The sequence below is a fragment of the Archocentrus centrarchus genome, chromosome 1 (assembly GCF_007364275.1).
Source record: "Archocentrus centrarchus isolate MPI-CPG fArcCen1 chromosome 1, fArcCen1, whole genome shotgun sequence".
Taxonomy (NCBI): domain Eukaryota; kingdom Metazoa; phylum Chordata; class Actinopteri; order Cichliformes; family Cichlidae; genus Archocentrus; species Archocentrus centrarchus.
In genome coordinates this window covers 35481724-35596729 of record NC_044346.1, presented here as the reverse complement: position 1 = coordinate 35596729, position 115006 = coordinate 35481724, and the positions used below count along the sequence as shown (strand labels likewise).

Here is a 115006-nt window from a genome sequence, read left to right as displayed (position 1 = left end):
TAAGCAAAAAATAATCAAAATATTCAGATAGCTTGTAAGTGTGTCAGTGACAGTGGTTAACACAGATATTGCCTTTTTTGAGCCTGACACTATTTTCTGTCCATGTATATGACATCTCCAGTAATCCCGTATTTATTTCCTCGCTCTCTCTGATCTCGTCCCTTCCGATGCTGATGTAGGCTTGTCCTCAATCCTCTGCACTTTATGGTGCTTCCCATTGTTTACTACAGTCCCAATGTGGGAATGAGCCTTGCACAACAGTGTACAGAATGATTTACCATCATTCTGTACACTGTTGTGCACTGTAGTGTCTGAAACTCTTGGTTCTGAACATGTAGATATACACTATATTGCTAAAAATATTCACTCACTCATGCAAATCATTGAATTCAGGTGTTCCGATCACTTCCATGGCCACAGCAATCCAAGCACCCAGGCATGCAGACTGCCACTACCAGCATTTGTGAAAGAATGGGTCGCTCTCAGGAGCTCAGTGTGGTATCATGACAGGATGCTGCCTGTTCAACAAGTCCAGTTGTGAAATTTTTTTGCTACTAAATATTCCACAGTCAACTGTTTATAACAGTTTATAACAAAGTGGAAGTGACTGTGAATGACAGCAACTCAGCCACAAAGTGGTAGACCACGTGAAATCACTGAGAGGGGTCAGCGGAAGCTGAGGGTCATAGTGCACAGAGGTCACCAACTTTCTGCACAGCCAATCGCTACTGACCTTCAAACTTCATGTGGTCTTAAGATCAGCTCAAGAACAGTGCGTAGAGAGACAATAACGTTTGGCAATATAGTGTAGCTCTAGCTTTAGAGGAGGTATTCCCTTAGAACTGTACTGTCTTTAAAACAGGTGGAGCAGGAATGGTTACAGGGGAAAAAAAAAACACGTGATTAACTGAACAACGATAATTAAAATGATCCCATGAGAGAGGCCAAAAGATTTTAATTAAAGAAAAGAGATGGAATCAACAGAACAAGATCCAACATGTAGGCACAAAAACATGCTGATTAAAAATAATAATAAAAAGGTTTGTTTTCACTGATTTTGTCTACAGCCCCAAAAAAAGTATAAAAAATGAGCAGAATCCATGCTCTAATATTATGTTGTGTAATATTTCATTTAGCTGTTTCATGTTGCTTTTATTAATTGATTAATTAATTAATTTATTTTACCATAATCTACTTGATATGACCAGGTCAGGATATTTGCACAGCATGGTTTGACATAAACTGGGATTATTTATACTATATTATAAATCATTCTGAGGTTATGCATTCAGTAAGTCACAACAAGCAGCTGGGTATAGATGTGGGTGTATAAAAAGGCAAATTACTAGCTTTGTTGGAGCAGGAATGGTAATAGTAACAGATTACAGTAAGTTACCACAATTAAGTCAGTTTTCCCATAAGAGAAGCCAAAAAGAAGAGAAAGAGAGGCAGGAAAATATAACAGGAAAAAAATCCAATAGGTGTGGTTTAATAACAATTAAGATGTGGCTTTTTTTTCTGTCAGTTTTGACTGGAGAATATCCCCAGTCAAAATGTTTCTTTCTGCATATTTAAGGTGGGCTTTGCAATCATTACAGGGATTAGGTTACAAAGCCCTATCAGAGAAGACATGTTTTTACACGCCACAGCTGGAAAGCATTTATTAAGGCTGAATTCAGTTAATCTGTTTTAGTTTCTGGTGTTGTACTAGGATGTTGAAATAGAACAAAGCCAAGACAAAATATTTGCACGACACAGTTTAACAGTGACAGACACAACGGGACACAAACAACTGAAATCATTTTAATAAAATGATGTTAGTTTTGTGCCATATACTAGTTTGCCTGAAAGGTTTTAATAGTATCAAAATAACAACAATGCAGATATAATGACAGTAATCTTTACAGATGACCACAGTGTCACCACATAGTAAAACAAAGAGATTTTCATCTGAACATTGCTTCATGCAGAAGGCTATGTTGTGGAATAAACTTATGAAAGAGGAAAAAACATATTCTTCCTCTTCAAAGGAAAGAGACAAATTTGTGTCAAAAGTAATTTTTTCAAATGAAATTTCTATGAGTTTGCTGCTGTTACACACATACTTCCTTTTTCTCACTTTGCTGAATTCCAGATCAGATATCACATACACAAAAACAGTGAAAAATATTCTCTGCGTCTAATTTTACATCCTAACTGCTCTTGTCTGATTAGAAACTCATATTTTCATGTCTGTTGGGTCACATGCCTGAATGCACACATTTGAGAAGCTCATCTAGAGCATCTCAGCTCATCTGCCGAGTGACAGCTGCAGCTAATTCAGTATTACGTTATAAAATCATAACTTTGGTTCCTATACACAGCGCTTTGTGTATACAGTGAGCTGCTGTGGGCACATAGGTCATTCTCAGCTACCATCGTCTTACTCAAAATGTCTCAGTCTAAGTTTACTTAAGCAGCTTATACAAGGATATTGTTCATATGTCTCCAAAATACACATTTCTGAGCACTGAAGAACAAATCACAAATGCATTTCTTTTATGAGTATTTTCTGAATATCTCTGAATGCATTGCTAATTATGTTATTGTGTAATTGCTTAAATTCCTTGCTTTAAGTCATTCACTGTTTCACTGCTGAACGCTCGTGCTAAACATGGCCAAAGTTTGTCATCCTGAGGTTGGCGTGTGAGCACGCCCTGTAAGCCAAAAGCTCAGGCGTCGGGCTGCTCCTAATGCTTACTTTCTCTGACTTCCTCTGCTCTGATCCATCAACGGCCAAACCGGTCCACATACTTTCGGACAAATTGCTGAGTTTTTCCAAATGTGGAATGAAGGAGGGGGAGTATTGGAGATGTTTGAGGTCCCGTTTTCTTAATATGATTAGTTGTGTGTGTGTGTGTGTGTGTGTGTGTGTGTGTGTGTGTGTGTGTGGTGTGTGTGTGTGGAGGGGGGGGGTTCCTGTAATTGATTGTGAATAATGGATTCTACACTGCTGTAAGTTAAGACTTGCTTGTTATTTCTGGGAATGGAAGGATCTGCTCTTGAGAATCAGTTTATTTCAGGAAAAGGTGGAAAACAAGCCAGAGTGGCTGTACAGCCAGAGGCCCAACTGAAGCAGGGCGTGGTGGTGCTCTGTTGTCTCAGGTGTTATAATAATTAAGGGATTTTCATCTTTAAGCTGGAGATTCTCAATTGCATTTTCCATTTTTTTTTATCTAGTTTTATTTATTTTTTCTTCAGTTTTGGCCAAACCGACTTGCACTATAAATCTGCTGCACTAATCCAGTGTTGGGAGTGGAAAGAGGGAAATAAAAACAAGCTTGAACTTCTGAACTGTTTAAAGGCCCTTCCTTTCTCCCATCACTGCTCAGCCATCCATCACAAAGGCTTAAAGGGAGAGCAGCTAACACTGTAGCAGTATGAGATAAATATGGATTGTTTTAAACTGAATCATGCAAAGTCACTCTAGCAGAATACAAAACAAACAAACAAACAAACAAACAAACAAAAAAAACCATGTGGAGCCCAAATGGGTCAGTTTAAATTGAAAGAACCCTTTCTGGGGGGTTAAAAAAAAGAACAGTTCTTTAAACTTCTGCTGCTTCTGTCTTTTTTGCATTATCATTATGTTGCAGTTAACACTGAAATAAATGACTTAATAATTTTAATTCCTAAAACAATGTATCATTCAAATAAGTGCTTGCCAGATGATTGAAATGCAGTTTAAACTGGTAATAGGAGTTGGTTAGTTAGTCTAGCCAGGGAAATTTCACAGGCCGGGGGTGGGGGCATGGGATTTTCTGGTTTTTCAGTGGGCCGCAGCACTCCACTTTGGGAACCACTGATGACATACACGGATTAATAGAGCACCCTTTAGGGTACAGGGCACATACAATATTTTGAAATACTTACGTCAGTCTTCAGGGACATGATTGTGTTAACATAACAGTGAATCAGTTTTCTACTACTACTACTAACTTTTGACTGTTTCATCTTTGTTTCATCTTTAGTTGGTCTTATCAGAAACAATGCATTTAAAAGGGCTTTTACAAAATATACTTCCTCTAAAATGATTCTTAGATTCATAGAAATAAATTAAATTTGTGATATGTGCTGCAAAAAGGGGAAATATTTTCTTTCCAGTATTGACAAATACACACATGCTTGATCTTGCCTTCAGATATATTATGCAAAAAGCAAAAAAAAGAGAAGGAGGAGCGCATACTTTTAGAAGTGTTCTCGACCGCAACTGCAGTCTGACACAAACCAACAGCCTTTGTGTTTGGAGTTTCTTCATAAACATAAAAAAAGAAAACAGATGAATCCTTGTTCTGTGTGGGGGTGAGTGATCTTTAATTTATAATAATGCATGTATATATGTATATGTTGATATATATGTACCAACAAACATGTATAAATCATAATCTCACTTGTTCTTTGGCATTGTGTAAACTGGTTTGTAAATATTTGCATTCTGGGATTCAGGAGTATTTGATTGTTTTATATCGTATATCTAATCTACATTTTTTTTGTGCAATCACATTTTCTAAGTAGCAATACTGATGTTTCAAAAAAACAGCTAATGATTACTGCAAAGCTATAGGTTATGATAAAATTATTAAATTAAAATGATCAAACGGCCCACATGACTGATAGATTTTATGAATTTTGGCATTGTTAGATTTGATTCATTAGTGTGTAAGGAGCATTTTATTGATCCAGCTGGTTGATGTGGAGCTGGACAACAACATGTTTAACACATCTATAAAATTTTATTTGATACTTCATCCTTTTGCCTTCAAAAAGTTATTGGAAAGAAACTTTATGTAAAATTAAGAGGAAACTGCTGCTAACAATTTGATCTGAGGTTCTTGGTAGCATCTAAAATGTGACAGCTAGACACTGTTAGCATTATACAGGGTCAAATAAGGCAAATAAGTTGAAAACTGCTAGTGTAATATTTAGCAATACTTTATCAAACTTAGGCTTTTATAAATCCAACCATCTGTTTTCTACCACTTATTTGGGTCCTTCAGGGACAATACTTCATCTCTCCAACCTGTCTGGGCTGCAGATGAGCGCTGACTGCGCTCTTCACCTTATCCCCAAGGCTGAGTACAGCCAGCTCTCAATGAATGCTCCTTCCCATCCCTTATATCAATGCTTTTGTTTTTTCACTTACTACCCACAGCTCATAGCCAGAGGTGGCAAAAGTACAGACATTCTGTACTTAAGTGGATGTCACGGCTCGCCGCTGTGCAGGCAGGAAGGAGGACCCCAAAATGCAGAACTCCGGGACGGGTGTAATTCACTCACACGCTTTATTTACACCAATAATACAGAAATAAACACGAGCTCTCCCTGGCGTACACCTAACGGGGGAGAGACGTGAAACTGACTGGACTTTACTCGAACAGACGTACAGTGGCTTGCAAAAGTATTCATACCCCTTGAACTTTTCCATATTTTGTCACATTACAACCACAAATATAAATATATTTCACTGGAATTTAATATGAAAGACCAACACAAAGTGGTATACAATTGTGAAGTGGAAAGAAAATTATACATAAAAGTGCGGTGTACAAAAGTATTCAGCTCCCCTGAGTCAATACTTTGTGGAACCACCTTTTGTTGCAATTACAGCTGCAAGTCTTTCACTGGAATTTAATATGAAAGACCAACACAAAGTGGTATACAATTGTGAAGTGGAAAGAAAATTATACATAAAAGTGCGGTGTACAAAAGTATTCAGCTCCCCTGAGTCAATACTTTGTGGAACCACCTTTTGTTGCAATTACAGCTGCAAGTCTTTCAGGATATGTCTCCACCAGCTTTGCACATCACATTGTAATGTTGTAATTACATGTGTAATGTGACAAAATATGGAAAGGTTCAAGGGGTGTGAATACTTTTACAAGCCACTGTATCCTAGGAACCACAAGTAAGCCAGCAGTCTGAGAGCAGAGAGAAGAGAAGCCAACATGTTCTCTCTTTGTAGTACTCTAGTTTCTAGTACCAATACTCCTTTTAGTACTCTAGCTGCAGCATTTTGGATGTAGATGTGTGACAGACAGTTTGAACCTTTCTCACTAGTGTGCACATAGGCATATACTTAAGTACATGATGGTCAAAGGAAAATCACTGTCATAAACCTCAGCTTTGCTTAATTCTCTAGTCAGCATCTGTCAGCTTTAGCAGTGCATTAAATGCTTTAAAGCAATACTTTCCCTCACTATACTTTTTCATCCTCCTTTTTCCCCCAGAATTTTACATAAACTCACCGAGCATATCATTTTCAACATATTATGCTGACAGGGTTCTTGCTGCTGTTTCATTATATTTTCTCTATCACTGTCTATTCAACATATGAACTCATTAACAAGTTGTTCCCTTCTGTGGAAGGAAGATTTAACAAGAATTTAACAATAACTATGATAATAGAAAAAAAGAAAAAGAAAAAAAGAAAAAGAACTACTTCCTCTCATGCCGGTAATTCCTTTGAATATTTATCACATCATGCTGTCATGTTCTGCAATCTTGAGGGCAACATTGTTCCTTCCCTGTTTGATTCTTCCTTTTTTTTTTCTATCTTTTCTTATCTCTCTGATTCACTGTGACCTTTCATTGACTCACCATTACTAAAGAAAGTAAATCATTACTGGAAATCCAAACACACATACAGAGGGAAACAAATGATTACTGAAGGGGGGGGGGGGGGGGGGTGAGTCATAAGCAGAGGTGGAGAAAGAATGATAATCTTTTGGAAGTGAATGGCTGAGAGGAAAGTGGAACTTTTTATGCTTGTGTGACCCATTTAATCCTGCTCTGTCTTTATATTCTGGATCTCCACAGTCTAATATTCTCTCCAAATACAACTACCCTCCATGGTAATCCCACCCTGCTGTGGCCTACATTATACCTCAGTCAGTGTATCTGTATGTGCTCAGCTGAGTGTGATGAAAGCAGACAATTCCTATTGCAGTGATGAGACAGTCAATCAAAAATGGATATCAGATATGATCAAATCCAATCACTCAGAAATGTGGTTGTGCGATCAGCAATTCAGGTTTGAAGCGTTTCTGGATGACAGGACCTGAAAAGCCTAATCCAATATGGGTTCATATCTCCTTATGTAATCAGTCCTATTCTGCCCTCTGGTGTCTGTCTGTCTGTCTGTCTGTCTGTCTATCTATCTATCTATCATAATCATACTTATAAAAAGGTTAATAAAATGACTGAAAAGACAAACTAAATTCAACCAGTAATTTTAAAATGTTTATCAAATTCATATCAAAGTGATACAAACAACAACCTTTTATTTACATTAGTTGCTATAAATCACTGCAAAGAGCCAAACATTTAAATTCTTGAGATGCAAACATAGAAAAAAAAAAATTGATGCTGCGCTTTGATCCAGGAGTGCTTTGAGCTAAATATGAAATTCAAACACTAACGTGTTCACAATGCAAATAATTGTGCATGAATGCAAAGATTTTGTAATATTCACATAACACAGAACAGGCAGTGACGTTTTCTGTTGTACAAAATGAATTTAGACCTCATGAAAAGCTTATAATAGATTCTTTTCAGGGTCAGCATACAGTACCAGTACTGCATAATGTCAGCCATTGGTGATATACTGATATGAAATTTATTCAGTGTTTATCAGATATAAAGTTTCATATATTCAAATGTTAGAGAACACTAACACAATATGCTAATTATCTAATTATACTACGATACTTACAGTACCATCCTGATTTAAAATGGTGACACATCACTGTTACCATGAATATGCATCATTTCAGGTCTCAAAACTTCAGCAACAGTGAGAGCAGTGAGGAACAAAGCACTGTGTACTGTTATCACTACGTGTTGGATACACTCCAATCTCATTGTACATCCTGTATAATGACAATAAAGGCATTCTATTCTATTCTACTGTGTATGTTAACGCAGATCAACAGCAAGCCAAACTCGATATTCATGAGCCAGGAACCGAGCGTCTTGCTCCTTTATTACAGTCTTCTTGACAGCTTACAATTCTTTACAATTGTGGCTTGAAAGCTCAATGAACAAGGTCGAGTGAAACTAGAAAATAAACAGAAAATATGCATCAGCTCTTGCTATGTGAAATAAATGCACCAAATAAAATTGCTAGTGCCAGAAAGCATGCATAAGAATGAACTTTGGCTGTTACTAAAGATCAACAGCATTTTAGCAATCTTTTCATATGCTAATTAGATCGTTAGCATCGTTGCTATGCTAATATACAGAGCACAAAGCAAAATGAGCCCCTGGGATAAGGCTAATTCCTGGTATCAACACATTCACAAAACGATCTCTAAATCGGCTCTTATAACCATATAATATTAACCAGAACATAGATCAGACTTACAGCCATTGCTTTCGAAGGTGCAAATAAAGATTTAGGATACACGAGGTGAAGTTTAAGCATGGATTGGCAGGTTTTTCGCTACAAACGTTTTTCCTCCACTAAGCTCTGCTTCCGCTACCCACAATGCATTGCTACCTCAGAATTCACCTTCAAGATAAAATACAGATAACCAACACTGACTATATAAGTTTTTTTTTAACTAAATGACCATTTTTTTAACATGAATACTGCAGATGAATTATGACATTTTTTATCACGAATTATTATGAACTATTTTTAACCTTTGCGTTGGGCAGAACACTCCCCGCCTGGCATTACTGATGCCACTATTTTTATCAGTCTCTTCATTCTTTAAGAGCACAACAACATCTGAGATGGGGCGCAAATAAGTCTTTGAGACACCCTGGGATGATGTCCTCACTTCCACCTTTCTGACTTTCCCGTCGCTGCTTGGAAAAGTAGTTGTGACGATGGCCATTGTCCATTCGTTTCTGGGTGCTTGATTTCGTTTCAACAGCACAATGTCACCTGGCTGAAGATTGCGGTGTGTTCTATGCCACTTGCGCCTTGATTGGAGGGTGTTGAGATATTCGTTCTTTCAGCGACTCCAGAACTCGTTGGAGAGTGCCTGCACCTGTTTCCACTGGTTTTTGAACATGTCTTTTCCACAAAAATCTCCCGGTGGAGAAGGAACGTGCTGCTTCTGGGTCAACTCATTGCAGGGCACAGTACGAATGGTGAGGAAGGATCTGTTGAGATCGGAACCAAGGGCCTTGCATTGATAATTGATGATACCTCAGCCATCAGGGTACAAAGCACTTCGTGTGTTAGACGGGTGTGTTTGTTGAGCAAGAGCATAGAATCCAATATTCTGCGAGTTACCCCAATCATCCTTTCCCAGATACCCCCCATGTGGGAGGCATGTGGAGGATTAAACTCCCATGTACAACCATTGGCGTGGAGATAGTTGACAATGTTGGGAGGGTTCTTGATTGGTTGTGTCATACCAAGCTCCACGCTTGCTGCGATGAAGTTGGTGCCCCTATCTGATCGCATTTGTTTTGCCAGACCTCGTATCGCAAAGAATCTGCGTATTGCATTTATGGTGCTGCAAGCGTCCATAGATTCAATGACTTCAATGTGTACACCTCTTGTGGTCATACACGTAAAAAGTATTGCCCACCTTTTGCTTTGTGCTGTGCCACCTCTCGTGCGTCGAGTGACCACTGACCATGGGCTGAACACGTCCAACCCGACATACGAAAATGGAGGACATGTGTTGAGTCTCTCAGGCGGGAGATCTGACACCTTTTGAGTCTCTAGTTTTCCTCTGAGTTTCTTGCATGTTACACAGTGGTGGATAATAGATGAGACCAGCCTTTTGCATCCTACAATCCATAATCCGGCTTGCCTAACTGCACTTTCTGTGAACTGCCTTCCTTGATGCACAACCTTAGCGTGATAGTGAAGGACAAGCAACTTTGACACGTGATTGGATTCTTAGATGCTGTGTCCAGTGAAGCATGTTTGAGGCGACCCCCAACTTTGATGAGGCCTCCATCTATATAGGGATCGAGAGTCACAATGGAGCTTGAGCTGTGGACGGTTTCATTGGCTTGGAGAGCAGCATATTCATCAAGAAAGGCATCCTTCTGAACGGACTGGAGAATGAGTTGCTGGCAGCATCCAGCTCCTCTGGAGTGTGTGGAATTCTGCATCCATGCCAGCCTCTGCATGGATGGTTGGAAAGTTGCTTGATGAGTGAGAACGAGCTTGGTGAATTAAGAAGGCAATGGCGCGTACCAGTGAGTTCCAGTTTGAGAAGCGTTGGAAGCGTTCTGTCGTGAGTCGCCCCGCTTAACCTGTGTACGAAAGTAGCAACTTGTCGGATTTCAGCGTCCATTTCAGGTTCGATCAACTTGAATGATTCATGCGTGTCCGGTTAGGTGGTTTGTAAAGGAAGTCTGGTCCCTTAAACCACAGTGTCCATGAGCTGGGATGCAGGTACTGACCGGTAGCTAGATCGGCTGGGTTTTGCTCTGATGTGACATAATGCCACTGTTCAGGGGATGTAGACATAAAAGCGTTTCGAATCATTGCAAACATACCCAAGAACCACTCTGCTGTCGCAGTAGAACTTGACAGCGTTTGGTTTGTGATCAAGTTCTTCCAGAATGAGCTCCGCCATCTCCACTCCTAGAACTGCCCCACAGAGTTCAAGGCGAGGTATTGTAGGTTCTGGCTGTGGTGAAAGTTTTGCCTTTCCGAGCACAAAGCCAACTTCGCATCGACCCTCTGCATTGACTGTTTTCAAGTATGCCACTGCTGCTATAGCCCAACTTGATGCATCACAAAAAACACACAATTCAGTGTAGGTGGACTTGGAAAGGGCGGCTGGTACGTAGCAGCAGGCACTCTGAGGCTGCTCAGATCTTGGAGGGACATTTTCCATATCTCCCATGTGTCCATTTTGTCTTGAGGGAGAGGAGCATCCCAGTCTTGAACTCCAATTGACATTTGCGTAACAAAAGTCTGCCTTTGATCGTCACTGGAGATGCTAGTCCCAAGGGGTCAAAGATACTGTTAATCACCGAGAGGACCCCGCGGCGGGTGTAGGGTTTGTCATTAACAGCTACCTTGAATGTAAATGAGTCAGTGTTTATGTCCCAGCACATCCCTAACTTCTCTGATCCGGTAAAGCATCATCACCGAGACTCAATTCTTTGATGCCAGAGGCCAGATCTTCTGGATTGAAGGCTTGCATGACTGAGACACTGTTTGAGGCGATTTTGTGGAGCTTAAGATTGGACTCAGCTAAGGATGCACATGTGCGTTTGAGCAGATCGATGGCTGCAGACTCAGTGGGAAGTGAAATCAACCCGTCGTCCACATAAAAATGTCTCTCGACAAAGTGCGTTGTGTCTGCTCCAAACTTTGTCTCGCCTTTCCGGATGGCTCTTCGTAGGCAATAGATGGCACCGCTGGTGAGGGCTGTTGCCAAAAACATGCACCCGCATGCGGTACTCCTGCACCTCTTTGACAAGTCGTTGTCCTTATGCCACAGGAACCTCAGATAATCTCTGTGGTCTGGTCTGACTAGGAATCCGTAAAACATTTGCTGGATGTCAGCAGTAGCTGCAATTAGCCTTCCTAAACCGGATCAGCACACCGAGGAGGGTATTATTGAGATCTGGGCCGTTAACAGTACTGAGTTGAGTGACACACCACATTGCCCTGCACTGGAATCAAAAACTACCCGTATCTGACCGGGCTTCTGGGGATGATATACTCCGAAAATGGGCAGGTACCAGCACTCAGTATTGTCGACAATGGGTGGAGCGATCTCTGCGTGATTGTTCTCAAACAGCTTGTCCATAAACTCTGAGAACTGTTCTTTCACTTGAGGTTTATTGATCAAGTTGCGTCTCAATGAATTGAGTCTAGACAGTGCTTGGTCTCGGTTATTTGGGAGTGGCAAGCGCGGGGACTTGAACGGTAAAGGAGCGATCCAGTTATTACTTTCATCCTGGTGAACTTCCTTTTCCATTATCCTTAGAAAGGTCTCATCCTCGAAAGACAGGGCACGCTGGTTATCATCATCTGTGCGCTCAAAAACTTTCTCTCGAGCTTTTCTTCTGCTACATCAGGTTTCGAGCTATGCTTCAAGAGCTATTCTTGTGCTCCCCGCCGTAGCATGGTTTTTCTTTGACGTTGATGCTGTTAGGACAAGGAGTGAAGAGAGATGGACGTCCGTTGGAGAGTATGTGCGTTTTGTAGATTGACAGTTGGCTTATGAGCGTTGAGGCATACTTCCCCTACAATTACCCAACCCAGGTCCAGACGCTGTGCGAAGGGAGCGCTGGGGGGTCCGTTTATTTGCTTTCTTGCCTTGTGGACTTGTATGATGTCTCTGCCCAGTAAAACCGCTATCTGGGCGTCAGGATCATACTCAGGTATGAGAGGAGCCAGATGTTTCAAGTGAGGGTGGGCAAGAGCTACTTCAGGCGTTGGTATTTCATCTCTATTAAACACTATCTCATCACATTCAATGAGAGGAGGGAGGTCTAGATGGGCCTTCACCTCTGGTTCAATTTGGAACCCCACTGCTTTCCTACCGAGCATTTGAGTTAGACCGGCGCACGTTCTCATATGGTACGTCAGATGGCTTCCCTTGATTCCAAATAGCTCAAAGAATTCAGGACGGGCCAGTGAGCAATTGCTCTGATCGTCAAGGATTGCATACATTTTGACGACGCGTTCTGGTTGGCCTTTAGGGAAGACTCGAACTAGACATACCTTAGAGCAAGAACGTAGGGGAAGCCTTCACCACAGATCTTAGTGCACCGTGACGTTACCTCGGGTAGCGTGTTGTCTTGGGCTGAGGCTCTGGTTCTGATTTGTTTTCTGCCTGGGGTTGCTGAACTGTATCAGGATGCATGGCAGAGCAATGTTTTTCACTTTGGCACTCCTCACAATTGACTTTCATGTCACAGTCTTTTATTGTGTGCATGGGGGAACAACAACGAAACACCGTTTGTGTTCTTTAAGTATGCTTCGTCTTTCTTGCAGTGGTTTGATCCGGAAGCTCTACATTTGGCTAGAGGATGCGTTTTCCTGTGGACTGGGCAATAACGTGTTAGATCATCCTCTTTGGTACTAGCAGGAGCAGTTGTGGCAACCTCTGTTCTGTTTACAGTTAGAGGAGTTTGTAGCTAGTTTGTCTAAGTAGTGGTCTCTCATTTTTGTTGAAGGGTTGGCTGCTGCATGTTGCAAAACTTGGGTCGTTTCTCGCTTTTGCCTCCTCTCGGACAAACTTAACAAAATATGAGAAGGGAGGGAATGCCACTTCATATTTTTGTTTGTATTTTGAGCCTGTGTGAAGCCATTATCTTGTAGGTTTGGAGGCAGCTTTTCCACTATGGGCTTAACACCACGTGGCGTGTCAAGGTAGGCGAGGCCTGGGAGATAAGCTTCATCTTTAGCAACCTCCAGCTCTAGGAGCAGATCTCCTAGTTCCCTGAGTTTTGCGTTATCTCTATTCGTTAGGCGAGGGAAGCTGTCTAGTCTTTTAAACAAGGCATTTTCTACTACTTCTGGTGAAGCATAACATTCTTCTAACCTGTCCCATGACAACTGGAGGGCTGCTTGGGGTTAGTGGTATAGACAGCTCTGATTCTTTTAACATGCCGAGGACTCTTTACCGAGCCACTTCACTAGGAGATCCAACTCCTGGCTACATGTGAGATCAATGTCTCCAGTTGCATTTAAGAATGATGACTGCCATGCTCTAAATTTTCAGGGGTGTCATCAAATGAAAAGCCCTGTTGTGATTAACTCTCTACGTGCAAGAAATTTAGCAAAGTCGGCCATAGGTGGGTAATTGCTGTGACGAGCATTGCAACTGTTTGGTTTGTCATAGTCTCTTGGTGCTTAAAAGCTTCCTCTTTTACATACATTTTCTTGAACACTGGTGGAGAGGGAGTTCGTCCAGATCTCCTTGGTATGAACGATGGTGCTTTGATGCCAGTTCAACCTGAGGTGTTTCTCCTTTAGCCGAATGTGACTTCAGCTCGGTTTGGTGTTGCACATACTCCATAGTTCTCTGTCTGACGACTTGCGGTGGGACTGCACTCTTTGCGCTTTCTCCTTTGTCTTGTTCAGCAGCTGCGTCAGCTTCTAGAACCTCTGCTTTTGCTGTAGCAGCTGCAGCTTTTTTCTCTATCTCCAGCATCTTTAAATCCAGTTCTAGACTTGCTTGTTGTTTTTTAATTTCTAATTGTTTCTTACTATAGGAGGCTTTAGTGTTTGTGACTTCAGCCAAGGCCCGTGCAAAGATGGCTGCTTCCAATACGCTGGACCTCGAGGATAACTTGGAGGATGAGTGCCTGGAGCTGGAGTGTTTGGATCTGGAGCTAGCTATAGATGAGGCTTTAGCTTCAGATTTAGCCATTTCTTCTGCCTTCTCCTCATGCGCGTTGTCCATCGCTGTGGTGTAGGTTTTATTTTCCACCAACTGCTGATCTGGCTTTTCACTGTACTGTTATCACTACGTGTTGGATACACTGTGTATGTTTTTTTTTTTTTTTTTAGCCTGTCATGTCTGGCATCTTTCACAATCGGAATGATGATCCGAATGCACTGATGTACCAAACATATTTGCTTTGACAAGAACAGCTCTATATGTTTCCTATAGGCTCTTCTTGTTAATGTTTGCAATTTTATTTTTATTTATTTATCTTTTTATTTAGTTATTCATGCCAAGTCTGACAGGCAACAAGGAAGGGGCAAGAACAAGAGGTGGGGGGGAGAAAAGGGGGGGGGGGGGGGGAGAAAAGGAAGAAAGGAGATAGAAAAAAATAAAAAAAAAAATAAAAAAAAATAAAAGGGGTTGATACACTCACACACACACACACACACACATCCATACACACACCCATATGCACCTACATATACACACACACACAAACACACACACAAGTTTATTGTTTGTAGTAATGTGTGTGTATGCGCCTTTGTCATGCAATGTATTCGATAATGAGGGCGAGAAACTGCAACCATGCCCCCCGCGATCGAGAGGTAGATAGGGAAGGACCCAGGGGACCCAGGCCATCCACAGCACAGGAGCTCAGAAGACTTGGGGCCACACATCCCGATGGCAACCGCGTACACTCCCCAGAAGAGGAAGGAGGGAGGCTACAGACGGAACCCCCACAATCCAGGGGCTAGAGTCCAGAGAGCCAGAGACGACGGGCAGCCCACCCCCCCCGGCAGGCCGGCACCCCCAGCACGAGCCAGGCATGCGGCCCCCGAGGCCCCAAGCGCCCGAGAGCAGCCCGACACCCGGCAGAGCCCCCCCACGCGCCACAGAGGCCCAAGCCACCCCCAGGGCACGGCCGCCAAGGGAGCAGGCCAAAAACCATGCCGAGACATCCGGCCACACATCCCGGGACCCACGGGCACCCACACCCCAGGGGCGGCAGTGACGACCAGTGGGGAGCAGCGTGGAGCGGTAGGGAGGGGTAACTCCCACCCTCCGTGTCCCACCGGTGCCAAGGCTTGGCAAGCCACCAACCTAGGCCCAGCTGTCCACACACACACACTCTCACAAGCACGCACGTACACACACAATGACACGTACCAGTCATTCCCTCATGTACACACACGCACATACACACGCACGCACATTCGCATGCACCAGTCACACACTCATGCATACGCACATGTAACATACATGGACACCTAATGTGGGAGAGCGGGTACCAGCACCAAGCCAGCGGCAACCCAGGGAAGCAGCCAACCCAGCCCCGAACAATGAGCCAGTCCCCATCCCAGGCGGGGTGCATGGAACCGGGGTGTGAGAAGGCCCGCCCGCCCCCTCCTCCCACTCAGCGTGTTGGGGGGGTGATGTGAATGTATGTACTGAGAAGAATGTGTATGGCTGTGTGAAAACTACAGTGCTTTTAAAATTGGAGGGACAGATGTAATATGAGCACTGAATAACAGCGCCCATCCACACCGTCCCCCCAAGGCCCTCAATGTCTAAAATGTAAATAAAATTGAGGTGCAGGCAGCAGTGAACAGACAAGTGGGGCCACCTCAGCAGTGCCACCCACTAACCACTGTGTGACACACCTGCCCCCCCAAGGCCCTATATGTTACACACATATACACATACACTGTGTATGTTAACGCAGATCAACAGCAAGCCAAACTCGATATTCATGAGCCAGGAACCGAGCGTCTTGCTCCTTTATTACAGTCTTCTTGACAGCTTACAATTCTTTACAATTGTGGCTTGAAAGCTCAATGAACAAGGTCGAGTGAAACTAGAAAATAAACAGAAAATAAAATATGCATCAGCTCTTGCTATGTGAAATAAATGCACCAAATAAAATTGCTAGTGCCAGAAAACATGCATAAGAATGAACTTTGGCTGTTACTAAAGATCAACAGCATTTTAGCAATCTTTTCATATGCTAATTAGATCGTTAGCATTGTTGCTATGCTAATATACAGAGCACAAAGCAAAATGAGCCCCTGGGATAAGGCTAATTCCTGGTATCAACACATTCACAAAACGATCTCTAAATCGGCTCTTATAACCATATAATATTAACCAGAACATAGATCAGACTTACAGCCATTGCTTTCGAAGGTGCAAATAAAGATTTAGGACACACGAGGTGAAGTTTAAGCATGGATTGGCAGGTTTTTCGCTACAAACGTTTTTCCTCCACTAAGCTCTGCTTCCGCTGCCCACAACGCATTGCTACCTCAGAATTCACCTTCAAGATAAAATACAGATAACCAACACTGACTATATAAGTTTTTTTTTTAACTAAATGACCATCTTTTTTTAACATGAATCACTGCAGATGAATTATGACATTTTTTATCATTGAATTATTATGAACTATTTTTTAACCTTTGCGTTGGGCAGAACACACTGTACCATATAACCAAACTATAGTTTCCTGCACACATGCAACACAAACTGCATATTCAAAACCATTATTATACATAATTATATGACTTTACAATAATGAAAAGGATTGAATTCAATGGTGGACCCTCTAGACTGTGGAATCTACGACTTACAGTGGTTAGAGATGAGTATTTCCTTCACTGTTAAAAGTAAATGTGCACACAGTCTTGAACATTTGCCTTTTTTTAAAATTTGATATTTTTTAAAAATCACATCTAATCATTTTATTTTCATGATTCACCTCATTGCTGGTTGGTTTAGTTCAAGTCTTAAAACTCATAATAATAATAATAATAATAATAATAATAATAATAACAACAACTTAGATTTATATAGCTCCTTTCAAGAAACCCAAGTATGCTGGATAACAACAAACAAACAAACAAACAAACAAACAAACAACAAACAAACAAACAAACAAACAAACAAATGTCCTTTTTCAAGGCCTTTTTGAACAGGTGATTTTTCAACAGTTTCTTGTGTCCAGTGATGGCGTATTGTGATGCTGAGTAGCGAGAGAGTTCCAGAGAGTAGGGGCTGCCACACTGAACGCTGTGTCCCCAAAGGCATGGAGGTTAGTGCGAGGGATAAAGAGCAGACCCATGGCTGAGGTCTCTATATAGAAGAATTTTCTAAAATTTCAGAACTGGAGCTCTTAAAAAAGTGGGTGGTCACTGTATAGCTCTATTACTTCCACTGAATTGGTCCTAAGTGCACATGAAGACATACCTCATGTTATTAAATCTAAATTATATATGTCTCTAAGTACATGTATGCTTAATTAAATGCAAATCATTGTCTTCCTGAATCATGAAGTCAAAAATCAACTGACGTCTCAGCTATGCTCTGCCTTATTGTCCTGCATAAGTGATATGAAAGGGGGCTGCATGCCGTCTGACTGACAGGGTGACACTGGCGTTCCTAGGTTAACATCTCGACTGCTCCTCCTCCTAATGTGATTTATTAAACTCTTTCTTGGGGTCATCAGTAATCCCCCTCTTTCTTCGACCAGTCCATCAAACACTGCTCCCAGACTCTGCCGTATTCTCACGCAGAAGTGTGGGCAACTGAAGACATAGAGGATGGGGTTTAATATTGGATTTAAGAATGCCAATGTTGTAGCTAGGGGTAGCCCCCTCCACTAGTTTGAGACATTCTTCCTTATATTGAGCTGCCACTTCAATCATACAGAAGATGTGATACGGAGCCCAGCACAGTGCAAATGCCGCAATCACAGACGTCACCATTTTGGAGAAACTCTGGGATAGCTGGCTCTGATTCGTCAGATTAGGGGTGGTGGGGGTTAAGGGGCCTTCTTTTGTGGTTAAAGCTGGACTAGGGGTTAGAAGCTTGAGAGAGATCATTTTTGTGGTTATAGTTCTTCCCTTTTTAGTTCCCGATTCTTGATTTCTGTCTGACATAATCAGATCATCAGTTAGTCTGCAGGTACTTTGCTTCCTTCTCCTGTTTCTGCTCCTCAGACTAAGACAAATTTTGATGTAGCTTCCCGCAATCACTGCCAGTGGGAATAGGAATGCTAGCAGCAGCTTGGACATAGCTGTGGTCCACTGCCTCACATTGCACTCTGTCTCAAGAGTGGCATTGGAGGATAAATACATGGCGAAATTATGGTAGCACAACTTTCTCGTGTGCTTTGTTTCAGTTACTGAGCGAAAAATATAATAGGGCAATGAATTAACTGCAGCCCATAGCCAACCCAATATGCACACTTTCCACGCTCCTGCCACTGATCGATGATTTTGGCTCCACACTGGCTTCGTCACTAGAAGTAAGCGGTCCAGTGAAATGGCTGCCAGCAGGAAGGCCGATACAAACATGTTGATGAAAAAGATGGAAGTCTGTACTTTGCAAAGTGGGTTACCAAGCTCCCAGCTGTGACGAGAGTTGAGGTATAAAGTAAATAGGGGAAGTGTCAGGGTAGCCAGGAAGTCAGAGAGGGCCAGATTGAGCACCCAGATGGAGGCCACGGTGCGCTGCCTCAGGCGGAAGCCCACCACCCAGATGATCAAGGCGTTCTCCAAAATCCCCAGGCCAGAGACCAGTCCGTGGATGCAAACAACAGCCATATTGACCTGTGTGTTGTTAATGAGTACATGTTCCCTCATCTTTTCAAGCTGGGGACAGAAGACCTGCTCCTCTGGGATATTTGACTCAAGGGACATGTTTGACATCAGTGTTCTGAAACGAGACACAGACAAGAAGTTTATGAATAGCCAGTTAAAATCAGAGTTAGGAATACTGATTTTAAAATGCAGGTACTGGCACAGAATGTGGCACACAAGTGCTCCTTGATTAATACAATCTTGCTTCATATTAAGTCAGATTTAGTCAATATACAGTTAAGAACATATAGGTTCAAAAAACACCAGAACTCACTGTGGTATTCAGTGGCTAAATTACAGTTTCATGAGAGTCTTTCAGCCACAGTTCTTTGTGTTTGGTTTGTCTGATTTTGCTTTTTGTTTACAGTGAATCTACAGTGTAAACAATTATGAGGATGACTAATTACATGTATGCCACAGCCAGGCATACATGGAGTAAGCCTGGCTGTGGCATACATGAAGCCAAATGTGGCTGTCACTCTGCATTTCATTGGTCTTAAACATGTAACTCTTTCAGCCAGACGAAGCAATCTATCAAAGTTTCTGTCTCAGAGAGACATATTTGATCTCAACACTCAACACAACGACACCTGCTGGCCCGAATGGGGATTTCAACTTAAAATGTTTCCTTTGAACAAATTTAGATAAAATAAAAAATATGATAAAAATTTGTGACCTCAGTTAGACTCATACTTTTCTTTCTTCTTTTTTTAATATTTATAATCTTTTTTACATCATCAAGAAGATAGATATGAGATCAGGAAATTAATTATATTGTGATTTTTTTTTAAACCAATTATTTGCCAAATTAGTATAAATGATGTGACTCCCACTTTGTTTTGTGCTGTGATGAAGGCCACAAGGACGACGCATTAGCATGTTTGTTGGTAAATTGTTGAAATTGAGATTTGTCAGCTATTTCCCTGAAGTTCTGAGCTAGTGATACTCGTGTATCTTGGAATTACATGATGATTGAACGAAATTGTAAATTCTTGAGAGACTGAATGAGCAATGACTATTTCCAGTGAAAATGTGGATAATAGTGACATTGTGCTTACCACTACCCCTTCTCACACACCCTCTGTTGAAATGATTCCATATCTTTCTTGCCTGTTTATCTTTATTGAGTAATTACACACTTTGCTTTCATCATCATGACTAATACAGTTATAGGCAGATAATAAATCCTCTGATGTTAATATTCTTAGAAGTAGAAGCATGATGTTCTGACTATAGTTACCTTTTGCTGCTAATTTTAAAGGAAGTCCGTTTTGAAGAAAAAATAAGAAAAATGCACACACACACAGTCTCTTTGATAAAGAAACATGTCAAAGCTTGTTCCTGTGGTCTAGCCACATACCATCTATTGGGCAACTACACATGTTTAGTTAAAGAGAATGCTCAGAGACATCAGGAACCTGTGAACTGTGCTTCTCTCTGTCTTTATCAGCCCAAAATATCTCTGTTGAAATTACACTTTGCACTAAAGACACAATCTTTCTATTCAAACGGCAGAGCTCGGTCCATGCTGTGTACCCAATGCAAAAACACCAGAATAAGCCCAAACTGAATTAACATTAATTATTGTTTTATTTTCATTGCCTTTTCAAATCATTTAAAAAAAAGAAGATAATTTGGAGGAGATGAAGGAAGACATTAAATAATCACATTTTTACTTTTTTCCAAATATTACTACTATCAACATGCTAAGGGGCCATTGCTATCAGAGTGCATAATTCACAGTGGGGGAGTGCGATGTGATGTTTATGTTGGATGTGCGCCCTAGAGGACACATACACCCATTTTGACAACAGTCCCTGCAGAGATTTGCTCTTTTGGTTTATCTGCTGGTCTGATCAGAGATTTGACTTAAAGGCTGTAGGCGTGTCCTGTAAGTGTGAATGGCTGGGAACTTTTCGGGACTGCAGTGCAGGAATGTGAGATTAACAAGACAGACAATGAGAGTCATGACTGAACAAAAGAGCTAAACTAGAGAAATAAACTGTGAATATGAACTTGATGTTCCACTTTTAAAACGGCTTAAACTGCCTTCTCTAAGTGTTCTCCATGGTTACTGTTTCTCACTTGTTTTCCAGTTGTTAACTCTTTAACAGACTGAATATTATAGTTAAATGTTTATATTGAGTAAAGATTAGTTACAGGCAGTTACAGGAAATATGGATTGGCACATTGTGATATGCCTAATAATCATGTTTTTTTAATTAACAAAACAAGTGACTATTTAAATTGTAAAATTCAAAGTGTCATTCTTTTCCTTCAGCTATGTTTTATTAAGTTTTTCCTCTCACACAAGGTACCCAGGTGAGGTAAGCGCAGAACCAAGTCTGCACATGACTACAGACGTATGAGTAGATATAAATGAGACACGGTGCTGACGTGAATGCATGAGCATTCGTTCCATATTATTACCAAGTTAGAGGCCATTTTAGCTTTCAGGAGAACTTTTAGCCAGCTGCAGCATCGCACTTTTATGTTGAAGCTAATAATGATATTGCAGTCAGCTCTGCATGTCACCTTAAAGCTGACACTATCCCCCCTAAGGTTTAAATGTGATGTGGTAGAGAGCATGCAGGATGAAGATGAGTTTTTATCTTGTATCTGAATCCATTATTTCTACATGAAGACAGCTTTTTATAGTTTGAATTACAAGAGTAACCTCAAAGCACCTTATGTACCACATATTATTGAATGTAGGCATGAATTATGCGATTCATAAGTAAATTATGAATTCAAAACACCCACTCTTGGATTATCAGAACAGGATGTAAAGAAGTAGGTATGTAACAACAAAAACAACAAAATTTAAAAGAAAACATATTTAAGAAATTAAAACTGTATTACTGTACAGTACAGTAAAAATAATAACTACAAACCAAACATTAAAAACTGCTCAAAAACAGCAAGAAGTAGAGGAAAACCACGAGGACTTTGCTGTCAACATAATTCAGTTCAGCAGTTTGGGAAACACTCACCTGTATAGTTGGTCACAGAAGGGACAAAAAGTCAAAATGTTTCACAAATTTTTGTTACGTATTTCTTGCAAGCCTTTTTTCCCTACTCATCACTCCAGTCCTCCCAGTTTTCAGGGCTCTTCAGTCCTGGAGACTCCCACTGAATCGCAGTGATGAACGCAGACGTACCTCCCTTTGCTCCACCCTGCACAATGAAAACATTTGTAACAACACAGTGGGTGCAAGTCGGCATAAGCTCAGCTTTCACTGAAATTCCAAACAGGTACACAGAAACATTATTCAAATGAGAAACATGGAAAAATGGAGAATCTCTGAGAAACAGAAATGTGATACCTGATGATAATGTATCGTCTGTCCTACATGATTAAATATCACGATAAGGTTGGACATGTGCAAACTAGTTCTTGCAACACTTCAAACTGTGAGACAGTCTCCATGATGAAACACTGCAGCACCAGAGCTTACGCTATCACCAACATATTCTCATGCACACGAGTTAAGTTCAGCTGAAAGATTCTGATATTATTACTAGCTCAACAGTAAAATCAATCAGTAAGTGTAAGTTAAAACTGCACTAGATAAATGAATAAAAAAAAATGAATAAATAACTTTTTATATAAAGTTTATTGCAAGTAATGCTATAAATGAAGTAAAGCTTTACATTCACTTTAAGTAAAGCTTTATGTTCTTACTCACTGTTCTATCATTTGAAGTTGCAACAAGAACTTTTCTTCAAGCACTTTACTACTGTGGTACGGTAGCTATACACTGCTTTATCAGTGCCAAATGGCAGACTGCCATCTATTATGTCATGTCCTGGGCCGGTGGCCCAGTGTTTTATGTTTTCTTGGTATTGTTTCTGTTTTCTCAGGTTGTGTTTTGTTATCTTTTGTATTTGCCCTCAGTCATTTCTAGGTCCTTGTGTCTCCCAGTATTCTGTCAGGTTTGCATTTCTGTTCCCTTGTCATACTTCCTGTTTTATTTTGATAGTCGTCCAGCCCCTGTCTGTTGTATTCAGTTTTGCTTCCCCCTGGTCTCGTTTTAGTTATCAGTGTCACCTGTGTTCCCACCTGTTTCCTCTTCCCTCATCAGCCCCTCTGTGTATTTAAGTCCTGTGTTTTCTCTGCTTGTTGTCACGTCGTTGATGTTATTGTGCCAGCGTGTTCCAGTGTTCCCTGTGGCCTCCCGTTGTCTCCCTCAGAAGGATTTTGTATTAGTTTCCCCCAACCTTAATAAACACCTTTTAAGTTATGCCGTTCTCTGGAGTCTTACTTTTGGTCCTTCCTAGCCCGTCTCAGCACCGGCCTGACATATTACTAGTGAACACAGGACAGCCCCACATTGGAGCCCAGAAATTCTGGAGTGCCACTCATTTTTTGTTGAAAATGTGTGGAATTAGTGTTAGATTAAGCATCACTCTCAGTTCAACATTGTGTTTGTTGAAAAGACTTACTTGAGCTGGCTGTCCAGGCAACCTGAGTAACTGATCCAGAATGGCTTTGGTGACCACGAGTACCATTTTCACTCCAACAGAGCTCTATCGGTCTTCAGGATAGAATTCAGGAATTCACTTTTCTGCAGGAATGCAGGAAGTGACACAGGAATTCCAACAGTGACACAAAAACTTCAGACAAGATAGCCTAAGGGACAAGGGAGCAACATACGATCAGGAAATGAACCAGATTGGAAGATGGCAGTCTAGAAACATTTCCCATCCACTCAGAAGGATTTTGAAAGGATCTGCCAGGAAACAGTTGTTGTAATTCAGATGGAAGACTTATTCTAGCTGCTCCCATTTCCATTCTTTGAGCTCATTGTGCCTCTGCATTGAGCACACAGAGATGAATTTATTAAACATCGTTTTTCCATTTTAATTCACAGTAAGAAAAGGAAAATGGGCCTTTTTTTGGCCACCTTGTGAAAATGCTCTGCATGACTAAGACTGCCATTTACACTCCCTTTTTCTGACTCATGTTGCTTAGAATATACAAATGATACACTCTAGAGGGCCCTTTCATGTTTTACTTGTTTTGCTATGTTTTTGGCCTCTATGGGTTCTCCTACTGGGTTAGAATAGGAGGATCAAATAAAAAGGATTTAGTTGGATGCTATGTGCAACCCCACCTCTTGATTCCACTAATCCAATGCAATTTAAGCACCTTTTTCTTTACAGAGAGTCTAAAACCTTCAAAAATTATAGAACTTAAGAATTAAACAATCCTCTATCAGCAAAAATGTGGAAAACAGTGGAGCAAAATATTACTTCATCACACAAAATATTTTTCCATTCATTTTCTAACCCAGAGACCTCCCTCTCCCCAAACACTGCCTCTAGCTCTTCTTGTGAGAAATCAAGGCTTTCCCAAGTCATTACAAAGTATTGCAGTATATAATGTGTTCCTCAAGGTGTGACCAATTTGATTTAATATGACGGTGTTCCTTGCTAAAATGGAATGCCTTCCAGTTAACATGGATTACAGCTCATAATGTCATGTATCAGTACCCTCCCCTCAGCGTTCTGTTTATATTCAGTGTGGCAGCACACTAGGTGATTTATGGTATGATTGTATTTTAGGTTTTAAGTTTATTTAATTTAATTTAATTCAATAACATTTTATTTATAGAGAGCCAAATCACAACAAACAGGGTCACCTGATCCAGCCCTAACTCCAAGCTTTATCAAAAAGGAAAGTTTTGAGCCTAATCTTAAAAATAGAGAGGGTGTCTGTCTCCTGAATCCAAGCTGGGAGCTGGTTCCATAGAAGAGGGGCCTGAAAGCTGAAGGCTCTACCTCCCATTGTACTCTTATGTATCCTAGGAACCACAAGTAAGCCAGCAGTCTGAGAGCGAAGTGCGCTATTGGGGTGATATGGTACTATAACGTCTTTAAGATAAAATGGCGCCTTTAAATTCTGTTTGGGATTTAACAGGGAGCCAATGAAGAGAAGCCAATATGGGAGAAATCTGCTCTCTCTTTCTAGTCCCTGTCAGTACTCTAGCTGCAGCATTTTGGATCAGCTGAAGGCTTTTCAGGGAGCTTTTAGGACAGCCTGATAATAATGAATTACAATAATCCAGCCTAGAAGTAATAAATGCATGAATTAGCTTTTCAGCATCACTCTGAGAAAGGATGTTTCTAATTTTAGAAATATTGCGCAAATGCAAAAAAGCGGTCTAATATGTGCATTGAAGGACATATCCTGGTCAAAAATGACTCCAAGATTTCTCACAGTGTTACTGGAGGCCAAAGTAATGCCATCCAGAGTAAGTATCTGGTTAGACACCATGTTTCTAAGATTTGTGGAGCCAAGTACAAGAATTTCAGTTTTCTGAATTTAGAAGCAGGAAATTAGAGGTCATCCAGGCCTTAATGTCTTTAAGACATTCCTGGAGTTTAACTAATTGATGTGCGTCATCTGGCTTCATTGATAGGTAAAGCTGAGTATCATCTGCATAACAATGAAAATTGATGCAATGCTTTCTAATAATACTGCCTAAGGGAAGCATGTATATTGTAAATAAAATTGGTCCTAGCACAGAACCCTGTGGAACTCCATAATTAACCTTAATGTGTGAAGAAGACATGAACAAATTGGAGTCTATTAGATTGACATGATTCAAACCACTGCAGTGCAGCACCTTTAATACCTATAGCATGCTCTAATCTCTGTTCTGAAAAATTTAATTATGTGATTTACCCCAAAAGACATTATAATAGGTTAAAATGATTTTATTCTATCTGGCAACATAGGACTCATAATCAAAACTAACTGAAGCCACTAAATTAACAAATACATTTACTTTCTTTTTGCAGATTTGTCATGAATTCATTGCTGGTCATAGCTCTGCTGGCTTTGGCTCTGTCAGGGCCAGCCACGGCCTTTGTCTCCGATGGTCGTGGAGTGTCCACTCATGTCAGCATTACAAGAACAGCTCTATTGCAGAAAGTGACAGAGACATGTCGGGCGGTGGCTGAGAAGAATGGTTATGAGTTCAACCCCACGGTAGGATGGAGATACAAAATGTACAAGACAGCACAGACGTAGTCACCTGCCACATTTAGAAACATTCACGCTTACATAAACACACACTCATCTCCATTTTAATATGAATGCTTAAAGTAACAAAGATCCCCACTGAATAACTATACACATCATTTTTGTACTTTTTATTATTGTATTAAAATTCATAGCAGGGGATGCAGTAGACCGATAAACTCCCCAGGCTGCTTTTTAACTATTTTAGGATGTATGACAAATGTAGCTCCATTCATAAAGTAAAGCATATCTTCTGTTCGCCTGCTCATTTTAACAGGCACCTTCTTACAACTTTGTATTGTTGCCCTTCAGGGCTCCTCTCCTGAAGAGCTGGTCCAGGCCTGTTTAGGTCCCACAGCAACAGGAGACGTGTCTGGCGCCAAGTTTCATTCTGCTCTTCAAGACATTTACACTCAGAACGGACTGGTAGACCGCGACTTTGCCAACAGGTAAAGCAAGAAAAAAATTCTCAAGGAATAATAAAGAAAGCTATAAATTAATTTTTTTTTTTACAAATTGTCAGACAAGAATTTCATTTATATGACAAAAAATCTTCCAGTCCTCCACATCACTTCAATTCTGAGGCCTTCTTGAAAGGACGTGGCCTGATCACTCAGGGCATGTTGGCCATTAAGGCTAACATTCGCAATAAGAAATTTCCCACTGCAAGGGAAACACTGGGTAGAGTCCTTCACACACTACAGGTAAGAAGGATGTAATAAATTGGAACAGCCATGCAATGGAAAGTAGAAGCATGGAGGTTCTGTGTGGTATGCATAACATGTGTTTTTGTGCACTCTCAGGACTTTTACAGCCACAGTAACTGGGTCGAGCTGGGTTACACAGAGCCATATATCAACCTCATAACCCCAGGCCTTCCCCTAGATAACCTGGCAGGTAAGTGTGTAATTATCATCAGCCATCCTTCACCCATCCCATTTCTTTGTCATAAAAAAGATAATATCCAAGTAATCTTTATAGAATAGACCAAAGAGCAGAGATTGGAGTCTTGCTAAGGGAATGGACAGTGGTCGATTCTGATTGGCTTGTAGCTATTTGTTATTGTCAGATCATCATGCACAAGTCCAAACACTGCACATAATTAATAAATGTATTTCTTAGAGTCTCACTGGTTATTAAAAAGGTTTTAATTTAAAGTCTGTCCACTCTCTTCTGCTTATCCTGTTTGGGGTCACGGGTGGGGGGCTGGAGCCTATCCCAGCTGACATAGGGTGGGAGGCAGGGTACACCCTGTACAGGTCACTAGCCCAACACAGAGAGACAGACAACCATTCATGACCAATTAACCTAACCCCAGTAACTGCATGTCTTTGGACTGTGGGAGGAAACCCACACAGACACAGGAGAACATGCAAACTCCACACAACAAGAGGCCCGGGCCAAGGTGGAACTGAACCCAGACCTTCTAGATGTCATTCTAGCTGTGAGGCAGAAGTGCTAACCACCACGCCAACATGCTGCCCCATGCTGTTTAAAGTCTACATGTTTCATTATTAGCAAGATACTTGCATTTCTCAAGCAAACTCCTACAGTTTTTTTTTTTTTTTTTTTTTGGTGTAGACATGAACACTGCTACCTGCAGTGACTGTGCCAGTGGAACTTGCCCTAATCAGCTGCTCCCCAACATCCTAAAAGAGAAGATACTCACATCTGGCTATATGGGAATCGACTCTTCTTTTAAGCCTAAAGGTATCACACACATATCCATAAATTACATTCATATACACCTTAAATAATTAAGGTGTCATTTAAATATGCTTTGACAAGGCTGCCATAATAAATTAAAAAAAAATAAGACAGTAAGATTTCACTTACTGTAGTTCAAATCAGGTTATGCTGATATGATTTATTTTTGGTTTCATCTGTGGTTTAATAAAGTTTAACCTCTCCCACCTGTCCTCTGTAAGGTAAATGCAGCCATGGTGGTGCAGCTGATCTCACTAGCACAGAATCTCCTCGAGGAGGCATCAGCAAAGATAGGCAGGGCAACAACTTGGCTTTACACAATGCTGCTGTGAATGCAGCCACAGCCGCCACCCTCCAGCTGTTGGAGGACGTCCGTTTAGCTGTAGGGGACGATGACTTCCTGAGGTACTATAGTGAGATGTGAACAATATCCTGAGTTTGAAAGAACAGAAAATATTTCAAAAGTTGTTCTCCAGGATTAAAATGAAAAGTGTATTTTCCTTTCTCACAGAATGATGGGGATTGCTCGCTCATCTGTTCTGTGCTTTGTAATTGACACCACCGGCAGTATGTCAGATGACATTGAAGAAGCAAGATCAATTATTTATGAAATCATTGACAGTTACAAAGGAACTCAAGATGAGCCCTCAGAGTACATCCTGGTGCCTTTCAATGACCCTGGTATGAACCCTTCTACTTTATTGATCCTTTTTAGGAACCAGTAGTTGATATTAGCACTGTGTGGTATTTAAACTACCAATAACAGTTATATTTATTTTCTGTATTATCAAATGTAAAGTCCATTTGTGGTGCCTACTGTAAATATGCATGTAGTCACAGTGTGTCTGTAGGACGCTGCTTATATTTGGTCCAAAATACTTTTAACCACAGGTTTGATGCTTAGAGATCTTATTTGTTCTTTTATGTAGACTTTGGCCCCATAATCAGAACAACAGATGATAATAAGATAAAAGAAGAAATCTCTAAGCTCAATGCAGATGGTGGAGGTGATGCTCCTGAGATGTGCCTGTCAGGACTTCAGGTACTACCATCAGCTGTGACATCTTCACTTGTAACTGGGATTATGATTGGATAGGATGGGAATTTTTTCAGAAATATAAAGTTATTTTATTTCTCCAGCTGGCTCTGACTGGCGCCCCTTCCTCATCCTACATCTATGTATTCACTGATGCTATAGCAAAAGACATTGAGCTCAAAGACTCTATTATGGCTCTCATTAGGAGCACCCAGTCAAAGGTAAATACAGAATGGCACTTAAATATGACCAGTGTTCACTCAGGCTACTTCGGCATGGAGGCTGTGGGTATAATCTTGACATTAATTGATCTCCACAGGTGTCATTCTTCATTACTGAAATATTTGGCAGGCGCCGTCGTTCTCTCAGAGCTGCTTCCTTTGGTGACTACAGGGAGATAGCTCTGGTCTCTGGAGGCCAGGCCATCCAGGTCTCAAAATCAGAGCTTCCTCAAGCCACAGACATTATCCTTGACACCTCGACTTCAGCTCTGGTATGATTCTGCAGTTCAATAAGTTTAACTTATGTGAAGCTTGTAAAAAGCCTTAAATGACTGGACTAATGTGAAGATTTGAGATAACTGAGTAAGTCAACCTTTCCTTGCTTTTGTTCAGGTGACAGTTCTTCAGCGAGCAAGAAACCCTGGAAAGCAAGAGACATTCTCCTTTGTTTTGGATGAATCACTGAAAAATATCACTATCTACATCACAGGAACAGCCATTACTTTCACGCTGACGGACCCTGCTGGTACTTTTTCCACTGGAAATGATTTATTTATGTAGTATATTTCATAGATATTAGTCACAAAGTGCTTTACAGCCCAAAACAATTAAATTAACAAGTATTTATCCTGATTGGAAGCAAACACAAAACAAGTGTCTGTCATCATTGTTGCAAATAGAATTGTGATTTATCCATAGAAAAGAATAGAATAAATAGAATAGAATAGAATAACCCTTTATTGTCATTGTACATGGTACAATGAAATTGTGCATGCTCCTCTCCAGACAAAGTCTAGTTCTCAGCACTAATTATATAGGAAAATTAAAATAAATGAGTATAGTGGAAAATATAATTTAAATACTCAAACTGTACATTATTACACATACCTGTAAAAAACTGTGAAACAGATGGTATTTTTCTTTACAGTCCATATGGCCCAGGGGGAGAAACTGTTGGTGAGTCTGGTGGTGTGTGATTTAATTGACCTGAAACGCTGTCCAGAGGGTAGCAGGTCAAACAAGTTATGTGCAGGATGTGAGGGGTCTCCTGTGATTGCAGTGATTCTCCCAAGGCAGCAGGTTTTGGATATGTCCTCCAGGGAGGGCAGAGGGCAGTCGATGTTCTTTCAGGCGGTGCTGATAACCTTCTGCACTGCTTTCCTGTTTTCAGCTGTGGAACTTAGGTACCAGATGCCCAGTCAGTCCACTTTCCACAGAGGAGTGATAGAAGGCCAGCAACAGCTTCCTGTCCAGATGGTTTTTTTCTAAGGACATGGAGGAAGTGAAGCTGCTGCTGAGCCTTCTTAACTAAGGCCTTGGTGTTTTGAGTCCAGGAGGGATCAGCTGAGATGTGGGTGCAAAGGAACCTGAAGGTGGTGACAATTTCCACATGTTCCCCATTTATTTCAAGGGGGTGTGATCTTGTTGGTGCTTCCTGAAGTCCATAATAAGTTCTTTGTTTTTTAAAACATTCAGTGTTAGACTGTTCGCTGAGCACCAATGTTTTGCTGCCTCAGCCCTACATGCTGGCTCATCCCCATCTGAGATGATTCCAACCACGGTGGCGTCATCCACATATTTTATGATGATGTTGGTAGGGTGAGTTGGAGTGCAGTCATATGTGTAGAGGGTGTACAGTAGAGTACTGAGCACGCAGCCTTGAGGGGAACCAGTGTTGTGTGTGAGTGTGGAGGAGAGATGGGGGCCACATCTGACAGATTGTGGGTGGTGAGTGAGGAAGTGATGTATCCATGACTGATAATGGGTGTTAAACATTTCCAGGTGTAACTCAGAGCCAAAATGAGATCATTGGTAAACTGGGGACCATAAAGGCTGTGGGCAACTTGTGGAGAATTCGTTTATACTCTGACAAGCAGACGGGACCCTGGCAGATCAACATCAACTCCAACCAACCATACACACTTCAAATCACAGGTAAAATAGGGTACATATTTATTTATTAAAAATGTCCTTTATATAGAAGTATCAGAAGTACATCCGGTTCAAGGAGTTCTTGCTGTATATGTACATTTACTGTAAGTCTGTATTTACAGTAAGTCTGCTTGTGTTTCCAGGTCAGAGTACAATTACCTTTATCTATAACTTTGTGGAAAGCTTTGCTGGACCTCACCCAGGTTATGCAGTGCTCACTGGGCTTCCGCAAGCAGGACAACATTTTCACTAAAGGGGGGATGGGGGAGAACAGGAGAGGGGGGGGGCAGCACAAACCGGAGGGGGAGGGGAAAGGGGGTGAGGGGGCAGAGACGGGAGGGGGGAGGCGCCCCGGCGCGCCGGGGGGGGGAGGGCCGAGAGAGAGGAGGGAGAGAGAGAGAAATATATATATATATATTAATATATATATATATATTATTATATATTATTATGGGTGGGACTTAAACGTGTTAATTTCGATTAATTAATTACGGGGAAATTAACGAATTAAAAATTTGAACGCATGTTAATCGCACTTTGCACGAGTTCCCGGCATACAGATTATATCGACGCACGATGTCAAAAATTCAGGGGCCGCATCCTGCGAAGGACCCGGCCCACGTCCTTCGCAGCCCACGAAAACCGCAAAGGCCGGAAGTGAGCGGCTCGCCTTCATATCAGCTGCAGTCACCTCTGCGTAGCTCATGTCGCCTAGCAACCGTGAGTGCGAAGCACAGCTGTGTAAAAGCAGCTGGTTAAACGGAGAACGAACTTTTTCTCCTTTTTGTGGTTTAATTTTAAGTCTTTAATTCAAAATAAGCTGTTAAAACAAGCATAACACATTTCAACATCAAGGAATACAGCTGAGAGAATGATTAATTTCCAACTATAACAAGTGAGACATTAATGTTGACTAAAACTATCCAGTTATGATGCTTAACTTTAATTTCAGGAGTTTATCACAGGAGCACTGCCACCCTTCGTTGGTCTGTGTAGTAGACTGGTGGGAAAATAAACAACATTTTGAAGTTTAAGCTTATGTATATTGTTTCATTCATCAACCAAACTTAAATTAATATTTATCATGTTGAATATTTAAATGTGATTAAAATGCGATTAATTAATCACAAAGCTCCTAATTCATTAGATTAATTTTTTAATCGAGTCCCACCCCTAATATATATATATATAAAATTCTCCCCTTCTTTTTTTGATTGCCAATCATAGAGTAAGTTTTAAAATTTTAAAAATATTTCACATCAAATGTGCAACTTACAATCCAAGTAACAAGTGTACTTAATTGTTTGGCATGTTTTCAGTCTGGGGCTGCAAATATGCAGTTTCTGTATTACAACAGCATCATCTACTGGCAAAAAATATACATGCCACCAGTGGTACTTTGGCTCTGGCAATCAGATCTGTAAAGCTCTTTTAATTAATATTTTTTTTATTGCACAATGGATAATTTCATTTCCTTTTCTCCACATCTTGATTCTTTTCTTCTTAAATGTGAAAACCCAGGCCAGCCAGCCACACTGATGCTCTCAGTTATGGGTAGAAGAGGTCCATCTTCAATGACTACTGAACACATCGGTCTGGCAAAAGTGTCAGGTTCTGAAGGTGTTAGCAACGGTGTAATAACTGACATGGGCAATGGAGATATTCTGGTGACTGTTGATGCAGTCCCTGAGGGGGAGTTTGTGGTCACCGTGAAAGGAACTGACAAAGTGTCAAACAGTGTATTTCAGAGGCAGTCGACCACTCAAGTGTCTGTCTCCAAAGTGAAGATCCAGGTTTGTCATTTTAATTTCCCTTTTACTGTTACACAGCTTTTCTGTAACAATAATAACAGGTAGAATGGGGATAATTCAAATCCAGTTCATTGCAGAAATAGATGATATCAGGCCTTTTTATCTGTTTCTTCTCCGTGTTCCCTGTAGGCTGTGGTGGGCAGCAGTGTGGAGCCAGGAGAGGACTTTAAGCTTCCTTTCAGTGTGATGACTCAGGGCTCTGGTGGGACGTACTCCATCGGTGTGAGAAATGACAGAAACTTCCCCATGTCCTTCCTAAATGAGTAAGAGGAAACTGCTAAAATAATATCTTAGTGAAATTTTATCACCACTGACAGACTGATAATAAAAACTTGGCACAAAAAGTAAGGAAATTTGTCTTTGGTGATTGACTGATATTTATTTTAACAGACTTGTAGTCCACACACATATTAAAAAACAAAGACAAATTATACATAACAACAACTCATAAAAGACTTGCACACCAGTGTTTCCACAAAGACGACTGGTAGCGTAATGCACTAGCAGAAGAGTGTGACAACATTACAATAAGACTATTTTGGGAGCTGCACAAATGACACGTAAACTTATATATCAAATTTCTCATGAGTGCCTGAAATGTCCTGACATGCTCATTACAAAACATCTCACTTGCACTACTGAACCTGGGCTTTTTAAGCAGAATTCTCCAAGAGTCATTATAAGCAAGCTTAAGCTTCTGCATGCTAGCTTTTTTGAATTTGCACCACAAAGGAGCCGTGTGCAGAGATGTACAGTAGGCTTTGAATAAACTTATCTTTACCTCGTCTGAGCACATGTGAAATTTCCTCACCAGAATATTTGCCTGAGCATACAATAGGCGACACTGCCGATATATGTCATCATCATCACAGAGGTGATCTGTGATGTAGTGACCCAGATATTTGGGTTTTGAGCAGATATTTAACTTCTGCCCTGACAGCCAGAAATCTGGAAAACAGAGGTCTTTATCTGCTTTAGTCCTGCATATTAGCACAACAGTTTTCCTAGCATTGTGTTGCACATCATATTTCAATCCATAATCAGAGCAGACTTTCAGTAAGTGCTGAAAGCCAGCACTGCTAGGTGAGAGAACAGCCAGATCATCGGCATACATAAAGTGATTAATCAGAGTGTCACCAATCATACATCCAGTTTTACAGAGATTTAATTGCTTCGACAAATCATCCATGTACAGATTAAACAGGACTGGTGAAAGAAGGCCGCCCTGCCGCACACCATTACTCACACCAAAGGAGGCAGAGATGGTATTGCCCCATTCGATCTGCATTTTCTGGTTAGAATACCAGTAAACTAAAATTCTTATTATACTGTCTGGAACACCTCTCTGTTTTAATTTATTAAACAACTTGAAGCGACTGACCCGATCAAACACCTTAGAGGCATCAATAAACCCAACTAACACAGATGAATTTTGCCTTATATATGCTGTTACTGTCTCTTTCAGGCCAAAAATACAAAAATCAGTCCCCAACTTGGCTTTAAGACCAAATTGAATATCTGTTGTACAAATAAACTGATTGAGACAATCAAGCAAAATTTTTTCAAGGACTTTAGATATTACACTAGCTAAAGCTATCGGTCTATAATTATTAAGGCTTCCGACCTTGCCAGTTTTGTCCTTAATTACAGGCACCAGAGTAACAGACAATAAGAAGTCAGGTAATTGTCCATGGGTCATAAACCCAGAGAAACACAATGCAAGCAGCACCACAACTTTTTTCACTTGCATACTTCAGATACTCCGCTGCATTATTTGTGAGTTATTTCTTTGTTGTAAATATGCTTCTTGCCAATAAATCTCATTGAGTTGGAAGGCCTGTCTATTTCCCCTTAAATGGAGGCACATTTTAAGGAAAACACATTTGTTGGTCGAGCAGCAGAGTTCAGTATGTGGGTTTTGCCCATGAAAAACTTTCCATATCGTCTCTGCAAGTACCAAACAGCTTATTCAGCTATTGCTTCTTGTTTGGTGCCATTTATGGGATTCAGTGATTGAAGTCTGAAGAAATCAAACATATTGGCAATTTAATCATTTATTCATTTAACAGAGTAGCATGTGGAAGAACCATACACAGCCACAACAGCCTGGCACCTTGTCCTCATGCTGGTACCAGCTTGGCCACGCACTGTTGTGAAAGGCATCCCATTCTCCATCCATCATTTGTCACAAGTCAGCCAGTGTGGTTGTGTTGGCCACTCTGGCACGAACAGCATGCCCATGCTGATTCCACAAGAGCTCAGTGTCAGACCAAAGCACATCAAATGGGTTCACAGCTAGCCTGTGTCCTGTTTCAATCTAATCTTAATTTGTCAGGTCCTCTAAAACTAACAGGGTGGAGTACCTTGTGTCACCCCACCAGCCATTTGGCATAGAAGTTTAGGGTGAGTAAGATCTGTTATGACTCCACCCAAATGTGTTCTACCACATCTTTTGCTCTCATCTCTACAGACTCACCTTGACAACTGGACAATATGCCAATGCTACACTGACTATAACACCACCTGCCAGCACGGAATCAGGCACTGATGTCACGCTGACCGTGGAAGCAAAGTCATCCGATGGTGTTGACTCCAATTATGTTGTTTTGAGATTGTCTGTTGTTACCAAGGTAAGCCGGTCAAATCACCAGAAGCACATTTAAACATAGCTACAAAAATTTCTCGACAGACATGTCCTCCTGCTCAAAAGCGACATGTTGTCAGTCCTTTCATACATGTTCAGCATATCTTTCTTCTTTTCTTTGCCCAGATTACAGATTTTGTTCAGCCGTCATGTGAAGGGGTTAGTGTGCAGGCTAATGACTGCCCTCATGATCTGGCCCAATGTGGCCCTTTCCAGTGGGAACTCTCAGCTAACATTACAGATGGAAACGGCACCGGGATTGAGAGCATTTCTCTCCATCAGGGGAATGGAACCCTCATATACACCTCACTGAGTGCCCCCATCATCCAGGCAAACTACAATGCCTCCTGCTGCTCACAGATTGTTGAAATAGTAGCTGTAGATAAAGTTGGCAATGTGGGAAAATGCTACCATTCAATTGCTCGATCAGGTGGCCCTCCCACTCTAACTCTGTCACTGCCACTGTGGATTTACCTGCTGGTATCTACCTTCTTGCTAAGGCCTTGAAGGGCTCAGGTTACATTATGCTAATCTTCAGGTCTTTAATCTGCACCGAGTTTAAATCATTTTAAATAATGTGCCTTTGCTATGAAGTCTATTTTGTCTGCTTGTGCTCAGCTTACATAGTTTTCTTTTTCAGCTACACCCTTATACACAAGGGATCACCACAAAAGATGAATCCACATTTAATTTGGCACAGTTTAATGCCAGTTCCCTTTCCTGATATTTGCATCTCCTTCTGGTATTGAACCAGAGATCTTTTAAGTGTTAGTCAAATGACTTGACAGCTATAATCTGGAGTTGCCAGGTATGAATAAAATACTGAAATAAAATGTTCACTCTGTACTTAAGAATTGAAGGTCAGCTTCCTAAGCATTTCTGGTATTTTGAGTTATGATTACCTTAAAATCTGTGGGCAGAGTCAAACCCTTTTACCATTTTAATAATATGGTATTAAAATTTTTTGCATTTTTGTGCCCTAATACTTAATGCTAGCCAACATACAAAATTTTACATTTTTGTTCAAATCAGACATGTACTGTGGTGAAATATGCATGCACACTGCCTTAAAGGAATAATTCTGCATTAGGTTATAATTGCTGAGGGTAAAAGATACACCAGTCCCAACAGCCAGTCTCAATAGCTGGGATCAGTCCACTAGGACCTCCACACATTACACCCAACCCCTACGATGCCTCCTGGGGGTGGGGGGCCTACAGAAGGGTGGGCCCATGTCTCCTCTTCAGGCTGCGCCCGGCCTGGCCACCAGACGTTCTCCCTCGAGCTCCCTCCCAAGGCTTGGCTCCTGGGTCCCTATCCCTATCCTGGGAAGGGTAAACAGTTCACTTGGTGACTGTTCCATAGGGGTCGTTGAAATAGCTCTTTGTCTGGCCCCTCAGCCATGGCGGACCCTACCAGGGGGACAAGCCCCTGGACAATATAGCTCCAATGATCAGTGGGACACACAAACCCCACTTCCACGATCAGGTGGCGATTCATGGAGGAGGTCTTCTCAGGGTCTTGCTCACGAGTGATGGGAGAAGAGAGCGGGAGATTGACTGAGTATGCTGCACCCGTCTGTCACGGAAGGGAGCTGAGCATAAAATCGAAGCTTTCAAGTTACCGGTCAATCTATGTCCCTACGCTCAGCTATGGTCACGAGCTTTGGGTAGTGACCGAAAGAACAAGATTGCAAATACAATGAGGAATGCAGCCATTCAGGAGGGGCTCAAAATAGAGCTGCTGCTCCTCCACATCGAAAGGAGCCAGTTGAGGTGGTTTGGGCATCTGACTAGGATGCCTCCCGGGCGCCTCTTGGGTGAGGTGTTCTGGGCATATCCTATTGGGAGGAGGCCCCGGGGTAGACCCAGGATGCAGTGGAGAGATTATATCTCTCGGCTGACCTGGGAACACCTTGGGGTCCTCCTGGATGAGCTGGCTGGGGAGAGGGAGGTCTGGGTTTCTCTGCTTAGGCTGCTGTCCCCACGTCTTGACCCGTGATAAGTAGAAAATAGATGCATGGATGATAAAAGATAAGTTGTACATTTTGCAAATAAAATGATACATCCCCAAAATGTATCCATCAGTGTTTTTGTTATTTACCTAAATATCCCTACTTTCTTGGTTTCTGAAATATTCATGATGACCTAGTGCAGTTTCTATGGGTATATGGATCTTTGAACAGTTATGTTCATAATGTGGAGAGCAGCATTATGCACATTAAGTGCATTCTGTTAAACAGAATGTAAATATAAAAACTTAGTTTCCCCTTTAGTCAGACAAGAAAATTCACTCACCTCCTTGGATGAGGTGTTTAGTTACTGTGCAAGAAAAATTATCAGCCTCCACTGCCATTTAGATACATAAGAAAGGTCATGTATTGACATCATTTGCAATATAAATAATGTAAACTGAATCAAGAAATTTCTTTCAGATTCAATTAAAACATTTTTCTCTTGGTGTTTATTCCAAAATTCAACACTGGTCACAAGACGTGCTTTCCACAGTTAAAATTGTGAAAACAGAGGAAAGGGAGTCAAATACTTGTGTTTATTAACAATAGGCAGGTGCTTCTCAAACTGGAGTTATGATCTCACAGATCTTGTGACATCACCTGTTGACTCAAGCAGTATGACAAAAAGATACCCGCATATTCTTACAAACCAACTTCAGTTTAAGCAATTATTTTTCTCCTAAATCACCATCCATCTTTACACTATATTCTACTTTGCAAAGAGCACACACAGGTTATTGTAATCTTCACCGCATTATGAACACCAGTGTCTTTTCTCTCCATTATGCCATCACAAATGCACATTTAAACATTTAAAGCACTTTTCATCAGGAACACTCTTCCCACAGAATGTGCACGAGAAAGGCCGGTCTCCTGTATGAAGACTGACATGGCTCTCCAATGCAGCGCTGCTGCTCAGAATTCAACCACATTCCCCACACTGGTTCCATAGCAGAAACCTACCTATGACTGCCAAAGGCTGTAAAGGTGACACAATGGGTGATATAACAAATTTGGTTTGGGAAGATGACTTCTTTTCCCCTGCTGGGGGCATTTCACTTTCTGTCATTACAGGAGGTATCCACTCTTGAGCCTTACATTTTTTCACATCCTCACAGTTGGTCTGGTTCTTTGATAACCTACTTGTATGCAATTTAGACTGATTGTACCACATATTTTGTACACAACAAATGTTCTCTGCAAGTATAAGGGCAGACTGTGACTGCCCACAGACTGTCTACGCTACCCCGGCGCACTCATAAAACAAGGATGAGACAACTGGGTGGGCTAGATTTGAAGATGGCAGTCTAGAAACATTTCCCATCAACTCAGAAGGATTTTGAAAGGAGCTGCCAGGAAATATTTGTTGTAATTCAGATGGAAGACTTATTCTAGCTACTCCAATCTCCATTCTTTGAGTTCATTGTGCCTCTGCACTGAGCACACAGAGATGAATTTAGTAAACAGCCTTTTTCCATTTTAATTCACAGTAAGAAAAGGAAAATGGGCTTTTTTTGGCCACCTTGTGAAACTGCTGCCGTTTCCACTCCCTTTTCTGACTCATGTTGCTTAGAATATACAAATGATAAACTCTAGAGGGCCCTTTTACGTTTTACTTGTTTTGTTATGTTTTTGGCCTCTGTGGGTTCTCTTACTGGCTTAGAATAGGAGGATCAATTAAAAAGGATTTAATTGGATGCTATGTGCAACCCCACCTCTTGATTCCACTAACCCAATGCAATTTAAGTACCTTTTTTCTTTACAGAGAGCCAAATTGTAAGAAAAAACGTCTATGAGCAAGAATGTGGAAAAGGTGAAACAAAATGTTACTTCATTACACAAAATATTTTTCCATTCATTTTCTAACCCAGAGACCTCGGTCTCCCCGAACACTGCCTCTGGCTCTTCTTGGGAGAAATCAAGGCTTTCCCAAGTTACTCAGCATTATTCAAGCATTTGTGCAGCTCACAGATGTTTGAATAATACACTGCTATAATACATGACTCTAATAAGATGATAATACAAATATGTCAGTCAGTGAAGATCTAAACTCTCCTCCAGGAATTAAATTGAAAATAGATAAATGGTAGAAAAAATTTGCAGAAAATTGAAATAGAATAGAATAAATGCCTTTATTGTCATTATACAGGGTGTACAATGAGATTGGAGGGCCACTCCTGTTCAGTGCCAAAATCCAAACTCAGCTGTCATGTTGTATTTGTCCTGAAAATTTGCCTGCATGAAATAAATGAAAATTTTGATTTATTACAACATAATATCCACTGCACTCATGATGCTCCAGTCCTCAAAGATAGGCTAGGAGAATCAATCAAATCACATCCTAACTTGCCCAACCTTTATGTGAGATTCTGTAGGCAAACTTTATTACTCATAATGTCATTTGTTTTTAGTTAACCAATGAGTACTTTATAAGTTCAAGGTTCATATTTTATTTTAGTATGTGTCATTGCAAAGTACTGTGGTAAATAAGGTATTTCTCAATTTGATGTAATATGACGTGTTCCTTGTTAAAAGGGAATGCCTTTCAGTTAACATAGATTACAGCTGATAATGTCAGTCCCCTCCCACCATTAATTATAAACTTCTGTAGAGTTTCAGTGTGCCTGCACAGTTTGAGCTCACTTGAGACATCACAGCTAGGAAACATTAAGGTATGATTTTATTTTACAGTTTAAGTTTATTTATTTAAATGAAATCACTTTTTCCTCCTGCTATTGTGTGTAGCTTTTAAACTGTGTTCTCTTTAACCTAATTTTAAAGTGTTCATTATTTTTTACATTTATGAATCAGATGATTAAAACAACTTTTAGGTTAAAGTCTTTTGAGGGTATTTTTTTATTTATTTATTTATTTATTAGATATTTACTATTTACTTTACATGCTAAATAAGTATGTCTTACTCATTTATTAGATTTTTTTTTTTAATAGTTGACAAATAGCAACAATTTCTATTTCTATTTCGATTTCTTTATTTGTTTAAGAAGGACAACACATATTGACAAACATCTGTAACAATGTAAAATATGCCAGATTATAGCCTTAAGGCTAATTTCCATCTGTAGTCCTCCTAACAAAACTAATATCACCTCATTTAAAATGGCAATAAAAGATACAGGAGACTGCTGCATTCTTACACAACAGTAAAGAATGCAACAGCTTGTGGTTGTAATGTATTATTTTTGTCGAACATTCTCCATGATTATTTGTTAAACAAGACTTTGTGACACTGTTCTGAAAATTGTCACTATGTGATGTACACCAAAATACATTATAGTAGGTTAAAATGATTTGATTCTAACTGGCAACATAGGAATCATAATCAAAACTAACTGAAGCCACTAAATTAACAAATACATTTACTTTCTTTTTGCAGATTTGTCATGTATTCATTGCTGGTCATAGCTCTGCTGGCTTTGGCTCTGTCAGGGCCAGCCACGGCCTTTGTCTCCATTGGGGGTGGAGCGTCCACTCATGTCACCATTACAGGAACGGCTCTATTGCAGAAAGTGACAGAGACATGTCGGGCGGTGGCTGAGAAGAATGGTTATGAGTTCAACCCCACGGTAGGATGGAGATACAAAATGTACAAGACAGCACAGACGTAGTCACCTGCCACATTTAGAAACATTCACACTTAAACAAACACACACACTCATCTCCATTTTAATACGAATGATAAAAAGCAATAAAGATACTTTTTATTATTATATTAAAGTTAATAGCAGGGGATGAAGTAAACTGATAGGTTCCCCAGGTAGCTTTTTAACTATTTTAAGATACTCATTATGACAAATGTAGCTCCATTCATAAAGTAAAGCATATCTCCTACTCACCTGCTCATTTTAAACAGTTACTTCTTATAAGATATATTTTATTGAGCATTTTGCAAGATTTAACATTAATGTTATTAACAGTATCCAAATACTGTTAATAACGTTTCATATGTTACTAAGTCAAACACAATATATCAAACAACACATCATAACACAACAAAATACCCCTCCCACACACCCAGACCCAGCTACCAGCTATAATTCACCAAAATAAGAAGCCAGAGCTGTAACTCCCAGTTACAAGTGTAGAAATGTATAGAGAGGTGTCCAGACTTTACTGAAAAAGGAAAGCTCTTTGGAAAGAGTATATCGCATTCTTCTGAGATGTAATGTACTTACAAGGTCATTAAGCCAAAGTGTTATAGGAGGGGCTTCTGTCTTCTTCCAGTGATTTAGGAGAAGTTTCTTCGCGATAATAATGGAATAGGATACAAAATGTTTCTTTGCATTGTTTAATCCCACAATATCAACAAAAATGCCCAAAATAATTGCTAATGGGTCAGGTTTCAGCTGTATGTGGAGAATTTGAGATATTAGATCAAAGATGTCTGTCCAGTACCTTTGAACTCTAATGCAGGAAACAAAACTGTAGCTTAATGTATCTTCAGCTAGAGAACATTTCTCGCAGATGGGAGAGACCTCAGGGTAGATTCTATGTAACCGATCTCTACAGAAATGTAAAGGATGCAGAGAACAGTGTCTTGCATTTTAAGAACATTTATCAATATTCTTTAGGCTTTTTTCCCATTTAGCATCAGTTATTGTGATATCCAATTCCTTTTCCCATTTAGATTTAATAAAGGATGATTTTACAGGATTAATTGACATCAAACTCTCCTAAGTGCGAGAGATAAATTTCTCACTGTGAGGTGAAAATTCAAGACATTTATCAAGACTGGAACTGTTGATGGTTTCAAAGCCCTGTGTATGTCTTCTAACATAATCTCTTATGTGCAGGTATCTAAAAAAGTCTCTCCCTGGAAGCTTATACATCTCTTGTAACTGTTTGGAAGAAGCAAGAACACCCTCCTGGTATAAGTCACATATCTTAGAAAGTCCCATTTGTCTCCAACGTTTAAATGAATTATCCAGAATAGATGGTTTGAAGGATCGGTTGTCTGTTATGGGCATGACAGAGGCTAAAGGTTTCAAATTAAAATGGGATTTAATCAGCTTAAAAATACATACAGTGTTGTGAAACAACAAATTCAAATTATATATAGGTTTGTCAATGCTCAGGGAAGACAACAATATAGCTCCAAAGCAATCGGGCTGACATGCTTCTTGTTCCAATTGCAACCACGTAGGGGGTTTAGTAAAGTCAGTCAGCCAATTAGTCATGAACAGAAAAGTTAGGAAGTGCCTAGCAATCCTATGTGTCTTATTTCCACACATAAAAGGTAGGACAAATGAGTGTATTTAAAAAAAAATATGATTTAGGAATAAACACTGGGAGATTTTGAAATAAATATAAAACTTGGGCAGTATAATCCTTTTTATAGCATTAACTCTGCCAATGAGTGATATAGGGAGCATGTTCCAGAAACGTATACTAGACTGAAGCTCAGAGAGTAAAGGAGAAAAGTTGGACTCTAATAAGGGTGTAAAGAAATTTGTAACTTGAATTCCCAGGTACTTGAACATCTTCTGAGCTACATTAAATGGGAGGTTTTGTAGCCATGACAGATCATTCACCTGTATAGGCATTAATTAACTTTTATTCAAATTTATTCTATATTAATTTTTTTCTAATATGGCTGGAAGTGTTGTTTCTGGCTGGGTAATATACAACAAAACATCATCCGCATAAAGCAAAATCTTATTAGATGTTTCGTTCGTGCTAAAACCCGAAATGGTTGGATTTTTGTTTATACTTTCAGAAAGAGGCTCTATTGGTAAGGCAAATATCAAGGGAGAGAGGGGTCATCCCTGTTTTGTCCCTCTATGTAGCTGAAAACGTTACCGTTAGGCAATGTGGTTTAAGTGTCTTACCCAAGGACACAATGCAGTGCAGGGGCTCCAACCTGCAACCTTCCGGCTGCAAGGCAAGCGCCTACCCACTGCGCCACTTGCACTTTGACCATCAAGATAAAGTTTTCACCTAATTTTACCTTCAACAAAGGTACTAGATTTGTGTTTTCAAGCATTCATGAAAATCCTTCTCCCCAAGCAACATTTTGGCTGCGGTTTGATTGTATTTTGAATGCTTATAGTGTACAAGCCAGGGCCATGGTCTGAAATCAGAATCAGAATCAGAATCAGAATCAGAAGGTTTTTATTGCCATATGGGTGAACAGGTTCACAGCATTAGGAAATTGCTGCGGTACTTCGTGCTTACAGAAAAAAAAACAAATAAGTATAAAAACTATAAGACAATATACAAGTATACAAATTGCAAATATACAGAGATATTAGAGCTATAACTATAGCACAATATTACAAAATTACAAAATATACAGTGCAGAGACTAATTAAAAGATAAAAGAATGTAGACTATATTCCACTAATATGTACATCAGTGCAATCAGACAGGTGCATAGACATAGGGTCATCAGCGTTTGTGGAGGGTGGTGGTAACAGTCTTAGGGTAATTGTTCATGAGTCCAACAGCAGAGGGGAAGAAACTGTTCTTATGGCGGGAGGTTCTGGTCCGTATGGACCGTAGCCTCCTGCCTGAGGGGAGAGGGTCAAAAAGTCTGTGCCCAGGGTGAGAGTGGTCGGCTGTGATCCGACCTGCACGCCCCAGTGTCCTGGAGGTGTACAGGTCCTGGAGAGATGGGAGGTTACAGCCAATCACCTTCTCAGCAGAGTGCACAACGCGCTGTAGTCTCTGTTTGTCCCTAGTGGTGGCTCCAGCGTACCACACAGTGATGGAGGAGGTAAGGATGGACTCAATGATGGCAGTATAGAACTGCACCATGGTCCTTGCTGGCAAGTTGAATTTCTTCAACTGCCGCAGGAAGTACATCCTCTGCTGGGCCTTTTTGACAACAGAGGTGATGGTGGGCTCCCACTTGAGGTCCTGGGTGATGGTAGTTCCCAGGAAGCGAAAAGAGTCCACTGTGGTGATGGGGGTGTCAGTCAGGATGATGGAGGGTAGAGGGGCTGTGTGCTTCCTAAAGTCCACTATAATCTCCACTGTCTTCTGGGCGTTCAGTACCAGGTTATTGTGGCTGCACCAGGACGCCAGACGTTTGACCTCCATCCTGTAGGCCGACTCGTCCCCGTCTGAGATGAGTCCGATAAGCGTCATGTCGTCTGCAAACTTAATAAGCTTGACAGACTGGTGGTCAGAGGTGCAGCAGTTGGTATACAGGGAGAAGAGCAGAGGAGAGAGGACACAGCCCTGAGGAGTGCCAGTGCTGATGGTCCGGGAGTCCGAGACATTCTTCCCCAGCCTCACGTGCTGCTTCCTGTTCATCAGGAAGTCAATGATCCACCTGCAGATGGGATCTGGCACGTTCATCTGGGACAGCTTGTCTTGGAGGAGATCAGGGATGATGGTGTTGAAGGCAGAGCTGAAGTCCACAAACAGGATCCTGGCGTAGGTTCCCTGGGAGTCCAGATGCTGTAGGATGAAGTGCAGAGTCAGGTTGATGGCGTCGTCCACAGACCTGTTGGCTCTGTAGGCAAACTGCAGGGGGTCCAGAAGGGGGGCTGTGAGGGACTTGAGGTGGGACAGCACCAGACGCTCAAATGACTTCATGACCACAGAAGTCAGTGCCACAGGTCTGTAGTCATTAGTCCAGTGATCCTTGGCTTCTTGGGGACAGGAACAATGGTAGCGGTTTTAAAGCAGACAGCACGTGGCAAGCCTCCAGTGAGGAGTTGAAGATGTTCGTGAACAATGGGGGCAAGCTCGTTAGCACAGTGTCTCAGTGTGGCAGGTGAGACACCATCTGGACCTGGAGCTTTGCGAGCTTTGACACTCCTGAACTGCTTTAGCACCTGTTCCTCCTGAATACAAAAGACTGTGGGGGTGGGGAGGAGGGGACTCTGGGGTGGGAGTCCTGATGATGTGGGCTTCTCTGAGGTGTGGGGAGTGGGGGAGGTTGGGGGGTGAATAATGTGTGTTGGCTGTATTGTAGTTGGGACTGTGGAGGTGTGAAGGCTGCTGAACTGACCATCAAAACGACCATAGAACTCGTTCAGTCTATTTGCAGTTTGTAGGTCGTCTGTGGAGTGGGGGGTTTAGGCTTGTAGTTGGTAATCTGCCTAAAACCTTCCATACAGAGGCGCGTCGTTCTCTGAGATTGCTGCTGTATATTCTCAGAGTGATGTGATCTAGCAGTGGCCACTTCCTTGCTAAACCTGTACTTGGGCCTCTTTGTAGCAGTCTTTGTCCCCACTTTAAAAGCTCCCTCTTCTCTATCCACAGCTGCTTCAGTTTGGCAGTAAACCAGGGTTGTCACTGTTATAACTCACCCTGGTGCGTGATGGCACAATGCTGTCCGCGCAGAAGTGGATATACGAGGTTTACAGTGTCCGTGTAGTCATCCAGACTGTCACAGGCAGCCCTCATTGAGTCCCAGTCTGTAGTTTCGAAGCATGTGCGGAGCTCCTCACAGCCTAACGGGTTCCACTGCTTTTGTTGTCCTCAACACAGTTTTGAGAGCTTCAGCCTCTGTCTGTACGCGGGGATCAGGTGGATCATGTCGTGGTCAGAGAGGCCGAGTGCAACGCGGGGCACTGCGTGATAAGCCCCGCTTATCGTGCTGTAGCAGTGGTCTAATGTTTCTCCTCTCTGGTCGGACATGTGATATATTGTTTATATTTGGGAAGTTCCTGTCTCAGGCTGGCTATTAAAGTCCCCAAGTACGATGATAAGAGAGTCCGGGGTATGTCCGCTCCATGCACAGAATCTGCTCTGTGAGCGCGCACTGGGCCTCGTGCACGTCCGCGTCCGGCGGGATGTAAACAGCAGCCAGTATGAATGAAGCGAACTCCCGCGGAGAGTAGAACGGTTTACAGTGAATGAAAGAAATGACAATATTATGATATTTTGTGTGAGTAACATAGGGGATTCATTTGAATCTCGAAGGAAATAATCAATTTAGATAGATCAGACAGATTTGAATTATCAATAAAAATATTGAGAAAGACACTGGAATTGTTCCTAACCTGCTTAGCTGAAGAGATCTGTCAAGATACAAGTCCAGCACACAATTAAAATTCTCACCACTAATAAGATTTGTTTGGAACACATCTGGTATAAGTGGCATCACTTCTTAAAAAAAAAGATGGATAGAAAAAAATGAAATATCACCCTTTTTTGTCAGATGTTGTGCTTTTATGTACAAATGGAGTCCCCTTCTTTATCATAATAGCTGTACCTCTTGTTTTACCCAGAAAGCATGAATGGTAGACATCCTGAATCCACCTACATTTTAATTGTACATAATATTTATCTTTCAAGTGAGTCTCCTGCAAAAATATGATATCAGGTGTTAATGTTTTAAGATGATATTTAAGATGTTTTAAGATGATATTCTGGATGAGCATATATAGAGAAAAGTAAAAGTGTTATCCGAGAGGATAATTCAGCCATTTGATTCAGGTGTGTTGATCAGAGACACATCTAAACCTGCAGGACACCGGACCTCGCGGCCTGGATTTGAGGATCCCTGATCTATGTAATAGATTTATAGAATAGACCAAAGAGCAGAGATTGGAGTCTTGCTAAGGGAATGGTCGGTGGTCAATTCTGATTGGCTTTTACCTATTTGACATTGTCAGGTCATCATGCACAAGTCCAAACACATAATAAATTAAATAAATTTGTTTCTTAGAGTCTCACTAGTTGTTAAAAAGGTTTATTTAAAATCTACACGTTTATTATTAGCAAGATACTTGCATATTTCTCAAGCAAACAAACTCCTACAGTTTCTTTTTCTTTTTTTTGTTGGTGTAGACATGAACACTGCTACCTGCAGTGACTGTGCCAGTGGAACTTGCTCTAATCAGCTGCTCCCCAACATCCTAAAAGAGAAGAAACTCACATCTGGCTATATGGGAATCTACTCTTCTTTTAAGCCTAAAGGTATCACACACATATCCATAAATTACATTCATATACACCTTAAATAATTAAGGTGTCATTTAAATATGCTTGACAAGGCTGCCATAATAATAAATAAAATAACACAGTAAGATTTCACTTACTGTAGTTTAAATCAGGTTATGCTGATATGATTTATTTTTGGTTTCATCTGTGGTTTAATAAAGTTTAACCTCTCCCACCTGTCCTCTGTAAGGCAAATGCAGCCATGGTGGTGCAGCTGATCTCACTAGCACAGAATCTCCTCGAGAGGCATCAGCAAAGATGAGCGTCGCCAAGACAACTTGGCTTTACACAATGCTGCTGTGATGCAGCCACAGCCGCCACCTCCAGCTGTTGGAGGACGTCCGTTTAGCTGTAGGGGACGATGACTTCCTGAGGGTACTGTAGTGAGATGTGAACAATATCCTGAGTTTGAAAGAACAGAAAATATTTCAAAAGTTTTACTCCAGGATTAAAATGAAAAGTGTATTTTCCTTTCTCACAGAATGATGGGGATTGCTCGCTCATCTGTTCTGTGCTTTGTAATTGACACCACCGGCAGTATGTCAGATGACATTGAAGAAGCAAGATCAATTATTATGAAATCACTGACAGTTACAAAGGAACTCAAGATTGAGCCCTCAGAGTACATCCTGGTGCCTTCAATGACCCTGGTATGAAGACCTCTACTTTATTTATAATTTTTTTTTATTTCGACAATCAAAATTAAAAACAAAGAAAAATAAACGTATAGGAAAATAAAACATACAATATCTATATATGCATATGTACATATATTTACATATATAGCAGATGCAAATCAAACACAATAAATAAAATGACCAGCAATGTATTTTATAACAATCTCAAGGTGTTATAATTTTTAGGAACCCAGTAGTGATATTAGCACTGTGTGGTATTTAAACTACCAACAACAGTTATATTTATTTTCTGTATTATCAAATGTAAAGTCCATTTGTGGTGCCTACTGTAAATATGCATGTAGTCACAGTGTGTCTGTAGGACGCTGCTTATATTTGGTCCAAAATACTTTTAACCACAGGTTTGATGCTTAGAGCCTTATTTGTTCTTTTATGTAGACTTTGGCCCCATAATCAGAACAACAGATGCTAATAAGATAAAAGAAGAAATCTCTAAGCTCAATGCAGATGGTGGAGGTGATACTCCTGAGATGTGCCTGTCAGGACTTCAGGTACTACCATCAGCTGTAACATCTTCACTTGTAACTGGGATTATGATTGGATAGGATGGGAATTTTTTCAGAAATATAAAGTTATTTTATTTCTCCAGCTGGCTCTGACTGGCGCCCCTTCCTCATCCTACATCTATGTATTCACTGATGCTACAGCAAAAGACATTGAGCTCAAAGACTCTATTATGGCTCTCATTAGGAGCACCCAGTCAAAGGTAAATACAGAATGGCACTTAAATATGACCAGTGTTCACTCGGGCTACTTCGGCATGGAGGCTGTGGGTATAATCTTGACATTAATTGATCTCCACAGGTGTCATTCTTCATGACTGAAATATTTGGCAGGCGCCGTCGTTCTCTCAGAGCTGCTTCCTTTGGTGACTACAGGGAGATAGCTCTGGTCTCTGGAGGCCAGGCCATCCAGGTCTCAAAATCAGAGCTTCCTCAAGCCACAGACATTATCCTTGACACCTCGACTTCAGCTCTGGTATGATTCTGCAGTTCAATAAGTTTAACTTATGTGAGCTTGTAAAAAGCCTTAAATGACTGGACTAATGTGAAGATTTGAGATAACTGAGTAAGTCAACCTTTCCTTGCTTTTGTTCAGGTGACAGTTCTTCAGCGAGCAAGAAACCCTGGAAAGCAAGAGACATTCTCCTTTGTTTTGGATGAATCACTGAAAAATATCACTATCTACATCACGGGAACAGCCATTACTTTCATGCTGACGGACCCTGCTGGTACCTTTTCCACTGGAAATGATTTATTTGTAGTAGTATATTTCATAGATATTAGTCCAAAGTGCTTTACAGCCCAAACAATTAAATTAACAAGTATTTATCCTGATTGAAAGGAAACACAAACAAGGGTCTGTCATCATTGGTGCAAATAGAATTGTGATTTATCATAGAAAGAATAGAATAAGTAGAATAGAATAGAATAACCCTTTATTGTCATTGTACATGTACAATGAAATTGTGCATGCTCCTCTCCAGACAAGTCTAGTTCTCAGCACTAATTATATAGGAAAATTAAAATAAATGAGTATAGTGGAAAATATATTTAAATACTCAAACTGTACATTATTACACATACCTGTAAAAACTGTGAAACAGATGGTATTTTTCTTTACAGGTCCATATGGCCCAGGGGGAGGAAAACTGTTGGTGAGTCTGGTGGTGTGTGATTTAATTGACCTGAACGCTGTCCAGAGGGTAGCAGGTCAAACAAGTTATGCGCAGGATGTGAGGGGTCTCCTGTGATTGCAGTGATTCTCCTAAGGCAGCAGGTTTTGGATATGTCCTCCAGGGAGGGCAGAGGGCAGTCGATGTCTTTCAGGCGGTGCTTGTGATAACCTTCTGCACTGCTTTCCTGTTTTCAGCTGTGGAACTTAGGTACCAGATGCCCAGTCAGTCCACTTTCCACAGAGGAGTGATAGAAGGCCAGCAACAGCTTCCTGTCCAGATGGTTTTTTTCTAAGGACATGGAGGAAGTGAAGCTGCTGCTGAGCCTTCTCAACTAAGGCCTTGGTGTTTGAGTCCAGGAGGGTCAGCTGAGATGTGGGTGCAAAGGAACCTGAAGGTGGTGACAATTTCCACATGTTCACCATTATTTCAAGGGGGTGTGATCTTGTTGGTGCTTCCTGAAGTCCATAATAAGTTCTTTGTTTTTTAAAACATTCAGTGTTAGACTGTTCGCTGAGCACCAATGTTTTGCTGCCTCAGCCCTACATGCTGGCTCATCCCCATCTGAGATGAGTCCAACCACGGTGGCGTCATCCACATATTTTACGATGATGTTGGTAGGGTGAGTTGGAGTGCAGTCATATGTGTAGAGGGTGTACAGTAGAGTACTGAGCACGCAGCCTTGAGGGGAACCAGTGTTGTGTGTGAGTGTGGAGGAGAGATGGGGGCCACATCTGACAGATGTGGGTGGTGAGTGAGGAAGTGATGTATCCATAACTGATAATGGTGTGTTCTTGTAATATTCATAGTATATGCCACATACATTTACTTACGTACGTTTACTTCCCTGAGAAATTTGTCTGGAAAATAACACAACAATTAAAAATACAGAAGCTTATAATGTTCTGTGTCATCATGAACTTTGTATTCTGACTGTACAATGAGCCACACTGATGAAGACTACACAATAATAGAAATGGAGACTTCGAGGTCACCCTGTTGTGAATTTCTCTGTTTTCCACATTCTGTTTTGTAAATGATGTAATCAAGACTGATATGCTCTGACTATATGAAACTATAAGTTGAATTAGAATGTGCCAGTACTTGATACCATCTCACATGGCATGGCATGCAGTCCTGACCGAGCTTAATCTGTTAACCATTTGAAATGGTTTATTAAATTTAATAATTGGACTCCTTATTCTGTTGTTTTGTGTCATTCCTGTTCGATAAAACGAACACGCAGAAGAAACCTAAAGGCATAAGCAGCAACACGCACACTTATTATATAAATTCCTTCAATTGGTGATGCCCGACCTGATCGAACAGGAATATTTTTGATTTTCAGATGTTTTTATTTGTGTTTTTTGAGTTTCTTGGGAATAAGGAGTGAATTTGGCCACAGATAATCGCCACTTCGAGGTTCCGCGTGACAGTACTGACTTCCAGACTCTATCAGTGACCAGGAGATCTCCACCTAAAGGTTGGCAGAGACTTTTTCTAAATATCTGCATATTGAATTGTATCAAATTATAATGGTCACTGGTGGTAAGACGGGAGGAAGGTGTAATTCGAGCCATTTCACACAGGTGTAAGAGTTTAAGAGAACAAAAAAAGAGTTTAAAGAGTTAAGAAAAAGAGTTGAAAGAATAAAAGAGTTTAAAGAGTAAAGAAAAATAGGCAAAACAAATAGCAGGTGATGAGTCCGGGTGGGACACTGGCCAACCCACTGAAATCTATTCTGAAATCTAAAGCAGAACATTTGTCTTTACTTATATCCTTTGGGAAGTTGAGCGGCGTAAACAGTGACGCGTCTGTCTACGGCTCCCGGTAGAAAAGTTGACAGAGTAAACACTTTTCACGAACCTTGATCTCAGAAATCCATAAAAGCAACTAAAACCCTTTAAAAGCCTCAAACGATAAAAGATAGAGATAAAGAATAAAGAGAATAAAGAAAAAGTAAAAGAATACAGAGAAATGGAAAAAATATAATGGTACCTTGCTAACATTGTTTTTGTTGTTGCAGTTTGGACTGACTGACTGACTGACAAAATGATTGATGGGTGTAGAAAAGGGGCTCCGATTAAAAAGAGGGTGAAACTTCAAATAACTGGTGTAAAATTATTTTTGTGTAAACTTCCAACCACAGATATTAAGCTGAAAGCTAAGTTAAAGGAGAAAATTTCTCCATCTTAATCAGGTAAAAGTTGATCTTTGGGTCAGAAACTTTGATTCACCCACCTGACAACAGAAGGTCAGCAAATTCCACTAAGCAATCCCACACACACGAGGAGGCCTCCACGTGTGTGTGTGTGTGTGTGTGACTCTGAGTACTGCTGTGTATTTTTATTGCCATGGTGTTTCAGAGAGAGAGAAAAGAAAAATGGGTGCTTCGTTTAGTATGTGTGTGCAACGGTCTGTGTATCTGTGTGTGTAAGTGTAACAGCAGGACAGAGAGGAAGAGAGAAATAGGAAATAAGGACTAAATATTTGAGGTGAATTTCTTTGCAAAGTATGGTGTCATTTGTTGTTTAAAAAAGGAATAGATTTTAGAGGAATAGGAAAATTTCCACTGGTCAATCTTAGCTGTTTTGTAATGTCATAGTGTGTGTGTGTGTGTGTGTGTGTATGTGTAGGAAAGAAAAAGTAAAAAAGTAAAAGAGAATGGTGCCAAGGTTTTAGCATTGCTGTGTGTGTGTGTGTGCATTTCTATCTCAAGGATTTGTGTGCCTGTGAATCTAAGTGAGAGTCAGATAGACAGAAGTTATGCGTGTGGATGAGAGTTATAGCCCTAAGATTTCTCTTCTTTTTTCTTTTCTTTAATTTGGATAGAGATGGTTTTTTGATAAGGGTATGCTGGTCAAAAATTCTCGGAAGGAGGTTTCGCTTCTGATACATATGAGAGATAGTGTTGTAGTACTCGAGATCGGTCTTGGTCTCGAGACCCGCTTTTGATGGTCTCGTCTTGTCATGGACTCGACCGCATTGGTCTCGGTCTTGTCACGGACTCGGACCTTGCGGACTCGGGATTTTATTTCAAGACCAGTCAAGACCACAGCTGTGGAAATATCACTAATTGCCAGAATACTGTCCAATTTATTTGTATTTGCTTTTACTGGATGCAAAACGTACTGATTCAAATCCCACAAAGATTGCGCTCCTCTGCCTCTCAAAGGAGCGCACCTCGCAGACTCCGCCCCGGCTAGGTCGCTGCTATTATCGCTGCTTACGCCTGTATCATTTCACCGCAGTTTGCAATCTACCACAGAGCACGGACAGTTTCATTCACAGTGTGTACGTTTGATCTCACTATGGTCATGCGTGTGCTGCATAAATCGAAATAACCGCATGAACACGAAGAGAAGTAAGAGGGAAATGAAGATCAAAGGAAAATTTCAGGCTTCCGATTCAACAAAAAATCCCAGCATGAAAGGTAAATATCAACCCTCATGTATTTTGATACACAAACTAAAAATTTAATGCAAGTTTTAGGGCTGCAACGATTCTTGAGTAACGCAATTCGATTATTAAAAATCCTCGACACAAATTTGTTGCTTTGATGTTTGGTTTCAGCTCTGCAGCTCAGGTGTCTCCGTGTAAGCGGAGCATTTCCAAAAAACAAAAACGACCCTTAACACGAGTGGATCGCTGAGATGTTTTTTCACGCCCCCACTTCTCTGTGCTGTGAGTGCGCATGTTTGAATGTGCGCGCGTGTTGTGCAGAGGATGTCAGCTGTTATTTTTTTCTTTACGTCAGCTGTAGCCACCAGAACAGACCTATAACCACAGTGTACTGGGGAAAGGGGGGCTGCCATTAGCACTAGCAATCGTTCGGTGCCCCCTCCACCACCATCAGTACAGAGGGGCTCCTTCAAAATGTTTTTATCAACCACCTGATCAGCAACATGAAGAACAGAGAACTTTGTAGCTGCTCCATCCACCCTGTTTGTTCACACAGAGAAACATCTGCAGTACGGAAGTTAAAATATGCTGATGAATTGTTAAAATGAAAAATTATTTCTTATCCAATTACTTGATTAATTGACAGAGTAATCAATTAATACTTGATTACTAAAATAATTGATAGTTGCAGCCCTACTTGTATTCAGAAAGCCATAGTCAAACATTAGTTTTCAGCACCAGTAGAGCTATGAGAGGCCTTCAAGAATAAAATACTACAGTTCCCAGCAAGATGATGTCACTTCCTATTGTTGCATTAAAAACGTGATAGTTTATGCTCACAACATGGTGGCTGATATTCAAATGTAGGAAATGCTATTAGCAGCTGAGGAATCTGGATTATGTTTTTGTTGTGTATTTTTTTATGTGATTTCTGCAAACACAGTGGAAGGAACGGCACTCTGGGACACATTAAATGCTTGATATATAAATGTAACTTTTCTGGATTATATGCAAAAATGATCATTCTATCAATCTAATAAGGCCTGATTTAGAGTTCTGCATTGATCCTTTATGCATAACTGAAAATCCTCTCTGAAGCAAACTTGACATGCACCTCGAAAATGTAACTACACGTCCAAAAACTGATTACTGCTTTCTGGTTAGTCTTAGGCCCCATCACTCAATTAACAAGTGGGAGCGGCATTTAGTGGTTAGCATTAGCTTACTAATTAGCATTAGCGTTAGCGCTGGGGTGAGAAATATTTCTTGCTAGAACCCGGAAGTTACCATGGCCACCACCACTGGTAACAGCAGAGAAGTAAGTAAGTTGTTTCTCCGCCATTAGTACATTGAGCTAGTGGTGGGCAGATTGATCCTAATATCGATAATATGGATGCCAACGTTGTATTGGTATTGATCAATATCAGTGTAATGAGATCGATACTTTGGCTTCAGTTTCTCTCCTGTATGCAGTGCTGCGGTTTCATTAATGATGCGAGCTGACTGTCTAAGTGTCGCTCCTGTCACAGCACAGAGCACTTTGCTCCTCCCCTCCCCACAGTGTTTTGTTATACTGTCATGTGATGCATAACATATTTTATTTGGGAAAAAAAAAAGATTTTGCTATGAAACATTTAAATCAAATTTAAATTTAAATTTGTAGAAAATTAGTGAATGAAGGAACATTTTTTATTAAATATTTTTATTATACTTTCTGAAAATCTACCTGGAAAAAAGTTTGCATTTGTTCTTGAGTGATTTTGTACACTTAATTTATGAAAAAAAATCCAGACATCAATGTATGGGGAAAATTGTTTTGTTCTATTGTTTCAGAACAATAACTTTTATTTTGATAAAGTATTTTCTACTTACATATAAACTTTGCCCAATTCTATCCTGGGTTTTAACTAATTAATGATCCAAAGGAAAAAAAATCTCAAACCAGTTAAACTTCATGGAAATTCTTCATAATTATTAAAAAGTATTGGTATCAGTATCGGTGATAATGGCCCTGTGTTTACTTTACATAGGATCGATACCAAATCTTGAAGTGTCGCACACAACTACACTGAGCTGCATACACCAGGAGTGATTGACAGTGCTAAGACCCTCCTCCTGCCTCTGACTGGTTGTTTTTGACTGGGAGCGGTTCAGGGAGGAGGTGGAGGAGCTCCATTTTTTTCGCAGATTATCGGTCTCATACTGTCTGACATGGTGACAGTTTTAACAAATATGTAAAAACCAGATTTTTTATAAAACTTACATCCTGCAGCTTTAATCTGTATAAGATTAAAGGCTTTAGTTCTTACTGTTGATGAGTGTTTGCCATTTTTTCAGTTTTACACATTTAGCTATGTGGTTTTGAAAAAGCACCCATTTTTACAAAGATTGTTGGTTTAAAATCAACAAAACTTTATGCATAGTTTATGAAAGGCAGAGAAAAGTTAAGACTATTGTGATGAACTATGAATAATTGTTTTACATTCTGTGATAAATGATGGAAGTCACCCAGGAGTATTAAATAAAGATGGTTATATTTATTTGAGCTGTGAGTGTTTAATATCAGGATGATTTTATGGGAATGTGGATCTTTCAGATCAATTTGAGAAGTGATTTTGATCATGTTTCACATTTTATTGTGTCATGTAGTGTCAGGCACTGGTCTTGGTCTTGTCTCGGTCTCGCCCCCCCTCGGTCTTGGTCTCGACTGGTCTCGGACCCTAAAAGTCTTGGTCTTGTCTTGGTCTCGATACCCTCTGGTCTTGGTCTTGTCTTGGTCTCGGGTTAGGTGGTCTTGACTACAACACTAATGAGAGATAAGCCAACCACAGATGGATAAAAAGACAAAAAAAAAACCCTGAGAAATCACAAAAAGGAGTTTATTGCTTTAAAAATAATAAATAAATAAACAAAGCCAGTAAAATAGATGCCTTGAAAATCTCAGGTTGAAGTATTTTTTGTAAATTATTAGAGGTCATTTTTTTTTCCAGAAGATTGTTGAATGAATGAATGAATGAATGAAGTTTTATTGCCATGTGGGTGAACAAGTTCACACATTGGAAATTGCAGTTACAGAACACCATCCAAATACACAAACACAACACACATAGGGGGATATGTGTCCTTGGGTCATGCAGCCGTTTCTTACGGCGCTACCTTTGGCAGGAGGAGAAAACAACACATCATGGGGAAGTTAGGTTAAAAAAAAAGTCATCTGGTACAGAGCTCAAAAAGAGCACTATACCAGGGTCCAAAAAAACCACCTTAGCAAAGCATTTGCACATGTAAAGCAAGGACAGCAGCGGTAGGTGAGGTCAGGGCGGGAGGGGATGCAGAAGGAGACGAGAGGTCGGGGCATTGTGGAGCCAGATGCCAGGTTCCAGCCAAAACAGTTTGCTGATAGTGGTGGAATTTCATCAGCGGCCGTGATACACCAGACCCAGCTTCACAAATCACAACGCGGAGTGGGGGGGAGAGCAGCCTCACACAGTGCCCTGGAGAGAGATATGGTTGCCAACCCAAGGCCGGCAGGGGAGCCGAATTCCTGATAACAGAAGTTGTTTTGGAACAGGCTGCTTGTTTTTCCAACAGCCTTCAGTCTTACTGGGAAACCATTCAAAAATCCAATATTCCAAATTAGTTGATTGCCGTCCTCACCGTGCAGAACCGAACCACATCTCCCGATCTAACCCCTCTCGCCTGCGAGCTCGCTAATCTTGCGGCTCAGGTCCACCAGGCTTTGAGTCTGAGTTTGTACGGCTCTGCTCAGCCCCTCCACCTGGATCGGCAGCCTCTGCAGATGTCGAACCGCCGTCCAGATTTTCTTAATTTGCCAGTAAAGCAGGTATCCACCGAGCCCAAACAGAGAAGATACTGCTACCAAAAAGCCGAATATGTAGGCGTCTTCCACGTCTTCCACTCCAAGGGCCGAGAAGCACACAGGTCTCCACGAGCTCCAAGAGTCGATGACGTATCCAACCGGGTCTGTTCCACTGGGACACCCAGGCTCCCCTGTCCCGGATCTCATAGTGGAAAAAATTCGATCAATGATGGAGAATGCCCAGTTTGCCAGATCCATGTTTCAATCTTGTTCTTATTCGGACAGTGTGTAAAAGACGCTCTCACAGCAAGCAGCAAGCGGAGAGATGGGGAGGGCAGGGAGAGAGAGATAGTGCGACCGTCTCCGACAAGAGCAGGAAGAGAAATTGTTGTTAAACTTTAAGAAAAGTCTACGTGAGAAGCTCAGTTTTAGTGAAACCTCAAAAGAAGAAAAAAAAAAACCAGTGCATGTAAATACTTTGTGAAACAGCCAAATCTGAGACCCAAAACAAAGTGCCAAACTTTGAGCTGCTGCTCTGCTACAAAAATCCCAGAAGCTAATAATATAAACATCAGTATGCCCTTTAGATTAATAAGCTAAACAGAGTTAAGTCTCAAAGGAGGGAGACAGACCAGCAGAAAGTTCAAGATTTAACTAATGAAAATCTCTCAGTTTTATTCTAACAGGAAGCCTGAACATCACCAGGACTGCAGGAGACTGATCAGCTACCAATAAAGAAACTCTGGTGCAGATCGAGGTGTTCAAGATCATACCAAGCTCTGATGAACAGACTGACAGCTCCATAAACTCATATAAAAAAGGCTCCTGGTGCTCAAGAAGGAGGAGGAGGCCAACCATCTCACAGACAGGTGACCTGAGAGTTCTTGACCAAAGATCTTTGTGCACAAGTCTGAGCCCAGAAAGAGGGTCATCCATAGGAGGCCTCTTTGACGTGGGGGTTGATAACAACAGGTGCAACCAGTCACAGGGTCAGTGAAGAACCAGAGCATCTTAGAGGGTCAAAGGTCAAAGAACTCCCAGGCAGAAAGCAATTGATTTCAATGTTTTAATTACAGTTATGCTATATTCAGTAGTATGACTCAAGTACTATTGTAAGGCCACCCCTACAGGGGCCACAATTTTGTGGTTTCAAGAATATAATTTGTTTAATGTTTCCTCCAACAATAACTATTGTTCTCTTATAAATTCCTCAGGGGGACACGCCCTGATCTCAGTTTAGACAACCAAAGATGACAAACCTGCAGTGAGCTGCATGTAAGATCAACAAGCAATGGTGTTGTGAGTATGACCTCTGACCCTAAAAGTATCTACATTTTGACTAAAGACTTTGTCCATGACATTTTTATTTTTATTCTTGTTTGTTTTGTGGTGAAAATCCCACTGCAGGGGTTTTAGATTTAAAACCATAGAATTATATAAAATCAAAAAAAAAAATAGTTAAAGCCTTTATTTCACTGCTGAACTAGTAACAACTGCTGATGTTTTTTTAGGTCAAAGTTATGCATTTTTCCCCTTCACAATTTAGTAACTTGAGGTTTATGAAGCCATATTTTGTCTGCCATAATTATGCTTTTTTGGGGGGGGGTTACAAACCCTTACTATTACTATTAGTTTTCACAAGAATCCTCTTCTGGCTCTTAACATCAATACAGTCCTGGCTGATCACCCCAGGTCAGGCTGGTGTAAATTTAATAATTGGACTCCTTATTCTGTTTATTTTGTGTAATTCCTGTTCAATAGAACGAACATGCAGAAACCTAAAGGCATAAGCAGCAGACTTATATAAATTCCTTCAGTGTTAAACATTTCCAGGTGTAACATATATAAATGAGGCCAGTGGTAAACTGGGGACCATAAAGGCTGTGGGCAACTTGTGGAGAATTCGTTTATACTCTGACAAGCAGACGGGACCCTGGCAGATCAACATCAACTCCAACCAACCATACACACTTCAAATCACAGGTAAAATAGGGTACATATTTATTAAAAATGTCCTTTATATAAAAGTATCAGAAGTACATCCGGTTCAAGGAGTTCTTGCTGTATATGTACATTTACTGTAAGTCTGTATTTACAGTAAGTCTGCTTGTGTTTCCAGGTCAGAGTACAATTACCTTTATCTATAACTTTGTGGAAAGCTTTGCTGGACCTCACCCAGGTTATGCAGTGCTCACTGGGCTTCTGCAAGCAGGTACAACATCTTCAATAAAACCTGTATATTGTTTTATAACTGAAGGTAGTTTGGTCATCACAACCTTATTTGCCTGTAGAAATTTTTTTATTTTTCAGAGACTTTTATTTTTTATTCTGCCCCTTCTCTCTTTTTTTTTATTGCCAATCATAGAGTAGGCTTTTAAAATTTTAACAATATTTCACACCAAGTATGCAAATTACAATCCAAGTAAAAAGTGTAGTTAATTGATTTGCATGTTATCAGCCATGTGCCTGCATATGTGCAGATTCTGTGAAAGGAACTGACAAAGTGTCAAACAGTGTATTTCAGAGGCAGTCGACCACTCAAGTGTCTGTCTCCAAAGTGAAGATCCAGGTTTGTCATTTTAATTTCCGTTTTACTGTTACACAGCTTTTCTGTAACAATAATAACAGGTAGAATGGGGATAATTCAAATCCAGTTCATTGCAGAAATAGATAGAAAATATTTAAGAATGATGTCAGGCCTTTTTATCTGTTTCTTCTCCGTGTTCCCTGTAGGCTGTGGTGGGCAGCAGTGTGGAGCCAGGAGAGGACTTTAAGCTTCCTTTCAGTGTGATGACTCAGGGCTCTGGTGGGACGTACTCCATCGGTGTGAGAAATGACAGAAACTTCCCCATGTCCTTCCCAAATGAGTAAGAGGAAACTGCTAAAATAATATCTTAGTGAAATTTTATCAACACCGACAGTCTGATAATAAAAACTTACACACACACACACACACACACATATATATATATATATATATATATGTGTGTATATATATATATATATATATATATATATATATATACAGATGTACATTTTGTGTGACACTATTTATCAAAATTTTTCTCTATATTTTCTCTGCGAGCCAAAATGCAGCGAAATTTCGTTCTACGAATACTTGTGTATAATGAATGACAATAAAGGTTGTCTACATCTACATCTTTGGTGGGTTTTTTCAACTTTTTCACGAGTGATGGGAGAAGGGAGTAGGAGATTGGGAGAAGGATGGCCGCCTCTTTTTTAGAGATAAGGTGAGGAGTGCGGCCATTTGGGAGGGGCTCCTAGGTGCTTTTTGGGTGAGGTGTTCCGGGCATATCCTACTTGGGGGAGGACCCGGGGCAGATCCAGGACATGCTGGAGAGATTATCTCTCTTGGCTGGCTCGGGATCACCACAGGGTGCCCCTGGACGAGCTGGCTGGGGAGAGGGAGGTCTGGGTTTCTCTGCTCAGGCTGCTGCCCCCACGTCTTGACCTGTGATAAGCAGAAGAAAATAGAATGATAGAATGGATGATAGAAGATATGTTGTACATGTTGCAAATAAAATGATGCATCCCCAAAATGTATCCATCAGTGTTTTTGTTATTTACCTAAATAAGATAAGATAAGATAAGATAAAACTTTAATGATCCCACGACGGGGAAATTTGCGCATTACAGCAGCTCAGTACAGAAAACTAAAAATAGAATAGAATAAAATAGAAAAACACTATACACTATACACAAATATCCCTACTTTCTTGGTTTCTGAAATATTCATGATGACCTAGTGCAAGAAAAATTATCAGCCTCCACTGCCATTTAGATACATAAGAAAGGTCATGTATTGACATCATTTGCAATATAAATAATGTAAACTGAATCAAGAAATTTCTCATACTTTCCGATTCAATTAAAACATTTTTCTCTTGGTGCTTATTCCAAAATTCAACACTGGTCACAAGACGTGCTTTCCACAGTTAAAATTGTGAAAACAGAGGAAAGGGAGTCAAATACTTGTGTTTATTAACAATAGGCAGGTGCTTCTCAAACTGGAGTTATGATCTCACAGATCTTGTGACATTACCTGTTGAATCAAGCAGTATGACAAAAAGATACCCGCATATATCCTCATTTCTGTCTGTCCCCAAATTTTATTTGCATTTTAGACATGGAGGGTTTTTGGGGGGGCAGTGTGGGCGAGCACTGACGTCCAGCAGTTGGTGCTTGTGGCACAACTGCCCCCTCAATTTTAACTGCACCCTATACACCTCATTCATTCACAACATAAACACATACACTTATAAGTTGGGCGGGGGGAGGGAGGGTGGGCCATCTCACACCCCGATTTCTTATGCCTCGCCCGGGGTCGGGGTCGGGTGGTTCCTTGGGGACCGGGCTGGCGGCATCTTGGGGTCACTGTTGGCCCTGGGGTGGTTTTCGCTCCCATCTTCAGAGAGTGGGTAGCTATGGATGAATGTGTGTCTTTGTATTTGTCACAGTCTTCGTGAGTATGGGTGGGCGAGTGAATATGGCGTATCTATGTTTATATGTGTGTGGGAGAGTGTGTTTGTGCATAAATGTGTACATGGGTGTGCTTGCCGGTGTGCGTGTGGTTGTATGTTTGGCTGGACCTGGGTCTGGGCCGGTGGCTTGCCTCCTGACCGCTCCTTGCTGGTTGCCTCTCCCCCCCTGCCCCCGTGGGGTGTGGGTACCTCCTGGTTCCTGGGTGGGGCCGGATGTTCAGATGTGGGTGGTGACCTGCTCCCCTGGGGGCTGCGGCGCGGGGCTGCATTGGCTTCTTCGGCGTGGGGGGGGGCCCTGTGGGGGCTCGGGCGGCCCTCGGGTGCCGGGGGCCCTGGGGCCCTGCTGCCGGCCGTGCGGGGGGCTGGCCGCTGGGGGGGGGCTGGCTTCTCGTTGCCTCGAATGCTCTGGTGCCCTTGCTCCTTGGCTGCTGGGACTCCATCTGAGACCTCCGTCCTCCGTCTGCTGGGAGGGGTGTACGGTTGTCCTTGGAATGAGTGGCCGCGGGTCTTCGTAGGTCTTGATGGGCTGCTGGTGGCCTGGGCTTCCTGGGATTCTCTTTGCCTGCCTCTGGGTTCTGATGGGCGGGGCTGTGGCTTTATGCCTTCATTGGTAAGTACATTTCATGACACAAACACATACACCCACATAATAACACAAAATGGTTGGTTTATATAACTATTCTTCTTTTATTTTTATTTATTTATTTATTTTTTCCCCACACAATCTTTAATTTTGCAGATATTGTCAATATCTTAAGTTTAACAAGTGGCTAACTATTTGGTTTACTTACTTGCACTCTTTCCTGTTTCTTTTTTCTATTTTCTCTCCTTTTTTTCCCCTTTCTTCTTCTTCCTCTTTCCCTTTCTCTTTTCTTTCTTTTCTCTTTTCTATTTCTTAAGCCTGTCATTTCTGGCACAATTTGATAAATAACATGTTAAAAATAATTCAAATAAAATAAAGGGTTACACAGTAACAAGAGGAGCCTATAGAGAACCTATAGAGCTTATCTTGAAATAGCAAATATGTTTGGCACAACAATGCATTCAGATCACAGTTCTGTTTGCAAGATCTGCCAGACATGACAGGCAAAAAAAAAAAAAAAAAAAAAAAAGATACCCGCATATTCTTACAAACCAACTTCAGTTTAAGCAATTATTTTTCACCATCCGTCTTTACACTATACCTTGCAAAGAGCACACAGTGCCATACAAAACATTTTTAAAACAAAGGTTCTCACATTTTGGGAAATTTCCTCATCTGTTCGTCTATGAAGAAAAAAATGAAAATATTAATGTTTTGCAAGGCCAATACATCTATGTCACTAATCATTATGTTTCATGTTTCTGAAGTAAATTTTTTAATTTTAATGACATTTATTAGTCTACCCTGTCTACATCACATGGATTTTAATTCCAATTTTACCAAGTGGCCTGCATGTTAATCCGTTAGCTTTAGATAAGTTGCTTTCAGTCATTATTCTAATGGCTTAACAAATAGACCTTCATGTTAGATGCATCAACATGACAGTAAGATTTATCAAAGAAATGAGATTTCTCAAACCATTTCCTTCAGCCTTTGAAATAATGTAAAAATAATCCCCTCAGAAAGGCAAAATAAGCCAATTACAATTCTCCATTTGCATTTGTTAAATATATAATGTGTAAAAGAAAAGGAAACTCAGCACAGCATGCATTTATGTATTACAAGAACTTATATTTATTATTATAAAACACACCAATGTTCCCAGGTGACCAGAGTGGTTTCTTAAATATCCATCTCTCACTGAATGTAATGAATATTTTGAAGTTGCTTTTATCTAAAGCTCACACAGTCTATGATTAGTCATCCTAGAATCCTACAGTTTAAATTTGCACCTGGGTACATGTGTTATACTCATGGAATAAAATGAAAACAAAAACACTAAAGACTAAAAGTGGAAGCAAACATAAAGAAAAACAGAAATATGTAAAATTCAGTCAGTCAGTCAGAATACTTTATTGATCCCAAAGGGAAATTACTACTGTTACAGCTGCAACCGTTTCATTTAAACGAGTAAACCTAAAACACAATAACATACACTAAAGGCATAAAAGTATAAAGACTAAAGAGATATTTTGACTATATACACATCTAAATCTATACACATATGAGAATTGTGAGTGCAAAAATTTTTAAATAGGTGTCATTATATATATATGCACAGTCCTTTTTTGTACAATGTATAAGTGTATGTACAATGTACAATGTATATAGTGTATGTACAATGTATATGGAAATTTAAACAATTTTATGTACAATTGAATACTGATAAGTGAATGACACTGATGAACCACAATGTCACCTATTAAGGGAGGAGTTATAGAGTCTGATGGCCACAGGTAGAAATGACCTCCTGTGGCGCTCTGTGGTGCATTTTGGTGGGATGAGTCTTGCACTGAATGTGCTCCTGTGTCCCATCACTGTGTTGTAGAGTGGGTGGGAGCCATTGTTCATAATGGCCTGCAGCTTAGACAGCATCCTCCTCTCCGACACTGCCATAAGCGAATCCAGCTCCACTCCCACCACATCACTGGCTTTGTGGATCAGTTTATTGAGTCTGTTGGCGTCTGCTGCCCTCAGTCTGCTGCCCCAGCATGCAACAGCATAGAGGATGGCACTCGCCACCACAGACTCATAGAAGATCCTGAGCATAGTCCGGCAGATGTTGAAGGACCTCAGGCGTCTCAGAAAATAGAGGCGACTTTGGCCCTTCCTGTATAGGGCATCAGTGTTCTTAGCCCAGTCCAGTTTGTTGTCAATGTGTACTCCCAGATATTTGTAGTCCTCAACGGTGTCCACACTGACCCCTCCGATGGACATAGGGGCCACCGGTGCCTTGTCTTTCCTCAAGTCCACCACCAGTTCCTTTGTCTTTCTCATGTTGAGCTCTAGATGGTTCCGCTTGCACCATGTGACAAAGTCCTTCACTGTCCTCCTGTACTCATCCTCATCACCCCTGCTGATACATCCAACTATTGCAGAGTCATCAGAAAACTTTTGAAGATGGCAGGTCTCTGAGCAGTAGCTGAAGTCTGTGGTGTAGAGGGTGAAGAGGAAGGGAGAGAGGACAGTCCCTTGTGGGGCTCCAGTGTTGCTTACTACTCTGTCAGACACACAGTGCTGCAGCCGTACATACTGTGGTCTGCCAGTCAGGTAGTCAACAATCCAGGACACAAGGGGGACATCTACCTGCATCGCTGTCAACTTATCACCCAGAAGAGCAGGCTGAATGGTGTTGAATGCACTTGAGAAGTCAAAGAACATGACCCTCACAGTGCTGGCCGGCTTATCCAGGTGAGCGTAGACTCGGTTTAGCAGGTAGATAATGGCATCCTCAACTCCCAGGCGGGGCTGGTAGGCGAACTGGAGGGGGTCCAGAAATGACTGGACCATGGGCCGGAGCTGATCCAGGACGAGCCTCTCCATGGTCTTCATTATGTGGGAAGTCAGTGCCACTGGCCTGTAATCCTTGACGTCACTGGGTCGCGTCATCTTCGGGACCGGAACGATGCAAGATGTCTTCCACATCACAGGGACCCTCTGAAGATCCAGGCTCATATTGAAGACATGGTGCAGTACTCCACAAAGCTGGGTGGCACAGGCTTTAAGCACCCTGGGGGAGACCCCGTCAGGGCCTGCAGCCTTGTTTTTGTGGAGTCTCTTAAGTTGTCTTCTCACCTGGTCAGCAGTGAGACTAACTGTAGAGGTGGCGGGTGGGGGAGGGGTGGAGACGTCAAGAGGGCCATCACAGGAAGGAAGCAGGCTATTGTGAAGTGTGGGGGTGGGTGGGGGTGGAGTGGACTTCTGGAGACCGGCAGCAGAGCTGTCTGGACGAGGGATGACAGAGCCTGCAGTGTCAAACCTGTTAAAGAACAGATTTAGGTGCCGTTTACACGAGACCGTTTTCATTTTGAAACGGTGTCGTTTTGATGCGTTTCGGCCTTGCGTTTACACGACAACGGTGTCGTTTTGATGCGTTTCGCCCTTCTGTTTACACGACAACAGAGTGAAAACGATGTGTTTCAGAAACGGGGTCCAGAGTGGAGCGTTTCAGAAACGCACCGGCTTGCGTTTTCGTGTAAACACTTGAAACCGGGGTGATTTGAAAACGCTCGACTCGCACATGCGCACTATGGTTGCGACGGCCAGTTTTTCGCGCACGCGCAAACTGATAAACAGTACTCGCGGATTCACGAGTGCTTCTTATGCTCTTCCTGTGTTTTTACCGTTTTGTAATTCAGCGTTGTGTGCAGCAGCGATCCAACCTCATCATCGGTCCACACAAAACCTCTCACATTGGCCGTTTTTTAAGTAATGAACAATTTGCCGCACTACCTACTGTGTCACTCCACGCATGCGCGTCTTGCGTAAACAAACTGCAAAGAGAAAACCAACGCCAACTTGTGGCCTGGCATGGGAACTACATCGTTTTCATCGTTTCACATGTCCTCGTGTAAACGCGGATCGTTTCTGAAACGCCATCGTGTAAACGAAAGGCTGAAACGCATCAAAACGACACCGTTTCCAGTGAAAATGGCTTCGTGTAAACGGCACCTTAGCTCATTGGCCCTGTCCACACTGCCCTCCATTCCCCTGTTGTTGCTGGTCCTGAAGCCAGTGATGGTTCTTATTCCACTCCATACCTCCCTCATGTTGTTCTGCTGGAGTTTCAGCTCCAGCTTCCTCCTATAATTGTTTTTAGCCTCCCTAATTGTTGTTTTGAGTTCCCTCTGGATCGTTCTCACCTCCTCCCTGTTGCCAGCCCTGAAGGCCTTCTTCTTATTGTTGAGAAGTGCTTTAATGTCCTTTGTTACCCACGGCTTGTTGTTTGGGTAGCATTTTACAGTCCTGGTAGGAACAATGGTGTCCACACAGAAGTTAATGTAGTCTGTGATGCATTCTGTGAGCCTGTCGATGTCCTGTCCATGAGGCTCACAGAGTGCCGGCCAGTCTGTCACCTCAAAGCAGTCCTGCAGTGCTTCATAAGTGTCGTCAGACCATCCCTTAATTGACCGTGTGGTCACAGGCTGACTTTTCACTAGTGGCACATAGCGGGAGCTGAGCTTCACCAAGTTGTGGTCCGACCTCCCTAGAGGGGGGAGGGGGGAGCAGCTGTATGCATCCTTAACATTAGCATACAGCAGGTCCAGCAGGTAAAGTTGTGATTCCAAGATCCAACAATACTTTGCCTATGGCAATTCAACAAGGAATTTTTGGAAAGGAGCCAGTTTTGGATCTGTTCTTTACTTTTTCACTGAATTGATAAAATTATAAAGTTTTAGAGTAATTTGGCCTCCAGAAACACCAAGTCAGCCAGGTTTAAGACTTTACTGGCCCATTCTGGCCCCCAAACCTTTTATTTGACATTTTAGAATTTAGCCATTTTCTCTTTTTTTTGTTAAAATTGATTTAAAAAAAAAAAAAAAATAAATAAAAATAATAGGCATTGCAAATGATATTTGTTTTCATTCTCTCATTATTCAGTTATCTTTCAATGACTGCATTAGTATTTGAGTTCTCATTAAGCATGTTATTGAATGTTATTGCAATGGAAAATTTGGCAAAATTACAGATATTATTCTTGTCCTAATTGTTAAAAGAAAAGGAAAACTAATTGGACTTAATTCTGTCTTACATCACACACAAACAGTCTGCTTTCTAGTTAAGACTGTGTTGGTGTGGGTTTATCTTTAACCCCCCCCCCCCCCCCCCCCCCCCCCCCCCGCCCCCTTTTCTCTCCTTTCATTTAATAAAGAAAGTTGCAATCAAGTGATTAATTAAATGGTGAATCAATCAAAAGGGTGGATTCACACCTAAAAGGTGTGAACTGTGGGCGCTGCTGGGACTTCTTGTACTCCCTGTTTTTACTCTTCTCACTTAATAAAGATTACAATGTTGCAAAGTGAAATCATTCAAATTATTGACAGGTAAACAGGTTTTTTGTGAAGGAAGACACCTGAAACACTTTAATTAAAAAAGTAAAACATTTAAAATATTAAAGAATCAGGAAAAATACACGCATGCATGAAGAGACAGGCTGTGTGTGTGCTCTCTCTCTGAGCCCATGTTCCTGTCTAACCAACACATTTTTATATTGACAGTCTCCTCTTATCTTAAACATAAACAATCTCTGGGCGTTATGAGTTGACCTTCGTCATAAGCTGGTTTTCATGACTCATGATTCCTCAGCTGTTGAGTCATGAAGCACATCATCTTCCTGATGTTTTAATTATGCGTCCTTGTGGCCAGTCCTCAAGATAAGATGTACTGGAAAAGAGAAGTTAGCCTACTACTTTCTGATCAGTTGCTCTCTGTCTAATGTTTTATTTAATTGTTTTTTATTTGGTTGATTCACTGTTTATTATTTAATTTACTGGAGTTTACCTTTAAACATTTGTCCTTTATTCACTGAATAAAAAATAATCCCTAACATTATTATGTAGTAAATCAATCAGTTGATCACTTAGAAAAAAAAAAGTGAAGATATGTCCTGTACAGGAACCTTTATTAATTCAGACTTCAGTGATGTACTAATCTTGTTAGGGTTAGGGTTGGACTTGGAAAATATGTTTGGTACATAAATCCCTGATAATTTTAGTGTTAGTGAGAGAAACCTTGATTATTTTACTTTCATGACTTCATTTTTTTATATTTTGTGCATTTTATGTATCTTTATTGGTCTTGTTGTGAATATAACACCATTTAGTCAGTCAAAATCAAAGTCAGGTGACTCTGAAATGTGGTAATTCTCGGGTCAGAGGTCATATTCACACTTCCCTCATTTGTCGTCTTTTTACACAGAGCTCACAGCAAAATCATTTTCTGTGATCCTCTAACTGAAATCAGGACGTGCCCCCCCCCTTAGACCTCATGTCAAGAAAAAACAATAATTAGTGTTACAAGAAACAAAGCACATTATATTCCTGTGGCCTTCCAATGAAAAATTATCAATACAAATTATGAGTCAGACTACTGAGAATGTTCAGACTAGAATTGAAACATTGCAGTCAGTTATTTTTCCTGCAGTTCCTTGACCTTTGACCACTAATGTGTTTTGGTTCTTCAGTGAGACCTGTGACTGAGCGTGCTTAAGGCCTAACGCTCCCCATGTCACCTGTTGATGATCCTCCTCCTGGGCTCAGACTTTACACAGAGGTAATGGGTCAAGGAACTTACAGTTTACCTGTTTGTCTGAAGTTGGGCCTTCTTAGGCCTCTTTCCCACCAACAGGGTGCCGGTGCCTTAATTTGAACCGTTAGGCCGGTTTTCCACTACGGAAGCACTCGGTGCTTGGCCGAAAAACGGGTTCAACTCCGGCCCCACAAACTAGCTGGTCTCGAACCACGAACGCGTGACAAAAGCGGCAGAAAGGCGTGACTCAAGTTTTCTACCATATTATATGTGTATGACATGAGAAAAGCGAAGCGATTTTCACGGCTGTGAATTAGGTTGGGCTCTAAGGCTGAACTTGCTGCTTTGTATCAGTTCATATCACAGATAAAAGGACACAAAGTGCGTACTTGTCGTCTTGCTCTAATCGCTGTCTGTGTTTCCCTCTGTGCTGCACACAGATGCTGCAGTAGTTTGGTTTTTGCAGCACAAGAAAGGGGAGCATGTTCTCCCACGTTTGTGCGCTTCGGCTTCCATGTCCAGACGAGGACCCACCCACACTCAAACGTAAAGGAGCGGTTCACAGAAACGCGGGTCCGTTCTTAAGCGTTTCGCCGGTTCATTGAGAACAGCATGAGCACTGGCACGCGAACCGGCTCCTCGGCGGTGGGAAAGTAGCATTATTGAGGGTCATGTGGAACCAGGAGCCTTTTTCTTGAGTCTTTAGAGCTGTCAGTTTGTTCAGGAGAGCTTGGTATCTTGAACACCTTGATCTGCACCAGAGTTTCTTTATTGGTAAATGATCAGTCCAGTCTCCTGCAGCCCCGGTGTTGTTCAGGCTCCTGTTAGAATGAAACTGTGAAATCTTTATTAGTTAAATCTTTAATTTTCTCCTAGTCTATATCCCTCCTTTTGAGACATAAACTCTGTTTGTGTCTCAATAATTTACCTTAAGTTACCCTATTTATCTAAAGGGCAAACTGATTTTTATATTATTAGCTTTTTTGGATTTTTTCCTTTAATGCTTGATTTAATATCAAATTGTTTAGACATTCAAAATTCAAAATGTTCTCTGCTTTTCTCTTATAACCTACCAAATAAATAAATGTAAATGCACAAAAGAGTAAATCAGGTGATTTTATTTTATCCTACTTTTTCATAAATAGGTTTTTTAGTTCTCTATGTTTTGCTTTGTAACAGAGTGGCAGCTCAAGGTTTGGCACTTTGTTTTGCGTCTTTGATTCAACTGTGTGTCACAAAGTATTCACACACACTGATTTGTTTAACCTTTCTTCTTAAGGTTTCACCAAAACTGTGATCCTCATGGAAATTTTTTCTTGGAATTTAACCATTATTTAACATAATTTGCATAAACTACCTCAATTTGTGATGATCAAGGCATTAGTCTGTTATACTGGCTTTTATTTTAGGAAAATCAATTAAGTTTAACTTTTCTCCACTAATTGTTTCTCTTTAAGTGCGATCCCCTTTAAAATAAAAGAAATAAAATCAAAAGAGTAAAACTGAAATAAAGTCAAATAATATAATCAAGAAGAAATAATTAAATAAAGAAAAAATAAAGAAAAAAATATATATCTGCTTCTCAATGTTTATAAGGGGTTTATGTCAATGCTTGCAATCAATCAGATCATTGTTCTATATATTTATGTATATATACGCATGTAGACATGAATATGTTTATGTAGATGTAACCAGGCTCAATTACACTGTAACTGGCTGGTCCAAATAAACCTCTTTGACTCTGCATTGTGTAGTAATGATAGACGAAGGCTTGTTTATCTTAAAGATGTGACCCTTTTTATTATCTGGATAAGAACAGAACATATACTGGTCAGGCAGGTTGGCTCAGTATGGGGCAGCTCAAGCACAGCACACTACAAAAGAATGGTACATTGTAAAGGGACAGAAGTTCGCTAGCTAGATTAGCCAATGCATCATGCTATTATATAATTGTTATAGCACTCCACAACTGCAATAATCCACTTAAGGTATTCCGTTAGCAGTTACATCATTTATAGTGGTCATACACTTCATATAATGGCTAGACAGATGTCAATACTTAATAATCATGTACACTGCTGTGTGCTACAACCCACCTCAGGCTCGTCTCTCATGATCTGGCCACATTACAACATTGCCAGTGGCATTTATCCATTGCCTTTTGAGAGAGGGCGCCATTGAGCCAGTGAACCTCCACATTACAAATTGTGGTTATTATGGAAAGTGGAATCACATACAACATAAACACTGTTACATAGACACACACATATACATCCCCACCCCAAATTTTCCCAAGATATTCAGGATAATTCATCAAACCACTCTGTTAAGAATGTGCAAATAAATAAATAAGAAGAAAATAAATTGGGGTGAAATAAATTATTTTGCTCCCTGGGGCAACAAAAGCCCTAGACAACCCAAAAATCAAGAGAGGGAAAGGAATAAAACATAAAACTAAAACTGAAAATGCATTTAAAAAAAAAAAAAAATTAAATAAGTATATGATATTCTCTAAAAACAATGAACTCCTGACTGCCCCCCTCTTTTTTTTTTTTAGATTTTGCACTTTTATGTCCTCCAATGCAAGATGCCCCATCTTGCGTATCGTGCCCAAGGATACATTGGCATGCAGCCTGGAGCAGGAACCGCTGACCTTCCAATAGAATAGAATGCTTTCATTTTCATTATACAGGATGTACAATGAACAATGAGATTGGAAATACCCTGTAGGTGACCTGCTCTACCTCCTGAGGTACAGCCACCCACGTTTAAGTACGTGTCATTGCAAAGTACTGCAGTAAATAATGTATTTCTCAATTTGATGTAATATGACGTGTTCCTTGTTAAAAGGGAATGCCTTCCAGTTAACATAGATTACAGCTGATAATGTCAGTCCCCTCCCCCCATTACGTATAAACTTCTGTAGAGTTTCAGTGTGCCTGCACAGTTTGAGCTCACTTGAGACATCACAGCTAGGAAATATTAAGGTATGATTTTATTTTACAGTTTAAGTTTATTTATGTAACTGAAATCGCTTTTTCCTCCTGCTATTGTGTGTAGCTTTTAAACTGTGTTCTCTTTAACCTAATTTTAAAGTGTTCATTATTTTTTACATTTATGAATCAGATGATTAAAATAACTTTTGGGTTAAAGTTTTTTGGGGGTATTTTTTGTGTTAGATATATACTAGTTTCTTGTTCACAATTTACATGCTGAATAAGTATGTCTTGCTCATTTACTTGATTTTTTTAATAGTTGACAAATAGCAACCATGGCAATAAAAGATACAGGAGACTGCTGCATTCTTACACAACAGTAAAGAATGCAACAGCTTGTGGTTGCAAAGTATTACTTTTGTCAAACATTAACCAGTGATTATTTGTAATCATCATTAGTGAAATATTATATTAAATAAGACTTTGGGAGCCTGATCTGAAAAATTTCACTTTGTGATTCACCCCAAAAGACATAGTAAGTTAAAATGATTTCGGCAACATAGGAATCATAATCAAAACTAACTGAAGCCACTAAATTAACAAATACATTTACTTTCTTTTTGCAGATTTGTCATGTATTCATTGCTGGTCATAGCTCTGCTGGCTTTGGCTCTGTCAGGGCCAGCCACGGCCTTTGTCTCCGATGGTCATGGAGCGTCCACTCATGTCAGCATTACAAGAACGGCTCTACTGAGGAAAGTGACAGAGACATGTCGGGAGGTGGCTGAGAAGAATGGTTATGAGTTCAACCCCACGGTAGGATGGAGATACAAAATGTACAAGACAGCACAGACGTAGTCACCTGCCACATTTAGAAACATTCACATTTAAATAACCACACACTCATCTCCATTTTAATATGAATGCTAAAAAGTAATAAAGATACTTTTTATTATTGTATTAAAGTTAATAGCAGGGGATGCAGTAGACTGATAGGCTCCCCAGGCTGCATTTTAACTATTTTAGGATACTCTTTATGACAAATGTAGCTCCATTCATAAAGTAAAGTATATCTTCTACTTACCTGCTTATTTTAAAAAGTTACCTTCTTATAAGATATATTTTATTGAGCATTTCACAAGATTTAAAGCTCGGAATCCTTAAATTGTTTTTATTTCCAGGCATTGGGAACACTGCACATTATATTCTAAATCAAAACATGAAAAAAAATGTGTATTTTTTTTCAATTACTTAACAGGAAATGAAGAAAAATGAAGGTTGGGCTGTTCAAAAAAATATTGTCTGCATTTCTCTTTATAAACGCAAATATTCACTTTATGAACTGAAAAATCTTTAGGAATTAGCATTCCTGTGAATTACTAAACTAATATTTAGTTGTGTAACTGTAACCGATGAATAGAATTTACTTGGGTTCAGATAGCAATTTACTATCAAACAGTTATGTTTATTATAATTCACTGGACTGAAACACATCCAATCTCATCTCAACTTGGGCATAAGGTTTACCAACACACATACACAAAAAACAAAACAGTACAGTCAGCACAGTCAACAAGCTTATTTCACTTGAACACACTTCAGAACTATGTGGGACAAATTATATTTGTCTCCTTGTTTAACACCAAGTCCTTCTCTCTATATGAGAATAAAATTTAAAAAAATAAAATAAAATTACCAAATATTCTTTTTGGGGTCCTTCGTAAAAATAAAATAAAAAATTAAGTGCTGGCCAGCAAACGAGCAAATGTTTACATAGAGCTATATTTATGTGTGTGTGTGGTGCATACGGAAAAAATAAGTTGAGCGGGGTTGTCCTGACTGGGAATGGCAACCCAGAAAGATGATGGTGGGTGTTGTCTGAAGATGCTGGAAGATCAGCAGCCTCTTTGTGTCATGGTCCTGGGCCGTCTGCCCAGCGTTTTGTGTTTTTAGTTTATTTTCCCTGAGTGTTTAATTCCCAGTGTGTTTTGATGATCTTGTTCCCTTTGTCTCTGTCTCCCCTGCTCCATGGTCTTGTCTGTTTTGTCATGATGTCTTGTCCTGTGTTTTCATGTTGAGTTATTCCTAGTGTTGTGACTAGTCTGCGTCTCTGCCCCGTGTCTGTGTGCCAGTTCCCCGTATGTAGTCTGCGTGCACCTTGGTTAGTCACTTCCTGTATTATTTTGACAGTCTTGTGTTCCCTGTGCTTTGTGTCTAGTTTTGCTTCCCCTGTTATTAGTTTCATTTGCTTCACCTGTTGCTCCCTGCTGTTTCCTCTTGCCCTGATTACCTGCTGTGTATTTAAGCCCTCAGTGTTCATCTGTTCCTTGTCGCGTCGTCTTCAGTATTCCCTCGTAGTGTGGCCCTTCTCTGTAGTTACTTTAGTTTAGTTTTGGCATCTGTCCAGCCCCTGCCTAGCTGTGTTCTGGTTCCTGTTATTTTTTCCCAATAAATCCTCCTTTAAGTCCTGTTTTGTGAGACTGCATCCTGGGGTCCAATCCTGCCTGCCACACACACGCCATGACACTTTGTCCTCCTCCATAAGGGCACAGGTAACTTCAGCGATGTCGCGATCTCGCCAATGTTGTCCACAATAATGTACTAGCAGGAAAACATCACATTATCAGGCATAAAGCAGTCAGTCGATATGCAGCAGGTAGACGGAGACTGGCAGGTCTTTGCTCTGCAGCTGCTCTACCGCTCCCGGGAGTTCCCCTAGTAACTGCAGTCGTAATGCTGCCGTAAAGTGATGTCGTGCTTAGCTCTTAAAGTGACACTACCCATGAAACCAAAACAATACAGAGGTGCAAACAAAACAGAACAAACAAAATACAGCTGGGTTACATTACCACTGTTTTTGAGAAATGTTTCACAACTGTGTTGCATGGAGTCAACCAACATCTGGCACCTGTGAACAGGTATTCCGGCCCAGGATGATTTGACAACTTACCACGATTCCTCTGCATTTCTTGGTTTTGCCTCAATAACAGCATTTTTGATGTCACCCCACAAGTTTTTTTATCGGATTAAGGTCCGGGGATTGGGCTGACCCCTCCATAACTTTAATTTTGTTGGTCTGGAACCAAGATGCTGCTCGCTTACTGGTGTGTTTGGGGTCGTTGTCTTGTTGAAACACCCATTTCAAGGGCAATTCCTCTTTTTTTTTTTTGACCTGTCATGTCTGGCAGTTTTCGCAATCAGAATGATAATCCGAAGGCATTATTGCACCAAACATATTTGCTTTTACAAGAAGTGCTCTATAAGTTTTCTATAGGCTATTCTAGCGGTGTGAAAAAAATTCTTATGAATATTCACCAAAATCCCTCTTTTCTGTTATGTTTACTTTGGGTTATAACCTCCTGCCTGTGTGTTTTGACTGTGTGTGTATATGTGTGCTGCGTGATGACGTAGGTATGCGCGCGTGTGCTCCGGTCACAGAGCTTTCCAACATGGCCGGAGGTAGGTTGCTGACACGTTGCTCTCTGATCAACGGAAGTTTGTTAAAGCCATTAATTGTAATCTGTATATGATCACACTGTTGTATCTTGTTCTATTTGCTGTCTGACTCGTCCTGTGCAAGTTTTGCAGACATTTGAGTTCGCTATTTGAAGTTCTTAACAAGTTTCAGCTCGAGGGTTCAAGGCTAATGCTAGCATGGTAACTTAGCTTGGTCGCGAGCAGGGGAGATGTCCACTGTGTTTTAATGGCGCACATTTTCTCTCACCAGGAGAGCCAGGTCTGGCAGAATGCACAATACACACGGCTCATGGGCTTTTGTATTCCTGTGTTACAGTGTGCTGTCACTAAACGAACCAGAAATCCAGTTCTGTCTCCTGGCTCATCATTTCACGCCAGAACACAATGCAGGTTTCAATAGGCGTAACACACACGGGTTACATTGGTGCCGTGACCCGTGGGATCTGCAAAGCATCAACGTCATCTCAATCACCGTGGGGAGCTCTTCTTACCCGTCTTTGTTCCAAGTTGGTGACATATAAACTGTGTGGGACATTTTGTATATACTTGGACATTTATTCAACTCATTTTACATTCCTAAGGGATTGAATATTAATATTGCCTTGTTGCTTGCATTTGCTGTATGATTATATACTTATAAGTGATTTTGAGTTTTCTCTTTTTGTGTGTTTGCACTTTCCCTGTCATTATGTGGGTTGCACACACCCAGGTTTTGTTCCAGGCTCCCCCTTGTGACTTACAGACCCCACAGGCAGCTTCTCCTGTTGAGTTGAGCACTCTCATTTCTGATTTGGCCAGTCAGATTGGTCAGTCCATTGTGGCTCAGTTGCAAGGCGAAAAAGGGGCCAGTGTAAACATGCCTGAGGTCTCTAAGTCAGACCAGGGACCCTCTGAGTTAAATTTATCTGGAGTTAAACTTGTCATGGAGTCAGACATTAAGGAGCCTCCAGTCTTCAGGGTCGACAGCAGTGATAAATTCTCTATCCATGACTGGGTGAAGATGATGGAAATGTATCTTGTAAAATGTAACACACCAGCAGATCAGCAGTCACAAGAGATTTTAACTAGGTTGATGGGGAAGGCCAAAGATGTGGTGAAAGTTACACTGCGTCACAACCTCTCATTTGACCCATCCGGACCCCTAGCCTGATCTTTGACATCCTAAAACAGCACTTCAGTGAATTGACATATTCTTCTATGCCAATGGCTGACTTCTACAACACCAAACCACTACAACATGAGGGAGTGATGGAATATTGGATTAGGCTAAATAATGCTATTGATATTCCTGATGAATGCTTGCGAAGGCAGGGTTGTACTGTTGAGGACCCAGGATGCGAGGTGTCAATGATGTTCATCAAGTATTGTCCTGACCCAATCAATTCAATTCAATTCAATTCATTCAATTCAATTTTATTTATATAGCGCCAAATCACAACAAACTGTCGCCTCAAGGCGCTTTGTATTGTGGGTAAAGACCCTACAATAATACAGAGAAAACCCAACAGTCAAAACAACCCCCTATGATAATCCTGTCCAACAGGCTCAGTATTAAAGCAGCTGAAGAGTGGAAAACCAATGAAGTTCAAGAAGGCATTGATAGCTTCCTACATGAGCTGAGGGCGTGTACTCAGACTGCCTCTCAAGCTTCAGGGAGACACAACCACTGTGCCATGCCACAGGAGGTGATAACACCACAACTAGTGCAGGCCAATCTCATCTCACAGCTTACTCCAAACACAGGGTTTGCAGCACAGTTTCCAGCTGCAGCACCAGAGGATCTCACTCCCCTGGGTATTTCTAGATCCCATCTTTCTGAGGCACCAGCATTCTCTTGCCCAGTGCCCATGTCCACTCCTCAGCTCAGGCAGCCCCCAGTATCCCATGAAACTGATCAGCCTGGTCTGCAGCCATTTCATTCTCAGTCTGCTCCAACCGCCAACCCAGCCTTTGATGTGACTGGCATGCGCTCTCTAATCAGCCTCTTGGATCGCATGATGGCACATCAGAATGTGCAGGCTGCTACTTCTGCGTCTGTGACACCACGCCAGGTTGTCACAGGGCCCTTCCGTGGACAGGCCTGTCAGGTTTGCGATGACACCAGCCATTCCACTCTCATGCACTGCAGAAGAGAGAATCTTTGTCTTTCATGCTTCCTTCCTGGTCACTGGAAAAGAGACTGTATTAGTCACGGACAAAGACAGGGGGTCTGGGCTGACACCAAGCAGAGTCAGCCTACGGGAAGCTAGTTCACCCACACTTGGAGAGGGGCAGTGTGGGGGGTGAATCAAAAACCCTCAATGCTGATGAGTCAGATCTTGAGCTTCTTTATGTTAACACCTGTTCAGCCATGCCAGATGGTCATCGTGTTGTAGCCCAAGGATCAGCAGAGGTGCTTGCTTTCAGCGAGTTGTTCTACACCCAGGTTGTGGTGGATGAAAAAGTTGGTCTGAAGGGCATGGTGGATTCAGGATCCATGCTTTGTACGATGAGTGATGAGGCTGAATGTTCACTTAGGGAGGCTGGACTTCTTGTGGGTGGACTGTGGTCTGCAGAACAGATTGTGCTGGTTGGCTGTGGTGGAAAGCAGACCCACCCAAAATGCATTTACGACCTGACACTCACTGTCTATGGTGTTAAATGCATTGTGCCTGTTTTAGTGGTGACAGGCCAGCGTGATGAATTCATCATTGGTGAAATGGAGAATGTGCCACAGAACCCAGCCACCAAGCCAGTTTCTACTGAGGCTGACTTGAAAGACAGGCTCTGTTCCATTGGTTTGGGTGACCTTGACATTGACTCATGCCACACCAGTCTGCATTCCAAGAGAGAGCTTGTTAAGCTTATTGAGGAATATGAGGACATTTTCTCCAGACACTCACTTGACTGTGGTGAAGCTAAAGGGTTTGTGCACCGCATCCACCTGATAGACGAACGTCCATTTCACATGCCTTACCGGAGGATAACTCACTACCAGCAGCTAAGGCGAGTTCTCACCGACATGGAGGAGAAAGGGATAATTCGCAAATCCATTAGCGAGTATGCCTCTCCTCTTGTCATGGTCTGGAAGAAGGATGGTGGAGTAAGGATTTGTACTGACTTCCGGTGGTTGAATGCGCGGACTCTGAAGGATGCCCACCTGCTCCCTCACCAAGCGGACTGCCTTGCTGCACTCGGAGGCAATGCTTTCTTCAGCACAATGGACCTGACCTCTGGGTTCTACAACATTCCGATGTGCGAGGAGCATAAGAAGTACACTGCCTTTACAACGCTGGTTGGCCTGTACAAGTACAACAGAATGCCCCAGGGACTCTGCGATAGTCCGGCTTCATTCATGCGCATGATATTGAACATCTTTGGTGATCTCAACTTCACCAGTCTGCTTTGCTACTTGGATGACCTCCTTGTCTTTGCTCCCACTGAAGAGGAAGCCCTAAGCCGGCTCCAGGCGGTCTTCAAAAGGTTGAGAGACAACAATCTCAAACTGAGCCCTAAGAAGTGTCATCTTCTTCAGAGGTCAGTCCGGTTCCTCGGTCATGTCATCGACCAGAGTGGTGTCTCAGTGGACCCAGCCTAAAGTGGATGTGATTTCTAACATGCCTAGGGAAGCTCTAATGGAGGAGGATGCTTGCACTCCCTCTGTGAAGAAGATTAAATCTTTCTTGGGCATGGTCTTTTTCTATCAGAGCTTCATCCCTGGTTGTTCAGCCCTCGCCAAGCCCCTGTTTGCACTGACAGCAGGTCAGAAGAGGAAAGGACTGACTGGTCGGGCTGGACAAGGTGCTGGCATGTTCAGAAAGTTGACTGCAGTGGATTGGAGCCCAGAGTGTGAGGAGGCCTTTTGTAGACTCAAGAATGACCTCTTTAACTGTGCTGTGTTGGCCCATTCAGACATTTCAAGACCTTTTATCCTGTCTGTGGATGCTTCTCTAGATGGGTTAGGAGCACTGCTGTCGCAGTTGCATGCCAGTGGGGATAAGGCGCGTCCCATTGCCTTTGCTAGTAAAGCCCTCAGCAGGTCACAGCAGAGATACCCAGCCCATTGTCTCGAGTTCTTGGCCCTGAAGTGAAGTGTCTCTGAGAAGTTCAGCCACTGGCTGAAAGGACATAACTTCACAGTGTGGACTGACAACAATCCACTCACTTGTATATATACTAAACCCAAACTGGATGCTTATGAACAATGATGGGTGGCGAAGCTGGCGTCCTACAAGTTCGACTTGAAGTACATCCCAGGTTCGAAGAATGTTGTGGCAGACGCACTCAGTCGTGATCCCTTCACCTTATCTATTAGCAGGCGCTTGCTCCAGGAGCCCTATGACCAGCTGGTGCAAGATGCGGACGGTGCCGCAGCTCATGAGGTGCAGGACACTTTCAGGATTGGGATCCAGAATCTTCAGGTGGCCCAGTCACTTGGACCTGCTCTGGTGTGAGCAGGTTCCTGCAGCTCATCTTGCTTTCCATTTTAGAGCATTGGAGATCATTTTAGTCAAGCAGCCTATCGTTTTCTGCACTTCTTTATATGTTTTCGCCTTTTCAATCAACATTTGAAATAACGTTTTTCTTTTAAACAATGTCTGGAACGGCCCATTTTTCTCAGGTTTTCAGTGAGAAATACATGTACAACATTTGTTGGCTTCATCCTTAAATAAGGGCCACCTGATTGACGTCTGTTTTTTCACAGAATGAATGACCTCACTGATTGGACTCTACACTGTTATTATTTTGAACACACCCCTTTCAATTAATTATTCAATTACACAGACTCAGGAGTACACATATCATGAATGTCATGTCTGTTGGTTTTCTATGACTCTACTACACCTACTGGTAAATTGATTGCCATGTAGTAATATGATATCTACCAAAAAAATTGATTGATCTGGTTACTCATGTTGGACTGCTATTATTTTGAACACAACTGTAAGTTACATGACAAGTTCACATCTGAAAGATTCGGAATTTCATGTTGTTTTTACGCAACGCCTCCAGTGTGAAACATCCTTAACCTACATACTGTACACAACAGACGCGTTGCATTTTTGCAAATAAATTGTCCTCATAAAATGCACTGTGAAAGAAATGAAGTCGACATCAAACGATGATGTAATGAGGTCATGATGTTTATAAACAAGAGAAAGAAGAAACACAGCTTCTGGGTTCATCCAACTCATAAAAAAAGCGGCACCAGGGAGAGTTTTACGGTTTGATTCCGGAGGTGAAGCTGCATTACAGCCAGTGGCACCCCCAAGAAAATAGCTTGTGTCTGTGTGTGTTGAGAACTGAAATGATCCTTCATAGCACCTTCAGTAAAATGCTTAGCACCCCCTTAGCACCTGCAGAAAAATATTTCTGGAGCCACTAATTACAGCCGCTTTCGCGCATATTTTAGGATATCAGTGGCAGTGGCGGTCCTAGCCTGTTTGGCGTCTTGTGAGCAACCACTGCCCCCCCCATAGCAATCACAGCAGCAGGGCCTACCGCACTACTCCACTTGGGGGTAATGAGCGCCCTCTGCCTGCTGTGTGGTGCATGTAGCTTTCTGCCATGGTCTGACAGACAGGTTTTAACAGCAGCCCCCCCCCACCATCACAGGCACACTCAGAATTTCTTTTAAATTTTTATTTGAAAAAACATGGAAGAAACTGAAATATTACTATAAACAAACATAAAAAAAGACAAACTGTAATACCGGGTAAGTTTAAAGTTTCAATCCGATGGTCAAGACACCCGCACATATCACGATTCCTTCAGATTCTGATGCTATGGTTGTTAGCAGAGTCTTAACATACTGTTTATCATTCTCAGGTGGGATATAAACAATAATCAGTGTAACCCTCTCATTTACCAATTTTCCTCTTACAATTACATAGCATCCCTCGTTATCTCTAATTTCTTTAGTACATTCAAAACTCACAGAATTTTTATGAGCATTGCTACCCCTTTTCTGACTTATGTTTACTGTAATCTGCATTTTCGTTACCATATTTCTTAAGTTTCTCATGTTCTTCTTGGGATAAATGTGTTTCTTGTAAATATATAATACTGGCATTCATTTTTCTCATTTTAATTATTACTTTACTCCTTTTAGTTGTCCGTTTAGTTGTCCCTTTTAACGTAGGGGCCCCTGTAAAATCCAATCTATTCACTGTAGGCAGATCTGCTCTGATCAAAACTTAAACATGAAAGACAGTCTTAAGAACAAAAACTACTTTTCTCACTTGTTTATTTATCTTCTTTCTTCTGTAGTAGTCATTAATGTAGATTTTATTCCTCTGGATTTATTACGATCTTTTACCCCTCTGCTGCCAGGCAGAGGCTCCTCGCAGCTGCTCCTCCAGCCACGCCAGATCTCTGCTCCTCACCAGCACGTCCACCTGCATTCCTCTCCGTCTCAGCTCCTCTGCGGCTGCCTGCGCGCTCTCGTAGATCCTGGTGCCACTTTCCCAATGAATGCGGATTTTAGTTAAAGGGGTCTGAAAACAGATTCCTCACTCTTTCAGGGCTTTTTTGATGTGCGTATATTCCTTCCTCTTCTGAACCACGTTAGTGGCATAATCATGAAGAACAGCTGCTTGTGTCATGGTCCAGGGTCCTTTTGACCCTCAATAATGCTACTTTCCCACTGCCGAGGAGCCGGTTCGCGTGCCAGTGCTCGTGCTGTTCCCAATGAACCGGCGAAATGCTTAAGAACGGGCCCGCGTTCCCACCGCGTTTCTGTGAACTGCTCCTTTACATCTGAGTGTGGGCGGGTCCTCGTCTGGACACGGAAGCCGAAGCGCACAAACGTGGCAGAACAAGCTCCCCTTTCTTGTGCTGCAAATACCTTTTATGGTCCAAACCAAACTACTGCAGCATCTGTGTGCAGCACAGAGGTAAATACAGACAGCGATTAGTGCAAGATGACAAGTACGCACTTTGTGTCATTTTATTTGTGATATGAACTGATACAAAGCAGCAAGTTCAGCCTTAGAGCCCAACCTAATTCACAGCCGTGAAAATCGCTTCGCTTTTCTCCTGTAATACACATATAATATGGTAGAAAACCTGATGTTGAGACGGCAGAGTCACACCCTTCTGCCGCTTTCGTCACGCGTTCGTGGTTCGAGACCAGCTAGTTTGCAGGGCCGGAATTGAACCCGTTTTTCAGCCGAGCACCGAGTGCTTTGGCGGTGGAAAACCCGCCTAACGGTTCAAATTAAGGCACCGGCTCCGGAACCTTGTTGGTGGGAAAGAGGCCTGTGTTTTTTGTTTTGCCTTATTTTGTCTGTTCTGTTCTGGGTTTCTTTGGTTGTGGGGTTTAGTTGGTTATTTCTAGTTCCTTGTGTACTCCCAGTATTCTGAGTCTTTGTTCCCTCGTCTTACTTGCTGTTTTATTTTGATAGGTGTCTGGTCCTTGTGTATTATGTTCAGTTTTGCTTCCCCTTGTCTCGTCAGTGTTATTAGCGTCACCTGTGTTTCCACCTGTTTCCGCTTCTCTCATTAGCCCTCCTGTGTATTTAAGTCCTGTGTTTTTGCTGCCTGTTGTTGTGTTGTCTTATGATTCCCCTGCTGTGTGTATCCTGTTTTTACCCTTTGGAATTCGAGTCAAGTTATTTTTTGTTATCCTGAATTTGCCGCTGGTTCTGTCCAGTCCTGCCTTTGGTTCTGCACTCGCCAATAAAGCTGAGTTTATATTTTACCTCCGTCTGGTGTATCCCACGTTGGGGTCCTCTTCCTGCCTGCCACACAGCTGTTCCATGACAGAACGACGCGACCAGAATGGACCCCGAGGATACAGAATTGTACAGTGGCTCTTGCCTGGCTCTGGGAGGACCCGCGTATCGGAAGGGTCCCTGATGCTGACGCTCACCTCCCCCACCCAAGCAGTAGGTACTCCGAGTGGGCGGGTTTTTTCTGGCTCCATCCGTTCACTCCCCTGTCTCTCTGTATGCTAGCCCCTCTTCTCCTCACAAATCCACACTGGGAATTCCCGGCAGCAGTGGAGCGAGTTTTCTCCAGAGCCGAGTGGGATGATGCCAGAGGAAGCGTTTTCCCGGTATCTGGAATATAGGGGTCTCTGGCTACCCAGCACACTCGCTTCACCACCTGTTTCTGAGGTAAGAGATTCTGGCTAGCTCGTTTAGGTTGATACAGCAGACAAGATGCAGTGTCGGTCGGGACACCGGAATGATGACAGGATATGACGTATTTGCCAGCAGGTCAGATGACTGCGGTGATTTATTGCACACTCAGTGTTGAATCAGAATCAGAATCAGAATCAGAAGGTTTTTATTGCCATATGGGTGAACAGGTTCACAGCATTAGGAAATTGCTGCGGTACTTCGTGCTTACAGAAAAAAAAACAAATAAGTATAAAAACTATAAGACAATATACAAGTATACAAATTGCAAATATACAGAGATATTAGAGCTATAACTATAGCACAATATTACAAAATTACAAAATATACAGTGCAGAGACTAATTAAAAGATAAAAAAATGTAGACTATATTCCACTAATATGTACATCAGTGCAGTCAGACAGGTGCATAGACATAGGGTCATCAGCGTTTGTGGAGGGTGGTGGTAACAGTCTTAGGGTAATTGTTCATGAGTCCAACAGCAGAGGGGAAGAAACTGTTCTTATGGCGGGAGGTTCTGGTCCGTATGGACCGTAGCCTCCTGCCTGAGGGGAGAGGGTCAAAAAGTCTGTGCCCAGGGTGAGAGTGGTCGGCTGTGATCCGACCTGCACGCCCCAGTGTCCTGGAGGTGTACAGGTCCTGGAGAGATGGGAGGTTACAGCCAATCACCTTCTCAGCAGAGTGCACAATGCGCTGTAGTCTCTGTTTGTCCCTAGTGGTGGCTCCAGCGTACCACACAGTGATGGAGGAGGTGAGGATGGACTCAATGATGGCAGTATAGAACTGCACCATGGTCCTTGCTGGCAAGTTGAATTTCTTCAACTGCCGCAGGAAGTACATCCTCTGCTGGGCCTTTTTGATGACAGAGGTGATGGTGGGCTCCCACTTGAGGTCCTGGGTGATGGTAGTTCCCAGGAAGCGAAAAGAGTCCACTGTGGTGATGGGGGTGTCAGTCAGGATGATGGAGGGTAGAGGGGCTGTGTGCTTCCTAAAGTCCACTATAATCTCCACTGTCTTCTGGGCGTTCAGTACCAGGTTATTGTGGCTGCACCAGGACGCCAGACGTTTGACCTCCATCCTGTAGGCCGACTCGTCCACGTCTGAGATGAGTCCGATAAGCGTCATGTCGTCTGCAAACTTAATAAGCTTGACAGACTGGTGGTCAGAGGTGCAGCAGTTGGTATACAGGGAGAAGAGCAGAGGAGAGAGGACACAGCCCTGAGGAGTGCCGGTGCTGATGGTCCGGGAGTCCGAGACATGCTTCCCCAGCCTCACGTGCTGCTTCCTGTTCATCAGGAAGTCAATGATCCACCTACAGATGGGATCTGGCACGTTCATCTGGGACAGCTTGTCTTGGAGGAGATCAGGGATGATGGTGTTGAAGGCAGAGCTGAAGTCCACAAACAGGATCCTGGCGTAGGTTCCCTGGGAGTCCAGATGCTGTAGGATGAAGTGCAGAGTCAGGTTGATGGCGTCGTCCACAGACCTGTTGGCTCTGTAGGCAAACTGCAGGGGGTCCAGAAGGGGGGCTGTGAGGGACTTGAGGTGGGACAGCACCAGACGCTCAAATGACTTCATGACCACAGAAGTCAGTGCCACAGGTCTGTAGTCATTTAGTCCAGTGATCCTTGGCTTCTTGGGGACAGGAACAATGGTAGCGGTTTTAAAGCAGACAGGCACGTGGCAAGCCTCCAGTGAGGAGTTGAAGATGTTCGTGAACAATGGGGCAAGCTCGTTAGCACAGTGTCTCAGGTGCCGTTTACACGAGACCGTTTTCATTTTGAAACGGTGTCGTTTTGATGCGTTTCGGCCTTGCGTTTACACGACAACGGTGTCGTTTTGATGCGTTTCGCCCTTCTGTTTACACGACAACAGAGTGAAAACGATGTGTTTTGGAAACGGGGTCCAGAGTGGAGCGTTTCAGAAACGCACCGGCTTGCGTTCTCGTGTAAACACTTGAAACCGGGGTGATTTGAAAACGCTCGACTCGCACATGCGCACTCTGGTTGCGACGGCCAAAGTTTTTCGCGCACGCGCAAATTGGTAAACAATACTCGCTATGGCGGATTCACGAGTGCTTCTTGTGCTGCTCAGTCTTTTAAACTTAGCAGCCCTTCTTCAACAAAATGTACATTTGCTACACCATCATGTGGATCAACGGAGACGCATTTCTATCATGCGTCAGGTTCTGAGCGGGCGTGTTCGGCGACGAAGGGCAGCAAGAAGGCGCTTCTGGAAGCGGCCTGGGAGGACAAGCAAATGGTGGGATAACTTTGTGGCTGATGTGGTCGATGGCGATGAATGGAGGGAAAATTTTCGAATGTCCAAAACATCTCTTGTAGCCCTGTGCGAGGAACTTCGCCCTTACATCGATGGTGAAAATACAACCATGAGAGCGCCGGTGGATGCACTCACAAAGGTGGCGTGTACAATTTATTACTTAAGTGATGAGGGCAGACTGCGGAAAACGGCCAATGCTTTCGGTTTGTCACGGGCAACTGTGTCGATAATTATCAGGCAAACCTGCCACGCCATCTCTGTTCACCTCGGACCAAAATACATACAGCTGCCGTTCACCGAACCAGAGGCACAAAGGCTCGTAAACGGATTCCAAGATGCTCACGGTATGCCGCAGTGTTTGGGAGCCATCGACGGAACACACATCGGCATTAAACAACCATCAGCTAACTCCACAGACTACATTAACAGGAAAGGTAATTATTCCCTAAATGTTCAAGCGGTCTGTGATTATAAATACAGATTCATGGACGTTGTTATCAAGTGGCCTGGAAGTGTGCACGATGCCCGCGTCTTTGCGAACTCAAAAATAAACACTTATTTCAAGACTGGTAAAATCCCTGCCCTAGCAAAGCAAATTGTTGATGATGAGGAACCGGTTCCAATTTTTCTTCTGGGGGACCCCGCTTACCCTTTATTGCCGTACCTCATGAAGGAATACTCAAACGGTGGTTCAACTGCACAGGAACAGTATTTTGGACTTTGTTTGTGTCGAGCGCGAATGGTTATAGAGTGTGCCTTTGGCAGACTCAAGGCCCGATTTGCAGCACTCAGGCGACCAATGGACATTAACCTAAAGGACTTGCCCCATGTGATTTACGCATGTTTTGTCCTACACAATTACTGCGAGGCCGCACAAGAGACTGTGGATGCACAATGTGTGCGTAACACCATAGATATCGACCACGACTGGCAGCCTCGCACACAGAATAATAGATATGTGACGGACTGCAATGAAAGTGCTGGGAAACGTGTGAGAAGAATTGTCACAAAGTACCTCGATCCATGATTCTGTTTCTGTCATGTACAGTTTCACACTGCATGTAATTTGGAGCTGCCGTCCTGTGATTACTTGTGTAATCAATGTAAATGGAAAACTGCTTATGTAGGTACTGATAGTTTTAGACAGCAGTATGTTGATGTTGCTTTGGGGAAAAAAAAAAAGTTGTGTGTAATTTTTGAGTGATGTTTGTAAACAAATAACCGTTTGAAAGTGCCATTTTCATGCTTTTATTGAGGAAAATAAAATGTCAATACCAAAATCACTAATAGTGCTATACATGCATAAATAGTAAAAAGGTTAAAAGAGCAAGTACAAAGTGGCTTTACAAAAGATGGTGTGCTTTTTACACACCATCTGCATGTCCCATTTATGTACATGAAGTAAACTCCAAAGTCTGTCACAAGTCCAGAAAGTCCCCGTGCTGAGAGTTGTGCTGAGAGTTGTGCTGTGTTGGGGCCCTATGTGCCTGTGCACTGGCAGGGCCGCTGAAAAAATGCTGTTGGGTGTGTGCAAATGGCCCTTGTGCATATCGTCCCATGTGCCCCTGTGCAAAACTGTATGGCTGTTGCTGCTGGGTCATTAGTTGCCCAAGAAGTGTAAAGCCATCTCTAATCGTTGAGGTTATATTGCAAATATTTTCTGAAATTTTATCCAGTCTCTCTGAGTTGCGTCTCTCTGACTCCTCTAGTAGGTCGATCATCCTCCTCTTTAGCTGGAGCTCTTCCAGAACTGCTGGGTCAGAGTGCATTTTCCGCTTCAGTCTGTCTTTCCTATGGTTGGACAGCTTTGCCTTAAAAAATAAAGCAGATGTTATATTATTTGTAAATACGGCACAGATGTACACATCTAAGCATTTTTTAAAACAAACAGCAATTACACCGTTTAGCACTGTTTACTAATACGTACTTCAAGCTCAGCCCGACGGGCTTGTGACACATCCAGCTGAACTGGGGAGGCACCTGGGTCATCCATGGGAGCGTAGCTCATGGCTGGCAAGGGCGTAGAGCTCCGTGAACTCGAAGCTGTGCTGTCCGCCCCACTGTCTTCTAAATCGGCGGTTTCGAGACCTACTTCCAGGGTGCTAGTGGCTGGCGATCCGCCCCATATTTGCTCACAGAGTTAAAAAAACAGGAGCACAACACGTCCATGACCACTACGACGCCCCGAATCCACTGCCTGCCTGTACTTCATCCTTACCGCTTTCAGCTTGCCGGTTACCTGGGCCTTCGTTATTGCGCTGCGGTCGTGCGGAAAGTCTTTGCCATCTGCCGTCCCATTAGCAGGATAATGCTCAAGGTATTCAGCGTGGATGTCAGCGTACCTTGAGTAGCACGATTCCCAGTCTACATTTTCTTGTGATTTTGAGGTTTTGTAATTTAGGGTTGTGTGGAGCAGCAACTCCACTTCATCATCTGTCCACACGAAACCTCTCACACCGGCCATTTTGTAAATAATGAACAATTTGCCGCGCTTCCTACTGAATCCCTCCACGCATGCGCGTCATGCGTAAAAAAACTTTGCAAAAAGAAAACCAACGCCAACTTGTGGCCTGGCATGGGAACTACATCGTTTTCATCGTTTCACGTGTCCTCGTGTAAACGCGGATCGTTTCTGAAACGCTATCGTGTAAACGCAAGGCCGAAACGCATCAAAACGACACCGTTTCCAGTGGAAACGGTCTCGTGTAAACGGCACCTCAGTGTGGCAGGTGAGACACCATCTGGACCTGGAGCTTTGCGAGCTTTGACACTCCTGAACTGCTTTAGCACCTGGTCCTCCTGAATACAAAAGACTGTGGGGGTGGGGGAGGAGGGGGACTCTGGGGTGGGAGTCCTTGATGATGTGGGCTTCTCTGAGGTGTGGGGAGTGGGGGAGGTTGGGGGGTGAATATTTGTGTTGGCTGTATTGTAGTTGGGACTGGTGGAGGTGTGAAGGCTGCTGAACTGATCATCAAAACGACAATAGAACTCGTTCAGTCTATTTGCAGTTTGTAGGTCGTCTGTGGAGTGGGGGGTTTTAGGCTTGTAGTTGGTAATCTGCCTAAAACCTTTCCATACAGAGGCCGCGTCGTTCTCTGAGATCTGCTGCTGTATATTCTCAGAGTGATGTGATCTAGCAGTGGCCACTTCCTTGCTAAACCTGTACTTGGCCTCTTTGTAGCAGTCTTTGTCCCCACTTTTAAAAGCCTCCCTCTTCTCTATCCACAGCTGCTTCAGTTTGGGAGTAAACCAGGGTTTGTCACTGTTATAACACACCCTGGTGCGTGATGGCACAATGCTGTCCTCGCAGAAGTGGATATACGAGGTTACAGTGTCCGTGTAGTCATCCAGACTGTCACAGGCAGCCCTCATTGAGTCCCAGTCTGTAGTTTCGAAGCATGTGCGGAGCTCCTCCACAGCCTCACGGGTCCACTGCTTTGTTGTCCTCACCACAGGTTTTGAGAGCTTCAGCCTCTGTCTGTACGCGGGGATCAGGTGGATCATGTCGTGGTCAGAGAGGCCGAGTGCAGCGCGGGGCACTGCGTGATAAGCCCCGCTTATCGTGCTGTAGCAGTGGTCTAGTGTCTTCTCCTCTCTGGTCGGACATGTGATATATTGTTTCAGTGACGTGCGGTGAGGGTCGTGACTGATGAGGCACTGACGTCATCACATCAGATTTACAAACATATAGCTTATTCACCATTTGATTGGCAACAGTTGTTTTGTTTAACATTAACATAGTCTGAAGCAAACCTTTTAGCTCCGGTGTTGGTCTTCCTTTAATTATTATCTTCTGCTTCAATTGAAAGTCCAGTTTAGAAAATTCTTTCAGTTGAGTTATGTAATCTTCCATGTTGAACATAAGGCCAAGCAACAGGAAAACCTAACTGGCCTTGCTAACTGTTTATGGTAGCTTGCCGCCGAGGAGTCGTAGAGTCCCTGGGATCACCAGCGCCCCCTACCATGAGGCACGAGAACTGCGTGCCTCACCTAGTGTCTCTTCGCAGCAGTTTCATGATCGCTCAACACAAGAATGCATTACACACACATACAGTTGTTAATGAAAAAAAACAAAAAAAAAACTGTGCATTATATACACCAGCTAAAATATAGAAATTTAGTTCATATAGTAAAAGTGTTAGAACATTTTAATAGCCACATGCAAAGGGAAAGTAATCCGGTCTCACTGCATAGCATGCCAGCACAGTTAGTAGTCATTGGCAATGACTATACTGAGCCGCACCACGGATTGCGCAATCCGTGGTGCGGCTCGCCGGGCTGGTGCCTCACCGTTCGTCTCTTAATATTTGACCGGCAAATGCGAAAATTCAGCGATTTTGAAAAAACTAATCTAAAAATGGTGTAGTTAAATGGAAAAGAACTTTAAAATACAAATCACTGAATGAATATAACCATTTAATTTATTTTTTAATTTTATATTTCCACGATGACAGGTGAGGCCGTGCCTCACCTGCCTCCCCTGACTGCACGTCACTGTATTGTTTATATTTGGGAAGTTCCTGTCTCAGGCTGGCTTTATTAAAGTCCCCAAGTACGATGATAAGAGAGTCCGGGTATGTCCGCTCCATGCACAGAATCTGCTCTGTGAGCGCGCACTGGGCCTCGTGCACGTCCGCGTCCGGCGGGATGTAAACAGCAGCCAGTATGAATGAAGCGAACTCCCGCGGAGAGTAGAACGGTTTACAGTGAATGAAAAGATATTCCAGTGAGGGAGAGCAGTGTTTAGCAATCTCTGTCACATCCGTACACCAGCCACTGTTTATGTAGAAGCAGACTCCTCCACCTGTAGCCTTGCCGGAAAGCGCAGCTTGCCGGTCTGCGCGGAGGAGATGAAATCCCTCCAACTGGAGCGCGCAGTCCGGTATCTCCTCACACAGCCATGACTCCGTGAAGCATAACACACAGGATATGGAAAAGTCTCTATTCATGCTCCTCATCAGTGTCACATAGTTCTGAAATAATAATAATAAATCACATTGTCACCATCTCCATAATAAAGGTATTCACACAAGTAGAAAAAATATGTCTTTCCTTTACATGTGCAGAAAAATGGTAGCTTAAATAAACCAACAGGAAGGCATATTAACCACACTAGTAGGTTATCTGGGTCATAGCTCCCTCTACTGGCTAAACCGGGTACTACACAAACAACAGCACATGGCTCACATGGCCGTTCTCCCGCGGAGTAACGCTAATTACCGGCCCAATCTAATGGCGAGTTACAACTGTTAGCCCACTGGACGTTTAAACACTTCTAACATCAGCATTCACATTATATTCATACACGAGGTTAAACAATAGACCTCCGCTGCCGAACGGCGGCAACACGGCAGCGATGCTTAGCTAGGTGCGCCGTAATAAACACACTATCTATAGGCTATAAGAACGATACTCACTTCGTGCATCCACTTAACACTCGGAGTGCCACAATAAAAACACTCTCCAACAAAAAACAACCGTGTTTCAGGCGAAATACACTTAAGTCCCCACAAGTGTGTAACAGTGAAAAAAGGAGGAGGAAAGGAGGAAAAGTCTGCAGCTCAACTTCTGGCTGTGCAGCTCACGGCTCTACTGGGGGTGATTGCGCCACTTCCCTAGCAGTGCACCTTCAAAACAAGAGCCTTTGATACACCGCCACCTCAGCCTATTCTGAAGGGAAGGCAGCTAGGCTCCCAGCAGCGGTGGAGAGGGTCATCTCCGGCGCTGTACAGTATAAAACTTCCAAGCCGCCTGCACCGCCGCTGTCATAGCCCGCTTCAGTGAGAAGGTAGTGTGGCTCTCAGCAGCACTCTCAGCCCACTAGTAGTACAGTGAGTCACTCTGGTGTTTTCTCAGAAGGATCTACAAAATCTCACACTGATTAGCAAGGCTCACATGGTCACCCCTGAAAAAGCTTCATGCCACGAAGCTATGGACTCTGCTGCTCTCTCTGTTTTGGAACAAAAAAGAAAGACAGTCCTTCAAACTGTGGACACCTTGTGTTTAGAGCTGCTTTCTGACCCGTGTAAGGAGGAACAGGAAGCCATCACCACCAGGCTCCAAGGACTAATTGCTAGTTTCCCTTGGCTCTTTGACTTCTTGCATGGTTGGTAAAGGACTTTCTGCTCACCACCCTTCACTGAGGGCCTCCGTCATCAGCTGCAGCACCTCCTCAGCCTCTGTCTCCGTCGTCAGCTGCAGCTTCAGCTTCCCTTCAGCCTCCCTCCAGCCCCAGCTGTAGCTTCAGCTTCCCATCAGTCTCATTCAGAGCCCCTCTCACAATCATCTTCACCACCACCAGAATCACCCAAGCAACTCCTTAAGCAGTCCCAGCTGTCCAGGATGACAGCTGTGTGCCCTGCACTGCAGCCCCAGCCTGCGTATCCGGGGCCTCGCCCAGAGGATCCTGTTTCGCCCGAGGGTATGGTGCCACATCTGGAGGGTCTGGCTCCGTCTGGGCCTCCTGACATCCTTCGCCACATGAATGGCTGCCGCTGGGGGAATGGTCGGCCTCCTGTCTCATCTTGCTGCCACCGCTGGAAGTGTGGTTGGCCTCCCGTCCTGCTTCACCGCCGCTGGGAACGCGGTTGACCTCCTGTTTCGACTCGCCGCCGCTGTTGTGCGTTCAGCCTCACATCTCATCTCGCTGCCGCCAGGAGCATGGTCGGCCCCCTGATCAACCTTGCCTCCATGGTGCTCCACGGCCTTTGAGTCCTGCCCCTTGGCCTGGGCGGCCCCCTGAACTTTATGGACAGTTTTTCTGGCCTAGTGCCGTTTTTTGTTTGGGCCTTGTGTTTTGGTTTAATTCAGTTCTTTGGACCTTGGCCCTCCTGGACTGCTTCGGCCCTCTTCGCCCTCATCTCCTGAATTTTGTTTTGTACTGTTTTCTTGCCTTTTGCCACCGCTTTTGGTTCTGACCCTGTCTTTTTGTTTTGTTTGTTTTTTTTGGCCTGGGTGGCCTCCTGGCCTTTGTTACTTCCTTATTTTTTTTTATTTTATTTTTTTTAAACCTCTGTTTGGCCTCCTGTGTTTTGTTTTTGTTTTGCTTCCCCTTGTCTCGTCAGTGTTGTTAGCATCACCTGTGTTTCCACCTCCCTCATTAGCCCTCCTGTGTATTTAAGTTCTGTGTTTTCTCTGCCTGTTGTCACGTCATTGTCTTATGATTCCCCTGCTGTGTGCATCCTGTTTTTGCCCTTTGGAATTCAAGTTGTTATATTTTGTTATCCTGAATTTGCTGCTGGTTCTGTCCAGTCCGGCCTTCTGTTCGGTTTATATTTTACCTCCGTCTGGTGTATCCCGCGTTGGGGTCCTCTTCCTACCTGCCACACAGCTTTTCCATGACAGCTTGTCTTGATACATTACTTTTTTCTTCCATGCCTCCTTTAAGACCATATTTTTAGTTGTATGTATATTGAAGAAAGTTAATCACCGCCGATTGCAGGGGTTTATTAGCTGCCGGTCTGGATAGCAAAGCTCTGTGTGCTCAATGGATATTCAGAGCAGAGTCTGGTGGGAGCAATAGCTCCGTTTTCAGAAGTTGTTCAATAAACTGTCCCATCGAGCCCCCCTCTACACCCTCTTTCAGGCCGAAGAAGCGTATGTTATTTCGCCGGCTTCTACCCTCCAAGTCATCCAGCCTTTCCCACAGTAGCTGTTGTTTAAGTGACTGAATCAATGCATCTTTTGCAGCCAAATTCCAGTCCTCTATTTCAGTGATACTCGGCTCGGATTCTTCAAGTCTTGCCGCGTGGTTCGCTACCTCATTCTTTATTTCTGTGAGTTTTAGAGTGATACTTTCTTTAAGGCTTTCAATTTCTTCCTTCATTTCCTTCTCTATGTCACGTTTGAATGAAGCAAAGTCAGGTTTAAATTCAGTCTTAAATGACTTAATTTCCTCAAATGTCCTGGAGGCCATACCTGCGAAGCTTGCCATTTCCTCCTCCCCCTGTTGGTCTTGCTTGCTGCCCATGATCTCCGACATGCCAGCATCGCAGCGCAGAGTCTGTTCAGATTTTTTCGTAAATTCTTCTCCCACCTTTCATTACAGTCCTGGTTTGTTTTACGATTACATTTAATTCTATTTTGGGTTTTTTTTTCATGGAGTGATCTTAAGCTGCCATCTTGGTTAACCCAATGTTAAAGTTTTGAGCGTTTTAACAGATATTGAAAATAATGACATCGTCACTCATTTGTGGCTCTCTAGCCCCCTCTTTCAGCCGTTACCTACTTACAACTTTATATTGTTGCCCTTCATCAGGGCTCCTCTCCTGAAGAGCTGGTCCAGGCCTGTTTAGGTCCCACAGCAACAGGAGACGTGTCTGGCGCCAAGTTTCATTCTGCTCTTCAAGACATTTACACTCAGAATGGACTGGTAGACCGCGACTTTGCCAACAGGTAAAGCAAGAAAAAAATTCTCAAGGAATAATAAAGAAAACTATAATTTTTTTTTTTTTACAAATTGTCAGACAAGAATTTCATTTATATGACAAAAAAATCTTCCAGTCCTCCACATCACTTCAATTCTGAGGCTTTCTTGAAAGGACGTGGCCTGATCACTCAGGGCATGTTGGCCATTAAGGCTAACATTCGCAATAAGAACTTTCCCACTGCAAGGGAAACACTGGGTAGAGTCCTTCACACACTACAGGTAAGAAGGATGTAATAAATTGGAACAGCCATGCAATGGAAACTAGAAGCATGGAGGTTCTGTGTGGTATGCATAACGTGTTTTTGTGCACTCTCAGGACTTTTACAGCCACAGTAACTGGGTTGAGCTGGGTTACACAGAGCCATATATCAACCTCATAACCCCAGGCCTTCCCCTAGATAACCTGGCAGGTAAGTGTGTAATTATCATCAGCCATCATTCACCCATCCCATTTCTTTGTCATAAAAAAGATAATATCTATGTATTCTATATAGAATAGACAAAAGAGGAGAGATTGGAGTCTTGCTAAGGGAATGGACAGTGGTCAATTCTGATTGGCTTGTAGCTATTTGTCATTGTCAGATCATCATGCACAAGTCCAAACACTGCACATAATTAACAGGGGTGAGACTTGATTAAAAAAATAAATCGAATTAAATAGAAGCTTTGTAATTAATTAATCAAAAATAATCGCATTTCAATCACATTTTAATATTTAACATGAGAAATATTAATTTAAGTTTGGTTGATGAATGAATCAATATACATAAGCTTAAACTTGAAAATTTTGTTTATTTTCCCACCAGTCTACTACACAGACCAACAAAGGGTGGAAGTGCTCCTGTGATAAGCAAACTCCTGAAATTAAAGTTAAGCATCATAACTGGATAGTTTTAGTCAACATTAATGTCTCACTTGTTATAGTTGGAAATTAATCATTCTCTCAGCTGTATTCCTTGATGTTGTTATGCTTGTTTTAACAGCTTATTTTGAATAAAGACTTAAAATTAAACCACAAAAAGGAGCAAAGGTTCGCTCTCCGTTTAACCAGCTGCTTTACACAGCTGTGCTTCGCACTCACGGTTGGTAGGTGACATGAGCTACGCTGAGGTGAGGGAAGGTGACGCTGATATGAAGGCTAGCCGCTCACTTCCAATCTTTGCGGTCTTCCTGGGCTGCAAAGGACGTGGGCCGGGTCCTTCGAAGGATGTGTCCCCTGAATTTGGACACTGATATAATCTGTATGCCTGGAACTCGTGCACTGAAACGTTCCACGGTGCAAAGTGCAATTGAAATGCGTTAAAATTTTTAATTCGTTAATTTCCCCGTAATTAATTAATTGAAATTAACGCGTTAAAGTCCCACCACTAATAATTAATAAATTTGTTTCTTAGAGTCTCACTAGTTGTTAAAAAGGTTTTTATTTAAAACTACATGTTTCATTATTAGCAAGATACTTGCATATTTCTCAAGCAAACTCCTACAGTTTTTTTTAATTTTTTTTGTTGGTGTAGATGCGAACACTGCTACCTGCAGTGACTGTGCCAGTGGAACTTGCTCTAATCAGCTGCTCCCCAACATCCTAAAAGAGAAGAAACTCACATCTGGCTATATGGGAATCTACTCTTCTCTTAAGCCTAAAGGTATCACACACATATCCATAAATTACATTCATATACACCTTAAAGAAAATAAGGTGTCATTTAAATATGCTTTGACAAGGCTGCCATAATAAATAAATAAGACAGTAAGATTTCACTTACTGTAGTTTAAATCAGGTTATGCTGATATGATTTATTTTTGGTTTCATCTGTGGTTTAATAAAGTTTAACCTCTCCCACCTGTCCTCTGTAAGGTAAATGCAGCCATGGTGGTGCAGCTGATCTCACTAGCACAGAATCTCCTCGAGGAGGCATCAGCAAAGATGAGCGTCGCCAAGACAACTTGGCTTTACACAATGCTGCTGTGAATGCAGCCACAACCGCCACCCTTCAGCTGTTGGAGGACGTCCGTTTAGCTGTAGGGGACGATGACTTCCTGAGGTACTGTAGTGAGATGTGAACAATATCCTGAGTTTGAAAGAACAGAAAATATTTCAAAAGTTTTACTCCAGGATTAAAATGAAAAGTGTATTTTCCTTTCTCACAGAATGATGGGGATTGCTCGCTCATCTGTTGTGTGCTTTGTAATTGACACCACCGGCAGTATGTCAGATGACATTGAAGAAGCAAGATCAATTATTTATGAAATCATTGACAGTTACAAAGGAACTCAAGATGAGCCCTCCGAGTACATCCTGGTGCCTTTCAATGACCCTGGTATGAACCCTTCTACTTTATTGATCGTTTTTAAGAACCCATTAGTAATATTAGTGCTTAGTGGTATTTAAACTACCTATAACAGTTATATATATTTTCTGTATTATCAAATGTAAAGTCCATTTGTGGTGCCTACTGTAAATATGCATGTAGTTACAGTGTGTCTGTAGGAAACTGCTTATATTTGGTCCAAAATACTTTTAACCACAGGTTTGATGCTTAGAGATCTTATTTGTTCTTTTATGTAGACTTTGGCCCCATAATCAGAACAACAGATGCTAATAAGATAAAAGAAGAAATCTCTAAGCTCAATGCAGATGGTGGAGGTGATGCTCCTGAGATGTGCCTGTCAGGACTTCAGGTACTACCATCAGCTGTAACATCTTCACTTGTAACTGGGATTATGATTGGATAGGATGGGAATTTTTTCAGAAATATAAAGTTATTTTATTTCTCCAGCTGGCTCTGACTGGCGCCCCTTCCTCATCCTACATCTATGTATTCACTGATGCTACAGCAAAAGACATTGAGCTCAAAGACTCTATTATAGCTCTCATTAGGAGCACCCAGTCAACGGTAAATACAGAATGGCACTTAAATATGACCAGTGTTCACTCGGGCTATTTCAGCATGGAGGCTGTGGGTATAATCTTGACATTAATTGATCTCCACAGGTGTCATTCTTCATGACTGAAATATTTGGCAGGCGCCGTCGTTCTCTCAGAGCTGCTTCCTTTGGTGACTACAGGGAGATAGCTCTGGTCTCTGGAGGCCAGGCCATCCAGGTCTCAAAATCAGAGCTTCCTCAAGCCACAGACATTATCCTTGACACCTCGACTTCAGCTCTGGTATGATTCTGCAGTTCAATAAGTTTAACTTATGTGAAGCTTGTAAAAAGCCTTAAATGACTGGACTAATGTGAAGATTTGAGATAACTGAGTAAGTCAACCTTTCCTTGCTTTTGTTCAGGTGACAGTTCTTCAGCGAGCAAGAAACCCTGGAAAGCAAGAGACATTCTCCTTTGTTTTGGATGAATCACTGAAAAATATCACTATCTACATCACGGGAACAGCCATTACTTTCATGCTGACGGACCCTGCTGGTACTTTTTCCACTGGAAATGATTTATTTATGTAGTATATTTCATAGCTATACGGGCAGCATGGTGGCGCAGTGGTTAGCACTGCTGCCTCACAGTTAGAAAAATATCTGGAAGGGCTGGTTTCGATTCCACCTTGGCCCAGGCCTCTCCCTCTCTCTGTGTGGAGTTTGCATCTTCTCCCCGTGTCTGCGTTGGTTTCCTCCCAGATTCCAAAGACATGCACTTACTGGGGTTAGGTTGATTGGCTACACTAAATTGCCCAAAGGTGTGTGACTGAGCGCGTGAATGTGAGTGTGAAAGGTTGTTTGTTTCTCTGTGTTGGCCCTGCAACAGGCTGGCGACCTGTTCAGGGTGTACCCTGCCTCTTGCCCTATGCCAGCTGGGATAGCCCCCCCCGCAACCCTGAACAGGATGAGCGGAAGCGAATGAATGGAATGAATGAATTTCATAGATATTAGTCACAAAGTGACTTACAGAATATATACCAAAACAATTAAATTAACAAGTATTTATCCTGATTGGAAGCAAACACAAAACAAGTGTCTGTCATCATTGGTGCAAATAGAATTGTGATTTATCATAGAAAAGAATAGAATAAATAGAATAGAATAGAATAACCCTTTATTGTCATTGTACATGGTACAATGAAATTGTGCATGCTCCTCTCCAGACAAAGTCTAGTTCTCTGCACTAATTATATAGGAAAATTAAAATAAATGAGTATAGTGGAAAATATAATTTAAATACTCAAACTGTACATTATTACACATACCTGTAAAAAACTGTGAAACAGATGGTATTTTTCTTTACAGTCCATATGGCCCAGGGGGAGAAACTGTTGGTGAGTCTGGTGGTGTGTGATTTAATTGACCTGAAACGCTGTCCAGAGGGTAGCAGGTCAAACAAGTTATGTGCAGGATGTGAGGGGTCTCCTGTGATTGCAGTGATTCTCCCAAGGCAGCAGGTTTTGGATATGTCCTCCAGGGAGAGCAGCGGGCAGTCGATGTTCTTTCAGGCGGTGCTGATAACCTTCTGCACTGCTTTCCTGTTTTCAGCTGTGGAACTTAGGTACCAGATGCCCAGTCAGTCCACTTTCCACAGAGGAGTGATAGAAGGCCAGCAACAGCTTCCTGTCCAGATGGTTTTTTTCTAAGGACATGGAGGAAGTGAAGCTGCTGCTGAGCCTTCTCAACTAAGGCCTTGGTGTTTTGAGTCCAGGAGGGATCAGCTGAGATGTGGGTGCAAAGGAACCTGAAGGTGGTGACAATTTCCACATGTTCACCATTTATTTCAAGGGGGTGTGATCTTGTTGGTGCTTCCTGAAGTCCATAATAAGTTCTTTGTTTTTTAAAACATTCAGTGTTAGACTGTTCGCTGAGCACCAATGTTTTGCTGCCTCAGCCCTACATGCTGGCTCATCCCCATCTGAGATGATTCCAACCACGGTGGCGTCATCCACATATTTTATGATGATGTTGGTAGGGTGAGTTGGAGTGCAGTCATATGTGTAGAGGGTGTACAGTAGAGTACTGAGCACGCAGCCTTGAGGGGAACCAGTGTTGTGTGTGAGTGTGGAGGAGAGATGGGGGCCACATCTGACAGATTGTGGGTGGTGAGTGAGGAAGTGATGTATCCATAACTGATAATGGGTGTTAAACATTTCCAGGTGTAACTCAGAGCCAAAATGAGATCAGTGGTAAACTGGGGACCATAAAGGCTGTGGGCAACTTGTGGAGAATTCGTTTATACTCTGACAAGCAGACGGGACCCTGGCAGATCAACATCAACTCCAACCAACCATACACACTTCAAATCACAGGTAAAATAGGGTACATATTTATTTATTAAAAATGTCCTTTATATAGAAGTATCAGAAGTACATCCGGTTCAAGGAGTTCTTGCTGTATATGTACATTTACTGTAAGTCTGTATTTACAGTAAGTCTGCTTGTGTTTCCAGGTCAGAGTACAATTACCTTTATCTATAACTTTGTGGAAAGCTTTGCTGGACCTCACCCAGGTTATGCAGTGCTCACTGGGCTTCCGCAAGCAGGTACAACATTTTCACTAAAGCCTGTCTATTGTTTTATAACTGAAGGTAGTTTGGTCATCACGACCTTATTTGCCTGTAGAAATTTTTTTATTTTTCAGAGACTTTTATTTTTTATTCTCCCCCTTCTCTCTCTTTTTTTTTTTTGATTTCCAATCAGAGTAGGCTTTTAAAATTTTAACAATATTTCACACCAAGTATGCAAATTACAATCCAAGTAAAAAGTGTAGTTAATTGATTTGCATGTTATCAGCCATGTGCCTGCATATGTGCAGTTTCTGTACTACAACAACATCATCTACTGGTAAAAAATATACATGCCACCAGTGGTACCGTGATTGGCTCTGGCAGACAGATCTGTAAAGCTCTTTTAATTAATTTTTTTTTTTTTTATTGCACAAGGGATAATTTCATTTTCCATTTCCTTTTCTCCACATCTTGATTCTTTTCTTTTTATGTGAAAACCCAGGCCAGCCAGCCACTCTGATGCTCTCAGTTATGGGTAGAAGAGGTCCGTCTTCGATGACTACTGAACACATTGGTTTGGCAAAAGTGTTAGTTTCTGAAGGTGTTAGCAACGGTGTAATAACTGACATGGGCAATGGAGATATTCTGGTGACTGTTGATGCAGTCCCTGAGGGGGAGTTTGTGGTCACTGTGAAAGGAACTGACAAAGTGTCAAACAGTGTATTTCAGAGGCAGTCGACCACTCAAGTGTCTGTCTCCAAAGTGAAGATCCAGGTTTGTCATTTTAATTTCCCTTTTACTGTTACACAGCTTTTCTGTAACAATAATAACAGGTAGAATGGGGATAATTCAAATCCAGTTCATTGAAAAAATAGGTTGAAAATATTTAAGCATGATATCAGGCCTTTTTACCTGTTTCTTCTCCGTGTTCCCTGTAGGCTGTGGTGGGCAGCAGTGTGGAACCAGGAGAGGACTTTAAGCTTCCTTTCAGTGTGATGACTCAGGGCTCTGGTGGGACGTACTCCATCGGTGTGAGAAATGACAGAAACTTCCCCATGTCCTTCCCAAATGAGTAAGAGGAAACTGCTAAAATAATACCTTATTGAAATTTTATCACCACTGACAGACTGATAATAAAAACTTGGCACAAAAAGTAAAGAAATTTGTCTGTGGTGAGTTATTTCTTTGTTGTAAATATGCTTCTTGCCAAAAAATCTCATTAGTTGGAAGGCCTGTCTATTTCCCCTTAAATAGAGGCACATTTCTGAGGAAAATGCATTTGTTAGTTGAGCAGCAGAGTTCAGTATGTGGGTTTTGCCCTTGAAAAACTTTCCAAATCATCTCTGCAAGTACCAAACAGCTTATTCAGCTATTCCTTCTTGTTTGGATCCATTTATGGGATTAAATGATTGAAGTCTGAAGAAAACATATTGGCAATTTAACAATTTATTCATTTAACAGAGTAGCATGTGGAAGAACCATACATAGCCACATCAGGTCCTCTAAAACTAACAGGGTGGAGTACCTTGTGTCACCCCACCAGCCATTTGGTATAGAAGTTTAGGGTGAGCAATATCTGTTATGACTCCACCAAAATGTGTTCTACATCAGCAAGCTTTTACCACATCTTTTGCTCTCATCTCTACAGACTCACCTTGACAACTGGACAATATGCCAATGCTACACTGACTATAACACCACCTGCCAGCACGGAATCAGGCACTGATGTCACGCTGACTGTAGAAGCAAAGTCATCCGATGGTGTTGACTCCAATTATGTTGTTTTGAGATTGTCTGTTGTTACCAAGGTAAGCCGGTCAAATCACCAGAAGCACATTTAAACATAGCTACAAAAATTGCTCTACAGACATGTCCTCCTGCTCAAAAGCAACATGTCAGTCCTTTCATACATGTTCAGCATATCTTTCTTCTTTTCTTTGCCCAGATTACAGATTTTGTTCAGCCGTCATGTGAAGGGGTTAGTGTGCAGGCTAATGACTGCCCTCATAATCTGGCCCAATGTGGCCCTTTCCAGTGGGAACTCTCAGCTAACATTACAGATGGAAACGGCACCGGGATTGACAGCATTTCTCTCCATCAGGGGAATGGAACCCTCATATACACCTCACTGAGTGCCCCCATCATCCAGGCAAACTACAATGCCTCCTGCTGCTCACAGATTGTTGAAATAGTAGCTGTAGATAAAGTTGGCAATGTGGGAAAATGCTACCATTCAATTGCTCGATCAGGTGGCCCTCCCACTCTAACTCTGTCACTGCCACTGTGGATTTACCTGTTGGTATCTACCTTCTTGCTAAGGCCTTGAAGGGCTCAGGTTACATTATGCTAATCTTCAGGTCTTTAATCTGCACCGAGTTTAAAACATTTTAAATAATGTGCCTTTGCTATGAAGTCTGTTTTGTCTGCTGGTGCTCAGCTTACATAGTTTTCTTTTTCAGCTACACCCTTATCCACAAGGGATCACCACAAAAGATGAATCCACATTTAATTTGGCACAGTTTAATGGCAGTTCCCTTTCCTGATATTTGCATCTCCTTCTGGTATTGAACCAGAGATCTTTTAAGTGTTAGTCAAATGAGTTGACAGCTATAATCTGGAGTTGCCAGGTATGAATAAAATACTGAAATAAAATGTTCACTCTGTACTTAAGAAATGAAGGTCAGCTTCCTGAGCATTTCTGGTATTTTGAGTTATGATTACCTTAAAATCTGTGGGCAGAGTCAAACCCTTTTACCATTTTAATAATATGGTATTAAAATTTTTTTTGCATTTTTGTGCCCTAATACTTAATGCTAGCCAACATACAAAAATGTACATTTCTGTTCAAATCAGACATGTACTGTGGTGAAATATGCATGCACACTGCCTTAAAGGAATAATTCTGCATTAGGTTATAATTGCTGAGGGTAAAAGATACACTAGTCCCAACAGCCAGTCTCAAAGCTGGGGATCAGTCCACTAGGACCTCCACACATTACACCCAACCCCTACGATGCCTCCTGGGGGTGGGGGGCCTACAGAAGGGTGGGCCCATGTCTCCTCTTCGGGCTGCGCCCTGCCTGGCCACCAGACGTTCTCCCTCGAGCTCCCTCCCAAGGCTTGGCTCCTGGGTCTCTATCCTGGGAAGGGTAAACAGTTCCCTTGGTGACTGTTCCATAGGGTTCGCTCTTTGTCTGGCCCCTCAGCCATGGTGGACCCTACCAGGGGGACAAGCCTCTGGACAATATAGCTCCAATGATCAGTGCGGCACACAAACCCCTCTACCACAATCAGGTGGTGATTCATGGAGGAGGTCTTCTCAGGGTCTTGCTCACGAGTGATGGGAGAAAGGAGCGGGAGATTGACTGAGTATGCTGCACCCGTCTGTCACGGAAGGGAGCTGAGCATGAAATCGAAGCTGTCAAGTTACCGGTCAATCTACGTCCCTACCCTCACCTACGGTTACGAGCTTTGGGTAGTGACCCAAACAAAGAGACTGCGAATCCAAGTGGCAGGAACGAGCTTCCTACGAAGGGTGAGGAATGCAGCTATTCGGGAGGAGCTCAAAATAGAGCTGCTGTTCCTCCACATCATAAGGAGCCAGTTGAGGTGATTTGGGCATCTGACAAGGATGCCTCCTGGACGCCTCTTGGTTGAGGTGTTCCGGGCATGTCCTAGGCCCCGAGGCAGACCCAGGACACACTGGAGACATTATATCTCTCAGCTGAGATGGGAACGACTTGGGGTCCTCCCAGATGAGCTGGAGGAGGTGGCTGGGGAGAGGGAGGTCTGGGCTTCTCTGCTTAAGCTGCTGCCCCCGCAACCTGGCCCCGGATAAGTGGAAGAAAATGGATGGATGTGTCATGATCCTGGGCAAGTAGCCCAATGTGCCTTGTTTCTTTGAGTTATGTTTTCAGTTCTGGGTTAGGATTTTAGGTTACTGTGATTTTCTGTTATAGTGTATCTGTTTTGTTCTCATGTCTTAGTCCTTTGTATCTTGTTGTGTGTGGTTTTGTTTTGTTATGTTCTTCAGCTTGTGTTTCTTATTGTTCAGTTTCTCAGTTGGGTGATCTATTTAGTTATGTATTCAGGTTTCGCCATTTATCTTGTCTGTTTTGTTCCCATATCTTGGCCCTTCTGTGTTTAGTTTCCCTTCCCATTGTTTCCTTGTGTAATATTTGATTCCCTCTGTCAGGTTTTCTGAGTTAGGTTTGTGTGTGTTAGGTTGGGTCACTTCCTGTTTTATTTTGGCAATCTTGAGTTCCTTGTGTTTTGTATCTAGATTTACTTCCCCTTGAGTTGTCAGTGTATTGTGTTCAGCTGTGCTCTCACCTGTTGCCCATTCCCTCGTTATCCCTTTGTGTATATACTGTCTGGTTTTCACTCATTCGTGGCTGCGTCCTTGTCGCTGCATGGGCAGTGTCATCGGCGTTGTTGTCACTGCCCTGCTGTGTGCTTCATGTTTCATACCATGTTCTTAGTTATGTTTATGTTCAAGGTTAGTAATGTACTGCTGGCACCTGACCAGTCTCGCTTTTTGTTTGACCTTGTTAAAATAAAGTAAGCTTAATTATAGCCCTTGCCTCCTGAGTCCTGCTTTGGGGTCCTCTGTTTTGCCTGCACCAGCAGAACGTGACAGGATGGTTTAAAGATAAGTAAAGAAAATGATGTATCCCCAAAATTTATCTATTGGTGGTTTTGTTATTCACCTAAATACCACTATTTTCTTAGTTTTAATGTGGAGAGCTGCCTTACATGCAATAAGTGCAGGAAGCCAGAGATCAGTATATGTAAGAATGAATAACCAGCCTGAGAAGATGATGATATTGGTATAAAGTGAGAATTAAATGATGAAGTATAAAAACAGTTATCCTGTGGTAGACAATCATAAAGCTGTTATACAGAAGAGATCGTCTGTGTATTAGTCCCATTGGATGAACCAACTGTACATTGTTTTGAATTAGTTGAAACTGTGCAGCATAACTGAGTCATAGTCATTATTAAAATCTAGCACAACAAAGATATTGGGGGACACTTATTCATGCTGTAAATTTTAAATGATGAATTATAAAATGCTAAATACAAAATGTTTGTTCATAATTTTTTTCCTTTTCTCAAATGTCTGAAGTGGTGGGGATGCTGAACCGGTGTGTTGTGGTAAAGAGGGAGCTGAGCATGAAAGCTAAACTGTCGATTTATCGATCAATCTATGTCATGAGCTTTGGGTAGTGACTGAAAGAAGGAGATTGTGAATACAAGGGGCAGAAGTGAGCTTCCTCCAAAGGGTGGCTGGCCTCTTTTTTAGATGAGGAGTGTGGCCATTTGGAGGGGGAAGCTCAAAATAGAGCTGCTGCTCCTCCACTTTGAAAGAAGCCATTTGAGGTGGTTCGACCATCTGACTAGGATGCCTCCCGGGCGCCTCTTGGGTGAGGTGTTCTGGGCGTATCCTATTTGGAGGAGGCCCAGGGGTAGACCCAGGATGCACTGGAGAGATTATATCTCTCGGCTGGCCTGGGAACACCTTGGGGTCCTCCTGGATGAGCTGGCTGGGGAGAGGGAGGTCTGGGTTTCTCTGCTTAGTGCTGCTGCCCCCACGTCTTGACCCGTGATAAGTAGAAAATAGATGCATGGATGATAAGTTAAGTTGTACATTTTGCAAATAAAATGATACATCCCCAAAATGTATCCATCAGTGTTTTTGTTATTTACCTAAATATCCCTACTTTCTTGGTTTCTGAAATATTCATGTTGACCTAGTGCAGTTTCTATGGGTATATGGATCTTTGAACAGTTATGTTCATAATGTGGAGAGCAGCATTATGCACATTAAGTGCATTCTGTTAAACAGAATGTAAATATAAAAACTTAGTTTCCCCTTTAGTCAGGCAAGAAAATTCACTCACCTCCTTGGATGAGGTGTTTAGTTACTGTGCAAGAAAAATTATCAGCCTCCACTGCCATTTAGATACATAAGAAAGGTCATGTATTGACATCATTTGCAATATAAATAATGTAAACTGAATCAAGAAATTTCTTTCAGATTCAATTAAAACATTTTTCTCTTGGTGTTTATTCCAAAATTCAACACTGGTCACAAGATGTGCTTTCCACAGTTAAAATTGTGAAAACAGAGGAAAGGGAGTCAAATACTTGTGTTTATTAACAATAGGCAGGTGCTTCTCAAACTGGAGTTATGATCTCACAGATCTTGTGACATCACCTGTTGAATCAAGCAGTATGACAAAAAGATACCCGCATATTCTTACAAACCAACTTCAGTTTAAGCAATTATTTTTCACCATCCGTCTTTACACTATACTTTGCAAAGAGCACACAGTGCCATACAAAACTTTTTAAAACAAAGGTTCACATTTTGGGAAATTTCCTCATCTGTTAGTCTATGAAGAAAAAATAAAAATATTAATATGTTGCAAAACCAATACATCTATGTCACTAATCATTATGTTTCTGAAGTAAATTTTTTTATTTTAATGAGATTTAGTAGTCTACCCTGTGTTTTCAAGCTCCAGAGACTACCCTGTGTATGTCAATGATTTTAAGTCCAATTTTACCAAGTGGCCTGCATGTTAATCCGTTAGCTTTAGATAAGTTGCTTTCAGTCATTATTCTAATGGCTTAACAAATACAGCTTCATGTTAGATGCATCAACATGGCAGTAAGATTTATCAGACAAATGAGATGTCTCCATTTTCTTCAGATTTATTTCAGCCTTTGAAATATTGTAGAATAATCCTCTCAGAATGTCATGTCCTGGTCTAGTTTCCTTACAGTTTTGTTTCTCAGGTTGTTACTGTTTGTAGGTTATTGTGGGTTCCCTGTGTGCTTGTCTTGCCGTGTCTCTGTGCTCCTCTGTCTTTCTGTCTCCCAGGGTTCTTGTTTGCTGGTGTTTGTCTCCCTCCTGTGTCAAGTCTCTGGTGTTGTGTTTCAGGTGTCTGTGTGTTTTCCCTCTGTGACTAAGTTTTGCTGCTGGCCTGCACACAGTCTGTTCCCTGAGTTTTCCCAGTAATAAAAGCTGAGATCCTGTGATTAAGTCTGTCTCCAGTGTCTGCATCTTGGGGTCCTCACCACACATGACAGAAAGGCAAAAAAAGCCAATTACAATTCTCCATTTGCATTTGTTGAATATATATTGCATAAAAGAAAAAGATACTCAGCACAGCATCCATTTATGTATTACAAGAACTTAATTTACTATTATAAAACACACCAATGTTCCCAGGTGACCAGAGTGGTTTCTTAAATATCCATCTCTTACTGAATGTGATGCACATTTTGAAGATGCTTTTTCAGGTGGGCTGTGAATTTCTTTGGGCAGAGTTTACAGGAATGTGGTTTCTCCCCTGTGAGTATATTTGTGCCTTTTAGGTTATTGTAATCTTCAGCGCATTATGAACACCAGTGTCTTTTCTCTCCATTATGCCATCACAAATGCACATTTAAAGCACTTTTCATCAGGAACACTCGTCCCACAGAATGTGCACGAGAAAGGCCGTCTCCTGTATGAAGACTGACATGGCTCTCCAATGCAGCGCTGCTGCTCAGAATTCGACCACATTCCCCACACTGGTTCCATAGCAGAAACCTACCTATGACTGCCAAAGGCTGTAAAGGTGACACAATGGGTGATGTAACAAATTTGGTTTGGGAAGAAGGATCAGGCGACAGAGATGACTTCTTTTCCCCTGCTGGGGGCATTTCACTTTCTGTCATTACAGGAGGCATCCACACTTGAGCCTTACATTTTTTCACAACCTCACAGTTGGTCTGGTTCTTTGATAACCTACTTGTCTGCAATTTAGACTGATTGTACCACATATTTTGTACACAGCAAGTGTTCTCTGCAAGTATAAGGGCAGACTGTGACTGCCCACAGACTGTCTACGCTACCCCAGTGTAACCTAGAACAGAGGTAGACCAAGAGATATGCAATGGAGAATAGGTTGACGCATTAACTGTATGCAGAAAACTGTCCTTTGTGGAGCCTGACTGATGTGAACAATGAATTACTCAAGGAAACCAGGTGTTACGGTGATCACAAATGTAATTCAGAGATTAACACCAACAAACACACAACAAAGACACACAATCAACACAACAGTTCATATTGCACCCATCTTCATTCTCTTCCAGATGTCAAAATCACCTCAGTCCATTTTAGTTCAATGTGTGCATCCCTTCAAAGTGCGGGTGAAGTCAGTTCAATTCACTGTTTTCCCTTATTGGAAAGCCAGGGAACAACGTCCAAATCCAAAAGGAAATACAAATATTCCTACCAGCTCACCATTCAACTTTTCCCCACTTGAGCTGCGTCTTGATGCGTGCAAAGAAACCTGACCTGTAAACAAGGCCATTACAAAAACATCATTTTAAAAGTTTACCAGTAAACACAGTTTATCATCATGACATCATTGTGACATACATTCTACCCATCAGTACATACAATATGGAAAACCCACAGCCTGTCAAATCACTCTAAAATACACTGCTTACATCATAAACCACCAACAAGCTACTCCCCGTACCACAATCCAACTGAAAATACAGGAAAGTAAACACGCTGTACTGGCAGGATAGCCGAATCCAAAATGGCAATGTTGGACTAATGAATATTATGTTCTGTGTTCACTTCTGAACTACCCGTTCTTAACGTGAACACACTGTGACACTAATTGATCATCTAACTTAGCAGCCATCTAGCCGCTAATAGGGGTAAAGAAAACAAAAAGTAACTCACCGCTGAGTATCTGTATAGTAATCCTGCAGTTCAGTTTCCGAGTCTGATAGCAGAGTGCGCCAGCCACAGCAGGAGCCAAACACCCGAACATAGGCCTCCCTGCTACTGTAGGTCTTAAAGGTGCCGCTCAACAGTGACAGCAAACCAGGAGAGCCAATCGTGTCAGCTGATGTGTGTTATGTGATGCGTAATCGTGTAGGCTGATGTGTGTTATGTGATGCGTAATCGTGTCAGCTGATGTGTGATGCGTTCAAGGTAACGAGGGTTACACCAGCGCACTCATAAAACAAGGATGAGACAACTGGGTGGGCTAGATTTGAAGATGGCAGTCTAGAAACATTTCCCATCAACTCAGAAGGATTTTGAAAGGAGCTGCCAGGAAATATTTGTTGTAATTCAGATGGAAGACTTATTCTAGCTACTCCAATCTCCATTCTTTGAGTTCATTGTGCCTCTGCACTGAGCACACATGAATTTAGTAAACAGCCTTTTTCCATTTTAATTCACAGTAAGAAAAGGAAAATGGGCTTTTTTTGGCCACCTTGTGAAACTGCTGCCGTTTCCACTCCCTTTTCTGACTCATGTTGCTTAGAATATACAAATGATAAACTCTAGAGGGCCCTTTTACGTTTTACTTGTTTTGTTATGTTTTTGGCCTCTGTGGGTTCTCTTACTGGCTTAGAATAGGAGGATCAAATAAAAAGGATTTAGTTGGATGCTATGTGCAACCCCACCTCTTGATTCCACTAATCCAATGCAATTTAAGTACCTTTTTTCTTTACAGAGAGCCAAATTGTAAGAAAAAAAGTCGAAAAACCTTCAAACATTATAGAACCAATGAACTAAACAATCATCTATGAGCAAGAATGTGGAAAAGGTGAAACAAAATGTTACTTCATTACACAAAATATTTTTCCATTCATTTTCTAACCCAGAGACCTCGGTCTCCCGAACACTGCCTCTGGCTCTTCTTGGGAGAAATCAAGGCTTTCCCAAGTTACTCAGAATTATTCAAGCATTTGTGCAGCTCACAGATGTTTGAATAATACACTGCTATAATACATGACTCTAATAAGATGATAATACAAATATGTCAGTCAGTGAATATCTAAACTCTCCTCCAGGAATTAAATGGAAAATAGATAAATGGTAGAAAAAATTTGCAGAAAATTGAAATAGAATAGAATAAATGCCTTTATTGTCATTATACAGGGTGTACAATGAGATTGGAGGGCCACTCCTGTTCAGTGCCAAAATCCAAACTCAGCTGTCATGTTTGTATTTGTCCTGAAAATTTGCCTGCATGAAATAAATGAAAATTTTGATTTATTACAACATAATATCCACTGCACTCATGACGCTCCAGTCCTCAAAGATAGGCTAGGAGAATCAATCAAATCACATCCTAACTTGCCCACCCTTGTCAGAAGTGCCTGACTCGTGGTATAATTCACAAACGCACAACTTAAAGCAGATAACCCGAAAGCTGGAGAGGGAATGGCGTCTCACTAAATTAGAAGATGCTCATTTAGCCTGGAAAAAGAGTTTGTTGCTCTATAAAAAAGCCCTCCGTAAAGCTAGGACATCTTACTATTCATCATTAATTGAAGAAAATAAGAACAACCCCAGGTTTGTTTTCAGCACTGTAGCCAGGCTGACAAAGAGTCAGAGCTCTGTAGAGCCGAGTATTCCTTTCACTTTAACTAGTAGTGACTTCATGGATTTCTTTACAAATAAAATTTTAGACATTAGAGAAAAAATTATTCATAACAATCTCAAAGATTATTCTTCATGTTCGGCTGCTTTCAGCACTGCTGGTATTTGTTTTGACTCTTTTGCTCCAGTTGGTCTTTCAGAGTTAACTTCAATAGTTACTTCCTCCAAACCAGCAACATGTTTGTTAGATCCCATTCCTACTAGACTGTTCAAAGAAGTCTTTCCAATTATTGATGCTTCAATCTTAAAAATGATCAATCAGTCTTTATTAGTTGGCTATGTACCACAGACCTTCAAGGTGGCTGTAATTAAACCTCTACTTAAAAAGCCATCACTTGACCCAGCTGTCCTAGCTAATTATAGGCCAATCTCCAACCTTCCTTTTCTCTCAAAGATTCTTGAAAGAGTAGTTGTAAAACAGCTAACTGATCATCTGCAGAGGAACGGTTTATTTGAAGAGTTTCAGTCAGGTTTCAGAATTCATCACAGTACAGAAACAGCATTAGTGAAGGTTACAAATGATCTTAAGATAAGATAAGATAGTGTTTATTTGTCACATGCACAGTTATACACAGTACAATGCACAGTGAAATGTATTTTGTACCTGCAACCTTATATACACACACATATAAATAAGAAGAATAAAAATAAAAAAAAGTAATTCACACTATACACTATACTCTATATACTATACACTATACACACTTTTTAAATTATGATATTTACACTGTGCAATAATGGTCCAGTTAGGGCTCAGAGTTGAGCAGACGGATGGCTTGTGGGTAAAAACTCTTCTTCAACCTTTCAGTCTTAGCCCTCAGGCAGCGGTAACGCCGGCCTGATGGGAGCAGGGAGAAGAGAGAGTGTCCGGGGTGGCTGGGCTGTTTTAGGATCTTCATGGCCCTCAGCCTGCACTGCTTGGTGTAAATGTCCTGCAGGTTGGGGAGGGTGGTTCTGATGGTCCGTTCAGCTGAACGAACCACCCTTTTTAGGGCCATGAAGTCCTGCTTGGTGCAGTTTCCCATCCAGGTGGTGATGCTCCCACGCATGATGCTCTCGATGGTGCAGGTGTAAAAGTTCCTGAGCACCTTGAGTGGGAGCTTGAAGTCTCTCAGCCGCCTGAGGAGGTAGAGACGCTGTCTGGCCTTCTTCACAGTGATGTTTATGTGATGAGTCCAGGACAAGTCCTGTGAGATGGTCACTCCCAGGTATTTGAAGGTGTCCACTCTTTCCACCTCAGCACCACTGATGACAAGTGGATGGTAGTCCCTCTGCTGCTTCCTGCTGAAGTCCACGATCAGTTCCTTCGTTTTGCTGACGTTGAGCAGGAGGTGGTTCTCCTGGCACCAGTTCTCCAGGCGGGAGACCTCTCTCCTGTAGGCTGTCTCCTCATTGTGAGAGATTAGTCCCACAACAGCAGTGTCGTCAGCAAACTTGATGATGACGTTGGACTCTGACGTGGCCTCGCAGTCATGGGTGTACAGTGAGTACAGCAGAGGGCTGAGCACACAGCCTTGGGGGGATCCAGTGTTGAGGGTGAGGGAGGATGAGGTGAGGTGACCCACTCGTACCACCTGTGGTCTGCTGGTCAGGAAGCTGTGAACCCACCTGCACAGGGATGGGCCCAGGCCCAGGTCCAGCAGCTTAGAGACCAGCCTGGAGGGAACTATGGTGTTGAATGCTGAGCTGTAATCTACAAACAGCACTCTCACATAGTTCCCCTTACCAGTGTCTATGTGTGAAAGGGTCTTGTGGAGGAGGAAGGATATGGCGTCATCTGTGGATCTGTCTGGCCGGTATGCAAACTGTAGTGGGTCGAGGGTGGTGGGCAGTGAGGAGGTGATGAATGTCTTGATGAGTCTCTCAAAACACTTCATCACCACAGAGGTGAGTGCTATGGGCCTGAAGTCATTGGGGCTGCTGGGGTGTGGTTTCTTTGGGACAGGGACTATGATGGACTTTTTAAAGCAGGTGGGAATCACACACAGTTTCAGTGAGAGGTTGAATATCAGCGTAAACACAGGTGCCAGCTGGTCAGCGCAGGTCTTAAGGACACGTCCGCTAATACCGTCTGGTCCAGCCGCTTTCCTGGTGTTTACACGTCTAAACGCCCTCCTCACGTCGCGCTCCGTCACAGTGAGTGTCTCCGCCCCTCCGGCCGGGAGCGCAGCGGGCTGTCGGCTTCCCGACTCAAAGCGCGCAAAGAAGATGTTGAGTTCATCAGCCAGAGAAGCGTCGGCACTCACCGGGTGTGTGTGTGGTGCTTTGTAGTCCGTGATGGTGCGTAGTCCCTGCCACAGTCCCCTGGGGTCAGACTGTTGTAGTTGCTGTTCCAGTCTGCGGCTGTAGCGATGTTTTGCCTCTTTCACCGCTCTGCGGACGTTGTATGATGCAACCTTGTAGTCCTCCATGTTCCCAGAGGCGAGGCCGGAGTTGTAGGCAACGGTGCGGGACCTCAGGGCGTCGCGGACAGATTTATCCACCCACGGCTTCTGGTTGGGAAAAGTCCTGATGGTCCTCCTAAGTGAAGTGTCTTCAACAACTTTCCCAATAAATCCCACAACAGTTTCCGTAAACTCCTCGATGTCTCCGCCCGCGCTGCTGCGAAACATGTCCCAGTCGGTTGAATCCAACGCACCCTGCAGAGCGGCCTCTGTTTGATCAGACCACCGTGTCACTTCTCTCACAGCAGGGGGTTCCTGCCTGAGCCGTTGTTTGTATTTCGGCATGAGAAGTACAGAGGTGTGGTCAGACTTCCCAAAAGGCGGAAGAGGCTTTGCTTTGTAGCCATCTTTGAATGGAGAATAGCAGTGGTCTAGGGTCCTCTCTCCTCTGGTGGGGCAGTCGATGTGTTGAATCAACTCCGGTATCAGCTTTTTCAAGTTTGCACTGTTAAAGTCCCCGGCTACGATGAGAGCCGCATCACGCTGGTTAGCCTGATAGGTGGAAATAGCCTCATGTAGCTCGGATAGTGCAGTGTTTGTGTCCGCCTGAGGTGGAATATAGATGGCGCTGAAGATGACCGAAGTAAACTCGCGGGGCAGGTAGTGGGGACGGCATTTCAGGGTTAGGAGCTCCAGGTTAGGTGAACATGATTGTTTCAGAAGGACAACATTCCTACTGTCACACCAGTTGTTATTAATCATTAGGCACACACCTCCTCCTCTTGATTTTCCAGACTCACTCGTTCTGTCCGTGCGATGAACACTGAAGAACTCCGACGGCTGTACGGCGTGGTCCGGTATGAGGGGAGTCAGCCATGTCTCCGTGAGACAGATGATGTTGCAGTCCCTTATGTCCCTCTGAAACTGTATCCTGGCCCTGGGTTCGTCCAGCTTGTTATCCAGTGACTGGACATTAGCCAACAGGATGCTCGGCAGTGGCGTTTGGTGCGCTCTGCGCCTCAGCCTCTCTCTTACGCCGGCTCTTTTCCCTCGGGGCCTTGTCCGTGACCTGGTCCGTCCTTTGTTTGAGCTGGCCCACTGGAAACGCTGTATCTCCCGAGGCCAAGTCGGGTCGGGAGAAAAAGGTGTCAGAATACAGCCAGAGTGCTGTATTCTGATATTAAAAAGAGTCTGTCTGTCATACGTGATATGACACAGAGCAGGCGGAATTATAAAGTCCAAAATTAGAGCTAAACCTAATATATACAAACAAAGCGTAGGAGCAGGTACGACGGCTGCTGACCTCACCGGCGCCATCTTGGATCTTCTTAGAGCCTCTGACAGTGAACTCATCTCTGTACTTGTCCTGTTGGACCTCAGTGCAGCTTTTGATACTGTTGACCATAACATTTTATTACAGAGATTAGAGCTTGCTATAGGTATTAAAGGTACTGCATTGCAGTGGTTTGAATCATATTTATCTAATAGACTCCAATTTGTTCATGTAAATGGGGAGTCTTCTTCAGACAGTAATGTTAATTATGGAGTTCCACAGGGTTCTGTGCTAGGACCAATTTTATTTACATTATACATGCTTCCCTTAGGCAGTATTATTAGAAAGCACTGCATCAATTTTCATTGTTATGCAGATGATACTCAGCTTTACCTATCAATGAAGCCAGATGACACACATCAATTAATTAAACTGCAGGAATGTCTTAAAGATATTAAGGCCTGGATGACCTCTAATTTCCTGCTTCTAAATTCAGATAAAACTGAAATTCTTGTTCTCGGCCCCACAAATCTTAGAAACATGGTGTCTAACCAGATACTTACTCTGGATGGCATTACTTTGGCCTCCAGTAACACTGTGAGAAATCTTGGAGTCATTTTTGACCAGGATATGTCCTTCAATGCACATATTAAACAAATATGTAGGACCGCTTTTTTGCATTTGCGCAATATTTCTAAAATTAGAAACATCCTTTCTCAGAGTGATGCCGAAAAGCTAATTAATGCATTTATTACTTCTAGGGTGGACTATTGTAATTCATTATTATCAGGCTGTCCTAAAAGCTCCCTGAAAAGCCTTCAGCTGATCCAAAATGCTGCAGCTAGAGTACTGACAGGGACTAGAAAGAGAGAGCAGATTTCTCCCATATTGGCTTCTCTTCATTGGCTCCCTGTTAAATCTAGAATAGAATTTAAAATTCTTCTCTTCACCTACAAGGTCTTGAATAATCAGACCCCATCTTATCTCAAAGACCTCATAGTACCATATCACCCCAATAGAGCACTTCGCTCTCAGACTGCTGGCTTACTTGTGGTTCCTCAGATACTTAAGAGTAGAATGGGAGGCAGAGCCTTCAGCTTTCAGGCCCCTCTTCTGTGGAACCAGCTTCCAGCTTGGATTCGGGAGACAGACACCCTCTCTATTTTTAAGATTAGGCTTAAATCTTATGATAAAGCTTTTAGTTAGGGCTGGATCAGGTGACCCTGAACCATCCCTTAGTTATGCTGCTATAGGCCTAGTCTGCTGGGGGGTTCACATAATGCACTGTTTCTTTTCATTCACCTTATTTACTTTGTTTATACTCCACTCTGCATTTAATCATTAATTGATATTAATCTCTGGCTCTCTTCCACAGCATGTCTTTTCTCTCCCCTCAGCCCAACCAGTCGCGGCAGATTACTGCCCCTCCCTGAGCCTGGTTCTGCTGGAGGTTTCTTCCTGTTAAAGGGAGTTTTTCCTTCCCACTATCGCCAAGTGCTGCTCATAGGGGGTCGTTTTGACTGTTGGGTTTTCTCTGTATTATTGTAGGGTCTTTACCCACAATGCAAAGCGCCTTGAGGCGACTGTTTGTTGTGATTTGGCGCTAG

General features: G+C 42.1%; 3 protein-coding genes and 1 pseudogene across 4 annotated transcripts; 3 read left to right on the top strand and 1 right to left on the bottom strand.

Moving 5' to 3' along the window:
- Positions 1-4221: 4221 nt before the first annotated feature.
- LOC115781550 (von Willebrand factor A domain-containing protein 7-like) lies at positions 4222-37107 on the top strand. The gene is made up of 18 exons (XM_030731267.1): positions 4222-4341; positions 25817-26006; positions 26352-26488; positions 26599-26743; positions 26843-26936; positions 27621-27749; positions 27968-28151; positions 28258-28427; positions 28676-28788; positions 28887-29003; positions 29102-29275; positions 29397-29529; positions 30786-30938; positions 31079-31171; positions 32457-32728; positions 32876-33009; positions 35217-35376; positions 35517-37107. The coding sequence occupies exons 1-18, from the start codon at positions 4319-4321 to the stop codon at positions 35895-35897; spliced, it is 2802 nt and encodes a 933-aa protein (XP_030587127.1). The 5' UTR covers positions 4222-4318; the 3' UTR covers positions 35898-37107.
- On the bottom strand, positions 17759-22132 carry LOC115781567 (prostaglandin D2 receptor 2-like). Its single transcript, XM_030731300.1, has 2 exons — positions 22003-22132; positions 17759-19085 (listed from the first exon to the last, which is right to left on the bottom strand). The coding sequence occupies exon 2, from the start codon at positions 19076-19078 to the stop codon at positions 17903-17905; it is 1176 nt and encodes a 391-aa protein (XP_030587160.1). The 5' UTR covers positions 19079-19085; positions 22003-22132; the 3' UTR covers positions 17759-17902.
- Positions 37108-40042: 2935 nt separating the features above from the next.
- LOC115781556 (von Willebrand factor A domain-containing protein 7-like) lies at positions 40043-103663 on the top strand. 2 transcript variants are annotated; one of them, XM_030731289.1, is made up of 18 exons: positions 40043-40076; positions 72153-72342; positions 93665-93801; positions 93910-94054; positions 94152-94245; positions 95350-95478; positions 95691-95877; positions 95984-96153; positions 96402-96514; positions 96613-96729; positions 96828-97001; positions 97123-97255; positions 98922-99074; positions 99215-99307; positions 99774-100045; positions 100210-100343; positions 100920-101079; positions 101217-103663. In XM_030731289.1, the coding sequence occupies exons 2-18, from the start codon at positions 72160-72162 to the stop codon at positions 101595-101597; spliced, it is 2775 nt and encodes a 924-aa protein (XP_030587149.1). In that variant the 5' UTR covers positions 40043-40076; positions 72153-72159; the 3' UTR covers positions 101598-103663. The 2 variants fall into 2 exon arrangements, with proteins under 2 accessions (XP_030587149.1, XP_030587140.1); XM_030731280.1 differs by lacking the exon at positions 40043-40076 and adding an exon at positions 71548-71577.
- Positions 47172-59788, top strand: LOC115778388 (von Willebrand factor A domain-containing protein 7-like; annotated as a pseudogene).
- Positions 103664-115006: the final 11343 nt, after the last annotated feature.

Excerpts from the sequence above, each read along its gene's own strand:
- LOC115781567 (XM_030731300.1), bottom strand. The coding sequence starts at position 19,078 with ATGTCAAACATGTCCCTTGAGTCAAATATCCCAGAGGAGCAGGTCTTC.
- LOC115781550 (XM_030731267.1), top strand. The coding sequence starts at position 4,319 with ATGAATCCTTGTTCTGTGTGGGG. Across the intron at positions 26,937-27,620 it reads TCCCCTAGATAACCTGGCAG|ACATGAACACTGCTACCTGC; the intron begins GTAAGTGTGTAA and ends TTTTTGGTGTAG. Across the intron at positions 28,789-28,886 it reads TGTGCCTGTCAGGACTTCAG|CTGGCTCTGACTGGCGCCCC; the intron begins GTACTACCATCA and ends TTATTTCTCCAG.
- LOC115781556 (XM_030731289.1), top strand. The coding sequence starts at position 72,160 with ATGTATTCATTGCTGGTCATAGCTCTGCTGGCTTTGGCTCTGTCAGGG. Across the intron at positions 93,802-93,909 it reads GACCGCGACTTTGCCAACAG|TCCTCCACATCACTTCAATT; the intron begins GTAAAGCAAGAA and ends AAAATCTTCCAG. Across the intron at positions 97,002-97,122 it reads ACACCTCGACTTCAGCTCTG|GTGACAGTTCTTCAGCGAGC; the intron begins GTATGATTCTGC and ends GCTTTTGTTCAG.